The 121,896-nt window shown below is 42.5% G+C and overlaps 2 protein-coding genes across 3 annotated transcripts; both read right to left on the reverse strand.

The window, feature by feature from the left end:
• Positions 1-4,760: 4,760 nt before the first annotated feature.
• il17rel (interleukin 17 receptor E like) lies at positions 4,761-38,455 on the reverse strand. Of its 2 annotated transcripts, none has more exons than XM_033039775.1 (18): positions 38,231-38,455; positions 32,984-33,017; positions 31,392-31,538; positions 28,080-28,189; positions 24,768-24,882; positions 24,042-24,086; positions 23,390-23,529; positions 22,635-22,703; positions 21,635-21,689; positions 19,475-19,638; positions 17,641-17,685; positions 17,001-17,058; positions 13,820-13,968; positions 12,534-12,599; positions 11,121-11,178; positions 9,712-9,822; positions 7,798-7,852; positions 4,761-5,480 (listed from the first exon to the last, which is right to left on the reverse strand). In XM_033039775.1, exons 1-18 carry the CDS (start codon positions 38,342-38,344, stop codon positions 5,444-5,446), a joined length of 1,572 nt encoding a protein of 523 aa, XP_032895666.1. In that variant the 5' UTR covers positions 38,345-38,455; the 3' UTR covers positions 4,761-5,443. The 2 variants fall into 2 exon arrangements, with proteins under 2 accessions (XP_032895666.1, XP_032895667.1); XM_033039776.1 differs by having other exon boundaries at positions 32,940-33,017; positions 38,231-38,263.
• Positions 38,456-65,612: 27,157 nt separating this feature from the next.
• ttll8 (tubulin tyrosine ligase like 8) lies at positions 65,613-120,899 on the reverse strand. The gene is made up of 12 exons (XM_033039343.1): positions 120,743-120,899; positions 114,968-115,038; positions 110,646-110,772; positions 109,220-109,300; positions 106,136-106,215; positions 103,629-103,757; positions 98,034-98,148; positions 96,115-96,231; positions 81,740-81,926; positions 77,622-77,770; positions 73,489-73,729; positions 65,613-66,177 (listed from the first exon to the last, which is right to left on the reverse strand). Exons 1-12 carry the CDS (start codon positions 120,897-120,899, stop codon positions 65,613-65,615), a joined length of 2,019 nt encoding a protein of 672 aa, XP_032895234.1.
• Positions 120,900-121,896: the final 997 nt, after the last annotated feature.

Consider the following 121,896-nt stretch of genomic DNA (forward strand, 5'->3'; position numbering starts at 1 on the left):
ACATTATCTAGATACTGAATAAGAATGAGATCCAAAGGGGGGCTTGACAGGATAGATATTTGAAAGATTGCTCTAGAGTGAGTGTCTCGGGGGACATAACTACAAGAAACTGGAGATTTAAAACTGAGTTACTTTCACAAAGGGTGGGTTAGTTTAGTTTAGTTTAGTTTAGTTTAGTTTAGTTTAGTTTAGTTTAGTTTAATTTAGGCCCTACAGCACTCGCTGACCAATGATCACCTGTGCATTAGTCTATGTTATCTTTGTTTTGCATCCTACAACACTAGGGGCAATAAGCGAGTTTGGTATTCCGATAAACGCAAGGAATCATGGGATTTGTCAAAGGTCATTCGGGGATAAAAAGTGAATTCAGCGCTGTATAAACTGTGTATAAATTGTTAACTATTCTACCAATTAATTAATCTAGAATTCTGTCAACTCAATAGCTTCCTTTCTTGTCCTGCTGTTCACACACGACTTACACAGTCCCAGTTCTAGTTCAGTTCATTAATCTGCAATTATGAGATATTCAAAAAGTTAAAGAATTTATTAATTTTAAATTAATGCTCAATGTGTTTGCTATTGGAATAAGAAAATATTACTCGTGTTTGAAACATTTACTTATCTTTATTCATAATTTATGTGTAAAAATACATTTAATCTGAGGCAGGCAGTGACTGTATCAGTGTGATGTGGGCTGATTCTTTACCTACAGGCGGTGTGAATGTGCCGTTAAAACAAAGATTCATCACCGAGGAAAACTGAGTACAGGGTTGGCCCTGTGAAGGAGCCACCAATCCGATATAAGACATTTAACTGGGAAATGCCTGCTCTTTAGTATTGGATAGATTGAGTGGAGGGTCTGTGCTGTTCCACGTTTGAGGTGGTTGCGGTGTGTTTCCCCCAGCCATCTCGCCCAGTGCACGTTGACCAGCACAGTTCGCTAGCCCTTGTTAGCAGAGGCTCTTTGTGCAGGTGTTACCCGAAGCCCAAAGGGTTTGTGGAGGTTCTTCGTTAGGATCGGGCACGCAGCAAGCTAGCGTGAGGGTTGGCAGATCAGATCAGCCCAGGTTGCCGAGTGGCCGAAGGGCAGATTTTAATGGGTCGTTATTAAACTGTTCTGTCTCTGCAGCATTGCCAGCTCTCTCTCTCCCAGATTCCCCCACCCTAACTGTCGACAATATCTGACTGAGAAAATGCTCCCACTCATATTACAAGTTGGCTCCGCGTTTGCCCAATCACTGGGGCGGGCGGCACCTCCTTCAAAGAGAGCGAGAACAGGTCCCGTCAGCTAGGGACCTGCGACCCACTCCTGAGTGAAGCCTCTAGTTTGGCTGCAGTTGAAATGGCTGCAAATTCTCATAATTCTTGCGTTTTCAAGCCTGGTGCTGTATTGTATCAATAATATAGATACAATTGTGGATTTGTGCAGCCTGCAGTACGCTGTGGCCTACTGCTAACATATTTGACGGATAAATTTAGTTATAAATCTCATTGAAATGAATACACAGCTGGCGAGAATGTTTTTCCCGAGTGACCTATGACCTGGGCATGCGTAGTTGAAATACTGAACTCGATTTTTTACAGAAGCCAATTAACCTGAAAACCTGCACGTCTTTGTAATGGGGAGGAAGCTGGAGCACCCGGAGAAAACCCACTCGGTCACAGGGAGAAGGTACAAACTCTGTACAGACAGCATCCAAGGTCAGGATCAAACCCGGGTCTTTGGCGCTGTGAGGCATCAACTCTACTGCTGCGCCACTGTGTCACCGTGAATCTTTGGAAATCTCTGTTCCATTTGGAGGGGAAGCTGGATAATTAGATATATTTAAAGTGAATGTGGATAAATATTTAATGGATGGAGGAACAGTGGCATATGGAGAAATGACATCGACCAGCCAAATGGAGGCACCTGTGTAAAACTCGGCAATATCATCAACTTCACCATCAACTTCCACCCTGCCTTAACATTCACTTGGACTATCTTTGACACCTCTCTCCTCATATCTACTCTAAACCCACTGACCCCTCCTCCCACTCCATCTCTTGCAAGGACTCCAGCCCTTTCTTGCAGTTTCTCCTCTGCCACATCTGTACTCCAGATGAGGATTTTGACTCATCTTGAAGGGTCTTGACCTAAAACATCATATGTTGAATTCCACCAGCACTTTGATTTTTACTCATAGATTAGCCAAAATTATAGAGAGAGATGGATAGAGTGAGATAGATGGATAGAGAGAGAGATGGATAGAGAGATCTACCCCTCCTGTGTTCTTGTGTTTCACAACATCTATATTTCATGAATCATTGACAGGTTAGCAGGTTGTTGCAATTTGTAGATGACATCCTTTACACTCGTCTAATGGGCAAGGCTTGGGCACTGGTTTTATTTCACAAGCAGTGAATGTGGAGGTGGTGGAGGATTTACATCACTATGCAATAAGAGTCCCGTATGAAGGTCCAGTCTTAATAGAACTTGTAACCTCCTAGCTTGGCCACTAATTGATTCGTAAAGGTATTCCATTAATGAAATGGAGATGTTAGAAATCAGAGGGTTCGATAATTCTATAAACGGCCAAATATTATTGGTCCTTAAAGTGGAAAATGGAATGTATTGCATGATTAATTCACACTATAATTTCTAAAACTCATGTGCAGTTTGATTGTACTCATGTATGGAATGATTTGCTAGGTACTGAGTATTCCTTGGTACACGTGTCTATGTTGAACAAATACCATGTCCTGAATTTAGCAAATGTGGGCTGACTAAATAGTCTTTTATTGAAACTTGGCATTCTTTCATCTCTGGGGTGTAAATAAATATTCTAAAGGAAGAAAAAAAATACATTCATCAGCTGGGCACCAACATAAATATTGACGCAGTAATACAAAAAATAATTTTTATTTGCTCATTAGTTAAAAAAAAAATTATAATAAAGTTCTATTTCACACACTTACCAAAATTATATCTATTTAATATTTACATGGCTAAAATACATTTATCTTGGACTTTTCTATCATTTTCCAAATTTGTTTTCAGCTTATAAATATATTTATAGAAGATAGAGGAGATACAGAACATCAAGATATTTAATGAAAACACAACTGCACAAGCACTTTCATTTTGCTTCATGTTAATAAATCAATGGTGTTGCCAACAAAATGTAACCAATCGCAATGATTATAATTTATTATCACACACTTGCTCGTAACTCAGAACCATTCCTTTATTGAAATGAATGAAATAGCTCATAAATTTGTGCTAGTTCTATATCAAAAAATCTTCTAAGGAGAAGCTTTAAAATGTTTAAGTTATATGAAATTGCAAATTCACTATCCTTTGTATCACAACATGCTGTAACAGATATTAATCACTTTCCTATTTCCCTCTAAGATTGGATGTAGAGAGGATGTTTCCACTAGTGGGAGAGTCTAGGACAAGAGGTCAAAGCCTCAGAATTAAAGGACGTTCTTTTAGGAAGGAGATGAGGAAAAATGCCTTTAATCGGAGGGTGGTGAATCTGTGGAATGTTTTGCCACAGAACTCTGTGAAGGCCAAGTCAGTGGATATTTTTAAGACAGAGATAGATTCTTGATTAGTACAGATGTTATGGGAAGAAGGCAGGAGAATGGGGTTAGGAAGGAGGGATAGATCAGCCATGATTGAATGGTGTAGACAATGGGCCGAATGGCCTAATTTTACTCCTATTCCTTATGACATGCATTCCAATATAACATAACGTAATACTCAGAAGTACATGATGATATACATTTTTAAAATGTAAATGAAAAGCTTGATATTAGCAAATACAAAGTGGTTTTAAAAAATGTCATTTTGCTGACCTACATTAATTCAGTTTACAATATATTTATGTGTAGGAAGGAATGCAGTGCTGGTTTAAAATCGAAGATTGACGCTAAAAGTTGGAGTAACTCAGCTGGTCAGGCAGCATCTCTGGAGAAAAGGAATAGGTGACATTTTGGGCCGAGAAGAATCTGAAGAAGGATCTCAACCCGAAACATCACCTATTCCTTTTCTCTGGAGATGCTGTCTGACTCCATATTTTTGTGTCCATCTTCCATTTACAATATATTTATTTGGGTACTGAATACTGATTATTGAATCATAATTTCCAAATGGATTGTCACCATCAGTCTATACAACATTCATATGATCTCAAATATAGACACAGAGAAACATAATACACTCTGGTTTAAACTCAGAACTAGGCTTTTGGCACATTGTCCTTCATCAGGCAGAGTACTGAGCATAGAAGTTGGGAGGTCATGTTGCAGTTGAATAAGATATGGGTGAGGCCGCATTTAGAGCTTGGTGTTTAGTTCTGGACACCATGCTATAGAAAAGATGTTGTCAAGCTGGAAGATGAGGATGTTGTCAGGACTAGAAGGTCTGAGCTATAGGGCGAGGTTGAGTAGGCTGAGACTATATTCCTTGGAGGGCAGGAGGGAGGGGTGATCATATAGAGGTGTATAAAATCACGAGAGGAATAAATCAGGTAGATGCACAGAATCTCTTGCCAAGCGTAGGTGAATCGAGGACCAGAGGGCATAGATTTAAGGTGAAGAGTAAAAGATTTAATAGTAATCTGAGGGGCAACTATTTCACACAAAGGGTGGTGGGTGTATGGAACAAGCTGCCAGAGGACATAGTTGAGGCTGGGACTATCACAAAATTTAAGAAACAGTTAGACAAGTATAAGGATAGGACAAGTTTGGAGGGATATGGACCAAACGCAGGCAGGTGGGACTAATGTAGCTGGGACATGTTGGCCAGTGTGGGCAAGTTGGGCCAAAGGGCCTGTTTCCACACTGTATCACTCTATGACTCTAAGCCCTTCTGTGTATTACATGTTTAGGACAAGATTGAAAATGGGATTGACTTTCTGCAAAGAAAGAATCTCTCTTCTTCTGCACCAGACAGAGATGTGTTACCATTTAAACGACTCAGGTATCTAGTCAGCCTTTGTTTCAAGGATAGGCACAAATAAAAATTGGGGGTTTGTTTCTCCATAACGTGCCTTTAAGTTAAAAGCAAACAACAAAAGATGCAAACACTCATGTTATATAAATTTGCTAACAATAATCCACATACATTTGACAGTTTGTACAAATTAAGTAGTTCTATGTAGTTTGTCCACACATGTTAAGACTGAAATGATAAAGAGTTGATTATTATCAGGAACATAACAGCTACAATATCAAACAAAGCTATTAGTCTTTTCCCCTTTCTTAACTAAACACTCAAGTTTCTCTTTGAAAATTATTGAACAAACTCCAAATGCTACATTTATTGACGTTCATCTTCTATAGGAATGTATACCGGGACATCTACTGTTGGTCCAAAAGCATTCATTTTCACACAAGCTGCCTGGAGTAAACTTCACACCAACGTTCTTTCATCAGTTCAAAGCAGATGATAAAATGTTCAAAAGTCAGAAGTTCCTTTCACTTCTATGTCGATGCTGAAAAGTAATAAGAAAGCTTCAGTTATGTAAATAGTGTATCTATTTGCAATCTGGAGTTCTGTTTAAGTGAGTTTCTTTCCCATCCACCCCCACCACGCCATTGAAATTCAACCAAAATTCATTTTTAGATGTAAATTAAGCTTCAGCTTTATTTCTGCACTCATTTAAAAAAACATAGTCCTGGAGCTGCACCCAGTTCAAACACAAAGCATGTCTCCAGAGCAAATTAGTCATCATGAGGAATTTCTACTCATTTGCAAATCTACGAGGAGTGTCCAAATATTCAGTGGGAACTTTTGGGTGCAAGTTCAACCACAAATACATTTTAAAAGGTTTTGATTTTTTTTTTTTTGCATATTTATTTCTGTATCCCAATCAAACTGGAAAATATTGTGTATACTTCTAGAAGTATTTCTGAGTAGTCTAAAACATAAATATTAGCAGATAGTGAGATGAAATCAAATATTTTCTGTAACTGATTTATTTTTAAACAAATTGCACTCTTTAATTATATCCATTTTATTTTCTATATGGCATTTTAAAACAATGTTCAGTTGTGTGGGTTCATGAGACTGAATGTTTGAGAATAAGATTTAGTGGAAATATGGGAGGACATTTTTCGTCAAATGTTTAGTTTAATTTAGTTTAGAGATACAGCATGGAAACAGGCCCTTTGGCCCACCGAGTCTGCACCGACAAGCGATCCCCGTACACTAACACTATCCTACACACTAGGGACAATTTACAACTTTACCAAAGTCAATTAACCTACAAACCTGTACGCCTTTGGAATGTGGGTGGAAACCAGAGCTCCTGGAGAAAACCCAAGCGATCACATGGAGAACGTACAAACTCCATAGAAGACAGCAACTCTACAGCTCTATGTATTTCAGGTCAAATTTGCACCAGTGTTGCTGATTATGAACATTGCAGAATCTCTACCTGTTAGCCCAGACCAACTAGTTAAAAGAAGTTCAGCAAAATACTATCACTGCCCTAGGAATTGTAGACAATTTTCAAATACTGTTTCAGCATTAGAAATGTAATCATATGTTTTCTTTAAAATAATTGAAAATGATCAAGACTTCTGTTATGTCTTGATGACATTAAATCCTGGACGGCCCTAAACTTTTTTAATTTTTATGAAAAGAAAACAGAAGTGATAGTGTTTGGTCCCAATGGCTCCCGTGAACCTCCCCCTGTTGACTTGGGTCCCTTGGCACTGTATGTGAAGCCAACAGTTTTGAACTTGGGTTTTAAGATGGACAGTGATTTTAAATTAGATCGTCAAATAGGCGTGGTAGTTAAGTCCAGCTTCTTTCATTTAAGGCAGCTGGCAAAGGTGAAGCCCATTCTTGAACGACAGCATTTTGAAACAGTAATCCATGCCTTCATCACGTCTCGGCTGGATTACTGTAACGCACTTTATTTTGGAGTTAGCCAATCTTCCCTTGCACGTCTCCAGTTGGTTCAGAATGCTGCTGCTCGCCTTTTAACTGGAACACGTAAGAGGGAGCACATAACGCCAATTCTGGCCTCCCTCCACTGGCTGCCTGTGTACTTTAGAGTTCATTTTAAGATTATTTTATTTGTTTTTAAATCTTTAAATAGTCTCGCCCCGCCTTACCTCTCTGAGCTACTTCATCCCTACGCTCCTGCTCGGTGCCTCAGGTCAGCTGATCAGCTGCTCCTGGAGGTACCGAGGTCTAAGCGGAAGCTCAGAGGGGATAGATCCTTCTCTGTTGCTGCTCTGACATTATGGAACACTCTACCTTTGCACATTAGACAGGCCCCTTCACTGTCCATTTTCAAAACTAATCTTAAAACCCTTTTCTATTCCTTGGCTTTCGACCCTGCATGAGACTTTGCTCCTGTTTTAGTGTTTCTATTGTTTTTTATTGTTTTTACTGTCTTTTAATGTTTTTATTGTTTTGTTTTATGTTTATGATTAGTCATGTACAGCACTTTGTTGCAACAGTGGTTATTTTTAAAGTGCTCTATAAATAAAGTTCAGTTCCGTTCAGTTCAGAGAGCAAGAGATTTCTTTGAACCGGCTGGAGTGCACATACAGAAGGAAAAGGAAAATTGAGGTAATCTGGAAAAATATATACAAGTACTAAATATTATTGGTTTAATGGTGATGTAATCAAATATCATTACCTTTGCTAATTTGTTTAAGGCAAATTAACAGCAGGCTTGAAAATATCGGCAACATACATCTAACTCACAAAGATCTCAAGGTATCAATGAGTGATAAAACAAGTTATGTTTTATTTTAGTGCTTCTGCTGTTCATTATTAAACATTTTTTTTACCTTCTGGATAATTGGCTTGAATACAGGAACGCTTTCTGGTTAGGCCGTTGAAGAGCTGCATAAATATTAAGCAACATGAGCAAAATTAGGGACTTTTGTAATGAAAATACTTACATTTATTTTCAGATATGTGACCATACAATAAATCTTGACAGTTGATGTTTCACCTCATAGCCGTTCAGAACAGCTGAATTTATTATTTTTGTTTCCATATTGACCTTGGAGTAGCATGGCTTTTGAAAAGCTCGGCATAACCCCTGCCTAAAACTACTGTATTTGTAATGTCTCACCACACAAAGATTGTTGGAGGCCAAATTATGCACACGTTAGGTTAGTAACAGCTGAACTGCGACAATGCAAAATGGATTTATATCTAAAATATTGATGAAAATCATTAGGCAAATATTAGTTTTCCTGGAACAAATTATGAAATATGCCTTTAAAAAAACATATAAACTACTGTAATTTTCTTCCATTGAATATGTATAGCATTTCCATGCATCTGTACCCACCCTTCCCCAACCCAGAGAGAGCCATCACTACTCAATTGTTTTATTTCATGCCAAGAGGGCATTATGAGATTGATCAAGGACCAGGCACATCAATATTTGCTTCCATTAGCACAATTTGAGCACTGATATATCAAAATCTACAAAAATTGCGAGTGAGATCTAAACAAGAAGACTCGTTCTTTCTTCACCTTCTCGGCTTTATGAATGTAACGAAGAATATTCCATATTGCCATTATTTACGCTATACCAATAACTAAAATACCCCCCACCATTTGCAAACAATTAAATAAATCAACAAGTTAGTTAGAGAACAACTGTCTCTTATGATAGGCTAATACCAAATGAGGGGCAAGAGAATAGATTTGATGTCTCAGTTGGTGAATGAGCAGAAAATGTTCAATTGTTTCCAGCAAGGTCCTGTCCATTGATGACCTAAGGTTACTATCAGTGAGGTTTACAGACTGCGCTGGTAGCCTGATGCAACGTGTCACCTGTGGACCACCCTCCATTAGGTGGCTTGAAGGCAAAGCTCACCACAATGTGAGGATGGAATGAGGATATAATTCTTGTAAAAATCATAAAGGTAATTCTCACTCCTATTTGTAGCACTCAGAGGACTTTGCTGTCACCTTTCATAGACTTGTCCACCTCTACTACATTGTTCACCAAATTGGAGAGATGAAGGTGAACATTACAGTCAACTGTCATTGAACATTGTTGGTGGTCTGTCACCAACCGTGTTTCTGGATGATTCAGAAGACTATGTGGGCTGCTCTATAGTTGCCCCAAAAGTGGCATGGTATTTGGTCACCGATTCACTTTGGCATTTTAACTCTGCCTCTACGCCAACTCCACCATGTTACCATGAACCGCATCATTTGCAGGTTGGAACTAAGCTAATAAAAGGTGAAATCTGCTGTAATAAACTGTGAAGAAATAGAAATCTGCTCAGGAATTAAAATTAACATGCAACCCAAACACAATCTAACTATTGCCAATTCAACCCAATCTGTCCCCTCGATGGCTGATCCAACTAATAGCGAGGACTTGTAAGGTTGGGAGCAGGTAGCTAACTACTAGAAAGCTCTGATCAAAGGCCACAAATTCCTGGTGAGACTGAAGTATCTGAGTATTGTGAAGCAAGGATATTAAGGGACTTAGGGTTTGAAAAATTGGGGAAAGGTGTAGAGGTTCTACCTTTGAATTCCAATATAAACATTAAAATGACAAATAAACACAAAACCTATGTAATGCATTGCCGAACAAACTGGACACCTCAGAGGGAATAAGACTGAGATAAATGATACCTGTCAAATATCACTGCAAAACTGATCCATGAAAACAGGGATTATAAAATGATGTATTATAATTGTAGATATTTATACTTCCGGTAATTTCTCACCTCTGAATAATAAGTAGCCAGTAAAGATCACCAGAGTCACCGTAATCAATAAAATCGCAGTGATCGCCATTGGCCAGAGAAACTGTGGGGGCGCACATGATACATTTTGTTCTGTAATAGAAAGCAAATACATTTCAGGTAATGTTGTGTGTAAGAATGTGTAAAGAATACAGGGACATAGTTATCACCCACCCCACAGCCTGCAATAGACCACTATGGGCTCCACCTTTCCTTGATCATTGTTGCTTTTTGCATATCTTTCATTCATTTGTTCTATATGCCATCTACATCTCTTGTCTCTGCCTCTGTCTGAAGAAGGGTCCCGACCCGACTCGTCACCTATTCCTTCTCTCCAGAGATGCTGCCTGACCCGCTGAGCTACTCCAGTATTTTGTGTCTCCATGTTCCTTTCCAACTTCTCTAACATGGAAGTACAAGTAGGGGCGGGATGCTTGGATCACTATTGTCACTTTCCTGCTATGGCCCGTTTTCTTTTACTCCCCAGGGCCAACGGTAATAGAAGCTGGTATTGGACCCAGGAAGATGACGGCAAAAATTCTTCTCCCCTTCCATTCTAGTTTCAAGAATTATTTTTATGTTTGGGTGCCTCCCAAGGCCAGCTCAGGCCATGCCTTCCATCAAGAGCCATGTGGACTGCACCCTCTGTCTACCTCAACCAAGCTCCCTGCCTCAAACTACACAGGTCTCACTCTCTGGCACACTTAGCACAAGTTTCATTATCCAGTATGACCTCAGTCATCACCAGGACCTACTTTGATCCTCATCTCCTCCAAGACCTACAAGGCGTAGTGTCTGCCTTCCTCGTGGATCTTTTGGCTATTTAAAAAGCTATCGTGGCTTCTCCTGGTGCTGTGACACTACTTACATGGTGTCATTGGTCTGCGGGTGGGTTACCCGCTCATTAGACCCAAGAAAATTAGTCACGGTTTTGACTATTTAAGTGCTCCAATCTGTGTCTATCCCATCGCTGAAATGTAAACTTTGCCCGTACAATACAATGATACAATTATACAATTTATTTGTTGTCATTTGAACCTCATTAAGGTTCAAACGAAATTTGGTTTCTGCAGTCATACAAACAAGTTACACAACACAATTTACACAAACATCCATCACAGCGAATCTCCTCCTCGCTGTGATGGAAGGCAAAGTCTTATCTCTCCCCTGCACTCCCCATTCTCCTCCTGATGTCAGAGTCAAAGTTGTACTGTAACTGTAGGTAGCTGGGTGGCATCGAAGAGGATTGACAATGTCATTTTGCCACACCATTCCAATATTAAACTGAGTTTATTAGTATGAAATAACTTAGTAACAATATATAATTCAAATAGCTTTCTTCACTACATCAGCACATTATCTCTTACAAAAAAGAAAAGCCAGCGACTTACCGCAAAACACGCCACAGATCTGTACACGGGCAGAATATTCCACATCTGTCCGCCATCCCTGTCATGACAAATTAATTTGAATGGTATTATTGATGATTAAAACGATGAATACCTTTAAACAAAATTATGATTGCCCTTTCGATGTGAAGATTCAGAGTTGAGTTCTGGATCTGTACATAGTGGACAACTGGCAGTGAGCATCTTCTGAGGGACTCTGGTTTGAGTTTGGTTGTAGCACAGAGGTTACCATGTGGCTTAACCTGTGCACACCAACTCTCTACCAGACAAGCATGTCACATCCACACCCTGGAGTCTGACTGTAATCATCCGATCCCTTCAAGAGGAATACAGTGGAAATCTGCTCCACCATAGATGCAGGCAGTGCAATCCAGATTTCAAACAAAAACTATGTAACATTCTCAACCAGCAGAATAATCATCAGAATAATCTCCCACTATCTGCACCCCATGTTGTTTCATATAATTCTATCATATATCTCCTCTCCCCCCTCTTGTCCATAGAAAACAATCCCAGCCCCTCCAATCTATCCTTGTAACTGTAGTTCCTCATCTCAGAGACACTTCTTGTAAATCTCTGTACCCCCCCCCCCCCCATGCTTCTCAAAACAAACAAGTAGCTACAAGTAGTACTGAGCACAAAACTCCAGGTGAGGCTGAGCCAACATTTTATCAAAGATCAAGAGATCTTCCCAGCTGGTATATTCTAATCCTCTATTCATCAAGCCCAGAATTGTCTGTGCCTCATTAACCACATTCTCAAACTGGCCTGCCACCTCAAATGATTTGGACACCCAGACCCAAAGTCCCTCTATTACCAAGTAGAAACAAATGACAGTTTTTCCTGCTCTGAACTCTAGTGGGGCAGCACAATGGCCCAGCGGTAGAGTTTCTGCCTTACAGCACCAGAGACCCAGGTTCGATCTTAACTACGGGTGCCGCGTATACAGAGTTTGTACGTTCTCCTCGTGACCCCATGGGTTTTCCCCAGGTGCTCAGGTTTCCTCCCACACTCCAAAGACGTACATGTTTGTGGGTTAATTGGCTTCAGTAAAAATTGTAAATTGACCCTAGGATAGTGCTAGTGTACGGGGATTGCTGGCCAGCGCAGACTTGGCGGGCCGAAGGGCCTGTTTCCAAGCTGTATCTCTAAACTAAACTCCCCACCACCCCTTCCCTGGATGTACATGTAAGGACCAGGTCACATAGTATACAGACGAAGACAGAGGAAATGAATTTGCCTCACACCCATCTTCTATTATGCATGACTAAGGGATCAAAATGTCACAATTATTCCTGGCACATCCCTGCACTAAGAATTTCCAGCTCTGGACCAATCTATCTGTCTTCAGATTCATTTGTTTTGTTCCAGTTTGCTTTGATATAGTCCTCATACCTGAACACAAATGTTGTTGTCACAATCTTCCTGAGGAAAGTTGAATACTGCAGAATAGGCACCAACCTACAATGAAATAAGCCGTGTTGTTTTTATGGAGTTGACACAGAAACTAAAATGTCAAATACATGAGCTTTGCTCAAGCTACTTCAAACCCTGGTTTACCAACCAATATCCGATAATATCACAAGAGGACAAAATGTCATGGCCTGGAGGTTTCAGTGGTCCCAGTGCTGCCAACTTCCATTATGCCCGATCTGCAGGGCCATGGTATTAGCTGACGGGACATTGTACTCCCCTGGGTTGAAAAATGAGCTGACCAGCAATGAGCTGGTGCCACACATCTGTCTAGCCTAGTGTTTGGCATGGGACTGGTGTGCAGCTAGATGGTTAGGTGAAGAAAGGTAGGGTGCAGCAGTAAAGGCTGGTGTAAATTGGGCCCTTCATCAGGGGTTAGAGACTGAGCCTCTAGACATGGTGGTGGGGGGAGGTGGTGTGTGGTATGTTTGTGATGGGTATATGTGACAAAACTAACACAACGGCAGTTTAAGGTGCAAGCAGCATTTCTACCCCCCCCCCCCCCTAGAAAGTGTTTACAATTTAAAATAATTATAGTTGCACAACCTGTTACACAACAATTCTATTGTTATAATTAATGCTTTACATTTAAGGTACTTTCCAACAAACTTATTCTTATCGAGTCCACATCAGAAGATTAGAAATGATTCAGCCAGAGCTGAACACACTTCTCCCCGGTATCTGCATTCAATGGCGTCTTGTGCTTCTAGTGGTGGAAAGATTCCTCAATCTTTGAAACATTTACCTTCTTTCATTTTAATGATCTCCAATGATTTAGTTTTAACAATTTTTAGGGATACAGAGATTTATCACCTTCTACAAGAAGAAATTCCTGTACATACATTTTAAATGACCATGCCCTTATCTTGTGACTATATTCCATTGTCCAAGATTCTCTGACTAGTGTATCATAAGAATCATAAGTACTTTGCACAGAAACATCTCAGCATCGACAATGTGACACCCCCTTAGGATCTTGCATGTTCCAATAAAATTACCTTCCATTTTCTAAATTTTACAAAAACGTGCCATTTTAAAATGTTTAGATGTCCAAACGCAAGCAAATGGGACTGGCATAGATGGGGTTCCTTGGTCGGCATGGAAGAGTTGGGTAAAAGGCCTGTTTTCGTGCCATATGTTTCTATGACTCTAATATGTCTATTTACCATACAATTACCAATAGATGCAATAAGGCAAAACAAACTCACTGTTCCTGCAGTAACATATTGCTCCTCTATTGGTTCACACTTGTTGGCTGAGGTCCTGTTGCAGAGAGCCACCTTGAATTCTGCTTTGTCTTCAGTAAGAAGCGTAAGCTGCAGTTTGTTTAGTTGCCCAGTGACACTCATATTCCAAGCTGTAAATAAGCAAAGGTCATCATAAGTAACAATTTTTGACTAGTAATGCAAATTATATACATGGTTTGGGCCATATTTTAATCTCATCTGCGACCAAGAATCTTGTATTCTGAACCAATTCCCCACTCCTTAATCAAAAAACCTTCTAGTTGGATGTTGAGTTTATGAGATAGCATAAAATAATCCAATTCCAAAATATTGTTTTCTTTGAAGACAAAAATAAATAACTCGGAGAGAAGTAATGTGGGCAAAACTCTCACTGTGAAACAATATTTTGGAATTGGACGCATGGCCAAGTTATATCTGGAGACACAGGAGACTGCAAATGCTGGAACCTTGAGTAAAAAAAAAACTTCTGGAGGAACTCAATGGGTCAGGCAACATCTGTGGAGCAAAGTGACAAATGACATTTTGATTTGAGACTCTTCTTCAGACTGACCAGATGCATTCCTCCAGCAGTTTGTTTCTTTAGCAAAGTTATACCTAATTTGCACACACTTCAATTGGAGCAGCTTTTCTCATAAAAGGTATGCATGCAATGGAATGAATGACAGACTGCTGTCTGGTAATTATGCCAAAAGATCTTTGAAAATTGTTGCCAAAGGATAGTTACAAGCACCAGTTTGCTGATATGGTGTTCCACCCACCGAGAGTCAAGAATCAAGAGTGTTTATTGTTATGTGTCCCAGATAGAACAATGAAATTCTTACTTGCAAATAAGAGGAAACTGAAAGAGATCCAATGCTGTCCATTAACTGGTGGGTATATGGAATGAGCTGCCAGAGGAGGTAGTTGAGGCAGATATTATAACTGCATTTAAAAGGCACTTGGACAGGTAAATGCATCGGAAAGGTTTGGAGGAATGGAACTGAAACATCAACCCACCCATGCTTTACTTTAGTTTAGCTTAGTTCAGAGATACACCATGGAAAAAGGCCGAACAGCCCACAAAATCCATGCTGACCAGCCATCACCCGTACACTAGTTCTATTCTGCACACTGGGACAATTTACAGAAGCCAATTAACCTACAAACCTGCACGTCTTTAGAATGGGCGTGGAAGCCGGAGCACCCGGAGAAAACCCACGCAGTGACAGGGAGAATGTACTGTACAAACTCATACAGACAGCACCCGTAGTCAGGATTGATCCCAGATCTCTGGCACTGTAAGGCAGCAACTCTACCACTGCGCCACTATGCTGTCCTACTTTTCAGTGTGCCACCTTGCTGCACTACTGTGCCACCCTGTTCTCCAGAGATGCTGCGTGACCCGCTGAGTTACTCAATCACTTTGTGTCACTATTGTAACCAGCATATAACCAGCATCTGCAGTTCCTTGTGTGTAGAAGGTTTAGAGGAATATGGGACAGATCGGCCTAGATGGGGCATCTTGGTTGGCATGGACAAATTGGCTAAAATTAGCCTGTTTCCATGCCGATTGACTCTATGACTAAGAGTTCTCTTGATTAGGCTGCCATAACATAAACAAGCTGGTTCCTTTCAGGCTTTTGGTCTATTTCCATTTGAAAGATAGATAAATGACAGACCTGCCCTTTGAACAATCCAATCATTTTGTTAGACAAGATATGTTCACACACCCACACTAATCCATCATCGCTACGTTTTAAATGTGTATCCTGGGTGTATTTTCCTTTGTTAATTGCTATCCTTTTGAATAACATGGTCTGCAATATGAGATTCATCATTTTTCGGGAGATTCCCTTTCTCAGATCACAACCACAAACTAATTAATGGCAGTTTTCCAAGTTGCTGATAAATCTCCAGAATTACCCACCCCACTGCAAATCTTTACTATGTAGAGTCTTAATATATTTGCAGAAAATATCTATTGGTTCACAGCTGGCAGTTTAACTCAGGAGCCAGCAAACTGAAACGGTTTATTGTCAGAAGGGCATCCACAGCCCTAAATCTGAACCCTAAGTCCCAGCAAACTATTCAGCCTCGGAGGGTATCCCAGCTAAAGTGAATGCTGCCCTCTCATCAGCTAGCGTGCTGTCCTGACCACCCATCGGAGACCTTTGTACTATCTTCAAACAGACGTTACCTTATGCTAAATGTTGTACCTTTACCCTTTATCTGTGCTGTGAACAGCTTGATTGTAATGATGTATAGTCTATTCTTTGACTGGATAGCACACAAACAAAACCTTTTCACTGTATACGTGACTATAATAAACTTAATTACACTTGGCATCTGTCCATGTGCAGGGACATTCCACTGGTATGGTATTTTATTTATCATTTTATTGTTACCAAACAAAGGTGGCTATTTCGGTCTCATTCTCTCACCCATTTCCCTTCAAGCTATTGTCTCTCACGTGCTCTTCAGTTCCCGGTTGATTCTCCTGCCTCACACCATCACGGAGCAATTTTACAGGAGGCATTCGTCAACTAACATGCTTCGAGGTGTGGGAGGAAACTGCAGCACATGGGAAGGTAAACTCCACACAAGATGGATCTCAATAAGCACAGCATGTATTCTCGATCTTTCAATCCAAGTTCTTGCTGTCCTTGCACTCATTTGTCAACCTGCACATTCTCTGTAGCTGTGACACTATATTCTGCACTCTTGCATCTATCCTTTGTATTTCCTGTTGTACCCATGTATGATATAGTCTACTGCACAGTACACAATACAATTGTTGTCACTATATCTTGGTACACGAGACAATAATAAACCAAAACCCGTGGTCAGGATTCAAGTCAGGTGACTGTAAGACAGCAGCACTAATTGCTGCACAACTTTGCCTCTAGATAATAATCATGGAATATAATCCCCGAGGCTGCTCGTAGACACACAACATTTACGACACAGAAGGAGACCATTCACCCCATCACATCCATGCTGACCAAACATGAACTTTAGATTAACCCCACTTCCCAAAGCAATTTTAACCAAAGTAATGAAAGTTTTAGCCTCCTCCATGCATTCAGGACTTTCAGGATCAATGTGGCTCAGGCCCAACTTTATGTAGCACCATAAGTAAAGTTTTCTTAAAATAAAAAGTTACCTGGTAAATATCCATAAGCAAAAGGACATCTGACCCAAGAACCTTTGTCTGTGGTAAACTGGAAAATATTTCAAATATTAAACAAATGGGTTAGTTACAAGCAGACATCAAATAAAAAGAGGGCAAAAGTCTATAAAACGCCCATATCTTCACATTTGTACTGATGAGGCAGAGGAAGCTTAAACCAGTATTCATTGGCAGAGAAGATTCCCTTCCCTCCCTCCAAAGGTAATTACATGTACAAAGCTTTCCTCCTTTCCATCTTTCTCAGTTAACTCTGTGGACATCGAGAATGCTAAATGCACTCAGGCGGAAAATTCAGCATGTTTAATCAAGGGATATGGGGAAAAAGCAGGAACGGGGTACTGATTTTGGATGATCAGCCATGATCATATTGAATGATTTGGCACAAAGGGCCGAATAGTTTACTCCTACACCTATTTTCCATGTTCTTTGTAATAAATTTTTTTTTTAAACACAACTTTAATCCTGCCCCTACACTTGTTTGACATCTTAAAAAGCCAGTGGCAGTAAGTGCAATAATATTCACCTTAGCCATCCCTGGTTGTGCATGATAAAAAGAAAAAAACAGCTTGTGTTTTGAATGTAAATTAAGAAGAAAGTATGGAAAATGCTTTACCTTCATGCAGAGTTTTGGATGCGGATCAATGCGTGAATACTTGACCTATCAAACAAAGAAATGAAAATATCCAATACTATTTACAAAAATTAACTTCTGATTGTTTCAATAGAAAATTATACATTGAACATTCAGCTCTATATGAGGAAAGTCATTTAGCTCATCATAGTTCATCCCTCCAGAGTGAACCAAAATTCCTCTAATTGTAATATTTAATGGCTTTCCAGCGAATTCTCTGAATTTCATTAGCATCATTTTCGCCATCTTTAATTCTATGTATTAGTCTTTTTCTAACAGTAGTTTTTCTAGTGGCAGTTTATATCTAGTCGTAGTTTTTAAGATCTGATTGTTGATCATGTCCAAGGATCTATTATTGGGTATACAGCACACATGGTGTTATTAGCCATTCTGCAGGTAAGCACAGTGAGAATTCAAATCCTTCCCCTCCATCATCCCACCTTCTTCCCTCTGCCCTCTCTTCTAGCTTGGGTGGAATAACTCGCAAAGCCGCTGCCTCACAGTGTCAGCAATCCTGGTTCAAACATGACCTCAGGTACTGCCTAAGTAGAGTGTACCCGTTCTCTCTGTGACTATGCGAGTGTCCTCCAGGTACTTCTGTTTCCTCCTGCATCCCAATATTGTCCCAGTGGCAAGGTCCATTGGCCATTGTAAATGGCCCTGAGTGTGCAGGTGAATGGTAGAATATTGGGAGATATGACAGCAACATGCGACCAGTGTAAATTTGGTGCTCAATGGTTAGTGTGGACCCGGTGGGCTGAAGTGCCTGTTTCTGTGCTGAATGGCTCTTTTGTGACTATGACAAAGGTGGAATGTAACTCAGCAGGAGACTGTTGCAAAGGGCCACAAAGATGACAGCAATTACCTCGGGATACTCTAAAGTGGAGATAATATTTTCATGCAAAATGCTACATTCTCTCTTTGGATAATTTCCAACTTTTAAGTTTGATTAGTTAAGCACTAAATATTTGAAGGGCTGATTTCTCCTTTGAAAACAGGGATTTTAGTTTTCATTCTAGTCAAGGTACTTCAAAACCAGAAATCTAGAGCCATAACTAAAAGGCAGCATTAGTGTTGTTGCCTCACTGTTCCAGATTTGTTCCTGAGCATCTTACATTTATCTATATCCTTTTGAAAGTTGAATAATTTTTCTGTTCATTCCTTTGAAATTATTCTCGAGTATCTGACTTTCCATTACTGCTGCTTTACAAGCAAGTATAATTTCTACCCCTTTACTTAGACTCATAGAGTTATATAGGATGGAAACAGGCCCTTTGCCCCAGCTTGCCCATGCCGACCAAAATACCGCTTTAAACTTGCCTGTGTTTGACCCATATTTCTCTTAACCTTTCCTGTCCATGTACCTGTCCAAATGTCTTGTAAATGTTGTTACAGTTAAGGGCCTGTCCCATGATGCGAGTTTACCCATGAGCTCTCCAGAGTTTAAAAAATAATCAAACTCGTAGAATGTACGTAGCGGGTACGTCGGAGCTCGTGGATGTCTCGTAGCGGCTCATAATGCTAACGGCAGGTAACTCGGGAAATGCGGAAACTCGTGAAGTTTTTTCAACAGTATGAAAATTTCCAAGAGTAAAAAAATACTCGTGATGAGGTACCACGAGTTTGATTTTTTTTTAAACTCTAGAGAGATCTTGGGTGAACTCGCATCGTGGGACAGGCCCTTTACCTGCCACAACTATCTCCTCTAGAGCTCATTCCATATATCCACCGTCCTCCAAATTAAAACAAAAATTATGATGGGAGATTTGTCATCTTATCATCGCAATGTATTTAAATTCTAATTTAATTTATTTACCTGGAACGGTGCTTTGTAGAGTGAGTCCTGTAGATCGATGCAATGCTCATTGTTTTCATCCATCGAGCAGAGAGTTACATCAACATCAACAGGGCAGGATAGTTTCCATGCCAACTCCTGCGATATGTGATTGTATGTTACGTCATTCCAGAGTTCCTCCGTATCTGAGATCAGAAATAGGGTTGAAGAATGGTTGGTACTACTATCTAAACATCAAAGATCCTATAGCGAGCAAGATTGTCCACGCAACGAAAAAGACATAGCACGGTCATGGGCAGATTCATGGGTAAATTTTGGCCCCTTTTCCGTAACCGGCTTCCATCTCCGCCATCTTTGTCCGCCATAGCAGAGCAAAGATACTAGTGTGGAGACAGAAGCCGATTACGGAAACATCCATGTAAAAATCAAACATCTTTGGTAAAAATCTTCTCCTCATTTTCTTTCTGCCTCACAATAAAAAGCAAAAAGATGCCTATGTTCCTTCCACGGCGTGTGGGAAGTCTGGCCCGGATCAGCATGGCTGGGACGCCAGGGTAAAGTTGCGGGGAGGTTTGCAATGTATTTTTATGTAATGTTGTCCCTGGTCTGGGCCTTGAGTCCGAAATAAAGTTTATCATTATATATAAAAATCTGGAGAAATATATATGTGTGTGTTATATGATTACATACATCTATATCACATTCATATATGTGTGTATGTGTGTTCTTTCCTACACAAACTAACCAGTTGTATGGTCGCTGAATAAAACCATCCTTAAGTTATACATCGTTTTTAAATCTAGCTCAAAACAAATTTTATTTTAAATACTTCATTTAGATAACCCCACCATTACGGACAGATCTCATTCCACTCTCTGGCTATTGGGAAGATCAGACCCATTTTATAGTTGAAAAACAATTCCATGGACACAAAAAAACATGAAGGAACATTCCAAGATTCCAAGAGCAGAGCAACTGGAATCTTCATATTGCTATTATTTTCCAAATACCGCAGTTGTGAACAGTGTGATTAGATGAATTACAGAGTGCAAGAGTAATACAAAAATCAACTCAAACTCAAACACAGCACATGAGCCATTTAAAAAGAAAAGCTTTTTAAAAAAACATTAAAAAAAGACAATGAACAGAATCTTATTTGTTAACATATTAATCTTTAACAAAATTTAACAGAATTATGATTGAACAGAATTATGAATCTAACCCTATATCACACACGCAAACTGTTCTGGACGAAGAAATGGCCCACGTTCTGCTCCGTTGCGTACTACACGTCAGCCCATTGCATTTAGCAGGAGTTTACTATTTTGCTCGCTATAGGATCTTTGCTAAAAATGGTCAAAGCTTTGTACATGTGCATTACCACCTCTCCATCCTCACATCATTTTTGCAGGAAGGCGCTGTAATGCAGATAGTTTTACAATCCCTTCACAGGGGAAAATAATCCTTGACGTAAACTATAAAATAAAGCAGATCCTTTGCCTCGCAATGATTTTACTCATTCTGGATTATCATCTTTGTAGTTTCTTTGGGCTTGGCATAACATGTGCCAAAATTCATTGGCACACAAGTCAACTGAAGCATTGACTCGGTATCATAGAAGATTAAAGGGTAGAGTTTCCATATTAAGCACTGTTCGGAAATTGGATTGTGAACTATCGTGAAAGATTGCAGAAGGCAGACAAAACCCATCTCTATTTTAAACTTGCTAACCGCAGCATACAGCCAACTTTGACTAGATTGTATTGAAACATGGACACAAACCATTAGCAGAAATCCTCTTCAACCCAGGACTTTCACTTGAAGTAAAAAGGCGGAGAATTTTCAAAGTGCCTTAAGATTTGAACAACTATTGAACAATGCAAAGTGTGCTGCATCTTAGGTTAGTATGTTCCTGATTTCTGCATCTTTGCATTGTAATGTAGATGTCCGAAATATGCCAACCCAAGACTGAGCATAATTCACATATCTGACATGGGTAGAATCAAAAATGAGTTCCTTAAAAAATGAGTTCCTGCCCAATCGGCCCCTTTTAGATATCCCATTTCATTGATGGTGTCAGTCATAATTTCCACCCTATATCCAATTTCATCCTGCTACGTTTAACATAAACATCTCAGAAACACAAGAGAATCATCAATTTTAATGACTTGTGTGACTTACAGTTTTTAAATGGACAAACTTGGATCCTCGTAGCATCAGGAAGTGCTGACCAGCCCTAGAAATGTTATAAAGGTATGTTCAGAGTTCTCAAAATGAACAGAGTAAAATATAATTTGTTAGACAATCAGTCTAAAGAATGGTCCCAACCATGAAATGTCACCTATCCATACCCTCCACAGATGCTACCTGACCAGCTAAGTTACTCCAGCACTGTGTTTTGCTCAAGATTTCAGCATCTGCAGTTCCTTATGTCTAGAAAATAATTTACATTGGTGCTGCATTGAAAAAGAAGCTTTGGAGAACAGTATTGCTTGGAACATGTTTGAAAATGTCAGCAGTCAATTCTGAATTCCAGGCAGTTGCACACACACATCTGCCGTTCACTCCAATCCATCCTCACGTGACAGCAGTTTCAGACACCCTGTGCAAACCAAGAACCCCAAGTCAGACAAATTCCACCAGCGATTTCCCGATTGCATTCCAACTTTAGAGAACATATGGAGTCCAGGGTGGACCTTCCAATCCTACAGCAGTTACGCTGGAGAATATTTGCCTGCAAACACCCACCGGTGACACATTGTATTTGAATGAAGAGGAACAACTACAATAGAGAAGGTAGGTTGTTTTTTTAAGATTTAGTTTGCCTTAAAGAAGTGGGTTAAAATGATTTAATTATTTTCATTACTTTTTTTAAAATTTGTTTTAAAATGATTTTTGATAGTTTTTACATGCTGTTATTCTGAAGCATTAATGGTTTTTGGAAGGTTGACAACCAGCAAGTCTAGTGGTGCGTGGTTTTGGAAGCTGACAAAGATATTTCAGCTAACATATGGCCAGGGCTTGGTTAGATTCACCCATTTCAACAAATTCAAATCCTGATTTTCTTTGATAAACTTCCATTGTCAGCACATCCTTAAAAAGCGAATATAGTATTTCCCATTATTTACAAATTAAAATTCTTCAGATGAACTTTGTGAATACACCACAGCAGAAGTCCTACCTCAATGCACAGGCAGGGCAAGATGTACGAGTATGATAAAGTGACAGTTTTGGGGTCTTCTACCTCAATCTGCAAAATAAAATATATTTTTAGCAATTTCACAATAACCGTAATATTTTAAAATATTCCAATTTAAAAATACCCAATAACGTGGCCTCCACAGCCGTCTGCAGCAATTAATTCCACAGATTCACCATCCTCTGGTGAAATAAATTCATCCTCATCTCTAAAAGGTATACCCTTTTATTTTGAGGCTGTGCTCTCCGGCCCTAGACTCTCTCATTACTGAAAATGTTCAGTAGTTTCCAGTGGAAATTTCCACCCTTAATTATCCATCAGGGACTCACTGGGTATATGGTTATTCCGAGTTATTGTTAATTTAATTGTAAATTGTTTGTGACTCAGACTGAGTTATCCACCAATAATGACCATACTGAATGGTGTAACAGTTTGAGGAGCCCTCCTTTTCACTGTAGGTATTAGCTGACTGTGTTCAATGATATTGAAAGGGCTCAATTATCCAACTTCTGTGACAACATTTCAACATAAACGCCAAGTTGGATCATGCGACATTACTCCAACTTACAAGAGGTCATGTGTTGCATTAAGTTGCTAGTATTCCCAAGCTCAGAACAAAAGCAGGTTTTGTCACAGCCCCACTGTACTTAAACCACAAGCAGTCTGCCCAGATATTTTGTGGCCAATGAATTCAGAAGAGATGAAATTTATATTGAAGTATAACAGTGAACAATTACCAATGCACTTGTTCTCAAATCTTCACACACAAACCATTTGAGGCATAAACGGACATGGTAGGCATGATCTTCAAGGAAGTCTGAGACTTGGACTGATAATGTCTTCTGTTTTTTTTCAATAACATAGTCCAATTTACCAACTGAAATAAAGTAAAAGAGTCAATGGTAATTAAATTAGTAAATGTTGAATTATGTCAAAAAACTGACTGATAACATTGGATGATCCAACAAAATGTGATCAGAAAACTTATATATATAACTCCAATGTGATAAATATCATTCATACATATTCAAAACAAATTCTGAAAGATGAAAATATTTTCTATATCATATATAAAAAATCATCAAGGCAGTGAAAATGGTTAATCTTTACTAATTCCTCACACATTTAAATGTCAAATTTACACATGCTAATATTATCGAGGCGTTAAGCCACAACCAACTACTTCTCTACATAAGGAAGTGGACAAAATAAAATCAATCTCCTCAACAACATTGAATGCTGAAGGACAGAGACCAACATATATATTCTCTTTTAACCCTTGAAGAAAATGGTTTAACACAATGGGACATATAGAATTAAATATAAAGAGATGAATATACAAGCTGAATGACATGGACCATATAATGTAGTTTTAGAATATTACTATACCTCTGCAAGTTGGGATATTTCGTCCAATATCTTTATCTGTACAATCTAACATTAGAAAAAATCAAAATCAGATGGACTCTTATAAAGACAACATTTATTTCAAGAATTATTGTACATGTATAACAGTTTAAGAAGGGTCCCGACCCACAACATCAATTATCCAGATCATTCACAGATGCTGACAACTCACTGAGTCACTCCAGCACTTTGTGTTTCACTCAAGATTCCAGCACCTTATGACACTTTAATTTAATGTTTTTTTTTTGTTTCCTCATTAAATCAAAAATCCAATTTTAAAATATTTTATATGTACCAATTAAAAGGTTTTTGCCGTGACAAGGATGAAGAATGATTTTAAATTCTGGAACAGTTAATTTCATCTGTAATCAGGATAGAGCCTGGGACTCTGAAGCTATGAGGCAGCAGCTCTACTGCTGCACCACTGTACTGCCTCAAACTGCAATGTTTCTCTATGTTGTCAATAACCCTGAAATATATGTTTTTCATAATCTTCACTGTTGATGTTTTTAGTTTTAAAAACATTTTTAATATTCACCCGTACGAAATTTCACCCAAAACTTCTCAAAGTTCAAACACAAATATTCGTCATTGTGTTCACGACTTCATATCATTGACACAGTAAAAAATAATCACATCAGAAAAATTCAGTGTAGAACCAAAGAAAAGTTTGATATTGGATAGTGCACAAAGCTGCATGTATTTTACCTTCTACTCGATGCTCTTGTTGTAGATCAACACCACAATAGTAAGGGATTGTTCGAATGGTGACAGAACTACGGTCAGCAATTGAAGTACTGAAGCAACCATACTCAACAAACACCTGCAATGAAAGAAATACAAATATTATAGGTTACTTCCTCAGGTGAACATAATCATGAAAACAGAATTTCCTATTCTGAATTTTGTTTTAACTGCATGTAAAGGTTCCAAGGAAGCCTAGAAATTCAGACTGGAAATGTTTGACTTTTATGATCTTGCATATTTGCTGAATCCGAACCAGCTATTCTCAGATGCAGATTTGAAAACAACAATATCAATCAATCATCATGACTGGAAGATGGGAGACAGGAGATGGGAGACACACCACTATTCAATACCCCTGGCCAATACCCTAGGCTCTGGTTGATCAAAACTACTTTCATTCACATTGGAAACATACCCCTTAAGGCCCTGCTGAATAAAGTTATGGCATTTTTCAATTAGTCACCCACAAGCAGCTGTTTGAGGGGTAGTTCCAAATTCCCTCTAACCCTTGTGGAAATTCTGATGTTAATATTAAATAGTCAACCTGTAACATTTTAAAGTGTGCCCCACTGTTCTGGATTCCCTTTAAGAAGAAATATGGTCTCCCAACATCTAGCCTATTAAATCCTTTAATTCTTCAATTAAATTACCCCTTTAATCTTCTATTCTTAAGGAAAGAACGAATGAATGAATTAATTAATGTTTATTGGTCAAGTATATACACATACAAGGAATTTGCCTTGGTGCTCCGCTCGCAAGTAACACCACGACATACAGTAAACAATCAAGAATAAAACATAAAACATTAAAAGCAAAGATTAATCTCTGCAATGTGGCATAATTCAACCTCTTTATTCTCTATTGTCCTTTTTCACATTGCCATGGACATCAGCACAATAGCAAACCATGAAGGCCAACAAATATGTCCACCCATCAGATTTATTTACTGCACAATATATAACAAAATAAATTGTTCATTTGATTTTTCACAGGACATGCTTGAATGCTCATTCTTTGAAATAGGCATGTTAACCATTAGCAATCCATAGCTTCCCTCAAAATATATAATTATGGTGAATACACCTTTGATAGCTGGAAGGACATGAATATAAGGCTAGAAATATATTCTGAGGCATTATCCTTCCTGTCCAAATAGTACAAACAAATGTGGCACAATGAGCTGCAGTGGTGACATCACCAACAGTAAATTCTATTTTAATAGCATTCTACTTTATAAACTCTCACACCTACAGCCACCAAGACAAGTTAGTACGAATATTTTTTTAAACCATACTAAATTATATGGAAGGGACAGAATAAAAAGCATGGTAGCTTTGCTAAAAATGTATCGATCCTTAGTTAATCTTCAGGTAGTTTAATTCTGAGCACCACAACAAACATGGCACATTCCAAGCATTCACCACCCTCTGTGCAAAAGAAAAAAACTTGCCCCTTTAAACTTTGCCCCTCTCACCAGAAAGCTATGCCCTCTAGTATTTGATTTTTCATCCTGGGAAAATGGTTCTAACTATCCACTCAATATAGATAGGGTATAGATAAGGTATACCCTATCTATGTATAATTTCATATACAGGTCTCCTCGCAATCTCCAGCACTCCAGAAAAAAACAATCAAAGTCCATCTAACCTCTCCCTGTAGCTAATATTAAGGTAAGCACCTTGGGATTTCCTTCTTCAAAAGAATACAAGGCAGGAATTTGACCCAACAATATTAAGCAGAATAATTAGAAACTTCCTCGTTATTAACGCATTTTTGGCAAGGCTAATGAAAGCGCAATGAAAAGACAATATGTCAAGACGGATAAATTTCAAGAGTCAGGAGCGTTTATTCATCTAATGCACCTGATATGAACCGGTACAATTATATTCCTACTCGGTGCAACTCAAGTTACACAGTAATTTGTAAAAACAGCTTGCATGATAAATGTCAAGCTCCCATTTATACTGCATCTAACAATGTCCAATGCATGTGCTGACAATTGCATTGATGCATTCATCTATATAACTGCTCCATAGAAGGTAAAGTGCAGATTAACCATGCCTCTATTCAAAGCCAAATGTCAAAGTCTTATTTTTGGACATTCATTTTCCAAGCATGAAGTAATCAGATCTTAGTAGCAAAATCAAACCAGGAAGTCTAGATTAATCTAAATAATACCATAAGGAATAATGAATCTGAATCTTTAGTTGGGATCCCAGAAAATATAGCAACTCTGATTCCATCTTATCATTTCTTGAGTAAAGCTACTATATTTTTATTTAGTCATATCATTGATCATGCAACTCAGATGAAGTTTGCTTCATTTATGTTGTTGCTGACAAATCTAAATAAATTTGGGAAATTCTAATCCATGCCAAATTTGGATCCATTCAGTATCACTTAAGAAGGTTCTCATTTGTCATGTCTCGGGGCTAATTTCAGCCTTCAAAGCAACATTTTTTATTTATTTTTCAAAATATGCAGTGGTGGTAAGGTCTGTGCTTACTGTTCACTTTGAATTGCGCTGAAAGGGAGAGTCGGAGGGCCCTTGTCATTGCATTCTTGCCAAGTTCAATGCAATCTTTTAATATAATTGAGTGCCTTCTAAGGACAAGGCAGGAGGATATCAAAGGTTCACTCCACTAAGTAACTAAAAGGTCAAATTGGAGCCACATGTGGGCCAAACTGATAGCATGGAAGGTTTCCATTCCTCAAAGATGTTTGATTACTAGCTGAGATTTTACAGCCGTATCTTTACCCCCTCTTCGCGGCCTACCATCTGGATTGATGCGGCCTTTCCTGCCGGAGACCGGCCAGAGCTTCAGCGGCTGTGCAGCACTGAATTCCATCGCTCCAGAGGGCCTGCCGAACTTTAACACCATGGAGCTGTGTTTCTGGGATCTTTCGCTGAGGTCGCCAGTGTTGGAGCTCCGCCCAGCTCGGCCTGCAGACTTTGGGAGCCACGGTCTCAGGTAGGAAGCGGCCGATTCGGAAACTCCGAGCTGCTGAGAGTGTTCTCCTGGTCCGATGTCGGAGTTTCACCATCCCGGCGAGGGGGCCTTTTTCCTATGTCCTGTGATTCACCCTACCTAATGTCACAGTGACTTTTTTTAGTTATCTGTTTGCTCTCCCAGCCAATAAATATTTAAATCCTAAACATACAATTACAAGTAACTAATGGACCTTGGTGTTTCATAGCAGAAATGTACTATTCAATTTTATCATGTCTTGTCTAATCAATCTTATTTATTGAACACAGATTTTCAAACTTACAGGTTGTGCAATGAACTCCTTATAATTCTGTTTATTGAATTTCACAGTTATACATTGGGTTGGAAAGTAGTTTGTCGAAGAAGAGCATATCTCCACACCACGGATGTGTTCTGGAACACAAGAACAAAAGGTACATAAGACACCTTGGAAATGACAGACCATATATGGGAATACAAGGAGGAGCAGTGGTATTAGCCTCCATATTAGTTTTTGGCTTTGTATCATAGACAAATCCATATATTATAAGATTGAGGAGCGCAGATACATTCATTGGGGGAATTTACCTACCCACCTATACCCACTCCTCAAACAACTGCTAGATTCTATAGGGAAATCAAACGGAATGAAATGTTTAGACTGACCTCTTTATCCTCCAGCAGCTCAGTACAGCTTACAAATACTTGCCTGAAGTTTAACAAAATGAAATATTTCTTCTTTACCCAATTCCCTTCCAACTTGTAGAAACAAAGACCTGCAGATGCTGGTTTATATCAAAGATAAATACAAAGTGCCGGGTCAGACAGCATCTCTGGAGAAAAAGAATGTGTGTCGTTTTGGGTCAGAACCCTTCTTCAGATTGAAGAACTGGGACCGGTGCCTCTTATTGCCTTGTTTGCTTACAGGTAAGATTATAACACGGCTTATGAATCTGTGTTCCAGCAGAAAGTAATAGACTTGTCAAAAGCTTCGTCACCACAAATCACAATCAGGAGAATAGTTTAGGAAGTGGAGATATCTGAAGTAAAGGACAGCCATGACCTTCCTGAATAGTGATGTAGTCTTGAGGACCACATGTGCTGCACCTGCCCTTCCTTCCCATCACTTTTTTCATGTACAACCAGTCAGAAACAATTGTTTGAGGTGCAAATACTTCCATGAATGCCTTCAATGCTGCTCCACAACTGACCAGAAGGAAGTAAATGGAAGCTGAGTATATTGGGCAGCGTTCATTACTCTTTGTCCTTCTGCACCCACGCTGTAAAACAACACTGTATGGATTTGACACTAAACTACTCCACCCACCAGGAAAACCTGATAATGCTGACGAAGTATAATTCAAACATGCAACAAATTTATTTGAAACTACTGATTTCAGTCACTCATGGCAATGGATTATCATTATTTCTGGATGCATCATTAAACATTCTAATTCAATTACCTCCAAAACTTTGAAGATTTAGTCACCAGATGAAATTAGATAGTACAATTTGGAGGGGGCATTTCTTCATCACTAGGCAGTAAAAACAAACTTTCTGATAGTTCACATATTAAATTACCTTGGAAACACAAAAATATTTACTGACAACACTGGCGGGACTGACATATGATGAAAGAATGGGTCGACTGGGCTTGTATTCACTGGAATTTAGAAGGATGAGAGGGGATCTTAGAGAAACATATAAAATTCTTAAAGGATTGGACAGGCTAGATGCAGGAAAAATGTTCCCGATGTTGGGGGAGTCCAGAACCAGGGGTCACAGTTTAAGAATAAGAGGTAGGCCATTTAGGACTGAGACGAGGGAAAACTTCTTTACCCAGAGTTGTGAATCTGTGGAATTCTCTGCCACAGAAGGCAGTGGAGGCCAATTCACTGGATGTTTTCAAGAGAGAGTTGGATTTAGCTCTTAGGGCTAAAGGAATTAGCAGCAACGGGGTACTGATTTTAGATGAACAGCCATGATCATATTGAATGGCGGTGCTGGCTCGAAGGACCGAATGGGCTACTCCTGAACCTGTCTGGGGTGAGGAGAGCAGATGGCTCATAAAAAACTGTTCTTTGAGCATCTGTTCTTTGAGCATCTGTTCTTTGAGCATCTGTTCTTTGAGTCTTTTCACTTGGAAAATAGAGTCTGTATAAAAAGAACAGGCCAGAACAGAAACTACAGCAACCTTATCTCCAAAAGAAAACAGTGTTCCAGCTTTGCAAAATGCAGTGAATTGTGTACATAAAATCAATCACTGTTGCAAAAGCCAGGTGAAATTGATAGGAGAATGACCTAATCTGCAATGTTGGCTGCCTAAAATACTGACAATGTTTAGCTTAGATTAGAGATACAACATGTACAGGCCTGGGGCCCACAGAGTCGATCACCCGTACACTAGTTCTAAGTTCTACACACTAGGGGAATTTACAGAAGTCTATTTATAATCAAAGTCAAAGTATCCTTTATTGTCATTCAGACCTTTCGGTCTGAGCGAAATTTCGTTGCCTTGCAGTCATACATATAATAAAATAACAAAACACAATAAACACAAATTTAACATCCACCACAGTGAGTTCACCAGGCACCTCCTCACTGTGATGGAAGGCAAAAGTCTTAGGTCTTTGTCTCTTCCCTCCTTGTTCTCCCTCTGCACTGAGGCGATCCAGGCCTCCGATGTTGTGACCCCACCGGGTGATGGCAAGTAAATCCCGCGGCTCAACCGTGCTCCACGAACGGGCCGGTTCAAACTCCGCGGCCCGGGGTGGTCGAAGCTGCCGCCCTCCAGTCCAGCGGACGCAGCTGTTGTTGCGGGAGCTCTGGAAAAACAGGTCGCCAACCTGTCGGGTCGCCGCCACAGCCCCGAGTCGGGCCGCCGCCGCCGCCGCCGCCGGAACACCACCTCAACCCCGAGTCGGGCAGCCGCTGGAACGCCGCCACAGCCCCGAAGTCGGCCAGCCTCGCGCTGGTAAGTCGCGGCTGGCTCTGCCTCCGGAGCCCCGAGGCCGGTCCCAGTTGGAGGCCGCCAGCTCCGCCATTAGGCCTCAGCGCAGACGGAGATAGAGACGGGGGATACGACAAGAAAAGTTGCATCCCCCCAAAGGAAGAGACTAAAACAAGTTTCTCCCCCCCCACACATACACAACCAAATAACTCAAATTAACTAGCTAAAACAGGACAAGAAAAAAAAAAGAAAGAACAGACGGACTGCAGGTGAGCCGCAGCTGCCAAGGCAGCACCGCCACTTCCGGAACAAAGCTACAAACCTGCACGTCTTTGGAATGGGGGAGGAAACTGGAGCAGAGGGAGAAAACCCAGGGAGAATGTTCAAACTCCATACAAACAGCACCCATAGTCAGGACCGATCCCTGATCTCTGGTGCTGGTCATGAGGCAGCAACTGTCATGTAATGCTGCAATGTTTCCTGCCCAATTACACAGATCTAAAGTTGTAGACATGGCTCCCAGTGGCTGCTGATACTGCTTTTGGAAAGTTTATACAAATTTCCTGAGGGGATAATGGACAAACCCAAGAAACTTTCTTCAATAATGTTAAAAATCATAGCACGTAATTTTGCAGTTTGATTAAAAAATATATAGAAAACACATACCATTGAGTATCAATGTCCCTTTAACCTTCAGAAATAGGGAACAATGTCTTTCCTTCATGCATTTCAACACTGTCAATATTTTGAGGTCCTCAAAAATGTTTGAGGGCATTGATGATGGTTGTTGGTGACAGCCACTCTCATGGTAACCTACAAAATGATAAAACGCATACAATTAGAGTCATAGAATCATACAGCACAGAAACAGGACTTTTGGCCCAATGCATCCATGCTGAGCTAGAAGCCCTGCCAAACTAGACCCTTGCCTGGTCATATCCCTCTAAATATTTCCTATCCAGGTCAAAGTATTGGTAGACATGAGTAAAGGATTGCCCATTTCAGGCAGAGCAGAGGAGGAATTTATTTTCTCAGAGAATAACAAACCTTGGGCAACTGTTGCCCCCTACTAATAAAGAGGAAAAGAGGAGAGGGAGTAATTATGTTTTTTCAAGAAGAGATTGGCAATGAGAGTCAGAGGGAATGAAGAGAGAGTAGGACTGTGGTCCTACTCAAGATGGATGAGCATATTGGATCAATGAGAATGGTGGAGCAGGTTAGAGGGACAACTCTTGCCCCATTCTGTTTGTATGTTCTAATCAAATATTGGAAGATAAACTATAATTTAATGTATAGTCCCAAGGTAGGGTGCTTATTTTGCAATGTTCAATGTATTCATCATTGACTGGAAAAACTTGGTCTCCAGTAATAGCCACCCTCGCCCTTTGTGTGAAGGACAACATCTACTGCAGTTTCTCCGTGCAACCAAGGTCAGTCATAAATTGCAACATTTCCTGCTCCTCAAAAACAAACTGGGCTAATTGGATTATTGAATGTAGATAAATTTCAAAGCTGGCATGATGAGATTTGAATTCATATTAATGGGCTACTCATCAAATTGTACAATTACAGTTCCCATTTCATGACCACCCTGCTGCCCTGCATCATCCTGAACACTGTTGGAGCATTACAGCCCCGGTGCCAAATGTGGAAGCGTTTAAATCAATGTGGCAATTGGCTTCTCCATGAATAATTCAACAGAAAGGATTAATTTTGGCAAGACAGGAATAAAGTAGAAAAAAGTCAGCATGATTAATATGTGAGTATTTACTTCTTGTGCATATGATGGGACTGTGATATGACCAATATTGCAGAGCAGGAATGAACAGAAACAAATAAAATAAATAATTGTGCTAGGATTGTAAACAATAGGGTTCTAGTTTGTCCCATCTAAATTCAGTCACCAGCAAAATCTCATTGTTGATTTGGTGAAGGAATTGTCTTCGACACCAAACAGCAGTACTACCCGTGCAGCAGCCATGCTGGCGATAGGAAACTTATCTCCCAGTTCCCTCACCCCTGAATCTCAGCCTGAGGAAGGGTCTTGACCCGAAACATCGCCCTTTGCTTTTCTCCAGAGATGCTGTCTGACCCGCTGAGTTACTCCAGCTTTTTGTGTCTATCTTCGGCTTAAACCAGCATCTGCAGTTCCTTCCTACACAAACTTAAAACACTTTTGGGTTCAGACATCATGAACAGAACTAGTTTATTTACCTTTCTTCTAGATTAAATAGCTTCAAATTTTATGAGATACTCACGAGTAGTCACATTTTTGCTTCTCCATTGGAGACCCTAAAAGAACAAAAACAATGAATTAGACTTTCTGCGCCATTTGAATGTATGCGTGTACAGTATGTCGATGTGTTTGTTTTATGTCCATACAAAAGGTGAATGTATTTGCCTGCAGCAGTTCAAGTGTCTGTAACACATTTGTGTGTACATTTCTGTAAAAGAGCCAAAGTGAAATAAAAGATAAATGAGTTTTCAGTGTAGATCTCTGATCAAAGAGATCAAACCAAAGAGCGTGCAGCAGCAAGAAAATATTGGTAAGGATTCCTCCCATGTTTGCCATTAATTATCTTGCACCCCAGTAGCATCTTAACATACCGATCTCACCTTTAATTCATTTCACAATAAGCAAGGTGTTAAAGTGAACCACTAATAAAGGCCCATAACTAGTTGCTCTTTTTCACATGATCCATATCATGCATGTTACAACCAGGGTGTAATTTGCAACTGAAGTTGGTACAAAGTAAATAATTCCGTAAATTGTCACAGGACGTGGTTCTTCCTTCATGTCTGCAGCAGTCCTCGAGATTAAAACAAACACTAAGAATCTGAACTAAGTCTGAAGAAGGGTCCCGACCCAAAACTTCACCCATCCTTTTTCTCCAGAGGATGCTGACTGACCTGCTGAGTTACTCCAGCACTTTGTGTCTAACTAAGAATTTCATATTGTATGTGGCAGACTGAATAAATTTAATAAAGTTTAATCTAATCTAATCTAATCTAATCTAAGAAAACTCCCCTGGTACCAAGACAATGCGCGCACATCAAACTATACTTCTATTTCTCCTCTTCATCTACAATGAGTGTTTTTACCATCAGATTATTCCATTTATATTGCAGACCATCAGAAATTGAACACAATTCTTTTCTTGCGTGAAGCCAAAAAGTGAATACGAGTATTTTACATTTTATTTTTCTTTACTGTAAGACATTATCAAATTTAGATAGATTTTGATCATTTCTAAATTGCCCATTTCGGTTTAGTTTAGTTTTTAGTTTAGTGATACAGTGCGGAAACAGGCCCTTGTGTTCAGGGAAACCGTGTCCGCACCGACCAGGAATCACCCGTACACTAACACTATCCTACACACGGGGGACAATTTACAATTTTTACCAAAGCCAATTAGCCTACAAACGTGTACATTTTTGGAGTGTGGCACTTTCTCCGAGTGCACCCGGAGAAAACCCACACGCTCACGGGGAGAAGGTACAAACTCCACACAGACAGCACTCATAGTCAGGATCAAATATGGGTCTCTGGAGCTGTAAGGCAGGAACTCTACCACTAAGCCACCGTGCTGCTCCTCAACACATTGGCTTGAACCTTCACAGCATCAAACAATCACTTTGTGATCCTTATGAAATAAACCAGAAGCTTAAAATATAGTTCTTCCAATTAATGCTGAATTAAATACTGCAGCTCAGGCTTTATACCAGCATAATGTTTTGACCAAGTCATCTAGAATTTCCAATGGGAAAATGTGATGGGAGTACTAAGTATCAAACCTCCAAGATCACGTGAATTACATATTATGTACTCTTGATGTCTACAAAAAAGAACAAGAAATAGCAAAACAATATCCCTCTGGATTTTGTGATTGAATGAACCATTAACTGCAGTTAAAATTGGCAGTAAACATTTTTAATGGACTTTTTAGCCGTTCTTTATATCCATTCCTAGTCTTATGTGTGGCCTTCTCTTCAGCCCATGGGAGTATTATGTACAGAAATGTCTCTTCAAGCAATTGGAATCCATACTAAGGCATACAAACTTGGAAATATATTTCATTCAATGTAAAATCATGTATATAAAGGAAAGCTACTGGAGAGGTTGGATTTGGTCAGAGAAAGAAAGAGAAGGGGTTAAAAGAACAGATTTTTAAAATAGTACATTTTTGGATTTGAGTCTATAACTATGAAATGAAATTTTAATTATTAGGTTGCTTATTAGCAAATGAGTCCAAATTACATATGAATGGATAGACTCAGATTTTACCTGTACACATATTGGGTATTTATGAATCAGCAGCTTCAAGATCTTCTTATGCTTGAATGCCGAGTCACCCAGCAAGATATTCATGAACTACCAGTGCAGCTCCAATAACAGTTTCCTGATTTCTACTTTTAATTATACATGTATGAAAAGCAGAAATTGCCATCTAATTTACTTAATCAGTGCTAATAACCTCACCTCTATTACCAAGCAAAGTACAGGTGAAATGTTACATAGTTTTATTTCCTCTGGTTGTTAATTAAATGGTTAAATACACTTCAGGGCCAACAGCCTTGGCTGAATAGACTCGGCATAACATTGTGCACTAATACAATGAACTGAAACACAATTTCCTGCCTACCCATATTGAAGACATTTCTAGAGCAATGAAGACACAGTTACCTTGCTAGTGGCTGAATCTCTGCCAGAAAAGAATACTGTGCCAGAAAGATTATGTGCATATTGTTAGGTTACTGGTTAGATGTTATCATAGCTGAGATGCATAACTACACAAAACTGACAATATGCTATTTAACGGGAGACCACAAATACCACAGGAATAAGCGAAAGTTGCATTAAAAATCCATTACAACAAAACACCTATCAAAGTTAAAAGATTATGGTTCAATTTTTAACTGAGCTGCTTTATTGTCTAGTGGAATGCCTAGTAAGCAGTTTACATGGTTAAAGGATCTGACTGAGGTTGCATGCATGCTGTTACTAAGTCTGCGTGCACCTCAAAGCATTAAGTATTGTGCTCTAACAATGCCAGAATCTTCATCTCCCAACATCCAAACAGATCATAGACGGGGCGTCCAACTTTAGCAACAGCGTACAATGTGAAGCATGGATCAGATTGCCTCCATCCTTGTCATCTGCTTGGTGTATATTGAACGGTCAAAGAATATTACATGAAGTCTCCTTGACCACAGTTCTGAAGGGCAGGTAGTTTTGCTGAGGCACTCCTTCAGTTTGTTGCTCAGGTTCTTCACTCAGATTACTGGTCACGTTTTTCAATGCATTCCTTGCCTCTAGCAAGCAGACTGGAAATCTGTTCAGATCAAGTTCAGATAAAGTAAAGTGCTGTAGGACAAAGGAATCAGGGCAGTTCCCTCAGTCTACTGCACAAACCGTCTGAAGAAGGGTTTCGGCCCGAAACGTCGCCTATTTCCTTCGCTCCATGGATGCTGCTGCACCCGCTGAGTTCCCCCAGCAATTTTGTGTACCTTCCCTTACATGGTAAAATATATTGTTTATGGCAGCAGACCACCTGAACATTAATGAAATGAAACCCTTCAAATTGATGAATGCTCTTGCCGTACCTGGGACTACCTTAAATGCAGATAGACACAAATGCTAGAGTAACTCAGTGGGTCAGGCAACATCTCTGGAGAAAATGGCTAGGTCGTCTGGTCAATAGGTCAAGGTCAATTTCTTTTCTCCAGAAATGCTGCCTAACCAGCTGAGTTACGGCAGCATGTTGTGCTTATCTTTGGTATAAACCAGCATCTGCAGTTCCTTCCTACACCCTACCTTACGTGCAGTGTGCTACATATTGCAGATATGGGACCGAATTATAGTTGCACAAATCATGGAGAACTGATTGACATCATCCTCACTGAAGTTTATGTATGTCCTGGCCCTTGCATGTAAGTCATCTGTTACCTGCCCTGTACATTTATGGGTAGCAAACTGCACAATTGAAGCAAAGTTGATGAAATTTGCAGCAATACTCGCAAAACATTGTGGAGTTTGCCATGGAATATTATCTCTAATTTTACATTGCCATCTTCATTCAGAATGAAAAATAGACAGCGAAACAAAAAAACATCAGAGATAAGGAGTGGGGTGGGTGGGGGGGGGGGGGGTGAGAAAAGTGAACAAAACCTATGGAACCAGATGAGAAAGAGAGGACAAGAGAAAGTCAGGTTAGAAAGCAATTATAGTCTCCAACTTTCCATGTATTAACAAGCAATATACTACGTTGATGAATATATTTTGCCTTGCCTCAATGGCAGCACCACTCTGTGCTTGTATCTCTATTTACTGTCACTGGATCAATGACATCATGTTTGTGGATCCAAGTCTTTCACCATGTATATGGAGCACTGTGAGGGATAGAAACATAGAAAATAGATGCAGGAGGAGGCCATTCGGCCCCTCGAGCCAGCATTCAATATGGTCATGACTGATCATCCAAAATCAGTACCTCGTTCCCCATATCCCTTGATTCTGTTAGCCCTAAGAGCTACTGTATATCTGACCCTTGTGAATACATCCAGTGAATTAGCCTCCACTGCCTTTTGTGGCAGAGAATTCCACAGATTTACAACTCTCTGGGTGAAAACGCTTTTCCTCATCTCAGTCCTAAATAGCCTACCCCTTGTTCTTATACTGTGACCTCTGGTTCTGGACTCCCCCAATATCGGGAACATTTTTCCTGCATCTACTTTGGTCCAATCCCTTAAGAATGGTATATGTTTCTATAAGATCTCCACCCATCCTAAATTCCAATGAATACAAGCCCAGTTGATCCATTTTTTCATCATATGTCAGTCCCACAATCCCGGGATTTATAGCAATATTTAGGGATACTCTCTGTCTGCAACGCCCGAAACAAACCCAGAAAATGTCCTCTAGTTACAGGTATGTTTAAAACTGTTCAACTCCTCGTTATTGCTTACAATGGCAAAGCATTTGAACCCGTGTTTGTGATTCTCGCACCAGTTGAAACATCATGACATCTACCCTGTAATGCCCTCATGGACTTCAATGCTTCAATAAGATCACTTCTTATTCTTCTGAATCCCAATGGACATACCCATAGGTTTGTTTTTCCGCTCTCCCAGCCAAAACATTAGTCCACATTCACCATGAAGAAGAACCATTCCTGTCCTGTTTTTACAACTTCGATCAAAAGAACTAGGAATTAATCAAAACCATGTCTTGAGGGCCGATGTTTCCCACATGTGTTTGAGTTCAATCAAAATTCGAGAATAGTTTAAAAAAAAACGTAATTGAGAAACATCCGTAACCTGGTTAGCTGCAACCACACACGCTTTTATAAAGGAAAATAACGTTTTATAGAGATGGGACATGGCATAGTAAATTGACAAACATTAATAGAGAAAACGGTTAAACAGTTTAATGAAATGTTACAACGTCTAAGCATGACTTTAAAATTAAGTATTTACATTCCTGTTGCAAAATATCAATGTTATACCTGAGAACACCTGAGTCCACATGTAGTGATGTATTCCACACCTTGAGAACAAGATATGAGCAACCCTAAGGTAGTTAAGAGACAATTGAGACTATGACTTCTGCAACAGTGCATTTTATCGGTCACTTAGTTAATCTTTAAACGATACGTCCAGAAAGCAGAAAGCCGATGAGCCTCGCTGTGTTGTCAGAAGCGAGTCAGCGCGAAATCCAAGGATTCAGATGATGCTGTTTCTCAGCATTGACTCAGCCTCACACACACGCAAGGATAAAAGCCGGCACCAAATTCCAACCCCGCCCCCGAACAGTCCTGGTTCCTATCAGCGAGCGCAGCGTAAAGAAGCCAGCCCAGTAAATTTAAACACATGATTTCGTGGAAAATAAAAGTTGCGACAGTGTATTCTACTACTGTCATTATGACCGCGTTTCATGCAGGCATTGCTGAAATTAAAATCCTATCTTTAAATTCTACAGCGGAGCTTTTCAGCTGTTGGGCGGTGAACTCACAAGGAAAAATAATCAGATACAAAGGAACTGCAGATGCTGGTTTACAAGCCAAAGAAGTCTGAAGCAGGGTCCCGACCTGATAGGTTAACTATCCATGTCCTCCAGAGGGTCTCAAGAAGAGTCACGACCAGAAACGTCCCGTCCATGTTCTCCGGAGATGCTGCCTGACCCGTCGAGTTACTCCAGCATTTCGTGTCTTTTTAGAGCATAAGAAGTGTCCAGAATTCACGCACAGTTCTCGCACAATTTATCTCTTCATTGTAATGGAATATCTCCAAAAGTCCGTAGCTTCATTATCTTTGTACTTGTTATAGTTGAACAACACACAACTAAATATAGTCTTGCATTTAACTTGATCCAGAGAAAATTCACCGTGGGCGATGTTATGTGCCAAAATGGTTAATAAAGGTAGCTAGAGTATTTTACTGACTGGAAATGTGCTTGTAACCAGTGTTGAGCTGGGAGTAAGCCTACTATACTCAACCAGTCATGCAGGCGTTTATTCCCCATCCCCTGCAGACACTTCAGGAGTCTTTATGGGAGGGGAAACTATTCTCCGGATGTGATTGTCGAGCTTATTTGGATAGCACATATGTTAGTAGGTCACTCGGCCCCTCCAGCATGCCCTACATTCATTGTGATAATGACTGATCCACCCCCAGGGTCACCCCTTTGGTGCCGGTTTCACACAGCACCAAGTTCCCTGATCTTTAAAAATAACATGTATATTTCTTCTACTAACACCCTCTGGTGATCCAGTCCCCCTAACCCTGCAGCACTGAGAATTCCAGAAATTCACCAACCTCTGTGAGAAGAGGTTCCTATGCATCTCAGTCTCAAACTACTGTCAAAATAATCGTCTGACTATATTACCTCATTTGTGATTCTCCCACCGGTGTAAACAGCATGACATTTACCCTGGAGAAAAGGAATAGGTGATCATAATGTCTGATGAAGGGTCTCAACCTGAAACATCACCTATTCCTTTTCGTCAGAGATGTTGCCTGACCCGCTGAGTTACTCCAGCATTTAGTGTCTATCTTTGGTGTAAACTAGCATCAGCAATTCCTTCTTACACATGTGATCTACCATGTTATACTCACTGGATCATCTATGCGTCAATAAGATCACCTCTCATTCTCCTAAATTCCAAAGAACATAGATCATAGAACATAGATCTAATTTCTTTAGCCACTCATGGTAGGAATTAGCCAAAAGAACATCTTATGGACAATTTCCAATGCTATTATATTCTTTCTTAAATAAGCAGATCACAGCTGTGCAAAAGATTCCAGGTGTGGCCTCACCAGTATCCCTGTTCAATTGTGACAATACTTCCCTATTTCTAAACTCCAGCCCATTTACAGTAAAGGCCAATGTGACGTTCACCTCCCTAACACTTGCCAGCAAAGGACACCTGGATTTCTCTGTAATTCCTCTTACTGAAATTCATGACCTCACACTTTCCCTCATGAAACGCCATTTGTCGAGGTTTTGCAGTGCATGCAACATGTCTGTTATTTTGTTGCAGGATCCAAATATCCTCATTGCTACATGCTCTCCCATTTATTTTTGTGTCATCGGCATACTTGGATATCTTACCCTCTGTCCTTTCCTCCGGAGTATTGTAGAAAGTATAAATAATTGAGAGCTGCAACAGATGTTTGGAGCACTCCCCTAGTCACATCCTTCCAGCCTGATGAAGACCAATCTCACTGTCTTCTATGGAATAACTATTCTCAACTCCATACTAGCACATTTCCTCAGTTCCCTCTCCTGTTTTGCACCATCTTGTATATGGTTCCTTGCTAAATGCCTTCTGAAAACTCAAATGTGTATCTACAGGTTCCTCTCTACCGACTTGGTTTGGTACATTCTTGAAGAATGCAGGCGGGTGGGCTGGTGTGGGTGGGGCATCTTGGTCAGCGTGGACAAGTTGGGCCGAAGGGCCTGTTTCTACACTGTATGACTCTATGACTTACCAGCAGATTTGTCAAACACGATTTATATTTCATAAAACCATGTTGTTTTGGTTCAATAGCATTGTTTCTCTAAAATGAAGTTATTTCTTTCTTGATTATAGACTCCAGTCTCTTGTCAACAATAAATGTTGAACTAACATGCCGAGATTTGCCTAGTTACATTGCGCCTTTCATTTATCCAGTCCCCTGTGGATATTCCCCCAAATCTGCTGGATAGAGATTTTCTGATTTAGTCCCTGACAATGGAAATACAATTCTACATCAGAATAGAATGTATCTTGTTGGCCAATGTGCAGGATAGATATTTCCTTTGGGTTGTTGGCCTTCCTTGAGTTGTGGTAGTAATCATAGTAGTTTTGGAAGTGCTGCCTCAGCCTCAGTAAGTAAGTAAGCCTTTGTTAGGTGATACATGCTGTAGCCATAGTGCACCAGTGGCAGCGGAAATGAATGTAAAGGTGGAAGAGGTGAAGATAACCAAGTGGTAGTTGTTCTGGTTTGTGTTGAGCAAGTTAATTATTGTGAAAGGCACACTTATCAAAAGAAGTGGAGAATTTGCATTGTAGATGGTGAAATAGAGTGTTGAAGAACAAAAAAACCTGATGGCACAAGTCCAAAGATCCCTGAATGTGAGAGCACAAGAAGATAAGTAGGTGAAAACGGCATTTGGGATGCTTACGTCCACTGGCAGTGGCAGAGTATATAAGAGCTTGGACATCATATCACAGCTTTGTAAAACATTGGTTAGACCACACGTGGAGTATTATGTGCAGTTCTGTTCGGCAAACTACAGCAAGGATGTAAACTGTGCTGGAGAGGGTGCAAGGAAGAAGTGGTCTGTTATGACTGTCAATGCTCGGTCAATGGTCTGTCAATGATATCTTCCACCTCTTTACTGGCAATTGAGAGTAAACTAATTGGCTGAGATTGAATTGACCAAGACATACTGGGTAATTTGCCACAAAGTTAGACAGATCCCGATATTGTAACTGCATCGGAATAACTTAATGGTGATAAGGCCGCTTCTGGTGTACATCTTTAATAAAACAATGAGGATGTTTTCTGATTGTAAAGCCTTTGCTGTATCCAGTTCTTTCAGCCATTTCTTAATATTGTATGGAGTGAATGGAAATGGTTGAAGTCTGACTTCTGTGATAGTAGGATCTCAGGACGAAACCCAAATGGATCACCCATTTGGCATTGGACCACATACACCACTGATTATCAGCCATTAAACCCATATTTTGTGCTGTGCATGGGCATTAATTGAAGGAATCTAAGGTGCAATTAATAAATACCCACTGTTCAGCATTACACTGAAAGATTGTTTAAAACCTGTCACCATCTATGTTCTTGTACCCCAGGCTGAGATTGTTGGCTACACATAATATGTGTCCAAAATCAATCCAAAGATGCTCAATATCCTCTCTATCTCTCTTAAGCAGAAAGTAATAATATTTTCCTTCGCCTAGGTCCAGAGTGCATGATTTTCAATTGTTAATGAATTACATTGTGGTTCAAGCTCAACAAGGAATGATTCATAATTAATACGTTCCAAAGCACCCACTGAATTATAATTCTCGTTGTCCATGTATCATTGAATACAAAAAGGTCACCAACTCTGTCAGTTTTTGCTGTTTAATGCTTTGATAATCATGTTGGGTCACCCTTAATGTTTTGTTTGGCTGAGTACTTGTGGCTGTTAAATATTTATATACATAACCTTTATTTTAGGCCTTGAGTGAATGTGAAACATAGACTCTGGGATTTTTTATTAGATTAGATTAAATTAGATTAGATTCCTTTATTGTCATTCAGACCTTTCGGTCTGAACGAAATTTCGTGCCTGCGGTCGTACATATAATAATAAATAACAAAACACACAATAAACACAAATTAACATCCACCACAGTGAGTTCACCAGGCATCTCCTCACTGTGATGGAGGCAAAAGTCTTAAAGTCTCTGTCTCTTCCCTCCTTGTTCTCCCTCTGCACTGAGGCGATCCAGGCTTCTGTTGTTGTGACCCCGCTGGATGATGGTAAGTAAGTCCCGCAGCTCAACTGTGCTCCGCGAACGGGCCGGTTCAAGCTCCGTGGCCCGGGGTGGTCGAAGCTGCGGACACAGCTGTAGTTGCGGGAGCTCCGGAAAAACAGGTCACCAACTTGTGACTTGCGAGCTCCTGACGATGTCGTCCACTGGGCCCGCGGCCGAACCCCGAATTCAGGTCGCCGCCGCCGGAACGCCGCCGCAGCCCCGAAGCCGGGCCACCGCCACCGGAACGCCGGAACGCTGCCACAGCCTGAAGTCGGCCAAGTCGGTAAGTCCTGGCTGGCTCTGCCTCCAGAGCCTCGAGGTCGGTCGCAGTTGGAGGCCGCCAGCTTCGCCATTAGGCCTCAGCTCAAACAGAGGCAGAGAAGGGGGATACAACAAGAAAAAGTCGCATTCCCCGTAGGAAGAGACAAAAAACATGTTTCATCCCCCCTCCCCCCCCCCCCCCCACACACACATACACAATCTAATTAACTAAAATTTACCTAAAACAGGACAAAAGAAAACAACAAAAAAAGTAAAATCAGACGGACTGCAGGCGAGCCGCAGCTGTCAACAGCGCCGCCACTTCCGGATCATTAGCATTCTGACCATACACTGAATTATATAAATCATGAAATCCTCTTTGTTAGCACAAACCATGCTTCCTTAATGTTTGCAATTGAAAATGATTGCCATTTATATTTTCATCCTGCATGGGTATATCTGTTCATTGCATGGTTAATTAGGCTATAATTTGACAAATGCTCTTCGATCTAAAATATTAACTCGTTTTTCCTTTCCACTGTCCTGCTTCATTATTTCCAGCATAGCCTGATTTTATTTTGTATTTCTACCACCTGCAGTTATTTCGCTTTTTATAGGATGCAAACTTTTTGTGCGATTTGGTCTTTTTGCTGAATCAATTCACATCATGTAGGTTGTGCATGGAGGAAATTGACCAGACTACAAAAGTTACTCTATTTGATGAGAACTGAAACTTTAAAATGTTAACACCGTGTGGATTGATGCCAAGTCGTAAATGCCATGAGGAAATGACATCAGGGAATACCCCAGATTATATTAAAAAAGGCATGGTGCCAAACAATACATCACCATTATTTTTTACAGCAGTCAATGAGTTCTGCCTTCAGGTTTACTGAGGAATAAGACCTTTACTTACGGAGCCGATCCGCATTAGAAGTGGGAAATGAAACAGTGAACACTTTAAAAAAAGATTTATAAGAGATACAGTATGTAAGGAGAGAGCATATAGTTAATGTTACAACTCTTAAGAGCACTGGTGTGCAGGGGGATCTTGGGATCCAAGTCCATAGCTCTCTGAAAGTCGAGTGTTAAAGAAGGCAAACAAAATGCTGGCCTTCATTAATCGGGGTATGGAGCATAAGAGTCAAGAAGTCATGTTGCAGCTTTATAAGACTGGGTCAGTCGTAGCCAGAGGATTACATGGAGTTCTGGTCACCCTATTATAGGAAGGCTGTAGAAGCTTTGGAGAAGGTGCAGATAGATTAGATATGCCATTTATTGTCACTATACATGTATAATGAGATTAAAAGCATCTCGTACTCAGTGCATACATATAATTTAGTACAAAAAACAAGAAACAGAAAACAAAACAAAGGGGGGGGGATAGGTGCACAATTCTGCGGCGCTATATACATATCTATAAAGGCAAAATGGTGAAGGATGAATAGGTAGTATTCTTAGGCAGATTTTTAAAGTCATATTAAAATATTAAAAACTATTTAAAAAATATTTTAAAATTACAATTACAATACACATTACAGTTCCAAATTTCAGTACGTGGATAGAATAGATGGAAGTCCGGGTGTTGGGCTGTGAAGTCAGTGCATGTGTGAGTTAAGAGTAGTTATGACTTTCGGAAAACAACTGTTCCTGAGTCTATTTGTCCTAGTTTTGATGCACCTATAGCGCCTTCCAGAGGGCAGCAGGTCGAACAGTCCAAACGCAGGATGGGAGCTGTCCTTGATGATATTCTTTGCCCTGCTAAGGCAGCGGGAGGTGTAAATATCCATCAGGGAGGGGAGAGGGCAACCAATGATCTTCTGTGCTGTCCTAGTTACCCTCTGAAGCCTCTCCCTGTCTGCCATGGTGCAGCTGCCATACCATGCTGTAATGCAGTATGTCAGCAGGCTCTCGATGGACGAGCGGTAGAAGGTCAGCAGCAGGTTAGAGTCCAGGTTGTGCTTCCTGAGAACCCTCAGGAAGTGCAGCCGCTGCTGAGCCTTCTTGATGACCGCTGTCGTGTTGTCTGTCCAGGAGATGTCAGCAGAGATAAGGACGCCGAGAAACCGGAAGGTGTTGACCCTCTCCACACACTCGCCGTTGATATGTAGGGGGACTAAGTCGGTGCTGTGCCTCCTGAAGTCGACAATGAACTCTTTTGTTTTCCTGGTGTTCAGAGCCAGATTGTTTTCTGAGCACCAGGTTGTCAACTTCAGGACTTCCTCTCTGTAGGCTGCCTCGTCTCCCTTTGAAATAAGTCCGACTACAGTAGTGTCGTCAGCAAATTTGACGATGCGGTTGTTGTTGTGGGCCGGACTACAGTCGTAGGTGTAGAGACAGTATAGGAGGGGGCTTAGCACACAGCCCTGTGGGGAGCCGGTACTCAACCTGCGAGTGGAGGAGAGGTGGGGGCCGAGTCTCACAGTCTGGGGCCGGTTGGTGAGGAAATCTTTTATCCAGGCACATGTGAGAGTGGGGAGGCCGAGAGTGACCAATTTATCAATGAGAATGTCCGGAATGATTGTGTTGAAGGCTGAGCTATAATCCACAAAGAGCATCCGGACGTAGCTCTGCCCCTGCTCCAGATGGCTCAGCACAGAGTGGAGAGCTACAGTGATGGCGTCTTCCGCGGATCTAATTTGGCGATAAGCGAATTGGTGGGGGTCGAAGTCTGGTGGTAGATAGTCCTTGATGTGCTGGAGGACCAATCTCTCGAAGCACTTCGTGATTACCGGAGTGAGGGCCACGGGACGGTAATCATTTAGGCTAGTGATGGGAGACTTCTTGGCTGCCAACAACTTTACAATCCTTTACTGACTGGCTGGCCTGAGGGCATGGCTCTGCTCCATCAAAATCTCCCATCATAGAACCTAGATTAAATCATCGCTTAACCTTTTCCTTCCTAACCTGCCCTCATAGTTCAGCCCCAGTCCCCACCTATGAAATTGCTCCAGGAAGCTTCCTTTGAGCTGAAGCATTTGCATTTTCCATTTACATTGTTCAGTACCATTAACAACATTTTTTCCAACAGAGGCCTGACTAGTTGCATTTTAAATTCCTAGCATGTTCTCTTTGTTATTATATTCCATTCCTCTATTTATAAACCTAATTAATTCAACAATGCTCTTCAATCCACCTCATCAACGCGCACGGCATTGTGATACAGCTGGTAGAGCTGCTGCCACACAATGCCAGAGTGTCAGATCTCCATCCTGACCGCGGGTGTTGGCCAAATGGAGTTTTCACATTCTCCCTGTGACCACATCGGTTTCCTTTGGGTGCCCCGGTTTCCTTACACATCCCAAAAACGTGTGGGTTTGCCTTTGCAAATTCCCCCCAGTGTGTAGGGAGTGATGCAATCAAGTCAAGAGAGTTTTATTATCATGTATCCCAGATAGGACAATGAAATCCCCATACCTTTTGATTCCCTTAGTCAAAAATGTATCCTTCCCACCCACAATTGCACTCCTAAGAAAGAGAATTCCAAAGACTCACAACTGTTTTCAAGAAGTAACATGGTGGTGTAGAAGACTTCTGGAATGCTGGCTTTCATTAGTAAGCAATTAGGATGTTATTTTGCAGTTGTATAAGCCATTGGTGAGGCTGCACTTGAAGTATAGTCCTCAGTTTAGGTCACCCCAGCTACTGTATAGAATAGATGCCATTAATGAAAAGAATGTCCGGTCTCGAGGGACTGAGTTATAGGGAGAGGTTGGGCAGACTAGGGCAGGCTTCTTTGGAGTATTGGAGATAAAGGAGTGATCTTATAGAGGTATATAACATCATCTTCTTCTTGCATATGGCGTGCTAGCCTATAGTTGTGGACACCAAAACACTACATCTATTTGTTTGTGCACATCGGGTTAATTGCATTAGTCGAAACAGGGTGGACCACGTGAAGGTTGCAATCTCCCACCCCTATAAAATCAAGAGAGTTATAGATACGATGAATGCACAGAGTCCTTTTCCCAGGATAGTGAAATCAAAAACAAGGCACCATAGTTTTAAGGTGAGAGGGAGAAGGTTTAATATTAATCTGAACAGCATTTTGTTTGGTTATCACACATAGGTTGATGATTATATAGAATAAGCTGCCAGAAGAAGTATTTGACACAGGTATAATAATATCATTTAAAAGATATAGGGCAGCACATAGAGTGGATAGGTTATGGATCAAATTTACTTCACCACCATCATCAACCTTTAATGTCAGAGAGGGACATTTTAAAGGACACATTTTTGTTTGCACGGAGTGGTGGGTGCCTGAAATGCAATGTGTGGAGAGATAGTGGAAGCAATATGATTGGAATGTTTAATGGGCATTTAGACAGGCACATAAACATGCAGGGAATGGACAGATATGAATCATATCTGGGAAGTTAGGATTGGATTAATTTGGCATCATGGTCGACACAAACAATATGGGCTGATGGGCCTATCCAGTTGATAGGCCGCGAGGAGGGTGAAAATGCGACACGGAGAAAAGTCGCATCTCCGCTGAGGTAGGTGACTGGAAACGGTTTCTCCCATTCCCCCGCCAGCACCCCCGGCACAAGACACACCGAGAGACACTAAAACACACATTAGGGCACACTAAAAATAACAAAAAGTGGAAAGAAACACACAAGACCTCATTTTGAGCAAAACAAATTGTGGACCAGCATAACTCACATAAAATATATGAAAAGGATGAATATTTAGCAAAAGGAGGAAGGTAAAGCCTGTCCCACTTACACGACTTTTCAGCGACTGTCTTCAACCTTCAAGCTCAAGGGCACTCGCCTGAAAAACCTCGAGCTGGATCGACCATCAACACACACACACACACACACAAACACACCGCAAAGGCTGGGGCCAGGGAAAGCGGGGGAGCACTGTCCGAAATTCACACCCGCGATGAACAGGAAGGTACAAGACGGCTGGCACAGTGTAAGGTAAGTCCTTTAGAGAGCGAGGAGGGGGAGAGAGAAGGGGAGAGAGAGGGAGAGAAGGGGCGAGAAGGGGCGAGAAGGGGCGGGAGAAGGAGTGGAGACACTTTTAAGAAGCCAGACAACTTTTAATAAAGTTTAGTGGCCATTGAACATTACCGGTCGGTTTTCCTTCGTTCTGAAAACTCCAATGAGCCAATTAAAATGCCCGGTCAGCAAAGGAGATTGGCAAGGCTACCTCGACTGCCTAGCAACACCACTCCACTGACTACGAGTTCAAAAGAACCATGCCGACCAATTTTTACTCGCATGCTGAAAATGTTTCCTCAACCAAACTGAGGCCGCTAGTATCCGGGAACTTTCCTCGAGCATGCAGGAGAGTTCCAGTGACCTCCTAGGACCATGTGTCGACCATGCTGCGAGTTTGTCAAGCGCAAACTCTTCTAAACTCGCAAATTAGGTCGCTGCAGTGGGACAGGCCCTTAACATTTTGTAACAAAGGAACAGCAAGTTAGGCAGTCATGTAAATCACGTATATCCCCAAGGATAGGGCATGCAAAATCCAGATTTGGCCAATTCTTAAGGGCGTGTCCCTCTGCGGCGACCTAATTGGCGAGTTTAGAAGAGTTTAGGAGAGTTTGAAAAAGTGTCATGTTGAAGACCTCCTTCAACTATGTAGAAGACCTCCTTCGACCTCTTTCGACTATGTTGAAGACTAGCTACGACTAGCTTCGACTAGCTTTGGGAAAATTGGACACCAAATAGTGGAGAGTGAAGACGACCTCCTTCGATCTCCTTCGACCTCCCTTCGACTATGTTGAAGACTATCTACGACTACCTTCGACTACCTTCGATTATCTTCGACTACCCTTGATTACCTACGAATAACATACCGACCTATTACGACCTACTTCGACTAAAGCTACAAGTAAAAAAAATATTGATTTTTTTCCATGGCGACATTTATTTTACTCGTGGGCATTTTTCAGCATGTTGAAAAATATGTCGCGACCTAGCTGAGGCCTCGAGTACGCGGGGACGACTCTCGAGCATGAAGGAGAGTTACAAAGACCTCCTAGAACCTCGTGTTGACCATGCCAAGGGCATACTCTTCTAAACTCGCCAATTAGGTTGCCGCAGTGGGACAGCCCCTTTAGTCACTTTCAAATGATCCCTACTCAAGCTCCTAAGTCCACAAGTTACTTGAAGTCTGTCCATGGTGTTGGTTTACTATTGTCGTTTCTCAGGCTGTAGATGTACTGGCAAGGCCAGTATTTATTGTCCATTCCTAATTGCCCCCGATCTGACCGGCTTGTTAGAATGTTTAACAAGAATCAACCACACTGGACAACATCAGCTACATGTGTACCATAACAAGTGAAGATACCATGCCTCCACTGAAAGGCAACATGCAGCTAATATGTATTTATGATGCTGGTTGCTTATTGTTATTATTGTCAATGATTAGAGTTCATTCTTAAATGCCAGGTTTGTGAATTTAATTTAATTTTCACATCTATGACAGGGTGTGAACTCAGATCTCAGGAACGTTGATCTTAATCTTTAACATTCTACTCCAATGACTTAACCTCTGCTTCACCACCAATCCCCTGACGTAATTGAAGTCCTCATGATTCAGTCAGAAAAAGGATAATATACGAGCTCCTCACTCTGGGAGTTACATGAGATACGTGATTTACATGACCCCACTGACGAGCACCAGGCCACCATCTCCAGCACCATCACCGACTTCATCAACTCCAATGCCCTACCCGACCGAGCCTCCAACCTCATCGTTCCCCAGCCCCGCACGGCCCGATTTTACCTTCTCCCCAAAATCCACAAACCTGACTGTCCCGGAAGACCCATTGTCTCTGCCTGTTCGTGCCCCAACGAACTCATTTCCAAATACCTTGACTCCATCCTATCCCCCTTGGTTAAATCCCTCCCTACCTATGTTCAAGACACCTCAGACACTCTCCGTCGTCTCCGCGCATTCCACTCTCTAGGCCCTCACCCCCTCATCTTCACCATGGACGTCCAGTCACTCTACACCTCCATCCCCCACCAGGATGGTCTCAAAGCCCTCCGGTTCTTCCTCGACCAGAGAAGCAACCTATAACCAGCCACTGACACTCTCCTCCGCCTAGCGGAGCTGGTCCTTACCCTCAATAACTTCATGTTCGACTCCTCCTATTTCCTCCAAATACAAGGCGTAGCTATGGGCACACGCATGGGCCCCAGCTATGCCTGCCTATTTGTTGGTTACGTCGAGCAATCCTTGTTCAATACATACCAGGGCCCCATCCCCGACCTCTACCTCCGCTACATCGACGACTGCTTTGGTGCCACCTCCTGCACCCGCACATAACTGACTGACTTCATCCACTTCACCACTAACTTCCATCCGGCACTCAAATACACCTGGACTATTTCCGACACTTCCCTACCATTCCTTGACCTCACTATCTCCATCGCAGGTGATAGACTTCTGACCGACATCCACTATAAACCCACTTACTCCCATGGCTATCTGGACTACACTTCTTCCCACCCTGCATCCTGTAAGGACTCCATCCCCTACTCCCAATTCCTCCGTCTACGCCGTATCTGCTCCACGGATGAGGCGTTCCACACCAGGACATCTGAAATGTCCTCATTATTCAGGGAACGGGGGTTCCCCTCCTCCACCATAGATGAGGCTCGCACCAGGGTCTCTTCCATACCCCGCAACACTGCTCTCTCTCCCCATCCCCCCACTCGCAACAAGGGCAGAGTCCCCCTAGTCCTCACCTTTCACCCCACCAGCCGTCACATACAAAAAGTAATCCTCCGTCAGTTTCGCCATCTCCAACGTGACCCCACCACTCGCCACATCTTCCCATCTCCCCCCCTGTCTGCCTTCCGCAAAGACCGCTCCCTCCATAACTCCCTTGTCAATTCTTCCCTTCCCTCTCGTACCACCCCCTCCCCGGGCACTTTCCCTTGCAACCGCAAGAGATGCAACACTTGTCCCTTTACCTCCCCCCCTCGACTTCGTTCAAGGACCCAAGCAGTCGTTCCTGGTGCGACAGAGGTTTACCTGCATCTCCTCCAACCTCATTTATTGCATCCGCTGCTCTGGATGTCAGCAGATCTATATCGGTGAGACCAAGTGGAGGTTGGGCGATCGTTTCGCCGAACACCTCCGCTCAGTCCGCAATAACCAAGCTGACCTCCCGGTGGCTCAGCATTTCAACTCCCCCTCCCACTCCGTCTCCGACCTCTCTGTCCTGGGTCTCCTCCATGGCCACAGCGAGCAGCACCGGAAATTGGAGGAACAGCACCTCATATTCCGCTTGGGGAGTCTGCATCCTGGGGGCATGAACATCGAATTCCCCCAATTTTGTTAGTCCTTGCTATCTCCTCCCCTTCCTCAGTCCCCCTGCTGTCTCCTCCCATCCCCCAGCCTTCGGGCTCCTCCTCCTTTTTCCTTTCTTGTCCCCGCCCCCGATCAGTCTGAAGAAGGGTTTCGGCCCGAAATGTTGCCTATTTCCTTCGCTCCATAGATGCTGAGTTTCTCCAGCTTTTTTGTGTACGTGATTTACATGATTGCCTAACTTGCTGTTCCTTTGTTACAAAATGTTATCTTCCTCTTTTTGCTAATTATTCATCCTTTACATATATTTTATGTGAATTATGCTGGTCCACAATTTGTTTTGCACAAAATGCGGTCTGTGGAGTATCTAAAAACAATGAAATCAGGTGCAGACATTTGATATAATGAAATAGAAGCAATTTAGGATAAGCAGGAAGAAATGATAAACCATAGTTTCGTAAAGAGATACAGTGTGGAAATATGTCATTTGGCCCACCATCCATGCGTATCATCAAACACCCATTTTACCCTAATCCTACCCCAACCAATTTTTGTGTCGCCACATTCCTTCCATTGTTGGTTCCTTTGAACCTTCTGTTGTGTTTCTCTAAACTGGTACCTATTTACAAGCATCCAAACAAAGTGAATTTAGAAAAAGTACTTCAAGATACAGAAACATGAATAGAACTAAAACTTCATGTATAAGAAGAAACTGCTGATGCTGGAAAATTGAAGGTAGACAAAGGTGCTGGAGATACTCAGCAGGTGAGGCAGCATCTATGGAGCGAAGGAAATAGGCAAAGTTTCGGGCCGAAACGTTGTCTATTTCCTTCGCTCCATAGATGCTGCCTCACCCGCTGAGTTTCTCCAGCACTTTTATCTACCTAAAAATTAATGTATACCACCAGATTGTGATTCACTTGAAATGATCACACAATCACATGTTATTGTTGTATCACAACTTTGAAATCATTGGAAGACAAATCCATCAATCGCAACAAATCCACCTAAAGAAACAAATGGCTAGTAAAGTTTAGGTTTAGGTTCATTATTGTCATGTGTACCATAGTACAATGAAAAGCTTTGTATTGCATTCTATACAAACTAATCAGATAAAACTATACATACTTCTACAATAGGTAGAGCAAAGGGAAAGATACAGGACACAAAATCTGCTGCCTTACTGCGCCAGAGACCCAGGTTCTGTCTATACGGAGCTTGTACGTTCTCGCTGTGACCGCGTGGGTTTTCCCCGATTTGCTCCGGTTCTCTCCCACATCCTAAAGATGTGCAGGTTTATAGGTTAATTGGCTTCTGTAAATTGCCTCTAGTGTGTAGGGAGTGGGTGCAAAAGTGGGGTAACTAGTGTGAACGGATGATTGATGGTCAGCATGGACTCGGTGGGCCAAAAGACTTGTTACCATGCTGTATCCGTGCTGTATCTGTATTACTGCATGTACGCCAGTTCTGGCTGGTGCAGAGCGAGTGGGGCTGAATGCAGTGTATACCTGAACCCCCCTCCCCTTAGCTCAGTATGATCCGGGCCCACCATTGGACACATGGGTGAGTCCTGAGGCAAAGGAAGTAGTCAGATTATCCTTTCCATGCATTTCCAATTTTGCAGACAAGGAAGTTGAAGGCACGCTGTAGGGTGTCTTCATGGCTTTCATTTCCTGCCAGTCACTGCCCCAACGTTTTGTGACACAAAAACCACAGTCCTGAATTCAAGCCGGCAAGCCTGCAGGAAATTGCAGGAAATATGCAGGATGTACAAACAATAACTAATTTCACAATTAAAATTAATTAGCAAACTGGATTAATGTTGTCCTTCTTAAACAATGTTTGTTACCAGTTTCAATACTGAATTAGATCATAATATAGTTCAATAATAATGTTTATAGAATCAGTTTTCAGAATTGTGTAATTTGCAGAATAACATGACCTATTTAATTCTCTGACCTAGTTTTGTTATCATAATCATAATCATATAATCACAGATGGGGACAGAGCACAGAAGTGAGATCGACCGACTAACCAAATGGTGCCAGCACAACAACCTGGCTCTCAAAATCAGTAAGACCTAGGAATTGATTGTGGACTTTGGTAGGGGAAGGATGAGGACCCACAATCCTGTTCACATCAATGGGACGATGGTGGAGAGGGTCAAAAACCTCAAATTCCTGGGCGTGCCTGTTTCCTGGATCTAATTGCACACCGATGCAATTATAAAGATGACACATCAGCGACTCTACTTCCGGAGAAGATTACAGAGATTCGGCACGTCGAAGAGGATTCTCATAAACCTCTACAGGTGCACGGTAGAGAGCATTCTGACTGGTTGCATCGTGGCCTGGTTCAGCAACTTGAACGTCCAGGAGCAAAAAAGACTACAAAAAGTTGTGACCACTGCCCAGTCCATTACCGGCCTTGACCTCCCCACTGTTGAAGGAAGGTAGTTGCTGCCTCAAAAAGGCAGTAAAAATCATCAAAGACCCACACCATCCTGGCTACACACTCATTTCACCAGGAAGAAGGTACAGAAGCCTGAAAACTGTAACGTCCAGGTTTAGGAACAGCTTCTTCCCTACAGCCATCAGGCTTTCAAACACAACAGCAAATAAGCTCTGAGCTCTGAACTGCAAAACACTATATTATTATTGCACTATATCTGTTATTTATTGAACTTTTCCTTTTTTTCTCTTCCCACGTTATGCCCTGTGTTTACATATTCACATATTCTGTTGTGCTGCAGCAAATAAGAGTTTCATTGTCCCATCCAGGACATATGACAATAAAACACTCTTGACTTGACTAGACTATTTTATTAGCCAAGGTTCCAAACCACCCCCTCCCTGGTACTTTCCCTTGCAACCGAAGGAAATGCTACACTTGTCACTTTACCTCCCCCCTCCACTCCATCCAAGGACCCAAGCATTCTTTCCAGGTGAGGCAGAGGTTCACCTGCACCTCCTCCAATCTCATCTATTGCATCCGCTGTTCTAGGTGTCAACTGCTCGACATTGGTGAGACAAAGCGCAGACTTGGCGATCGCTTCGCCCAACACCTCCGCTCAGTTTGCATTAACCAACCTGATCTCCCGGTGGCTCAGCACTTCAGCTCCCCCTCCCATTCCGAATCCGACCTTTCGGTCCTGGGCCTCCTCCATGGCCAGAGTGAGTCCCACTGCAAATTGGAGGAGCAGCACCTCATATTTCGCTTGGGTAGTTTTGTATGTTTTGCAACATACAAGTATGTTTTGCAACATACGAGGAATTTGATTTGCCATACAGTCATACCAATAAAAAGCAACAGAACATACAAAATAAATTTTAATATGAACATCCAACACAGTGACTCCTCTACATTCCTCACTGTGATGGAAGGCAGAAAGAAATTCAATCTCTCCCTTCTTTGTCCTCCAGCGGTCGGGGGCCTCTAACTTTCCGTTGACGGGACGATCTTACTCCCGTAGCCAGCGGCGGGCCTCCTCGTCGAGACGATGAAGCTCCTGCATCGGGGGGCGGGGGGGGGGGGGGGATCTCAGCTCCCCCCACGCTGGGCGATCTACCCCGGGTCGGGGCTAGTCGAACGTCGTGCGGCTTTTGGAGCTTCCCGACGTCGGTCTCAAACCAAGACTGCGAGCTCCTTGATGTTAAAGTCGCAGGCCGCGGTTGGAGCGTCGATCCCAGGCAAGGAATCTGCTCCGATGGTAGGTCTACGCTCGGCGGTGGGGCTCAAAGTCAGTACCGAGCAAGGCCTTCAGCTCCACGATGTTAGGCCACAGAGCGACCAGAGATACGATCCAGAAAACTATCACATCTCCGGCAAGGTAAGGGTTTGAAAAAAAGTTTCCCCCGACCCCCAAAGGACATTAGTTTAGATATTATGGGCTGAAGGGCCTGTTCCTGTGCTGAAGTGTTCTAGGTTCCATGTTAAATACGTTCAAACAGAAGGATTAACTCTAATCACAGGAGGTGAAAAGTGAACTTCATCATTAATTGTAGGCAAAATTGCAGACGCACATTGTATGATTCACAGTTCCAGTTTATATAAATTTTTTTCAACTTTAAAATAAATAATTTGAAGGATAACCATGTCACTGACATTCACAGACAATGTCATCATTTTTGTGGCCCATCCCTAGTTGCTCTTTAGGCACCAATAACAAAAGGTTCCCCTGAAAATGTTTCCTCCCATCTGGTGATGACACTCCACAGAGTTCCAGGATTTTGGCAACCTAAGTTATTTATGATGTAATTTCTCTTGTGAAATGTACTTTGTCTGTGTTTCATTCAGCTATTCCAGTATCTATTTCAATTACTGGCATGTTTTTTTTGTGTGACCTTTTAATGGAATCTCATGTGGTCTAATGGATTTACCTCGTAGCATTCTGTCTTTTGTTGTGGCTTTTTTCCTGTATAGTTTTTGAAATATTTCCTTGTTGACAAGTCAACATTAATGGACCTCATGCGTGCAGACTTGCTGATGCTGTGCAGAATTCTGCTCTTTGTGATGTGAAAACCTGCCCCGCACACGAATGCCCCCATCTCCAGCAGACCATCAATGCATCATGATGGCAAAATCTGATGCTCAGTGAACCAATAAGCAAAATCACAGACTTTGCCGAGTACACCGATCCACCTCAGATTTGCTTCAGTATAGATTAGTTTCATACAACCTCAAAAGTAGTGTTTTGTCAATACATGAAACAAAATTAAACTAAACTATGAAAGGACCGCTGAGTTATTTTTTCAATATGATATTGTGTGATCCTGATTAGAATCACAGGATTATTACAATACAGGTAGAGCCCATTCAGCCAATAGGTTCTGTGCCAGTTTAGTTTAGAGATAGTGCGGAAACAGCCCCCTTGGCCCATCCGGGTCCACACCGACCAGTGATCCTCCTTACACTAACACTATCCTACACACACTAGCGACCAGCAATCCCCCGCACACTAACACTATCCTACACATACTAGCGATCATCGATCCCCCGCACACTAACACTATCCTACACACACTAGGGACAATTTACACTTATACCAAGGTAATTAACTACAAAGGTACACAAAAATGCTGGAGAAACTCAGCGGGTGCTGCAGCATCTATGGAGCGAAGGAAATAGGCAAAGTTTAGGGCCAAAACCCTTCTTCAGACTGATGGGGGGTTGGGGTGGGGGGGGAGGGGAGAAGAAAGGAAAAAGGAGGAGGAGGAGGAGGAGCCCGAGGGCTGAGGGGGAGATAGGAAGGGGAGGAGACAGCAAAATTGGGAGAATTCAATGTTCATGCCCCCAAGATGCAGACTCCCCAAGCGGAATATGAGGTGCTGTTCCTCCAATTTCCGGTGTTGCTCGCTCTGGCTATGGAGGAGACCCAGGACAGAGAGGTTGGATACGGAATGGGAGGGGGAGTTGAAGTCCTGAGCCACCGGTAGGTCAGGTTGGTTAATGCGAACCGAGCGGAGGTGTTCGGCGAAACGATCGCCAAGCCAACGACCAACGACCACCGATCCCGGTGGCTCAGCACTTCAACTCCCCCTCCCATTCCGTATCCAACCTCTCTGTCCTGGGTCTCCTCCATGGCCAGAGCGAAAAACACCCAGACTAATTAACTACAAACCTGTACATCTTCGGAGTGTGCTCCGTACAGACAGCACCCGTAGTCGGGATGAAATCCGGGTCTCCGGCGCTGCAAGCACTATAAGACAACAACTCTACCGCTGTGCCACTGTGCCGCCCTAACTGTTCCTAATAGATCCTACCATATCAGTTACATTCCCCTGCTCTGCCTCCGTGGACTTGAAAATGTCTCGTGCCTCACCAATTCCTTTTAGAAGGTACTGTTCAATTCTCCTTTGTGATACAAAAGTTTTCAATCCCGTTGTACACTTTGCTCCAACTTTGAAAGAGTAGTTTAATTACTTTTTCATTCAAGATTCGTGACTCCTTGCGCAATAACCACCAAAGAACAGTTCACTGCTATTTAGATACACCGTGCATCGCTAGATTCTGACAAGAAATAGTGACTGAAGTTGTTGATCCTTTCATTCTCTTTAGCCAGCATAATAAAACATTTTTGGAGCATTATAATGCATAATAAGCAAATCATAACGTACTAAATAACAAATATCAATGGAAATTTGATATTTGCTTTGAAGCATCTATAATTCGATTTACAATATGCAAACTATTTGCATCCTCTTTAATACAACAAATGTGTAAAAATAGAGAAAATATTATTCATATTCTATCATTCAAAAATGTGCACCTGCAAATATTGGTATTAACCCACGTGTAACAAGATAAGGTGAAAACCCTTGTCCGCTTGCTGTCCAGTCAAGTCACACCATGTGTAGGTACATTTAAGTCATATACAAGTACAAGTAGTGCAAAGAGAAGAATAAACAGTGCAGAATATAGTATTCCAACATTGCAATGTTACAGCTATAGAGAAAGTGCAGATAAGTAAAAACTGCATCGGCTGCAATAAAGTAGGTTGGAAGATCAAGATTAAACTGTTAATTTATGAGAGATCTGTGCTGTAATATGATATCAGTGAGAAAGAAGCTATTCCTGAATCTAGTGGTACATGCTTTTGAACTTTTTGCACGGAGGGAGAGGGAGAGATGAGCGAAAACCGGTGTTTGAATGATGCTTAATTATATTGCCTGCTTTTCCAAGGCGGCATGAAATGCAGATGGAGTCGGGGGGAAGGAGGCTGGGTGATAAACTATGCTGCATCTGCAATTCCTTGTGGTCTTGGGCAGTGAGTACAGGACTCATGAGATTCTTCCAAATAATACTGTGATTTTTGTCATGCGAGCATGATTATACCTGTTTAAAAGTAGCATAGTACTTGTATATTTTATAAAAAACAAAATCACGGCGAGGAATTTAAATATCTTTTTTTTTGTGTCAAAATAAGAACCAACGCACATAATACGCAGTCAGTGACTAAAACATGTAAATTGTATTAAAAAAAAGAAATAGCTGGACATACTATTAACCACAGGATGTGGAATATAAGATGAATGAGAATTGAAAACAAACAATACCATCTGTTAAAGAATAATGTGGTTTTTAGTTAAAAATATCTTGGATAAATGAAAAACGGACATATATTTAAAACATTCCTAATCGTCTTTGCGTAAAACCTTTTCTTGAAGAGAATAAGTTCTTTTGTTGAAATACATTCTTTCCTGGGAAACAATACAGATACATAGTGAGTATAGTCATAAAATCGATCAAGAACGATAATAAAAAAAATATTCAAAAGCACAGCTTTACACTTGACATTTGATTGTATCACATTTGATAGCAGACAAGAATATGGATCAAGACTGTAACTAGACAAGAACATAAAAAAACATGCAAATATATGAAATATGAAACTATACATTTCTGTTTGTTCACATATTTAAATATGATCAATTCAAGCACCTAATCAGAGAAATAAAAACATCTTTAAACCTGTACTGCTCAGTTAATTCAATCCCAAATAATGGTTTAATGGTTTAATGGAACGTGAGAGACATCAGGTGGCATTCGATGCAGATCAGCTGCAGTTATTCCTCCAGCCACATCCTCAAGGTCATAGTTATAAACCTTAGCACCTAGCACAAAACCTGCAACCAGTTCCCAGATCTGGGCAGAACACAACCATTCCAAGACTCTGATGCCCATGACCCTGACTTTGATTTCTCTGTATCTTTCTGATCATTACGGTGAATGAATACTTCATCAATTAATCATTGTCAGGGGATGTTTCAAGCAGAGAGATCGGCAGGTAAATTCACTTCCAGTAGGATCCTTTTCATGTTCTTTCCCATCAAATCATAATTGTAGCACAATAGGACCAGCAGACCATGCGGGTCTCAACAAAAGTACATAGGTTGCAAGTTGTGTAATGTTGTGATCAAAACAAGCTTCACCACAATCAGATACAGCGCATATCGGTGCTGAAATCGGTGCATATTATCATTCATGCATTCAGCAGCTATTCAGTCAATTCTCTGAATTATCCCTTTGATGAAAAATGTAAAAATAGACTTTGTCTCTGTACAAACAAACAGACAACAGGAACAGGAACATGGCCTTCGGCTCACAATATAAAACTAGTCTCCTTTGCCTGCAAGTGATCCATATAACTCCATTCCAGTCCTTTTCTAAAAGCCTTTTAAATGCACCTATTGTACCTGCCTCCAGCTCCACCCCTGGCACCACATTCCAGATACCCGCAACTCTCCGTGTTAAAAAAAACTTTGCATGCACGTCCCCTTTAAAGTTTCACCCTATGACCTTAAAGCTATGGCCACTAGTATTTGGTCCTATCTACCCTGTCTATGCCTTTCATAATTTTATATACTTCCATCAAGTCTCCTCTCAGTCTCCAACGCTCCAGAGAAAACAATTAAGGACCTATCCCACTTGGCGATTTATTTGGCGACTGCCAGCATCATTGACTGACGTATCAGGTCAGCAGTCGCCGAAAAAATTGCCAAGTGGGATAGGCCCTTTAGAAAACAAGATTAACAAGTTTGCGGATGATACAAACGTGAGTGGTTTTGCAGATTGTGAAGATGGTTGTGAAATATTGCAGCAGGATCTGGATCGATTGGCCAGGTGGGCAGAGGAATGGCTGATGGAATTTAATGCAGAAAAGTGTGAGGTGTTGCATTTTTGGACATCGAACAAGGGCAGTACATACATAGTAAATGGTATGCCTCTGGGTAGTGTTGTAGAGCAGAGGGATCTAGGCGTACAGGTGCGTGGTTCCTTGAAGGTCGAGTCGCAGGTGCATAAGGTGGTCAAAAAGGCCTTCATTTGGCCTTCATCAGTATTTAAGTATAGAAGTTGGGAGGTCATGTTGCAGTTGTATAAGACGTTGGTGACACCGCATTCAGAATATTGTGTTCAGTTCTGGGCACCATGCTATAGTAAATATACTGTTAAGCTTGAAAGGGTTCAGAAAAGATTTACGAGGATGTGGCCAGGACTGGAGGGTGTGAGCTATAGGGAGAGGTTGTAGGCTGGGTCTCTATTCCATGGAGCACAGGAGGGAGAGGGGTGATCTTATAGAGGTGTACAAAATCATGAGAGGAATAGATCTGGTAGGTAAACAGAGTCTCTTGCCCAGAGTAGGGGAATCGAGGACTAGAGGACATAGGTTCAAGGTGAAGGGGAAAAGATTTAATAGGAATCCAAGGGGTAACTTCTTCACACAAAGCGTGGTGGGTGTATGGAACAAGCTGTCAGAGGAGGTAATTGAGGCTGGAACTGTCCCACCATTTAAGAAACAGTTAGACAGGTACATGGATAGGACAGGTTTGGAGGGATATGGACCAAGCGCAGGCAAGTGGAACTAGTGTAGCTGGGACATTGTTGACCGGTGCGGGCAAGTTGGGCCTACGGGCCTGTTTCCACACGGTATCACTCTAAGACTAATTGACGTTTGCACAACCTCTGCTTAGTATAGCTAATGTCCTTCCTGCTAGTACAAAAGTATAAAATGGCATTTGGCAATTTGCTTGCATCACTCCTGATTTTAAGGGAGAAAGTAGCTGCTGGTCCATAATTATTTTTCCAGGAATGGATATTCAGTAAAGTATGCAGCACACTGCATCTGTTTTTAAAAGCACCTACAAATACTTGCTGGCTGTGAGTCTTGTACTCACTTTCAAATTATTTGTAGTTCACTAATTTTAGAAAGAGGCTGCTGCCCAAGAATATTCACTGGGTTCTCGAAACCGAGCTGATCTAAACCAAATCTATCGGGGTCGCATGGTGGCGCAGAGGTAGAGTTGCAGCTTTACAGCGCCAGAGACCCGGGTTCGATCCTGACTACCGGTGCTTTGTGTACAAAGTTTGTACCTCCTCCCCATGACCGTGTGGGGTTTAGTTTAGTTTAGTTTAGTTTAGTTCCGTTTATAGATACAGTGCGGAAACAGGCCCATCGGCCCACCGGACAATTGGACAATTTACAATTATACCAAGCCAATTAGCCTGCAAACCTGCATGTCTTTGGAGGAAGTGTGGGAGGAAACCAAAGATCTCAGAGAAAACCCACACAGGTCATGGGGAGAATGTACAAACTCCGTACAGTCAAGCACCCATAATCAGGAGTTTAGTTTTCTCCGGGTGCTAAGTTCATGTCACAAAGGAGAGGGGTGGCAACGATTGGTTGGGAGAATGAGAAGACAAGTCCAGATATTGTGGATCACCTTAGGTCATTTTGCATGATACAATTGACTACCCAATTGTAGATGAAGGTCAGCCAAGTGAATGACATGCCGATGCTGGGGAGGGCTGGTGAAGATGGTAAGAGTCAGCCAGGTGGTCAAGATAGTGGCAGTCAGGAGTAGGGAGGGGATGAGGGAGTTGGGGTATACCAATCCAGCAGAGGAGGCAGGGGGTGGTAATGATCAGTCAAGAATCGGCAGGGAAAGTGATGGAGAAAGTTAGCCTAGTAATTGGACAAAGATTAGAGGGGGGGGGGTGGGGGTGGTTAGGGTTGTGCTTGCAAAAGGGAAGGATGTTAGTGTTATGACAACGAGGAAGGAAGGGGGAGGATCAAACGGTCTGGGGAGGTTTGACGGTGGCGGCGCTGGGAACGGCTGCGGCTTGCCTGCAGTCCGTTTGTTTTTACTTTTTTGTGTTGTTTTTTTTCGTTTTGTCTAGTTGTGTTTTTGGTTTTTAGGTTGTGTTTATGTGGGGGGTGTGTGGGGGGTTGAAACGGGGTTTGCTGTCTCTCCCTTGGGGGGAATACGACTTTTTCGTCGTATCCCCCCTCTCTGCCTCCGTCTGCGCTGAGGCCTAATGGCGGAGCTGGCGACCTCGGGACTCCGGAGGCAGCCAGTCAGGACTTGCCCTGGGCTCGCTCCCGTGAGGGCGGCCCAGCTCGGGGCTGGAACTGCGCTCCCATGAGGACGGCCTGGCGAGGGGCCGAGACTCTCCCGTAAGGGGCTGTGGCACTCCCGTCGGAGAGGCCCAGCCCGAGGGAGGAACGGCACTCCCGTCGGAGTGGCCCAGCCCGAGGGTGGAACGGCACTCCCGTCGGAGTGGCCCAGCCCGAGGGTGGAACGGCACTCCCGTCGGAGTGGCCCAGCCCGAGGGAGGAACGGCACTCCCGTCGGAGTGAGGGCGATCCGGCTCGGGGCTGGAACGGTGCTCCGGTGGCTGGGACGGCGTTCTGGCGGCGGTGACCTGAGTCCTGGGTTGAGCCGCGGGCCAGTGGCTGCGTCCGCTGGACTGGAGGGTGGCAGCTTCGACCACCCCCAGGCCGCGGTGTTTGAGCCGGCCCGTTGCGGGGTTCGGTGAGCCTCGGGACTGATTTACCATCGCCCGGTGGGGTATCGCCTCAGCGCAGAGGGAGAAGAGGAGGGAAGAGACTGCAGCCCTAAGATTTTTGCCTCCACCACAGTGAGGTGCTTGGAGGACTCACTGTGGTGGTGTTAATTTGTGTTTATTGTTGTTATTATTGTATGATTGTATGTATGACTGCAGGCACGAAATTTCGTTCAGACCGTAAGGTCTGAATGACAATAAAGGTATTCAATTCAATTCAATCTGGGATGTGAGGGATGGTGGGGAGGAGGAAGAGGAATGTCTAACTACTGGGGATTCCGGTCAACTTTGGTGTCACAATGGGAGACTTGAAGAGTTGTCCAGTTAGATTTTAGTGGAGTACAGAATGAAAGGTTGAATCTAATGATCAGTTGAATGACAGGGGAAGGTAGTCTAAGGAATCCATAGAGATGGTGAAGGCTATCTTGTTGATTAGGGGATTAGAGAGTTAATGATCATAGGGGTGAAAGTTGAAAGGTTGATCTTATGATTTGGAATTGGAGAATTGATGGCTGGGGCCAGAGTCAGACTGGGTTGGGTGACATAGTCAAGGGATTATGCCACAAAATATAAAAATTGACTGAAGTATGTTTCTAGTGCTGGACTCAGTGGTCTGGGACCTGCCTCTAAATAATGACAAGGCAGACCCACTGGCACCATGAAGACCTGCAGCTACTTGAATGGCATCGCTCCTCATGGTTCAAAATCACCCAACATTGTGGGCAGAATGGTGGCACAGCGGTAGAGTTGCTGCCCTGCAGCGCCAGAGACCCAGGTTCGATCTGACTACAGGTGCTGTCAGTATGGAATTTGTATGTTCTCACTATGACTGCGTGGGTGTTCTCTGGGTGCTCTGGTTTCCTCCCGCACTCCTGAACATACAGGTTTTAGGTTAAGGTTTTAGGTTAGGTTTAGGAGCAGGGAGGTTCTACTGCAGTTGTACACCTGGAGTGAGACCACACCTGGAGTATTGTGTACAATTTTGGTCTCCAAATCTGAGGAAAGACATTCTTGCCTTAGTGGGAGTTCAGAGAAGGTTCACCAGACTGATTCCTGGGATGTCAGGACTTTCATATGAAGAAAGACTGGATAGACTCGGCTTGTACTCGCTAGAATTTAGAAGATTGAGGAGGGATCTTATAGAAACTTACAAATTTCTTAGGGGGTTGGATAGGCTAGATGCAGGAAGATTGTTCCCGATGTTGGGGAAGTCCAGGACAAGGGGTCACAGTTTAAGGATAATGGGGAAATCCTTTAGGACCGAGATGAGAAAAACATTTTTCACGCAGAGTGGTGAGTCTCTGTAACTCACTGTCACAGAAGGTAGTTGAGGCCAGTTCATTGGCTATATTTAAGAGGGAGTTAGATGTGGCCCTTGTGGCTAAAGGGATCAGGGGGTATGGAGAGAAGGCAGGTACGGGATACTGAGTTGGATGATCAGCCATGATCATATTGAATGGCGGTGCAGGCTCGAAGGGCCGAATGGCCTACTCCTGCACCTATTTTCTATGTTTCTATGTTAATTAGCTTGGTATAATTGTAAAATGTCCCTAGTGTGTGCAGCGTATTGTTAGTGTGCAGGGATCGCTTGTCGAAGTGGAATTGATGGGTCGAAGGGCCCGGTTCCGTGCTGTATCTCTAAACTAAACTAAACATTGGTTGTTCCTGCACATATCTGCCCGTCCAATGTGCAGAAGATGCAGAAGATAAATTCACAGACTACATGCTCCTTACATCAAATCCCCAAATGTCCTGTGGTATTATATTTGCATTGGACAGCACAGGGAAGTGTTGTAGAATTTTGCATCTTTTAAAGTCTTCATCTTCTTCACAAACAATCGCTGGGAGTGAGGATGGCTTGCTTCCACTCCAGTTTGGTGATTTTTGAGGTGGCTAATGGCAGACTTGCAAGCTGTTACTGGTAGGTCAGGAGATGTTCAATAGGGCAGGTAGATGGTAGTTAGGAAGTGGTAAGTTCCTTGTGCAGCTAAAAGTGGCCTTCCTGGTGCCCCCTTTCAATAGACTAGTCTATTGAATATCCTTCCTGAATATTTCTTTCCATTTTAGCAGTCTGGACCAAAGATTCTCATGATTCCCACAAGACTGTTAAGATAGTACACTTCTTCAAGGAGACTTCGAGACTACCTTGAAATGTTTCCTTAGTCCACTTGGTAATTTCTTCGACTCGCTATCTCAAGCAGCTGGTGTCAGCAGTGAAAACTACTAAGTGTCATCTGCATGTAATCACAACTCTAATTAACATTGGGGTTGTGGCTTGGGAAAGAACATTGACACTGACTTGCTGATCCTGCCAGAGAATTTGGAAATGTTTTAACAAAGTTGCACAATCACAACAATAACTCAAATTTTCTGTCAATTTCCTTCAGCCAGGTTCTATTCAGCACCTTTCCATTGTAGAAGTGTTTAGCTCAACTTTCCTTCTGATATTAGCTCTGTTCAAGTTGGATTCAGGTGACCATTCAGAAGCTTGTACCTGCTTCCAGTTTTAATGCCCCATTGCCATAATATTAACCCTACCTGCTACTTCCGTCGCTATTACAGGAAATCTTTGTCTAGCATTCTTTTCTTCTTTCATTAATTTTTTTAATTGGGTTGACTACCTGCTCTTTCTATCACTAATTTGAGTTTGAACTATCATGCTGTTTTTCGCCACTGTTGTAGCTTTCCAGCATATGCCATTTTTCATTTTACAGATTAGTATGAAAGAATAATCAAAGGGCAAGTTTTCCAATGTACTCATTTACTGCAAATACTGTATATAAATGAGAATTTAAAAGAATCTAACACGAGTAGATGTCAAACATGGGTTCTTAGATGATTAATCCCATCATTTCATCATCATATCACTATTCACGCACAATCATATGAATCATTATTGGATTCTGTATTGCAAAAGTATAAGGTAATGATACTCATTAACATGTACCCTGTATCTACAAATCTATATTAACTATACTGTGTTCTCCATTTCAATGCATATGATTGAGCTCATACATCTGCCGTCATCAGGAAACATTGCTCTCACTCTCAATAATACTTGTTTGGAAGAAACAGCATGATGGAGCTTGGATACACTCACCTGCTTCGATAGACATTCAAACTGACCAGTGTTGCACTTGCTGTTATATCTTCTGTCGATGACCACTTTAATGGTATCTTCCTGTACATTTGCACAGAGCAGAGAAGTAACAGAAGTGGAACATGCCATACTTGGACTTAAGTTGATCTCAATTAACCATGGTTTAAAGTCTTCTCCTAGCAAGAAATCAGCGCCATATAGTCCAAAATTGCTCTTGCGTTCTTCTACATTAGACTGAACTGTTATCAAACTACAAATTATGGCTTTTTTCATAGAAGGGTAGATAAGTTCCTTCCAAATGTTGTCATCACCTTTAATTTTCAAATAGTCTTGGAATTCGTCACTTGACCACATGCTCTCTTTCGGTATTAATGGGTTCCGCTCAATGGCTGGTTTTAATTTCTGCTGAATGGCATTGTTGCAAAGATGGATAGAACTATAGAAAAAATAAACACCAACATAGTAATGTTGAAATGCTTACCATAAACATTTTCATTTAACCTTAAAACATTGGTTCCCAATATACGTTAAAAGTAATGGCAAAGCATTAATTGCATGCAAGCAGCAGGAGAATCCATGACATGTTCCCTCTTGACATCGGGGCCAACAGGACATTCTGTCAGTTGTGGTCATTCTCCAGCACAGAGTTATCTCCAAAGACTTGTCAACCTGCAGAATATATTTGCTAAATCAGCAGCTTACACACATGAGAACTCACAATGACAGATTGCTTCTTTGATGACAGCACAATGGAGAAGCCAGCAAACCAGCTGCCTCACAATGCCAGAGACTCAACCAAGTTCATTACTGATCTCGTGTGCAGTCTGTATGGAGTTTGCATGCTCTCCCTGTGGCCATCTCTGGATACACGGGTTTCTTCCTACATCCCAAATATGTGCAGATTGGTAGGTTAATTAGCCTCTTTAAATTGCCTCCACACACGGCACAGTGGCGCAGCGATAGAGTTGCTGCCTTACATCGTTTGCAGCGCCAGAGACCCGGGTTCGTTCCTGCTATGGGTGCTGTCTGTACGGAGTTTGTACGTTCTCCCCGTGACCCGCGTGGGTTTTCTCCGAGATCTTTGGTTTCCTCCCACATTCCAAAGGCTTACAGGTTTGTAGGTTAAATGGCTTGGAGTAAGTGTAAATTGTCCCTAGTGTGTGTTAATATGCAAAGATCATTGGTCAGTGCAGACTAGGAGGGCCGAAGGACCTGTTTCCGCGCTGTATCTCTAAACTAAGCTAAACTAAAACAGTGTGAGTGGCAGAATCTGGAGGTAGTTGATGAGAATGTGAGAGCATAAAAACTAGGATTAATGTAGGGTTACTCTAAATGTGTTAATGATAGTAGATGCAGATTAGTTGGGCCAAATGGCCTATTTCCATGCTGTATCTTTCTATGACTAATTAATATTGGTTTTAACCATCCATATATCACACAGTAAACTGAATAGTAGCTTTATGCTGTCCTGGCTAATCCAAGCAGTATATATTCCAGTATAGAACTGTTCCAGAGCCGCTGTCTGAAAAAAGCTCTGAGAATAGCTAAGGACAAACTGCACCCCCTCCACACACACCTGGAGATACCGGAGCATCGAAACCCAGACTACAAGACTGCTAAACAGCTTCCTGCCACAGGCTGTGAGGCTGCTAAACAGTCACTCTGTACTCACAGTCACCTGATTCTGCGGCTTTGCACTGACATTTTAATAACTCTGGCACTGCCCACTCAAATCAGCTGCCCTGGATATTTTAATTTTAATGACTGGTTTTACTGTATTTTAATGTTGCTGTTTTACCTGCTTTTAACTATTTATACTGTTTCATCAGGGACTGGATTGTTTTTACTGTTATTATGTGTGAAATGTTTTTAAGTTTCATGTGCGATGCTCCGGTATTCCCTGGGAAACGTCTTCTCATTTTGCACTGTACAACTGTTGCTTTGCAAGATGACAATAAAGGTTGATTGATTGATATGCATACTCTTAGTTCAACCTTGATGTTATCATTGTCCCATTGCAGCCATGCCCACTTTGAATCTTCTACTCTTCTAATCTTCTACAATATCAAGTTCAAGTTCAAGTTCAAGTGAGTTTATTGTCATGTGTCCCTGTATAGGACAATTAAATTCTTGCTTTGCTTAAGCACACCGAAAATAGAAGGCATTTACTACAAAACAGATAAATGTGTCCATATACCATGATATAAATATATACACACACGAATAAATAAACTGGTAAAGTGCAAATAACAGAAAGTGGTTATTAATAATCAGAGTTTTGTCCGAGCCAGGTTTAATAGCCTGATGGCTGTGGGGAAGTAGCTATTCCTGAACCTGGTTGTTGCAGTCTTCAGGCTCCTGTACCTTCTACCTGAAGGTAGCAGGGAGATGAGTGTGTGGCCAGGATGGTGTGGGTCTTTGATGATACTGCCAGCCTTTTTGAGGCAGCGACTGCGATAAATCCCCTCGATGGAAGGAAGGTCAGAGCCGATGATGGACTGGGCAGTGTTTACTACTTTTTGTAGTCTTTTCCTCTCCAGGGCGCTCAAATTGCCGAACCAAGCTACGATGCAACCGGTCAGTATGCTCTCGACTGTGCACCTGTAGAAGTTAGAGAGAGTCTTCCTTGACAATCCGACTCTCCGTAATCTTCTCAGGAAGTAGAGGCGCTGATGAGCTTTTTTGATAATTGCGTTAGTGTTCTCGGACCAGGAAAGATCTTCAGAGATGTGCACGCCCAGGAATTTGAAGTTCTTGACCCTTTCAACCATGATATAAATGGGGCTGTGGGTCCCACTCCTACTCCTTCCAAAGTCCACAATCAGTTCCTTGGTTTTGCTGGTGTTGAGGGCCAGGTTATTGCGCTGGCACCATATGGACAGTTGCTCGATCTCTCTTCTATATTCTGACTCATCCCCATCAGTGATACGCCCCACAATAGTGGTGTCGTCAGTGAACTTGATGATGGAGTTCGCACTGTGGTTCGCTACGCAGTCATGGGTATAGAGTGAGTACAGCAGGGGGCTGAGCACGCAGCCTTGAGGTGCTCCTGTGCTGATTGTTATCGAGGCTGACACATTTCCACCAATACGAACAGACTGTGGATGAGGAAGTCGAGGATCCAGTTGCAGAGGGATGCGCAGATACCCAGTTCTGCGAGTTTGGTAACCAGTTTGGAGGGGATGATTGTGTTAAATGCTGAGCTGTAATCAATGAATAACAGCCTGACATATGAGTTTTTGTTGTCCAAGTGGTCCAGTGCGGAGTGGAGGGCCAGCGAGATCGCATCCACTGTTGATCTGTTGTGGTGGTATGCGAACTGCAGTGGGTCCAGGTTTTTGTCGAGGTAGGAGTTGATTTGCTCCATGATCAACCTCTCAAAGCACTTCATCACCACCGGCGGTAGTGCCACTGGTCGATAGTCATTGAGACATGTCACCTTACTCTTCTTGGGCACCGGTATAATTGATGCCCTTTTAAAGCAGGTGGGGACCTCAGACCTCAGAAGTGAGAGGTTGAAAATGTCCCTAAAACTCCCGCCAGTTGGTCCGCACAGGTTTTTAGAACACGACCGGGTATACCATCAGGACCAGGTGCTTTTCGGGGGTTCACCCCTCTGAAGGATTTCCTGACATCGGCCTCTGTGACTGAGACTGAAATGCCATCGCAGCGAATGGGGGATCGGGAAGGCACATCAGTATTCTCCCTGTCAAAGCGTGCGTAAAACGCATTGAGCTAGTCAGGGAGTGATGTTACACCGACATTCGAGCTGCCTCCTCGTTTCGCCGTGTAGGAGGTGATTGCATTCAGGCCCTGCCACAGCTGCCGAACATCTGTCTCATCCTCCAGTTTGGAGCAGAAGTCCCTTTTGGCCTTTTTGATGGCCTTACCAAGGTCGTATCTGGTCTTCATGTAGGCCACTGTATCATTGGAGGTGAATGCCCTGTGTCTGGACTTCAGGAGAGTGCGGATCTCAAAGTTCACCCAAGGTTTCTGATTGGGAAACACTCGGAAGGTTTTTGTAGGGATGCAGTCCCTAAATCACTGTTTATTGCAGCTGTAATTACTTCCCAAATCTTTGTCAGAGTCTCTATCTCAGATACAGCTGCAATCATGTTTGGGGTTTTTTTGTCCTGTTCCCTCTCTACTGCTCCTGCAGTGCTTTGCGCATCCATTCTGAATCCTACCTTCATCTTATGTCACTGAAACTTTAAAATAACATGTGCAAGCAGACAGCCTCATTCTCAGCCCAAATCATAAGTTCACAAGTGCATATGTCATAGGAGCCGAATTGGGCCCTTCAGCCCATCGAGTCTACTCCGCCATTCAATCACGGTTGATCTATTTTTCCCCTCTCAAACTTATTCTCCTGCCTTCTCCCCACAACCTTTGACACCCATACCCAATCAAGAACCTGTTCATCTTCACTTTAAAAATACCCAAAGATTTGGCCTCCACAGGCCGTCTACAGATTCACCGCCCGTTGGCTGAAGAAATTCCTCCTCATCGCCTTTCTAAAGGTATGTCCTGGGAATCCCTGGCAATGCCTCCATGTCTGGGGCCCACATCAACTCTAATTAATCTTACACATGGACCAATGTCTCCATATTGCTTTGTGTTACTACAGGCTACAGAGTATGACAGACCAAATATTCTCACCTCTTTTCACAGCATCTCCTTGCCTTCTACATCAATTAATTGTTTCCGGATGCCCTCTCTCTAACCAACAACATGCGTGTCTCAACATCACCAGGTATTCCCAAGCCCACATCATCAAACTGTAAATATCATACAACCTCGGAAAATTACCCTCGTCCAATATCTGAAGACAAAAGAGACTACAGATGCTGGATAATGCAGCAAAGCGCAAACTGTTGCTGGAACTCAGAGGGTGAGGCAGCATCTGTGGAGGCAGTCATCAGATAAATATTTCAGGTCAAGACTTTACATCCCTTTGTCTCCACAGATATTGCAGAACCCTCACAGTTATTCCAGCAGTTTGCTTGTTGCTTCATCCACTATCTTCCTTGACTGACTATCCTAGCTTCGTCTTCCATCTGGTTACTGTCTTCCCACAAGTATCTAAGCGAGCACCGGAATTGCCAAGGCATGGAAGGCAATGGGCCAAGTGCTGCTAAGTGGGTGCTTATACATTTGCAAGGATTTAGTGAACCAAAGAGCCCCTTGTTCTGTGCTGGGAGATTCAGTAAAGTCCCACCCTCCCATGTCTGCATCTTCACATGGTTTTCATGCCATCCAATGTCAAAACCAAAGGAAGACCTGACTGAGGTACACAAAATTATAATGTCATAAGGTCATAAGTGATAGTAGAATTCGGCCATTTGGCCCAACAATTCTACTCCGTCATTTGATCATGGCTGATCTATCTCTCCCTCATAACCCCATTCTATTGCTTTCTCCCCATAACCTCTGACACCCATACTAATCAAGAATCTATCTATCTCTGCCTTAAAAATATCCACTCTCTTGGCCTCCATATCCTTCTGTGGCAAAGAATTCCACAGATTCACCACCCTCTGATTAAAGAAATTCCTCCTCATCTCCTTCCTAAAAGAATGGCCTTTAATTCTGAGGCTACGACCTCTAGTCCTAGACGCTTCCCATTAGTGGAAACATCCTCTCCACATCCAGTCTATCCAAGCCTTTCACCATTCTGTATGTTTCAATGTGGTCCCCCTTCATTATGGATCCATAGGCCTCACAATGGCATCACCATCCACTTTCAAACCCAAATAACCTATGTGAAGCAAGTTGTCCTGATTGCTAGCCGGGAGAAGAGTATGCCCTTGCGAATGTCCTGGCACTCAGGTAATTGGCCTCTAATGACAACAACGTCTTCTTCTGTACCAGGAGCATGACTCCAGCTGTCATGGAGCTCAAAACTCCACCATCACACCTCCTGAACCCCTCCAGTTTCAGTTTTACTGGGGATCATCAGTCCACACTTTATCGTAACGTCAAGAGCAATAATTTCACCTCTAGAATTCTGCGCTCATGTCCACGTTTAGATCAACACTAATAATCGCTGGGCCTAAATGACTCTGACAGAACATAATCCAAGCTTCAAACATGTATCAGTGAGTGTCACTTTATTGATGGGTTGGACAAATACTTCTAATATGCACTAATAATTGGGAGGAGATTAATGGGGCACTAAGTGGCTGTGACTTCTCCAGTTTAAACTGAGCAGGATATGCCTGAGCCTGTGAGACTGGTCCTGGAGATATCTAGAAGTATGGCCATCGGATATACTTCTATAAGCATGATTACTCCGCTTGGCCAGATGTGTGGTGGATCTCCTAAGTTTGCTTCATTGTCCCAAATGTTACTTCGCGCAACAGGTAGAGCTGCTGCCCCACAGCACCAGAGACCTCCGGGTTTGATCCTGAACTCGAGTGCTGCCTGTGTGGAGTTTGCACGTTCTCTCTGTAACCATCTGGGTTTCCTCTGGGTGATCCGGTTTCCTCCCACATCCCAAAGACAAACGGGTTTGTAGGTTAACTGTAAATTTCCCCTAGTGTGTAGGGAGTGGATGCAAAAATGGGATAACATTAAACTAGTGTGAGTGGGTAATCAATGGTCGGCATGGGCTGAAGGGCCTGTTTTCATGCTGCATCGCAAAACTGAATAAAACAAATGATTTGCATTGATGGAGTTACTCTAGTTCAATGCCAAAAGCACACACTGAATTGTCCATTTGGTTTTATTCAGTGTTTTCTCTCATGCATTCCAAATTGTTCAATGGCATGGGAATCAGCAGCTGCAGACGAGAACGCCCCACCACCCAGATGATCACCTTCGTGCAGGCCGGAGTGCAGCTGCCAAGAACCACAGCAGCCAGGAATCCGTCAGGAATCCTGGCGACTGCACAGGACTGGCAGCCTTCCGTAGACCTCATGAAACAGTTGAAGTTCCCACAGCACATTGCCACGGCCACCCTGAGGCCAGATATCGTCCTGGTCTCAGAGGTGACCAAAAACATCATCTTGTTGGAACTGACAGTGCCGTGGAAGGACCGTCTGGAGGAGGCCCACGAGAGGAAGAAGACCAAGTATGAAGAGCTGGTCATAGACTGCCGTAAGCAGGGCTGGAAGGCAAGGTGTATGCCCATCAAGGTTGGCTGCAGAGGTTTTGCAGGGCAATCGCTCTACAAAGCCTTGAGTGCACTGGGCATCAACGGAGTGGCAAGGAGAAGGGCCATCAAGAACACCACAGAGGCAGTGGAGAAGGCCTCGAGATGGCTCTGGATCAGGAGAGAAGGCCCATGGGGAGGAGCGAATGCCACCTGAACACGTCATGGTCTGATCAACCACGGCTGGGTCGCCTGGGTGAGGGTGTCTGATGTTGAAAGACCCGAAACACCCAATGACCCCAGGTTACATCACTGATAATGTGTTCAGGAGCATCTATAGATGTATTTGTATCAAAAAAAACTGTAACACCTTAAAGGGAAGATGAGAATCTGTCATGTTAGTATGGGTCTGGAGTCCCATTTGGCTGCAACTATAAATTCCATCCCCAGAAAATCTTTATTAAATCAATAAACAAATCTGATAGTTTTGTAGCTGTCGTTACTATTTAATCTGCTGCCATGATGGGATTTGGAACTTGCATTCCCTATTTGTCCAGCCTTTTGAGTTATTCATCCAGTAACATGATTACTAAATCAGCATAACCATAAATAACTTTACATACATCGCAAGCAATGTGTTTTGCTTTATGTTACCTGTCAAGATTCTCCAGTGTGAAGGGCTGTGTGGAAAATCTTAAGTAGCAGTCTTTGTAGAACCATACTGTTAGTGGATTCCAGCTCGTAACAAGGAACCAGAGTCTGATGTCGAATTTGGTGTCGTAAATCAAACGGGGCTTCTCAATGTACTTCTGTACCACCCACTTGGGGGTTACAAAGGAGGGGTCAATCTCCTTGAGTTCCAGGAGATCATCCAGGCTGTCGACGCACTTTATACCTATAACATGAAAGTGAACAAAATATTAGATGCCATTTTCAAGGTTAGCAAAACTCTCGAGCTTGTGAAGGTTTTTGTGATCACTGGACATGGATGCGAGAGGTTTAGAGGGATATGGGTCAAACAAGGGAGGTGGGACCAGTGTAGGTGGGCATCTTGGTCAGCATTTTGGTTAAGTCGGCAAGTGGGGCCGAAGGGCATGGTTCCATGCTGCATGACCCTATGATTACATTTAATTTTCCTTATGACTCAAGAGATTTCTGGGAATGATATACACTAGAGAGTCATGGTTTGAAATTTCCAAATACTTCCAAATTTACAATAGGGCGAGTTGTGAAGCAATTGTTAAAAGATCTGTTTTTAATACATTCTGTCATCTGACATGGTTTTAATGATTCTTGCCCTGTCTGAATTGGATATCAGTGTGTATGAGATGACACTATTTGATCAGTGACAGTGTCCCACCAGCATGTCAACCACCCTGTACAAGCCAATACAGTCATTATCATTGCTCTGTACTGCAATTCTATCCTGAATAGTTTAGTTTAGTTTAGTTTAGTTTAGTTTAGTTTAGTTTTGTGATACAGGCACACTGGGTCCGCACCGACCAGCGATCCCCGCACATTGACACTACCCTACACACACACTCACACAATGGACAATTTACACATACACCAAGCCAATTAACCTACGTACCTGTACATCTTTGGAGTGTGGGAGGAAACAATAGATCTCGGAGAAAACCCACATGGTCACGGGGAGAACATAAAACTCCGTAGACACAGCACCCGTAGTCGGGATCGAACCCGGGCCTCTGGCGCTGCAAGCGCTGTAAGGCAGTAACTCTACTGATGCACCTCCGTGGCTGCCCTAAGTTCGTTATATTCTTATCATTTATAATAACAGGAAGCATTGGTCAAATTCTAACACTAAAAGATTAGTGGGTTGGGGTCATGGAGAAAATAAATATGCAAAATGCCCAGAATAGAAAGCAATTCTACCCCTGACTGCCAACTCACAGAGTTTGTGGAGGTGGAATGACAGCTGGATGGTCAATCTGCTTGTGAATAACAAAGATAGATACAAGGTGCTGGTGCAACTCAACTGCTCAGGCAACACCTCTGGAGAAATAGGGTGGGTGATGTTTCGGATCGGGACCCTTCTTTAGTCCCCAGAGATGCTGCCCGACCCGCTGAGGTACTCCAGCATTGGTGTAAACCTGCATCTGCAGTTGCAGTCTGAAGAAGCAACTCAACCCGATACATCAACCCTTCCTCCTATCCAGACATGCTGCCTGTCCTGCTGAGTTACTCCAGCAATTGTATCTATCTTTGTTATTGCAGATTGCTTGTGAATAATTCTACCTTAAATACAGACAAGATTTTCTGGTCCCAGCTACTGAAAGAATGTGGAAAGGGGGAATGTGGAAACTGGTGTGTCACATTGATCAGTGCTGGGTCCACTGTTATTCATAATTTTATATTAATGATTTGGTGGCATGATTAGGAAGTTGCAGGTGACATTAAAATTGGTGGTATAGTGGACGATGAAGAAGGTTATTTGAGATTATCACCTGATCTTGATCAACTGGCTGAGGAATGGCAGATTGAGTTTCATACAGATAAATGCAAGGGCAGAAGTTACACAGTCCTGAGGAGTGTTCTAGAACAGAGAGACCTCAGTGTGCAAGTATATAGTTCCATGGAAGTGGTGACACAAAGTAGACAGGGTGGTGAAGAAAATGCTTGGCATACTCGCCCTCATCAGTAAAGAAATTGAGTACAAGTTAGACACAAAATGCTGGAGCAACTCAGCGGGACAGGCACCTCTGGAGAGAAGGAATGGGTGACGTTTCATGTTGAGACCCTTCTTCGGACTGATGTCAGGGGAGTGGGTGGGACAGAGATAGGATGTAGTCGGAGACAGTAAGTCTGGTGGGAGAACTGGGAAGGGGGAGCGGGATAGAGAGGGAAAGCAAGGACTATTTGAAGTTAGAGAAGTTAACGTTCATACCGCTGGGGTATAAACTACCCAAGCGAAATATGAGGTGCTGTTCCTCCAATTTGCACTGGGCACCACTCTCACAATGAAGCAGACACAGGACAGAAAGGTCAGATTGGGAATGGGAGGGGGAGTTGAAGTGTTGAGCAAGAGGGAGATCAGATAAGTTAAGACCAACTGAGTGGAGGTGTTCAGCGAAACGATCGCTGAGCCTGCGCTTGCTCTCGCCGATGTAGAGAAGTTGACACCTGGAACAGCGAATACAGTAGATATGGTTTGATTGCATTCAGGACTCTTTGCACCACTGCAAACCCAGCAGGAATTTTAATGGAAAGTCCATGATGCAATAAAAGGCATAACATTTTGTGGAAGTGTTGGCAGCTGCCTTTCAACAGGTCACTGACTACCCTTCCCAGATTCCTGCATACACACTCACTGAAATGCTGCATTTCCTGGTTACGTGAGGCATCAGCACCGAATGACAACAGTTTCATTGGGATGGATCCTGGCAGAAATACTAAACAGAATTTAGTGACATGGTGTCGCAGCGGTAGAGTTGCTGCCTTACTGCACCAGAAACCCCAGTTCGATCCTGGCTACGGGTACTGTCTGTATGGAGTTTGGTTTCCTCCCACACTCCAAAGAGTTACATGTTTGTACGTTAATAGGCTTCGGAAAAATTGTATACCATCCCTAGTGTGTGTTAGCGTGCAGGAATCATTGGTCTGCACAGACTCCACCATGTATTTCTATACTAGACTAAACTAAACTGAGAATTAGGCTTCAACTGCAGAAACTTGACCCATTTTGAAAAGATGTCAGTGCCCTAGTTCAAAGAGAAAGTGCAGAAAACCACAACACATAAATTTTCATGGTAGACAGATATTGGAGGTTTGACAAGATTCCATCAGATTGACCCATTTACGCACATTAAGACAAGACTTTGCTTTAAAGGAAAACAAATTGATACACATTGTTCTGCAAGTCAGAGAAATTATTTTGGCAGTTTAGAATTTCAGAAGGATGAGTAACTTGTGTGCCAATGATCGGGACTCTTCCAAAATGCACAGATAAGAAAATGGTCAGCAGATGAATGTGATTTCACACTTGTAGTTTTAAACTACACTGCGTGTATTAATATTTTTCTCCACTGTCAGGCAAAGAAAGGTTTGTGTCCATTTCAGACGTTCATTAGAAAATCAATGGGACCATACTGCCCTATCCTGACTAGCCACCAATGCTGCCCCACTGCCTGCAGAGGCTGAACAGGTAGATCCCACCTCCTCACCTTCTGCTGCCTTCCTGAGGCCTCATCCTGGAATATCCCCGACAGCCCTGACACTTGGCAGGCTGCCCAAGGCTATTACAACTGTTCTTAACTATTTCTAATGGCTTTATTCAATGCTTCTGGCTATGCAAAGCAAAACAATTCAAGCTGCGCTTGTCTTATTCTGCAGCATCAGTAACTCCACTCGAATGTAAAGCAGCCCTCCCTGGTGTAAACACAAGGGCTGAATGGAACGTGCTTTGGATGCAAAGGCACAGAGCTTTTCCTGAGGATGCCATTACTCCACCCATGGACTCAACGACGAGGCCAGCAATGTTCCAGTCAATCAGATACATCACCATTAGAACTCTTCAGCACATGCACAAACCCAAATTGAATTAAGCCATAAGTAGCTGAAAGCCTGTGGATTTCTTCTGAATTGCTCGCTGTTAGTCATGATGATTCAGCCCATATCCTCCAAACTCTGGGCCAACAGGGCCCAAGCTTTGCATGCGGTTCTTCCTGAAATTGCACCACCACCCTTGCTGACAAGATATCCTCCAATTTACCCCCAGGCACAGGCTGAAGAATGAATGAGACCAAACAAGTCTTGCTTCATATTACCTCTACCCCGCGACTTTGCTGCCGGCTTAATGATCCAGATATTTCTGATGCCCTCTACTTCCAACTGAGGATAAACAGACTTAAGGCTGTTGAGAAGATTCTGGCAACGGACTAAGTAATGGTGAGAACCGGGCATTGTTGCTTGATGGCTGAAGAAACAGAAACACACAAGGAGTAAACATTTAGAACAACTAAAAAAAATTGACACCTCATTCACTCTATACAGTATTTGTTCATAATCCAGCAGAGATACTAAACAGAATTAGGCTCCCACTTCAGATACTTGACCTATTTTGAAAAGATGTCAGTGCCCTAGTTCAAGGAGAAAGTACGGTAAACCACAACATATAGAACTCGTTTTTGTTCTCACAGTGGACAGATATTGGAGGTGTGATCAGATTCAATCAGATGGTCCTGTTTTTACAAGGCCTTGTTTTGAAAGGAAATAAATTGGCATACATTGTTCTGCAAGTCAGAGAAATAATTTTGGTAGTTTAGAATTTCAGGAGGAAGAATAGCTTGTGTGTCAATGATCAAAACGTTTCCAAAATGCACATACCTGTATCTGAAAATGGTCAGCAGGTGAATGTGATTCACACTTGCAATGTTAAACTGCGCTGTGTGTATTAATATTCTTCACCACTATCAGGCAAAGAAAGCTTTGTGCCCATTTCAGACATTCATTAGAAGATTAGAAAATCAATAGGGTCATAATCCAGGTGCTCTGAACTCGGCACCCCAACCTTGAGCCATTGTTTCTATCGAATTAAACTACTAGATGGGGGTAGAGTCTCCAAAAGCTCATCCCCATACTTTGGAATAAAAAGGAACTGTATCAAAGAGAGACATAAATACTCAACAGGTCAGGGAGCATCTCTGGAGAAAATGGATAGGTGACATTTCGGATTGGGACCCTTCTTCAGACTGATTATAGTAGGGACTGTGGGAGGTAAAAGCTGGAAGCTAAAAAAAAACAGGGCAAATCAGGTCCTGCAATTGGTGACCTCAGGCAATGGTTCCCTGATAGACCATTTCCAGTCTCCGCATCCAACACATAATCCTGCACCATTTCTGCCAGCTCCACATGATCCCACCACTGGTCACATCTGCTTTCTCCCACTTCCTACTTTCCACAGGGTCCACTTTCTTTAGGACTTCCTGGTCCATTCATCCCTTCCCACCCACCCCAGAGATGAATGGGTGAATCTTCTCAAGCTGTGAAGGAACACCATTCTGAAACAAGTTCTTGACTCCTCACAAATGGCAATGAATGGTTTCCTGCACAGAATTGGAGACACCATCTGATGGCAAGAGATGAACAAAGAGATCGGGGACCCTGTGCAGAATTGCAAGATGCACAGATTTCTAAAATGTAACCCATCGTGGAATGGAAACACTTTCGTCAAGGCTCAGACAGTCTCTGGTTAAAAATTGGGTCAGATCTGTTTTACAGAACTGGGAAAATATATCTGGTGAACATTGTTTATTCGTAAAATTTCTGTGAGACAAATTTCTTGGAAAACACCCATTCATTAATGAGCATTCACAAGCAGAAAAGGCAATTTACCAGATGAGGCATCGCTAAGGTGCACGTTACAATTCACACCAAACAAATTTGATCGTCAGATAGCATGACCCCACTTTACATAGTGTGGTGGAAAAAAAGAGATCAATGTGAAGTGCAGATTTTAAAGGAGATGTGTGGAACAAATCTTTTTAAACAGAGGGTGGTGGGTGCCTAGAACATATAGGTTGTGGAGACAGATATGAGAGTAATGTTTAAGAGGCTTTAAGGTGGTCACATGGATATGCAGGGAATGGAGAGATATTGATCATGAGATTAGTTTATCTTGGCAACATGTTCGGCACAAATATTATTTGCTAAGGGGCCTCTTCCAGTGCTGTACTCTTTATGTTCTATTCTCAAGGAACTGCTGATACCAGTCTGACCCACTTGGAATATTCAAACTTTGCACAATATCCCACATCAACAGGACTGGCTGAACTAGATAACTACACCCGTTAATGAGTCTGTTGGAACCAGAGGTGCAAAAAGTGTGCAGGGAGACAACAGAAGGGTGCCAAAGAAGACAAGCACATGGCTGCAGAGGTGCCAAAGTCTAGATGCCATTGAGGTTTAGAGACACATTGAGAATGAAACCTACATCCGATGGACACCAGAGATGGTAGATGGAGGTGGAATCGTAACACAGGACCTCAACGCAGGTCATAGGAGACCGTGACTGAAAAGGGTCTCCCACATCAGGGGAGTGGGCAGTTTCACATCAGTGAGAGAAGCAGACAAAGAATGATCAGAGGATGCAGAGTAACAACACCAGAGTTCAGCAACAGGCCCTGGAGAAACACAACCAGTTCCTGCAAGAAGGACTGTGTATTTGTAAGATTTCGTGCCAAAGATGAGATCAAAGAGATTGGACAGTTGTTTTGGATGGATGTTTCCTTCATGTCCGTTTTTTTTCATGAATGGAGGAATGTAACGCATGTTATGGAAGTAGTGATCAATCACTGCTATTGTATTGCTATAGCGTGGTAAGGATTGCATCATGTGGCCGTGCACTCTGTGTTTTTGCAAAGCGGTTTAGTGTTGGAAGTTCCAATGTGGCTTAGACAGTGTGTGTGTGTGCCTCCCTCTCGCTCCCCACACAAAGAGAGAAAGTCAAAATAGGAAGGACAATGGAAACATCTTGTATCAAATAAAGTACCCTCATTGCTAATTTGAATTACCAACTATTTCCACTATTTAAAAGATTTAACCGTGACCTGCGTGGGTTTTCTCCGAGAACTTCGGTTTCCTCCCACACTCCAAAGATGTACAAGTATGTAGGTTAATTGGCTTGATAAATGTAAAAATTGTCCTGAGTGTGTGTAGGAATGTGTTAATATGCGGGGATCACTGGTCGGCGTGGACCCGGCGGGCCGAAGGACCTGTTTCCGCGCTGTATCTCCAAAATAAACTAAACTGAGACATAGTGTCAACACTTCTTAGCTCTGCTCTAGTCCTAGTGCTGGCCAGTGCGGTTTCTGAAGGGTTTGCAAGCTTAATACTACAGACTTTGGAGAGGCTGCAGAGGAGGCTTACTACTTTGGAGAGGGTGCAGAGGAAGTTTACCAGAATGCCGCTTGGATTAGATGGTTTCAGCTACAGGGAGAGGTTGAATAGACTTGGATTTTCTCTTGAACATCAGAGGTTGAAGGGGAACACGATAGAAGTATATAAAATTATGAAGTGCATAGATAGGGTAGACAGTCAGAATCTTTTTCCCAGGGTGGAAACACCAGAGGGCATAGCTATAAGGCAAGAGGAGGAATGTTTAATGGAGATGTATGGTGCAAGTTATTTTTACACAGAGTAGTGGGGGCCTGCAACGCACTGCCAGGGGTGGTGGTGGAGGCAGATACGATTGTGGCGGTTCAGGCTTTTCCGTAGGGACGGAAGTGCAAGGAATAATAATAATGGATGGGATTTATATAGCGCCTTTCTAATACTCAAGGCGCTTTACATCGCATTATTCATTCACTCCTCAGTCACACTCGGTGGTGGTAAGCTACCTCTGTAGCCACAGCTGCCCTGGGGCAGACTGACGGAAGCGTGGCTGCCATTCTGCGCCTACGGCCCCTCCGACCACCACCAATCACTCACACACATTCACACACATTCACACACAGGCAAAGGTGGGTGAAGTGTCTTGCCCAAGGACACAATGACAGTATGCACTCCAAGCGGGATTCGAACCGGCTACCTACCGGTCGCCAGCCGAACACTTAGCCCATTGCGCCATCTGTCGTCCCGTAGAGGGTGATGGATCATGTATAGGCACGTGATCAGTTTAATTTGGCATTATGTTCGGCATAAACATTGTGGGCTGAAGGGCCCGTTCCTGAGCTATAATGTTCTATGTTCTATATGCATGCAAGAGGAAAGGGTTTTTTTCAGCGCTGACTGTGGGACAGGAGAAGCAGGAATACTCCAACTCCCCACCAAATTTAAACTAACCTGTTTCTCCATCCTAGGGTCACTCAACTCTCAACACCCCACCACCATCTTGGGATGTGGACCCCATTCTCCAAGCTTTAAAGCAACTCATTCCCATACTTACTGAATAAGGCAGTGGTGTTGTTCAATTAGATCTTCCCACAGTTCTTCACTTGGGGTCACTGGGTTCTCTTCTTTATCATCATTTCCATTGAGTTTCTGGTTTTGCACAAAATCTTCACACACATCGATGGCCATTTCTATCAGCTCAGTGGACAGACGGCAAACCCTCTTGCAATGTCTTCCCGAGCCTGGAAAAAAGAAAGGAGGAAAATATTGTATTACCTTGAATGTGATACAACTCTTTATTTTCAATATGGTGTAGGAAATGCCATCTGTGAAGCCTGCTATGCAGACAGGACTGAAGGAAGATTGTGGGATGTAAGAGATAAAAAATCCAAGGAAGTAGTTGTAGGTGCCCTTGCTAGTAAATCATCTAAAAGGAAGAGATATGGAATACAGTGGTTACATCTATCTATCTATCTATCTATCTATCTATCTATCTATCTATCTATCTATCTATCTATCTATCTATCTATCTATCTATCTATCTATCTATCTATCTATCTATCTATCTACCTACCTATCTATCTATCCATAACTCTTGTTATCGTTCGGTTTGGCGGTCATTCTATTTGCGCAAAAATGGTTTGCGTTGCGCTACGATTTTTTGCATGATCACGCACCGTTCTCCTGTGCTGCGATAGCACAGTTTCATTCCGATTGTTTGAATGTCGTAAAAGTTAGCGAGGTTTAAAAATCTTAAAAACCCTGCATGCGCAGATCGATCTCTTCTGCCTTCCAGCGCCGCGCGGAATAGTCTCTTCCCCTGTCACTCCCTGGGACGGTCCGCCCCTTCCTGCGCCATCGTGTCTTTAGTAGAGCTGAGGATGGCCGGCGGAAGTTTCCAGCGGACTTTCAGAGGGACCCGAAGCAGCCCCGCCCCAAGCAGCAGCCCAGCCCAAACAGCAGCCCAGCCCCAAACAACAGCCCAGCCCCAAACAGCAGCCCAGCCCCAAACAGCAGCCCAGCCCCAAACAGCAGCCCAGCCCCAAACAACAGCCCAGCCCCAAACAACAGCCCAGCCCCAAACAGCAGCCCAGCCCCAAGCAGCAACTCAGCCCAACAGCAGCCCAGCCCCAAACAGCAGCCCAGCCCCAAACAGCAGCCCAGCCCCAAACAGCAGCCCAGCCCCAAACAGCAGCCCAGCCCCAAGAAGCAGCCCAGCGTCGGAGACCCGACCCAGCCCAGCCCAGCGTGGGAGACCCAGCCCAGCCTAGAGTCGGAGACCCAGTCCAGCCCAGCCCAGCCCGGCCCAGCCCAGCCCGGAGTCGAAGATGACACCGATGTCGCCAAACGGAAAGCACAGACTCTGATCTCGGCAGAGGAGAATGACCAGCGACCAGCGCCCGCTGTGAGTCCCCATCGCCAATTCCAGCCACTACCCCTCTGGTCCCCCTTGCTAACTCCTACCCCCTCTCCCATGATGCCCCCCTCACTTCCCCCGTCTTTTCTCCGAGCTCACTCCCCACCCCCCCCACCCACACACCCCTCTCCCCCACAAACCCCCACAACCTATCCCCCCTGCCCCCACACACCCCTCCCCCCTGCTCACGTACCCCTCACACACACCCTGCCCACACACACACCCCCACACACCCCCCTCCCACACACACACCCTCCCCCACATCCACCCCCCCCCACATCCCTCCTCCCCCCCTCCCACACCCATCCCGCCCACATACACACCTCTCCCCACCCCCCACCACACAGCCACCCCCCGCACACCCCCATCCACCCACGCACCCCATCTTCCCCAAACACTACACCACCCTCTCCCTCCCCGTCCACACACATCCCTCCTCCCCTCCCACCCCACACACCCCCCTGCCACACACCCCACTTCCCACCCCCCTCCCCTCCTCCCCTCCTACACATGACGAGGAAGGGGAGGGAGTGCTGGGGGATGAGGGGAAATGAGCCGCGCCTGCGCAGATAGGGACAATGGGTGAGTGGTGGAATATTGCGTTGGGGAATGGGTTGCGTTGGGAGACCAGGCCTCCCGTGTGACTGAGACCCAATGGGTCCCACTTAGTCTAGTCCCTGTACTGGTATTCAGAACCTTGGAATATTGACCAAGTGTCATGAGGTTGAATCTCATCTTTCCGATGGAGGAAATTGAATTAAAACATATAAATCTAGAAAAAATGCCAGTTCCATTAATGATTAAATAAAAACTGTTAAAAATGTAAAAATAAAAAACTGCAGCCACTGGTTTATACCAAAGATCGACACAAGTGCTGGATGTCAGCAGGTCAGGCAGCATCTCTGGAGGAAAAGGATAGTGATTTGGATCGTGATTCTGCTTTAGACCCTATCCTCTATCTCTGATTCTAAAAAACTGTCTGATTCGCCAACATCCTTCAGAGAAAGTGAATCAGAAATCCACAGCTGGTCTGTCTGCATACTCCTACAGATCCACCAACATAGTTGGCTCTTAACTGTCCTGTGAAGCTTCCTAGTAAGTTTTTCAGTACAGACGGCCGTTAGTAATTGTGTAAATCTAGATGTCATCCGGGTCATCCTCATTCTGTGAATAATATACAGAGCAGAGGGAATGAAAGGTCAAGAGGGTGACTGTGAACAAGGGTGTGGGATTTTGTATGGAGTGGGCGTTTCAGGGAGCGCAAGAGATTAATAGATAAATTGGTCCAATGTCACTAACACTAAGTAGCTTTCCTGGTGACTACATCAATAGTTTAATATAAAACTTTCAAACAAATTGGTCCTTATCAATACCTGTGCACATTGGCAATAATATTGTCAGAAAACCTGCAAAGGTGGCACGCTGTTAATTCTGATCGTAGAACTTGAGTGAGATTTTACCAAAACTAAGCGACCCACTTTTTTTTTAGGTGAATGGAACAGAAAACCACGGACGAGATGTCAAAAAAGTAAAAGTCAGAGTGTTGTTCTGCAGTCAAGTTCTCAATTAGGTCAGCAGATATGGAAACTATTCTCCTGTCAGCCATGCACCATATTTCCAAATGGGCACAGGTAGCAGCTATTTGCAATGGAAATGCAAAACAACCTCCAAATTTTGATTTCAAGCTTAGTGCCCACAATCATCTCCCACTAACCTCCTTTTACCTGCAACTGGTCCCCAAGTGGTGACCTATCTGTTAGTTGCTTCTGATATTTATAACACTTACAAAAACGATTACAAATAATTTTTAAAAGTAAAAAATCCAAAATATAGGAAACCAAACTATGAAAATATCTACATTATAAAAGATTACAATATATTTAAATTAACTGAATTAACTCCAAAAACAGCAAATGAGTTCACACATTTCAATTTCCCTTATTGCCATTGTTCTCCCCACAAACTTTCACATGGGTACTGGCTTATTCCACTGGGAGATCACTGGATGTTCATACACCACAGTTGTTGTCCATAAAGAACCCTAATTCTTCTGTCAACGTGGAGTGCTACGGATATTCAGGATACCATTTGGACGGATGCACAGTGAAAAGTTTAAAAGGATGTGAGCCAAACACAAAAACGGCCTGTTTTTGGGCTGTATAACTATTCTGTGTTTGGAGACATTAAACATAGTTCAATGCAGGAACATGCCTTTTGGACCACATTTCTTTGTGCAGAACATGAGATGCCAAGCTAAATTAATCTCCTCTGCCTGTATGTGATTCATATCCCACCATTCCCTGTATATCCATGCACCTATTTACATCCTCTTAAATGCTGCTATTATATCTGCTTCCCCCACCACCACCACCACCACCACCACCACCACCACCACCGCTGAAGCCCCGGGCGCGTCTCCGGGAAAGGCCGCCCGATCCTCGTTGTTAGGCCACGGGGGAGGCGACCTGGAAAAAGTCGCCTCTCCATGGAGGAGGCGACCAAAACGGTTTCCCCCTCACCCCCACACAAGACACACAAAGAAACACAAAAAACATACTTTAAAACATACTAAAAAAACAAAAAAAGTTGGGGGGAAACGGACACGCTGCTGACAGGGCGCCGGCTTGCAGCGCCCCCACCGACCACAGTACCAGGATAAGAATTCTTTCTCCAGTCTGTGGTACAAGACACATTGTATCCGTCAGACATGAAGGGACACTGAAGAGACTGCCCCGTGCAGGACATCAGTCCTCAGCTGGATCATTGTGGCCTTCACCTTTCCTTGATCATCATTGCTAGCTTTGATTTGTACTTTTGCATACCTTTCATTCATTTGTTCTATGTACCTTTCCATATCTCTCATTTTCCTCTCCCCTGACTCTCTATCTGAAGATGGGTCTTGACCTGAAATGTCGCCTTTTCCTTTTCTCCAGAGATGCTGCCTCACCTACTGAGTTACTCCAGCTTTTTGTGTCTATCTTCAGTATAAACCAGCGTCTGCAGTTCCTTCCTACACACAATCTCTGAATGCAGCATGAGAAGTGCCTCAATTATTTAGATGAGCAAAAGCGAGTTCATCTTTTCCAAAAACACATCAGATCAATCCGACCTCTACCTTTATTTTCTTTCACATTCCGGCATAAAGACATGCTCAACCACCTTTCGTCTTTATTTCAGCAACTAAATACCGGCTCTAACTGTAGCAGAATATGCCAAGACACATTGCTGAAACATTACCAGACAACATTTGACAGAAAGCTAGATAACAAGACATTACATCGGGTAACCAAGATCCAGTTCAAAAATATGGGTGATTTTTAACGCAGCAACGAGAAGTAGGGCGAGTGGTGGAAAGGTTCCGGGAACTCTGGAGTTTATGGCCAGCTGAAGACAAGGCTGTTCATATAGAAATTATTAAAATCAGGGATGATCAAGAAACTAACAGCAGAGTTGAAACAAAGTGTAAAAAATGTCAGTGGTGTTCAGCTGGTTAGGCAGCATTTTTGGAGAGAAATTCAATTTTCTATGTTTCTATGTTTCAGAGACAATGCTCCTCTCAGCACTGTTTCTTGCTCCATAGATACTAGCTGACCCGCCTTCTTGATCTTGATTATTTTCGAGTTTAGTTTTGTTTTGGATTTCCAGCTTCTGCTGTGTTTTGCTCCAGCTAATTTTGGAGGTGTGCAAATATCTTGGAAAATTGATGGTTTACAGACGATAAGGGAACAAGACTTTGGAGGGACCCAAAAACCGGGATAAAATTTAAAAAAATCACTAACTAAGTTAATAAGGCACCAATATAGATCATTAAGTTCAGGAGTGATGAGTGAATGAGAATTTGTGCAGGTTGGACAAGGAAATTTGATTTTGGGATGATCTCTAAATGATATAGAACATAAAATAGAAACAGGCCCTTGGGCTCACAATGTCTGTGCCAAACCCAAAACAAAGATAAACCAATCTAACCGGCATGCACATAGTCCATATCTCTCCATTCCCTGCATATCCATGTGCCTATTTAAAACCCTCTTAAACATCTCTATCGCATCTGCCTCCACCACCACCCCTGGCAGCACATTCCAGGCACCCACCATTCTGTGTGTAAAAAAGGTGCCGCACACATCTTCATAAGATTTTTCACCTTCTAATCCAAGCAGTGTTCTGGTAAACAAAGGATAGATTGGAAGCCAGTCAGAGTGATTTTGTAATAGGCAGGTCCAGATGTCATTAAGAAATGGACAAGAACTTCAGAAGCAAAGAAGCTGAGGGGAGTGTTGAATCAAATGACATACTTATTCCCATTAATTCTCTCCTCTTGGTTAGATTGGCACCTGTTAGAAGCGGTCCCTTCTTAGTAGGTGTATTTTGATAAGAACTCAAGCCTGTGGAAGAGGATAGTGAACCAAATAGGCTTGAATTATCTAATAGAGTTATTGTAGAATTTTTCCTTACTGTCCCAGGATTTTTCCAAGATTTATTTGTGTCTCCCAGAATATTACATTACACGATGACAGAGGAACGGAAGGTGATGCCAGCAGGGTCGGGGTGGGAGGTGGAGGTGTGGGTTGGGAATGGTGGGTGATCGTCAGGGGCAGATGTGAAGTGTCTGTTCCTGATTTATGAGTATATATGCAGGAGACTTGATGGTCATAGTGGCTTCTCCTCCTCTTCGTCTTCATATCACCACTCCTGCATTTGTAAGAGTTGAATCACCAAAGTTACCTCAAAGACTGAAAGATATCCAATTGTTTAAGGCCATGTTACATGTAAGACATGGATAGGATAAGTTTGGAGGGATATGGACCAAACGACAGGTGGTTCTAGTGTAGATGAGACATGCTGGCTGGTGTGGGCAAGTTGGGCCAAAGGACCCGTTTCCACACTGCATCACTCTATGAATCTATGTGTCAGGACACAAATGCAGGCTCAGACACAGGGCAGATCAGTCTTCGGCGTTTAATCGGTCCAAGTCAGTACACAGGTAGGCAAAACAGAGGCAACAGTACCATATAGGAGCAGGCAAGAACCAGTGGTCGAAAATACAGGCAAAGGTCGAGATCACAAGGTCACAAGATTTCGAGAGCTGGAACGAGGTGATACCAAGTAGCATACACAACGAACTGGCAATGGGAACTAAAACACAAAAGGCTTAAATACAGACTAGCAGGGGATAACGAGACACAGGTGAAACACATCAGGGCGTGGCCAACAATCACATGAGGGTAAACGACCTGACAGGAAATGGGACCTGAAACAAGAGGAGATGTGAGACACCAAAATAAAACAAGAATGCAAACTCTAATACTAAAAACCAATAAGAAACAGAAACTAGATCAAACGCGAGACCTGACAGTACCCCCCCCCCTCCACGGCCGGCTCCTGACGGCCCAGGATCTTCAGGATGTTGGTGCCGATAGTCCCTGATAAGTTCCGGGTCGCATATGTTGCGAGCTGGCACCCAAGACCGCTCCTCAGGTCCATACCCCTCCCAATCCACAAGATACTGACAACCACGACCACGCCGGCGCATCCCCAGCAACCGGCTGACCGTAAACACTGGACCCCCATCAAGGAACCGGGGGGGTGGAGGGGGTGTGGAGGCAGGGACCAGAGGACTCTCCTTAAATGGCTTCAGACGGGAGACATGGAAAGTAGGGTGGACCCTCATGGCACGGGGGAGTTTGAGACAAACCGCCACAGGATTGATGACCTTCGATATGGGGAAAGGACCAACAAAACGAGGAGCCAGCTTCCGGGATTCCACCCTCAGCGGTAAGTCTCGAGTGGAGAGCCACACCCTTTGACCAGGCGAGTATACTGGAGCCGGCGTTCTTCCACGGTCAGCCATCCTCTTGTAACGCGCAGAACTGCGCAACAGCATCTGACGAGCCCCATTCCAAACCTTGCGACAGCGACGGACGAGAGCCTGAGCGGAGGGCACACTGGACTCCTTCTCCACAGCAGGGAACAATGGCGGTTGATAACCATAGGCACACTGGAATGGAGAGAGACCAGAGGATGAGCAAGGAAGTGTGTTGTGTGCATACTCCACCCAAATAAGGTGTTTGCTCCAAGTTGAAGGGTTCTGTGCCACCAAGCACCGCAGTCCTGTCTCCAATTCCTGGTTAAGGCGTTCAGTCTGTCCATTGGATTCCGGGTGATAACCAGATGTAAGGCTGACCGTGGCGTCCAACAGAGAACAAAACTCCTTCCAAAACCTGGACACGAACTGAGGCCCCCGGTCAGACACAATGTCTCTGGGAAATCCATGAATGCGAAAAACATGAGACAGCATGACCTCTGCCGTCTTCTTGGCGGAGGGAAGCTTGTGCAACGCAATGAAATGGACCATCTTAGAAAATCTGTCAACTACAGTCATGACTGAGGTGTTACCTTCAGAAGAGGGCAAGCCCGTGACAAAGTCCATGGAGATGTCTGACCAGGGGCGTGAGGGGACAGGCAGCGGATTCAGGAGGCCAAAGGCGGCCCGACGGGAGGTCTTGTTCTGAGCACAAATACTGCAGGTGGCGACGTACTCCTTAATCCCCCTCTCCATGGAAGGCCACCAAAACCGCTGTTTGGCCACAAACAGGGTTCGGCGGACACCGGGATGACAGGAGATCCGAGACGTATGAGCCCAGTGAATCACCTGTGAACGAAGAGACTCGGGAACAAACAGACAATTAGAAGGACACCCTAGCGAAGACTGAACACCAGCAGTTGCCTCGGAAACTCTCTTCTCAATCTCCCAAGTAACCGCCCCAACAAAACAGGAAGCAGGCAGAATGGGAGTTGAAACCTTAGGGGATGGGTCAGGATCAAATTGTCTGGAGAGAGCATCAGGTTTGCCATTCTTGGCACCAGGGCGGTAAGACAGTACAAAATCAAATCGATTAAAGAAGAGAGCCCACCTTGCTTGGCGCGAATTGAGGCGTTTGGCTGACTTGATGTATTCCAGGTTTTTGTGGTCTGTCCAAACTAGAAACGGCTGCTTGGTACCCTCCAACCAATGTCTCCATTCCTCCAAGGCTGTTTTAACCGCTAACAGTTCACGGTTACCCACATCGTAATTTCTCTCAGCAGGAGAAAGCTTCTTTGAGAGGAAAGCGCAGGGATGTAATCGACCATCTGTGGGGGATTTCTGTGAGAGTACGGCCCCGATGCCCACACCCGAGGCGTCCACCTCAACCACGAACTGGAGTGACGGGTCAGGGTGAACCAGGATGGGGGCTGAGGAGAAGCTCCTCTTGAGTCTCATAAATGCAGTTTCTGCTTGAGAGGACCAAGAGAAAGGCACGTGGGGTGAGGTAAGAGCATGGAGTGGTGCAGCAGTGACACTAAAGTTCCGGATAAACTTCCTATAAAAATTAGCAAACCCAAGGAACCCCTGAAGTCGCTTACGACTGGAGGGTGTAGGCCAGGTGGCCACAGCACTGACCTTGCTCGGGTCCATCTGTATACCAGCAGGTGATACAACATAACCAAGGAATTGAACAGTGTTAACATGAAATTCACATTTCTCAGCTTTCACAAACAGATCATTCAGGAGCAAACGTTCTAGCACCTGGTGTACATGCTGCACATGGGAAGTCTCGTCTGGAGAAAAAATCAAAATGTCATCAAGGTACACAAACACAAATCGGTTCAGCATGTCCCGTAATACATCATTAACCATGCCTTGAAAAACTGCTGGAGCATTAGTAAGACCAAACGGCATGACCAGATATTCATAATGACCACTGGGTGTGTTAAACGCAGTTTTCCATTCATCCCCGTCCCTTATCCTCACCAGATGATACGCATTTCTAAGATCTAACTTAGTGAATACTGCAGCGTCTTTTAACAGTTCAAATGCAGAGGAGATAAGAGGAAGAGGGTATCTGTTCTTAACAGTAATGTCATTGAGTCCTCTGTAGTCAATGCAGGGCCGAAGTGTTCCATCCTTCTTATCCACAAAGAAGAACCCAGCTCCTGCAGGTGAAGAGGAAGGTCTGATGATCCCAGCAGCAAGGGCGTCGTCAATGTACTTTTCCATGGCGAGCCGCTCAGGTGAAGACAAGGAGTAGAGATGGCCCTTAGGAGGCGCTGTACCTGGCAGAAGGTCGATGCAGCAGTCGTACGGTCTATGCGGCGGAAGAGATGTGGCCTTGGCCTTGTTGAACACCTCCTTTAGGTCTAGATAATATGAGGGAACCTTGGTGAGATCTGGAAAATCCTCCTCCCTTGAACGGGGAGGCTGCCGGAGGGTGGTCCTGGAAGATCCCAGCAAACTGCTCCTTGACGGATCCTTCATAGACTCAGGAGAAGAATCATGCAGATAGATGAGTTTACAGTTATTCCCCCAAGAAATTACTTCCCCAGTACCCCAGTTCATGTGAGGATTATGGTAAGACAGCCAAGGGAGCCCCAAAACCAGAGGATGAAGAGGACAGTCGAGGAGATGAAAACTGATGGTCTCAAGGTGATTACCTGCCACGATGAGTTGAACAGGTTGAGTTCGGTGAATTACCCTGTACAGTAGGCGCCCATCCAGTGCACTAGCCTCCATAGGATCTTGAAGCTGTTCACGTTCCAGCTTCAATTCATCAGCCAAGCGAATGTCCATGAAGTTCTCATCTGCCCCAGAATCAACCAAAGCCTGCAGGGAGTGCCACTGGGAATGCACCAACAATTGTACCGTCGACAATGGACGAGAGGAACGGCTCATAGGAGTGGTACAACTCACCAATGTCCTCTCTTTCATCGGTGAGCTTTGTCTTTTACTGAACAGCTGTTCAACAAATGTCCCAGTTTACCACAATAAAAACACCTCATTTCCCTTAGGCGGCGCTGCCGTTCCTCCGGACTGAGTTTGGCTCGTCCCACCTGCATGGGCTCCTCCGAAGATGCAGGTGGCGCTGTAGGCTGACTGGACTGGCCGAGAGGGAAGAAGTCCCGACTGGAAGGTGAAGGGCGACGCTGCCGCCACTGCTGGGAGGAGGACCGAACTGCAGCCGATCTCCTCTCTCGATCTCTTTCTCTGAGCCTAGCGTCAATTTGGATAGCCAGGGAAATCATAGACTCGACGTCGGAAGGCAGGGTTAGAGGAGCCAATTGATCTTTGATAGCTTCAGACAATCCATTGCGAAAAGCATCCAACAAAGCAGCCTCATTCCATCCACCCTTAGCAGCAACAGTTCGAAAGTCAATAGCAAAATCCATAACAGAGCGATTACCTTGTTTCATGGAGACCAGGTTCTGTGAAGCCTCTCGGCCAGGATTGGAGTGATCAAACGTGCGGGACAGAGCTTCCATGAACAAGACCGATGTCTGGCAAACAGGAGAATTCCGAGACCACTCCGCCGTGGCCCAAGCCTCCGCCCTACCCGACAGGTGCGTGATGATAAAGGCTACCCTTGAGCGTTCTGATGAAAAGGAAGCCGCTTGAAGTTCGAAATGCAGTCCACACTGAATCAAAAAAGGTCTACATTTCTCCGATTCCCCCGAAAAGTGTTCCGGTCTTGCCAGGTGGACGAATGGAGATGCTGCAGCAGCCGCGGCCATCGGAGCTCCTGGAGACACAGACAAGGAAACAGACTCGGTCGGCACAGGAGCCGCAGCAGGAAACAAAGAATTCAGCCGAGTAACCAGGTCTTCAAACCGAGAACTTAAAGTGTTCACCTGTGAACCGATGTCTGCCTGGAACCCCTGCTGACGCTCGCCGAGATCCCGGAACCCGGCGACGATCGAGGAGAGTTGACCCTCGTAATGCGAGATGCGCTCCTCTTGCTTCTGGAGCGCTGCACGAAAAGGATCAGAGCCCGCTGAGTCCATTGTTGGCCAGTTCGTAACGTCAGAGCTGAACGAGGAGGAGGACACAAATGCAGGCTCAGACACAGGGCAGATCAGTCTTCGGCATTTAATCGGTCCAAGTCAGTACACAGGTAGGCAAAACAGAGGCAACAGTACCATATAGGAGCAGGCAAGAACCAGTGGTCGAAAATACAGGCAAAGGTCGAGATCACAAGGTCACAAGATTTCGAGAGCTGGAACGAGGTGATACCAAGTAGCATACACCACGAACTGGCAATGGGAACTAAAACACAAAAGGCTTAAATACAGACTAGCAGGGGATAACGAGACACAGGTGAAACACATCAGGGCGTGGCCAACAGACTAGCAGGGGATAACGAGACACAGGTGAAACACATCAGGGCGTGGCCAACAGACTAGCAGGGGATAACGAGACACAGGTGAAACACATCAGGGCGTGGCCAACAATCACATGAGGGTAAACGACCTGACAGGAAATGGGACCTGAAACAAGAGGAGATGTGAGACACCAAAATAAAACAAGAATGCAAACTCTAATACTAAAAACCAATAAGAAACAGAAACTAGATCAAACGCGAGACCTGACACTATGTTGTTATCTTATCAACAATCATATCATATACTTATTAAAAGTCTGATCTTGTACGTGTGTATATGTGATTGGCTTTAGATCTTCGCAAAAACACTATGCGGTAACAATCACATTTTTACATATTCTGATTGACAATTTTCCCCTCTAGGCAGAGAATACCTTCACTGAACATTTTATGCTTTATTTCTGAACTTATTCTCTACTTATTACTGATTTTAAAAGTTTTTAAATCAAAATACTTTTAATTTAAAATGACCAGCTTCAACTGATGATGTCACAATGGCCCGGCTAGTAGTGATCAGCTTCACTGAAGATTTCATCCTATATTTCATGTTATTCGTGATTAAAGCTGTAAAAATGCCAACTTTCACAAGATTTTTACTGTTAAAATTATTCCTGCTTCCAACACACTTCAATCCAATGTTGCGACACAGGAACACTCTGAACTTTTCAGGGGGAGGGCAAATTGCTATTGCAACACGCAGGGCAAGTGCAATTGGGGGCTATGGGTAGGGAACGGGTGTGTTGAGGGAGCAGACCCAATAGGTCTGCACTTGGTCTAGTATATACTAAAACTGATCTTGTTTGTGTATTTATGTGTGTGTATATATGTGTGTGTATATGTGGTTGTATTTACATCTTCGCAAAAACACTCCACGGTAACGATTACATTTTTACATATTCTGATTGTCAATTTTCCCCTCAACTGATGATGTCATAATTGCTCGGCTAGCAGTGATCACTGAAAATGTCTTCCCATATTTCACGTTATTCGCAATTTAAGCTTTAAACATGCCAACTTTCACAAGAGTTTTACTATTAAAATCATTCCTGCCAGCTTCCAACACACTTCGATACAATGTTGCGACACAGGAGCACTCTGAACTTTTCACCTCATAGGAGGGGGAGGGAAAATTGCTATTGCTATTGCAACATGCAGGGGAAGTGCAATTGGAATTTTTTTTAAAGCCCACTGCTGAGGGAGGCAGGGGAATGCTTGAATCTTACGTTCAGGAACTGCTTGAGTTAGAGGACCACGCCTCCCGTGGGGGCTACGTGTAGGGAATGGGTGCGTTGGGGGAGCAGACCTGCACTTGGTCTAGTTGTATATAAAGTCATCCTTTACTTTGCCTAATGTATGAAATGTAAAGCGTAAGAGGTAGTCAGGTTCCGATGGATCCGTCTATGCATACAATTATTTGTAAGGTTAAAAGGTGGTTCTTTAGTACAACTTCTAAATTCAAAAACTGTATAGTTTGAAAAGTTTTTCAACAAAAATCAAAGGCATTGTAGTTGAATAATATGAAATGTAACAATAATGCAAGAACTGCAGATACCCCAGTAAAACAACCAAAATGGTGGTTGCATGTTATATTTTAATTATTCCAGCGTTCTTTCATGAAGTCTGCATGGCAAGACCTGGAGATGGCCTAGCAAAGTTCATCATCCTCTGACATTTTTTTGTGTTAATCTTAATTTCAGTCTCCAAATGTAGTCCTGCTCAGACATTTCAATGCTCAACAAGAATTCACATCATTGTTTCAGGTTGTGTAGTTAATTATTTTTATTTGACATCCAACTCTAACCCACCTTCACACAGAGGGTGGTAGTAACATGGAACGAGCTGCCAGAGGAGGTAGTTGAGGCAGGTCCTATAACAACATTTAATAAACATTTGGACAGGTACATAAAAAGGGAAGGTTTAGAGGGATGTGGTCCGAATGTGGGCAGGTGAGACAAGTGTAAAATTGGCACCTTGGTTGGCATGGGTAAGTTTGGACAGAAGGCATAAATGACTTTATGACACTAACCTGGAAAACCTTACAACCTTACAATCTTTTTTGTAACAGGTAAATTAACCACATACAGAAAACTCCTTTAATCTGGTGTGTTTAGAACTTTAACAATGCAGACACCAACATTTTCCAGACTATTGGATAATATTCCAATTAATACCTTTATATTCTTCTGGTTCTCTTTTTGTTTAAAGATTCTACACAATAGAATAATACAATTCAAGTGAACCAGGTAAGCTTAAGAGGAGCATGGAACCAGGGTCCTGGTGAGTTTGAAAGAAGTGAGGAAACTGGGGCCCCATTTAGGGAAAGGAAGCACAACCCAGAGTCCCGGTGAGTTTGGAAGGAACCAGCATCCAGTGAGCCAGATGCTGATATATGAAGGTTTCCAAATAGTTGAATAGCAGATTGGAGCGTGGGTGGATGAGTAGTGATCTTATAAAGGTGGACGAGATCATCAGAGGAATATATAGGGTAAGCACAGTGTCTCTTGTAGTAGGGGAATCAAGAACCAGAGAACATAGGTTTAAAGTGAGGAAAGATTTAATAGGAACTTGAGGAGTAACTTAATTTACACAAAAGATGGTAGGTGTATGGAATGAGCTTCCAGAGGAGGTAGTTGAGGCAGGTACTAACACAAAGTTTAAGAAACATTTAGGCAGGTACATGTATAGGATAGGTTTAGAGGGATATGGGCCAAACACGGGCAGGTGGTATTAGTGTAGATGGAGCATGTTGGTCAGTGTGGGCAATGGGCCTGTTTCCACACTGTCTGACTATGACTCTATTCCTGGAAATTTATAGAACTTTACCTGTCCGGCTGGCTTCTGACAGTCTCATCCTTCCCTTACTTGGATTTGATTTATCACTTGCAGGATTGCAAATCACCCATTTCAGTACACTGATTGCACAAGTAAGCCTGAAGTCATCTGAAAGCACCAAAATTGAACTTAAGTTACTCATGTTCGGTTATGCAAATGACCAGTTGACATTTCTCAAGAATAAGCATTGGTTTTAGTTAAATGAACCTGCGAGTATTATAACAAATGAGTGAACAGATTTATGGCAGACATATTTTATATTAGTCATGCAACTCTTTACCATGTCTGACATTGCGACAGTACTAGATCAATTAATAACTGCCAGATTTGGTTCGATATTCACGAAGAGGATTTTGTATCAATTTCTGTTGAGTCACACAGGTTTGCAGGGCTGAGATAGTTGGGTTTAAACCCCTGTCTCACAGTGCGAGTCCACCCACGAGTGATCCCGAGTAAAAAACAAATCAAACTCGTGGTAATCATGTAGAATTAACGTAGCGGGAACGTCGGAACTCCTGGACGTAACTTAACGACCCGTAACGCTAACGGCAGGTACTCCGGAAACTTGTTAACTCGTGAAAATTTTTTCATCATGTTGAAAGATTTCCACGAGTCAAATTTACTCTTGAACGAAAAATTTGAAACTTTTAAACTCGTTGTAATACCGTAGCAGCCCGTGAGTTTACTGTAGTGACTTGTGAGTAACTCGTGGGTTTGGCCTGAGTGCCAGAAGTGAAATGTTGAAGGTTAGTCAGATCTTAATGGAAAATCTTCAGTGAAGGAGAAAAAAGCACTCATTGGGGATCTGAGAAACAGTGGCAAAAAGAATGAACCATGCAGTGTGTGGAAAGCCGCTTTGCCAGAGTTAATTAGTTCACTTCAGAACTTTAACTTTTCACATTGAAACGGTGCCATGAATCCTTGTTAGATTAATGCACTTTTTATGAAGAAACAGATATATGGGACAGGTGTCCCGTCTCAGGATTTATATCTGACAAATTTTATGCATTTATACAGGGGATTTTCTCAGGCATCACTTTCCACCCAGTCTGTCCACGTTAAGGAGGCTTTGCAGATGTTGGTTTAAACCGAAGATAAGCACAAAATGCTAGAGTGACTCAGTGGGACAGGCAGCATCTCCCGATAGAAGGAATGAGTGACGTTTCTGGTCGAGACCATTCTTCTGACCGGAAGACCCAGGTCTGAAGAAAGGGTCTCGACACGAAATGTCACCTATTCCTTCTCTCCAGAGATGCTGCCTGTCCCACTGAGTCACTCTAGCATTTTGTGCTTATCTTCGGTTTAAACCAACATCTGCAGTTCCTTCCTTGACTGTACTGTTCTATGTTCTATAACAACAATCAACAAAGCCTAAAGTGCTGGAATAACTCCACTGGTCAAGCAGCATCTCTGGAGAACATGGATATGTAACTTTTCGGGTTGAGACCCTTCTCCCCACCCAAAACGTCACCGATCCATGTTCTCTGGAGATGCTGCATGACCTGCTGAGTTACTCCAGAACTTTATGATCAGCCATGATCACAATGAATGGCGGTGCAGGCTCGAAGGGCCGAATGGCCTACTCCTGCACCTATTGTTTATTGTCTATTGTCTATTTTTGTAAACCAGCATCTGCAGTTCCTTGCTTGTACGACCCTATGACCCACACTGGCAGACTCTTTGGTTCTGTGTGATAGGTGTGGTCCTTTGAAGTAATGAGACAATTTGACACGAACCTCTCACAGCATATTTTACCAGAGTGAAGTTTAAAGCTGACACATGGATCTTCAAGCACCATTTTACATTTCTTTCTTTCATATTTTTGAGTATTTTTTTGCTAATTTCTCATCTTGCAATGACTAGCGTTTTTGATGACAGTGTATGTTTAAGCCAGGCAATCTGATACTTACTGCAGAGGGCACGTTCTTCATTCTCATCAGAAAGAAGGTAGCAGCGGGGAAAGAAAGTGTCAGGGTTCTCATCCAGAAGTGAAGGCAATTTCCTCAGATTTGTGCAGAGTCCAGCCTTCAGTGAAAGAATGTGCAAAGAAACTTTTATTTCATATACAATTACGAAAAAGATTATCTTCAGATGTAAAGTTAGCCTCGTGATATTATCTGGAGACATTTAGCAAATTTTAGTGGAACCCACATTTACTTATTCCAATTCACACAGTCACAGAATTCTAAAGTGTTTTGCAAAAAACAAATGACTTCTAAAACTGTGGTCACTGTTTTCATGATTTGCAGTAAGCAAAGTCCGATATGTAGACACAGAATAAATGACCAATAGATCTGTACGGATGGTTTTAGGTGAGGGATTACTGTTGGCCAAAATTTTAATAATCTTTCCTCTATTATCCAATTTCTAGGACAAATGTAAATATGGAATATATTTAGTTAAGGCTTGCAGAATAACAGAATATTTCAATTCCTTTGGAGGCCATTTGACATACTGGCTCCATTCCCCCTTGTCCCTATTCTTTACCCCAAATTATTCCATATCAGTGCCTTTCCAATTCCCTTTTGAAGGCACTAACAGATGGTTTCAAAAACTCCTTCAGCTAATGAATTCCAAATAATTTTGCTCCAAGTAAAATAATTATTTCCTCACTCCAAAATGTAAAATCAGTGTGCCTTTGAGTGACCTGGAGGATATTACATATCAGAAAATTATAAGGCGGCACAGTGGTGCAGCGGTTGAACTGCTGCCTTACAGCGCCGAAACCCGGGTTCGATCCTGACTAGGGGGCTGTCTCCACAGAGTTTGTACATTCTCCCTGTGACCAGTTTCTCCAGTTTCCTCCCATACTCCAAAGAGGTACAGGTTTGTAGGTTAATTGGTTTTGGTAAATCTGTAAATTGTCCCTAGTGTGTAGGACAGTGTTAGTGTACAGGGTGATCATTGGTTGGCGTGGACTCAGTGGGCCGAAGGGCCTGTTTCCATGCTGTATCTCTAAAGTCTAAAGTCAAAAAGTATAAATCAAGACAGTATAGTATCACATTTAAACTGAATTATATTTGGTTATAGATTACGACGGCAGCCTCAAGACATTTCAGTATTAATAAGGAACAATGTGGACACACCATTTGACAAGTGCCTCGCAAGACATGAAAATGCATGGTTCTAATGCAGACAAATGGGTTAGTGTAGAGTGGTATTAGTTTATAATTGTCATGTATACCAAGATACCATGAAACATTTTGCACGCCATCCAGTCAAATCATGCATAAACATAAGTACAATCAAGTTCAATCGGTAGAGCAAAGAAAGAAATAGCAGGTTGTAGAGTGAGCATGATGTAATGTACTGAAGAGATATTTCTGTGCTGTATGACTTTATAAATCTAACTTCATCATCCTGAAAATTGAAAGATTTTCATTATGATTCAGTCATTAAAGTTATGACAATGTCAATCCCCAAAAAATTTACACGCAAACCATTACTGAATATAAAATAAATTACAGACTAATGACGTGAAAACAAGGAATAGATCATGAACAAAAGTTAAACTATTTATATGTTTTATAATTTCTTATGTGTCATAAATTATTTCTTCCATTGGCTCGCCAAGTTTCTTTGAAGCTACAAATTACTGTTGACAATGATACACAATTAATGGTTAGCAGAGCCGCTGCCTCACAGCGCCAGAGAATCCACGTTCGATCCTGACCTCAGGAGCTGTATGTTTGGAGATTGCTCATTCTCTCAGTGACCTCATGGGTGCTCCAGTTTCCTCCCACATCACAAAGTGCGAGTTTGTAGGTTAATTTGCCCCTATAAAATGCCCCTAGTGTGCAGAGAATGGATGGAAAAAAAAGGGATAACATGGAACTAGTGAGTATAGATGTGTAGGAAAGAACTGCAGATGCTGGTTTAAATCGAAGATAGACACAAAATGCTGGTGGGACAGGCAGCATCTCTGGGTGACGTTTCGGGTCAAGACCCTTCTTCGGACGCAATGAGTACAGATGATTGATGGTCAAATGTGGTGACAATTCTGGTAAAGGAAATTCATGTAAAGGAATTAATGTAAACAAGTTGTCTTAATTCCTTCACTACATGTCTACTATTTGATGCTTTATCTGCAGAAATATAGTAAGCCCACATTCAGCTTTTATAACATCTTTTTTTGGAATTCCTGGATTTTCTTATTATTGGGATTCCTGCTACAAGTGGAACATGCTGGACAACCAAGGGATAACCAAGATATCCCCGCTGTATCTTTCCTCTTTCCCTATATTAGTTCATTGCATATTCAAGTTGGCTGCAAATATAAATAACAAAGGATAGAAACTGCTCGACCTTAACAGACCAAGAGACTTATATTTTACTAGTTGTTATTTTGTTCACATGATCCACTAATAACTGTGTTGCTTAATCATTCCGATCTATTCCTATCAATTAGTGTGCAATAGAAGCACTAAAAATCCCAGCAGTGGAGACATTTGGAAACCATTAGTCTCAAATCATCAATTTCTCCCTGGCATGCCACACTAATTATATGTTGAGAATTACAATAATTATATACTATGTCCCAAATCGCATGATAAGGACTGACATTAAATGTTATTGCAACAAGCAATAATTCCATCTGCAATGGGAGGCAAACCATCTAATATGTGCAGCAGCAGAGGACAGAAGACAGGAATGATACCTCCCATTCCACAGTGCTGCAATATCCTCCAGCTGGATTGCTTCAAATGAACAATTAAATATTCTCTCCCTGCTCAGCAAACACATTCACCTAAAGATTTCTCCAATAACGGGCAGTTTATTTTCTTGGAGTTTGACCTTAGGTTGAAATAAATGAAAGCATCGTGGAGATGTAAACTCTGCCTCTTTTCACACAATTGAACCTCCAACTGGGAGATGGGAGGAATGTTTCTGGTCGCATTTTTATTTTGAAAAAGAAGTGACATTCTGCAAAATCTACCTTTGCAATACTAAATAAGAGGATGCATTCAGGAAATAAACTCAAGAATTAGAATCGACAGTATCAAAGTTTCACAAAGTCCTGGTGCCATCCCTTCATTCAATTATATTTTGAAAGTGGCTTTGCCTTGTATCTAGCTCCCTACCTTCTTGCTTTAGCCTTGAGTGGCCAAGGTATCCTGGCCTTGTAGTTACCAGTTTGATCACATTTCAATGGTTATTGGTAATGCTTCATGACACGACATGTTAAATTACGTGTACCCACATGCCGACTATCTGGGAATAATTTTGTGATGAGCCACAGCCTTATCCTTGACATTGCCTTGCTACATTAACATATCATGTTGCCAGCTTTCCTGTCTGAGTTCCATCAAGATAAGCAGTTGATTTCATCAACAATACCAAGAACTACTCAACATCACCGCATCCTGTTTTCTGTACTGCTAACTCAATTCTTAAAAGGACAATGACAGAATATGTGCATTCTCTGTCAAATAAAGCTTGCCCAGATTCTGTGGCCTTGCCTTTTGTCCCAATTATCCCCCAGAATTAATACTATAAAACTTCATGTCCCATGGACCTACTCAAAACTTGAGACTTAAAGTTGCAAACACCAGTCAAATGTTGCAGCACAAGGACAAGAATATGCATACAGTATGAACACAATAAATGCAAATCATCTGGCTTCATTACAAATCACATCCAGATCCTCCTATCAGGAAATAGGTGTGTTTTGTTCTGATGCAGTGAAAAGGCTGACCAGAAGAAAGTGCTATTTCATCCCCTGTCATGAACAGTGTTGTTTATTGTGAGGAGGAAATAGAACAGGCTTGAGGTTGAAATTTACTGTCATGATTACTTTAATTGTTTGCTTATTGTCCCGTAAAATAAATGAGCCTTGCATTTATCAGACACGGATGTATTCAAAGATTAGTCAGTCTGCCCTTTGTAACATTGGAGAAGTGGATGCAAATCATGACATCTATCAATTTAGTTTTAGTTTAGTCTTTAGAGATACAGCGCAGAAACAGGCCCTTCGGCACACCAAGTCCGCGCTGACCAGTGATTCTCACACATTAACACTACCCGACACACCCTAGGGCCAATTTTTAATTTATACCAAGCCTATTAGCCTACAAACTTGTACGTCTTTGGAGTATGGGAGGAAACCAAAGATCTCCGAGAAAACCCATGCAGGTCACAGGGAGAACTTACAAATGCTGTACAGACAAGCACCTGTAATCAGGATCGAACCCAGATCTCTGGTGCTGTGAGGTAGTAGTTCTACCGCTGCACCACCATGCATACACTACATCCTTACTGCACCAGAGATCCCACCTGTGAGATGGGATAGTTTAACTTCTCTTCCAGTAACTTGAACAGAGGAATCCAAGCTAATGTGCCAGTGCAGTCTCCAGGGGGTGCTCCATTGTCCAGATATGTTGGTCCTGGCTTCTCTCTCAGATGCCTCAAGACCTCCCTTGAACCAGTATCACTCTTAGATCAAAGCATGGTCAGCTGTGCCAAAAGAGTGGGCAGTCTCTTCTCAGATGAGTAAGTCTTCACCCTGGCTGGTGAAGGTCAGTGACCAGTTTGCTCAGAGATGGATTTGCTCTGACAGAAACAAAGTTATGTCCACTTCATAGGCAAATCAATATTCTGCATAGATTATTTTGTGAAGTGAAGGTTCCAATAGGAAATGTTGCATTTCATAATATTAAATTGTTTCCAGATAAGGGGATCTATCTGGATGTGATTTGTTGGATATTAAATTTGTGAAAATGTTTTGTCAACGTCTGCCTAGAAGCAGTGTGTTCATTTTACGTGGCTTAGACTGGGGAATAATACCTTTTCAGACATACGGTAGTTTTGAACCAGTAGTTCATGGACTGCCGCACCTCATGAGCTCAATGACTGGCTGAATTAGCAACTCTTTTCACTAATACCAATGAAAACGCAAGAGTCATACCGATAACTCTATGTTCAGTGACCACACATAGTAGACAGCAAAAGTACGTCCGAAATCAGCTAGAATGTCTGCTGGCAGGGGTAATGGTCTCGGACAGGATCTGATCAAGTTCAGATCCCAAATCTTAATAGGACAATGACAGAATATTTGCATTCCCTGACAAATAAAGCTCACCCAGATTCTGTGCCTTTGCCTTTTGTTCCAATTATTCCCCAGAACTAATACTGTAGACTTCATGTCCCAAGAATCTACTCAAAACTTGAAATTAAAAGTTTCAGACACCAGTCATAGTTATAGCATAAGGATGAGAGTGTGCATATGAACTGGGGATGTTTCAGGGTTTGGACTTCCATGTGCACCACTTAAGGTCCATATGCAGAAACAGTTCAGATCAGGTAGCCCACTGCATCTGGATCTGCCAAGTCTGGCCAGATTCTTCCAAGCACGATCCACCCCTTGAATTCTAGATCGTTAATGACTGATCTGTTCGGTAACTATCTGAACCGTCTAATTCTACTTTCAAGTGTTCATGGTAAATAGGTTCACAGCGTTATAAATGCCACTATTGTTTATCGGCAATAAACTACAGAATGGTTCTTACTTTGGTTGTAAAAGACGCATGCCTGCCATAATGATTCATCATCTGATGTTTGCGCAAAGAGCGACCGTCGATTATATTTCTTCTTACTGTCCAGATGAAGTAAGGGATTTCTTTCGCAATCAGTTTTGACTGAAAATAAAATATCCATCATAAAATAATAATTTACTATTCAACATAGTTATTTTAGGAACTCAAGGAAGTACAGATCTTGGAAAGGCTCATTCTTGCATGGAATCCGCCAAATGGATTCTAAACTATATCATATAATTCCATGAGGGCAATGTAGCATTTATTATTAATATGAAATGTCAATATAATGCATACCATTAATATTTATCCAATAGATAGATTGGCAAAATCTACAGGCAAAAAAAGCCCCATGCTCAGTGCTGGGTTCTGCAACGTACAGGTAAAAGCTTCTTGCATCAGCCCTTCTGTGTTATAAAAATAAATAAAACAGGATTGGAAGGAAGCAGGATAATTTGTCAAAAAGCCACGTAGGTCCTGTCTGAGTTAAGTCCAATGTACATCTCCATGTCCTGGAGTTCTGTCAAAGGAAGTTCTGGTCACATACAAAAGCAAGTATGAAGATCCTCAGTGTTTCTCAATCTATCCATGGATTAGACCTTCAAAATAATCTGCTGACTGAAGCAAACAGGGCTGCTTTATTAGATGAATGAATCTATGAATTGATTGGCCTACAGAGAGGAATTAGATACATTTCTGATCATTACCTTGATCCTGCTTGAACCTATTATTCCACATTTTGGACTGATGACAAGATGACAAACAAACTGGAACCAATTATTGTCACAACTAACAATTCCCAACAGTGCTACAAGACCCAAACATGAGAAAAGGCAGGTTAAGGGCTGTCTGATGTCAAAAGATTGAATTGAATGTGTGCATATTCCTTGGAGTTTAGAAGGATAACGTGCTGGGGGTGTGATCCAACATAATGCAGAGCTCTGCCTGGCACAAATGTATGGAAAGTGACCAATATCATTTAGGTCATAATCTCAGCTAACCAGATAATCATCTACAATAGGCATTGGGTCCTTTGAATATGCTATCCAGAGTATAGCATTTGAGGAAGACTCCTGTGCAAATCTCAGAGGCTTGAGGAGAATTAGATAGCAGGCCCATTCCACTGACGATGTATCAAGTGGGATTTTTTCAAGTGGGAATTCTAGAAGAAAGTTACGTTCAAGTATTTAACATTTGGTGTGTGATCTGGAAGAGCAGGAACATTTCCTCTGGATGTACAGCATTCCTGGCAGGCACTGCTGACCCACAACTGGCTATACCTCTTCCCATTATACCTTCCCCTTCCCAAACCTCTCACAAGTCTGGCCACTACCCTTTTGATTTCTGATGGCAGAGCAAAAAAACCCATGGCTGAACTTGGAAATCTCCAATTCTGTATAAATGCTGCATTTATCTGTGTTAATGAGGAACCGCATAAAAAACAGTGACCTTCATAACAAGAGATTCAGTTTCAGGTTAGTTTATTGCCACGTACACCAGAATGCAATGAAATTCATGTTTTGCATAAAACAATAGATAATAATGATGGATATATGTGGCGATGATATTGATAGACATATTTCCTTCATGAAGTGACTATTTCACTGTGACATCGCATGTGACAATAAAGTATTCAATTCAATTTAATTCAATTCAATATACCAATAGATACAACATCAAATTGAAAAAGAGCAGAATGTTGCAAAGATTTTAGTGCAATCTGAGGTAGTGCAAAAAAATGTAATACTACATTGCAATAACAAAATAACTGAATGCAAAAAAACATGTCACCAGCAATGATGAATACGTCATCAGGGTGCGCAGTCTCAAGAGAGTTGACGAGTATAATTTATCCAATGCCACCTTGGCATTAACTTGTGGTGATACGTAGACCACCGACAAGATGGTAGACGTGAATTCCCTTGGTAGATAAAAAAGGATGGCATTTTATGAAAAGGTCCGGGAGCAGAATTGAGCTAAGACTGTCACATCAGTGCACCATGAAGCATTGTTAAAACAACAGACACAACATCTTTCTGCTACCTGAGTTTACGGACTGTCTATACAACACGATGTTGGCCTTTGGAAACTGAATGACGATATGTCTACTACCAGAATGTCTCCTCCACTAACCTGAAAAGAGAAAGTTACAAGTAGTGCGAAGAAACTTTCCCCATCGTGAAGAGAAAGAAGTCTGGAATGAGAGACAAGGGGCTTTTCTTGTGAATTTAATGAGGCATCTCTTTCATTAAATCACCATTTCTAATTGTAAGGCTTTCCATCCTTTGTGTATTGGAAACCCTACTGTTGTATTTGTCATTATTATATGTATATAATTTACTCTGTGAGCTTAATGTGAACAAGGAATTTAATTGTACCCAGGTGCATATGACAATAAAATAATCTGAATATGAGTCTAATAGTAAAAGCATTTCATTTGGCATTTCCTTGCAAAAAGTAGGACAACATATTTACCATACCACTAAACAATGAATGTTGTCTGGATCACTCAAACTGTAGTGAAAATGTTCTCTTTCCTGAAGCTGTACAATTCCATTATCTAATATTAAAAAAAAAGTAAATTACATCAGCAAAGTGTAAAATAGTGATGCGAAAACAGCCCAGTTAAGAATACAAAATCATTTCCAATTTTCCTTTTGGGAATAACTTTGTCAGAATGGATAACTCAGTTCAAATCTTTATTCTTCTCTTAGACGGTCCTTTGGGTTTGAGGATGACTTGTTTCCACTCAAATCCCGGGAGATCTGACTTGGCCGATGAGACCCACACAGGAATTGTTAGATTACTTTAAGGTCTGACTCTTTAAACTGGAGTATATTTTTAGAATGTGCAGCAGGTACTGATACTACTACTGAAGTACTACTGAAGTACCAATGGAAGAGGGTACTGCTGGATTTGTTGTGACATGCGTTTGCGGTCCCAGGTGGCTCATAAATACTGATCACTAAACTTCTAGCACAAAGAGTTTCTTAGATTAGTGATGAATAGACTATTATTGTTTGTTTGCTTTTGATGAATACGTATGTGTGTGTATGTACTATATATATATATATGTGTGTGTGTTTGTGTGCATAGGGGTATGTGTATATACACACACATTTTGAGCTTTTTTTCCCTCATTTATTATATTGTTTCCAGTGTACTATGTTTACATATTCTGTGGTGCTGCTGTAAGTATGAATTTCATTGTACTATCTGGGACATTTGACAATAAAACACTCTTGACTTGAGTACAACTCATCTTAGCAGAATTTAGTTGGTATTTATTCTCAGCTAACTTGAGTATTTAATTGCAAATTTATATCATTAAGTTAATACCTTAATAAGATCAATGTATCAGGCATTTACATTTAAATTATGTTTCTGACTATTTCTAATGAAGGAATAGTCATAGAATTTATTGAGCAAATTAGGTATATTGCTGTATACTGCCACTCTGTGGCAGGATGTAGATTCACACAGTGAAATTCGTGATCTTAATTGTAAATAATACAATGTTAACCATGTGCTTTAGAAGAGTGAGAAGTAACTGGAAAGAAAATGATCCCAAAACAGCCATCCATAAAATTTAACATTATGCTTCATCGCTATACTGGGCAATTTAAAAGAGGGTTAAAATAGACCTCTCTGCATAAAGATAGAAGGAATTTCAATGTATATCTTTGCTGTAGCCGTCTTATCTGATTCAAACAAGAAATACGGTGCTGCAAATTCATTAGCAGAATTTGAATTAACAGCCAGTGTTGCTAGCTTTAGTACGTGTCAAGAAGGCCCATTTCATGACTGGCTGATCTCACTTCATGATGGCTGTGGATGATTAAAGCTTAGTTTAGATTAGGGATACAGCATGGAAACAGACCCTTTGGCCCACCCAAGCCGTGCTGACCAGCAATCCCCGCACACTAACGCTATCCTACACACACTAGGAACAATTTGCACTTATACCAAACCAATTAACCTACAAACCTGTACAACGTTGGAGTGTGGGAGGGCACCTGGAGAAAACCCACGCAGGTCACAGTGGAACGTACAAACATCATAAAGACAAGCACCCGTAGTCGGATGGAATCCAGGTCTCCGGCGCTGTAAGGCAGCAATTCTACTGCCTACACTTTAAGGGGAGGTGCCTTGCAGTTTTCAACATCTCCTGAAGATATGACTGAGAAAGTGCAAGAGTGGACACCTACATTTTCTGACAGGTTTTGAGGTGTTGGTGAAAGAAAAGGTGAAATGTTCTCTCACCACAATAGTGTTCTCTATGCACAGAACAATGAGAAAGTAGATAGCAATTAAGGGGAATACACTGAATCAAGCCCCTACATCCAGTGCCGCAAAAGGTTTAATAACTCGCTTTGCATGGTCAAGATCACGAATCACATCAAACTAGAGACGGAAATTAGCTACTGATTGGCTACAATCTCGCATATTTACATGCAAATGTTTATTAATATGCACTGTCCCTATAAACAAATAATAAAATTAAATTAAATTTTTAAAAAACCCATGTGTCACCAAGTGCACCATTAACCATGCACTATTTTCACCTCTACAACTATTTCCATCAATCAGGCCATTCCACTATGGACATCAATCAGGCCCTCCTTTATTTACCATTACTCCATTCTTGCACTCACACCTGCCAGCAACTGCAGCAAGTATTGCATCAAAGTCCTAACTGAAGTATCCACCCTGCTCTAGCAGGAGAAGATGTCCAACTTCAGCATCTCCAGAACCAAACAAGTGACTGCATGCACAGGCAGAGGTTATTTAGTCCATCAAGTATTTGAAAGTTCCTGGTAGACCAATCCTGTCTGTGCCATTCCCAGGTGTTTCTGTGTCAAATTATTCTCTCTCATGTGCCTGCTCATTTCCCTCTTAAAGGCACTGATTGATACTGTTTCCACACCCTTGGCGATAGTGAATTCCAGATCCTAACCAGTGGATGATTAAAAAAATCCTTACAATCCAACAAAAGTACAGAAAAATAGAAGGACACCAGCCCCTCAAGCCTGCTCCATCACTATCTGATCATAATACTGCGCCATTTTTCCATGATCCTCAAACTTCCGCTATCCTACATTTTAACATATACTAATTTAACTAGCATGCTGTATCCAATGTCGGAGAAGTCACACAGGAGAAGACACCTGGGATCTGGAGGATGGCTTGGGCCTACAATAGTGTTAAGCATAGAGCAGTATCACTTAACCAAGTTTAACAGCAAATTCAAATGGGACCCATTCGCTTAGAAGCAGGTGAAGGACTTTATTTAAAGCCCAGATCTTCTTGAACTTTTAGTACTCCTAGACTATGTTATTTTTCATGAAGCTGTTATCCCAATTTTGAAGTGTGAAGAAGGGTGCCAACCCAAAATGTCATCTATCCATGTTCTCTAGAGCGCACAAATATTACACTTCCACATTGTGGCCATTTCACAAAAATAAACCATGCTTAAAATACAAATGGTAAAAGCTGTTATTCATGCACTGTGGATATTATCCTATAAGAAAACCAATTAGTTACATTCTTTCCATGACTCCTACCTGTCTGATTGTCCTGAGAATTATTTTCCCTTTTTGTTAACTGCTTTGTAATCCACATCTTGACAACTTGTTGCCTGGACGCTGAAAAGTCAAGTAGCATTGATTTACTAAAAACAACAAATTTATCCAATTTGGACAATATTTAAATATGGAGAAAATTACATCAACTCTTTGGGACAAACTCTTCCATTTAAAGGCCGATCAATACTTGAGAACATTGCATACACTGCCCATTGATACCTAAACTTTGTAATTGGGTTCGAGAACATGGGTGGCACAGTGCGTAGCGGTAGAGTTGCTACCTTACAGCGCTGGAGACCCAGGTTCGATCCTGACTATGGGTGCTGTCTGTACAAAGTTTGTACATTCCCTCCATGATATGCGTATGTTTTCTCCGAGATCTTCGGTTTCCTCCCACACTAGAAAGATGTACGGGTTTGTAGGTTAATTGGCTTGGTAAAATGTAAAATTGTCGCTAGTGCGTGTAGGGTAGTGTTAATGTGCGGGGATCGCAGGTCGGCGCAGGCTCATTGGGCCAAAGGGCCTGTTTCTGCACTATCTCTGAACTAAACCAAACTAAACCAAATGCTATTTCCCATGGATCATTTACTCATTGGGCTGCCTGGGCACCAATTTTCAGTTAACAGGCCTCCAATATTTAGTTAACAGGCACACCTATTATCATCAGCATTGTAACAAAAGGATTAATTAGGTTGAAGATGCTGGAATAACATCAGGTGAGGCAGCATCTCTAGAAAAAAGGAATTGATGACAGTTCGAGTCGTGACCCTTCTTCAGACAGAGTCAGAGGGGAGGGAAACTAGGGATATGAAAAGGGACAAAGAACAAATGAATGTAAGGTATGTAAAGAACAAATCAAAGCCAGCCACATGATCAAGGAAAGTTGGAGCCCACAATGGTCCTTTGTTGGCTGTGGAGAAAGTGATAAACGAGTGGATATAAACAATTACACTTCTTCAATAATGTTCTGTCTTTGTATAGTATTAACATTAGTTTCTCGTCAATTAATATTTTTAAGTGGAAAATATGACTTTAAATTGGGGAAATATAAAATAAATGACAAACATGACGACTCTTGTGTACTGCCTCAGAGTGATCTACTAACAAAATCTTAGGAGTCTAACCATGAAATTTCACTAAACCTTGACACCATTTCCAATAACTCCACCAAAGCTAAAATGATTGAAACAAATAACAAATATTATGGAGAAATTCAGAGCTTCCAGACGGAAGGTAGGCCGAAATGTAGCGTAGATCAGTAATAATAATAATAATGGATGGGATTTATATAGCGCCTTTCTAATACTCAAGGCGCAGTAGATCATTGCTTCACTGTGGTGTTAAGCTTTCTCTATTTTACAATATAAAACCTGCTGGATAGTGTCCTATGAGTGATTCATTATACCATCGCCAACGTCCACTTGCTGTTCCACGTCCTTCAACGGTGGAAATATTCTTTCTGCCCAGCCTCGTTTCCTTAAGCTTGCTCTAATTTCTGGATAGTAGCCAATGATTGTAAAAATTTTCTTCTCCTATGAGAAAGACAAAGGAAAAGTTTTTTGGTCAGACAGTGCTTTATCATATCTCTGGGAAATTACCTAAAATCCTTCATAGACATGTATTCGGAAGTGGCGGCGCTGTGATACAGCTGCGGCTCGCCTGCAGTCTGTCTGTTTTTACTTTTTATGTCGTTTTTTTTTGTCTAGTTTAGAAATTATTTTGGTTATTAGGTGGTGTTATGTGTGTGGGGGGAGGGTGAAACAGAGCTTCCTGTCTCTCCCTTCGGGGGAATGCGACTTTTTGTCGTATCCCCCTTCTCTTCCCCCGTCTGCGCTGAGGCCTAATGGCGGAGCTGGCGGCCTCCAACCTGCGACCGACCTCGAGGGTCCGGAGGTAGAGCCAGCCAGGACTCACCAACGCGAGGCTGGCCGTCTTCGAGCTGTGGCGACGTCCGGGTAGCGGCACGACTCGGCGCTCCGGTGAGGGCGGACGGCGCGGAGCTGAGACACTCCTGTGCGGCCGGCACGGCTACTGGCTGGAAGGCGCTCCCGTGTGAGCAGCCCGGTGCGGGGCTGAGACGCTGCCGTGAGGGCGGACCGGCTACCGGCTGGAAGGTGCTTCCGTGGGGGCAGCCCGGTGCGGGGCTGAGACGCTGCCTTGTGGGCGGCCCGGTGCGGAGCGGAGACGGTGCTACGGCGGCTGAGTCGGCGGCGACCTGGTTACGGGGCTCGGCCGCGGGCCAATGGAGGACAATGTCGGGAGCTCGCAGGTCACAGGCTGGTGCCTGTTTTCCGGAGCACCCGTTGCAACAGCTGCGGGCAGCTTCGACCACCCCCCGGGCCGCCATCGCCCGGTGGGGTAACGCCTCGGCGCAGAGGGAGAAGAGGAGGGAAGAGACAGTAACTCTAAGACTTTTGCCTCCATCACAGTGAGGAGGTGTTTGGTGAACTCACTGTGGTGGATGTTAATTTGTGTTTATTGTGTTTTGTTATTATTACATGTATGGCTGCAGGCAACAGCATTTCGTTCAGACCGAAAGGTCTGAATGACAAATAAAGGATTCAATTCAATTCAATTCAATATCCTATTTTGGAATGAACAATACCCCAGTTATGGTCTTAAGGAGAGCTCAAGTGACAGGGAATACATCACTCCCAGACAAGATACATGCTTACAATGGTTGCTTCAAAGGGGAGATGATAGATGTATTTTCTCAAGTCCCCATAGTCCCTGACCTCACTACAATCTCAGTCACTGAGGTGAATGTCAGAGGAAGAACTTCCCCTGACGAGGAAGAACTTTCATAACATGTCCGCCACAATTATCTGGAGATTTTGGGACATCTTCAACCGCTCACTACTAAGATCTGAAGTTGCCGCCAACATACAAGAGCGCATATGTCAGGCTATTGTTCATCTACCACAGCTAAACGTTCAACACCATCATCCCCTCAAAACTTATCACCAAACTCAGAGAAATGGGTCTCTGCACGTTCCTTTGCAATTGGATCCTGATGTTCCTCATCTTGCTCCCATCTTGAGACTATGATCGGGATAGAAGGTAAACACAGGATGAAAGCAAAATGAGGAAGATGAGGACCATGGCCATGGCCCATCTTGCAATGCTCTCATCTTGCAACTACCATTGGGACGAAGGTACAGAAGCCTGATTATTATGACCTCCAGGTTCAAGAACAGCCACTTCCCAGCAACCATTAGACTCGTGAACACGGGACAACACTGACCATCTCAACAACTATAATCTACTATAGACTTTGCTTTGGTTGCGCAACAACTTCAGAATTGCAATATTATGGTCTGGTTAGCTGGAATTGCTGATAATTAATTTTTTGTATTGTTGAATATTGTATATTTATTTGTATGTTGGTGCATTAATGGGCCTGTAAAGCTGTAATCGGTTGTTAGAGGTTACCTGTTCATACGAATGTTCATACTGTTCGGTTGTTAGCTATTCAAGCGGAATATGAGGTGCTATCCCTCCAGTTTGCATTTGGCCTCATTCTGGCAATGGGGGAGGCCCAGAACAGAAAAGTCAGTATGGAAATGGGAAGGGGAGTACAGAAATGGGAAGGGAACCGAGAGTAAGCCATTGTGGACCGAATGCAAGTGTTCGGCGAAGCGATTGCTGAGTGTACGCTTGGTCTCGCCAATATACAGGAGGCCACATTAGGAACACTGGATGCAGTAGATATAGTGAGAGAAGGAGCATGTGAACCTCTGTCTCAACTGCAAGGACATGTGTGACTTACATGAGGCAGAGTTAATGAAGCGCACATCTACTGTGGATTTATCCATTCTTCACACCAAGTATAGCAAAGAGTCTTCACATGAACTAGCCTTTGGGTCTTAAATGTGCACACATTCTCGCTGTCCGAGCACGACGTGAGGAGGGCTCTGACACGGGTAAACACGAAGAAAGCTGCAGGCCCCAATGGCATCTCGGGGCGAGTACTCAAGTCCTGTGCTACGCAGCTAGCTCCGGTGCTCACTACAATATTCAACCTCTCCCTGGACAAGTCCGTGGTCCCTGCCTGCTTCAAAAAATCCATCATTGTACCGGTACCAAAAAATGCCTCCCCAGCCTGTCTGAATGACTACCGTCCGGTGGCCCTTACCTCAGTAGTCATGAAATGCTTTGAGAGGCTGGTGAAGAAACACATCTGTGCCTTCCTCCCTCGCAACATGGACCCGTTGCAGTTCACATACCGTCCGAACAGATCCACGGACGATGCGATCTCCCAGGTTTTGCACACCGCTCTCTCTCATCTTGACAGCCAGAATGGGGGCTACGTGAGGATGCTGTTCATAGACTTCAGTTCAGCCTTCAACACGATAGTCCCCACCAGACTGGCCGGGAAGCTACTGAATTGGGGCTCAACACCTCCCTGTGTGCCTGGGTCCTGGACTTTCTCACTGCCAGGCCCCAGGTAGTCAAGATGGGAGAGAATACATCGGAGTCCCTCACCCTGAGCACAGGATCGCCCCAGGGTTGCGTCCTCAGCCCCCTATTGTACTCCCTGTACACACATGACTGTGTGGCTAGGCTCAGCTCCAACTCAATAATTAAGTTTGCTGATGACACTGTGGTGGTGGGCCTGATCTCAGACAACGATGAGAAGGCCTACCGGGAGGAGGTGGCTGATCTAGCACTCTGGTGCCAGGACACCAGCCTCCTCTTGAACATCAAAAAAACTAAGGAGCTGATCGTGGACTTTAGGAGGGCACATCATCCGAGGACGTACACACCATTGAGGATAAATGGGGATACTGTGGATAGGGTGAGCTGTTTTAAATATCTGGGAATCCACATCTCTGAGGATATGACATGGACATCACACGCCGCAGCACTCGTGAGTAAGGCAAGGCAGCGCCTTTACCACCTCAGGCAATTGAGGAAATTCAGAGTGTCTCCGAGGATCCTCCAGCGCTTCTACTCAGCGGCTGTGGAAAGTATCTTGTCCGGAAATATTACCATCTGGTTTGGGAATTGCTCTGCCCAGGACAAGAAGGCTCTGCAGAGAGTAGTGCTTTCGGCCGAATGCCCTATGGGAACTTCACTCGCCCCCCTGCAGGAACTATACATCAGGAGGTGCAACTCCAGAGCCAATAAAATCATGGGAGACCCCTTCCACCCATGCAACGGACTGTTCCAGCTGCTACGGTCAGGCAAACGCCTCCGTTGCCATGCTGTGAGAACGGAGAGGTTGAAAAGGAGTTTCTTCCCAGAGGCCATTCGGACTGTAAACTCCTATCTCACCAGGGACTAACTTTACTGAACGTTTTTCCTTGCAATATTTAATATGTAAAAGAATATGTGTGTGTTTATGATTGTGTTTATAGTTTGTTTGGTTGTTTGTTTGTTTGTCTTTTGGCACAAAGTCCGCGAGCATTGCCACTTTTCATTTCACTGCACATCTCGTATGTGTATGTGATGAATAAACTTGACTTGACTTAAATATGAAAGGAGACCCTACTTATAAAGCTTATCAGATGTCTTGTAGCATTTATCTTTAAACTTCTTATTACAGTATATCATCGTACAACAAGACTCACAATATTTTTACAATGAACACAGGAACAATTCACATTTCTTCACTTTTCTAAGTCTATACAATGGATAGGATTAAACTTTCACATCTGAGTTTCTTTAATTTAATCACTGAATTATACAGTTTTCAGAAATTAACTCTAGGCAATGTATTCATACCTTGATTGCTTTATTTGCCAGAAATTTAATCATTCTCAACCTCTCATCAGTCATATATTTTAATAGTTTAGCTGTTAAAAGACAGGAAGCAAGATTTAGTTTACTGAACATAGTTTTGTTGAGCAAAACACTAGCCTTAATGTATGCAAACAATTTATCAGTGGTGTGAGAATAGGTTGAAGGTCATTCATAATTGCAACTGCAGTTTGACATTAGGATAGGTTTGGATATTATTCTTGAAGTTCAGATGCATCTATCCCAGAGGATTAGAAATGGAGGGAAAGATAACAATCCTGAGCAAATTATGAAACATGGGTTAGTAGGAGAACAGATAAAATGGAAAGAGAAAACCTTCCAAATATAAAGGTAAATTTTAATAAAACAATAGACAATAGACAATAGACAATATGTGCAGAAGTAGGCCATTCGACCCTTCGAGCCAGCATCGCCATTCAATGTGATCATAGCTGATCATCCACAATCATTTGGACAAACGAATCAAATACACACTCAAATGAATAAAACTGTCTGAACAATGAACAATACGTCTGAAAAGGGGTCTCAACCCGAAACGTCACCCATTCCTTCTATCCAGAGATGCTGCTTGTTCTGCAGAGTTACTCCAGTATTTTGAGTCTATCTTCGGTGTAAACCTGCATCTGCAGTTCCTTCCTATACAATAAGACTATTTACTTTGATTGTCTGCAAATTCAGCAGTATTCCATTGTGTCTAAAGACAGACCATGAACTATTTCTTTATTATCCAAATACTGATTTGTTAATACTAATTATTAATAAGTATCTCCAATCATAAAAGAAATAGGTTAACATAATAAAGCAGAGTGTGCACGCTTTGGGGTCAAACATAACAAAGGAATAAAGGGAGGTCAAGGTTGACCTTCCCTGGGTTTTGCTTCAAAATAGAACATACTGTAGCACAAAAGGTGGAATATCAAAGGCACGTAGAACGGGAACTACAATTATCATGCGTGATTTAATTCTCCATATTGATTGGATTCATCAGATTGGCATGGGTACTGTGGAAGAGGAATTTGTGGAGTGTGTCATGTGTTGTTTTTTAGAGCATTATATTGCAGATTATGTATATGTGTTGGAAAGAACTGCAAATGCTGATTTAAATCGAAGATAGACTCAAAATGCTGGAGTTACTCAGTGGGACATGCAGCATCCCTGGAGGGAAGAAATGGGTGATGTTATGGGTCGAGACCCTTCTTCAGACTGAAGTAGGGTCTCAACCCGAAATGTCACCCATTCCTTCTCTCCGGAGATGCTGCCTGTTCCGCTGAGTTACTCCAGCATTTTGTGTCTATATTACAGATTCTTTCAGGAAACATTTTAGATTTTGCCAAGTGTCATGAGGCAGGATTAATAAAATATGTAGTTAAGAATCCCCTTGATAGCAGTGATCGCAACATGTTAACATTCCAGGTAGAGCTTGAGGGTGAACACCTGGTGTCCATTAGCCAAAGTAGGATAACATTGATATAGTGGAAAATGGCAACATAAACAGAAAATGCTGGAAGAACTCAGACTGCCAAACAACATCTGTGGAAAGAGAAACCCGTTAATGCTTCGGGTCAGGGACACTTCCTCACAACTTGCCTTCCATTCTTTAGACTGAAGGGCCCCAACCCTAAATGTCAGATATCTGTGACTTCCCCAGATGCATCTGCGGTTTAGTTTTGGGATACAGCACGGAAACAGGCCCTTCCGCCCACCGTGTCCGCACCGACCAGTGATCCCCGCACACCAACACTACCCTACACACACTAGCGACAATTTTACATTTATACCAAGCCTATTAACCTACAAACCTGTATGTCTTTGGAGTGTGGGAGGAAACCGAAGATCTCAGAGCCTTCTTTTGCTCTGGTTTTTTATTTAATTCACATGTTTAATCAATAACGTTTTATTATTAATGTTTAATGTTTTAGGTGTCATTCCTAACTGTCACTGTATGTCATGTTGTCACTTGTGGGCGGAGCACCAAGATAAATTCCTTGTATGTGAATACTTGGCCAATAAACATTAATTAATTCAAAACCCACCCAGGTCACGGGGACAACATGCAAACTCCGTGCAGGCAACACCTGTAGTCAGGATTGAATCCAGGTCTCTGGCACTGTAAGCTAGTAGCTCTACTGCTAGGTCACCAGGCCAACCATAATTGTTCCTTGTGATTCCTTCTATGAGGGGTTGCCCTTTCACAAGCAGATAAAGAAGTTAAAACTACAATGCAATTTGGTAGAATGAGGTGTTGACTCTTTTGACTCTTAACATCCTAAGGGGGCATATATATTGAGATATTTCCACCAGTGGAAGAATCTTAAACAAGGGGACATAATCATAAGATTAGGGGCAGTCATTTGAAAGTGAGTATGTTAGAAGTATTCTCACAAAGGCAATTCTCTTCCCCAGAGGGTTGTGGAGGCTACATCACTAGGGCTATTTAAAAAGGAAGTAGATACATTTTTGATACATCAGATTGAGGAACTGGCACGGAGGAGGTGATGAAGCCAAAGGCAGGTAAGCTATGATTATATTGACTGGCAGGAGAGGTTTGAAGGGCCGAGTGGCCTACTCCTGCTCCTATTTTATAATGTCCTTGTGGTCTTGTGTTCTAAAATCCAAAAAAAATCTGAAATAGTCCAAAATGCAACAGACACGAATGAATGAAACTCTTGTTATAATCCTGCATCATAATTGACCATGTTCCATAAGTTTATCCTTGTTTATCTACCTTCTTTACTCACGATCCATGAACAGACAGGATATGATTGTTCAGCACCTGCAGAGAGACAGCCAATTGAACTTAATGGACAATACTGACAGAAAGCAACTTATTCCCTGAAACTTTGTAAATTGTAAACCAGGCTCTAAGTCAACAAATTACATAGATATAATAAACTACAGATGCTGATTTACAAAAAAAGACATAAAGTGCTAAGGTAACTCAGCAGGTCAGGCAGCGTCTCTGGCTAACATGGATAGGTGATGTTTCGGGTCAGAAACCTTTCCTCAGACCATGAGGCCCAACCCGAAAAGTCACCTATATGTTCTCCGGAGTGGCAGCCAGACCTGCGGAGTTACTCCAGAACTTAGTGTCTATTTCTTTCAACAAATTACATGATTGAATTCAGTTTCTTTTTGAAATTTGGTTAATTTCCCTTTTGATTCTAAACATTTTCTTTCTCTTTCTAAATATATTGATATATTAATGTCACCTTCTGACCCCTGAATGTTAAATTTCCATTGCCATTATTCAGACCAGAGCAGCTTTATTGGTCTCTTGACCATGATCTTCACTTGACCAACACTATCAAAACTTAGTTACCCATGCTGCAAATGGACTATTTTGTGTCATCTTCGCCGATAGAGCAACAATGACCATAATCCAACTAATTGTCCATTGCATGTCCTAAATACCAAGGTACCACATAATATAACAAACTTTCGGCCGTAGTTATTTGTAGCATAGAAGCAGTTTTTTTTAAAATAAAGAAAATCTATAGTTATAGATCACCAACATAGCATCAAGTTGTTTACAAATTTTCATCACATTTTTGAACTTTTTTAAAGATTTCCTGTATCTTCATGGCCAAAGACAAAAAGCCTACCTCCCCACTCTCTCACAACAAATATGGGACCACTCCCATCCAGATCTCATCACAGGCTTGGTCTAAATAAAAGGCCAAGGAGCTAAACTCCAGATGAGAGTGCTTGCCTTTGGCATCAAAAGAGCATTTGACTGACCTCAAGATCAATGTGCTTTGGAAAAAGCTGAAGTCAATAGGTAGCAAGGGGAAACATAGAAACATAGAAACATAGAAATTAGGTGCAGGAGTAGGCCATTCGGCCCTTCGAGTCTGCACCGCCATTCAATATGATCATGGCTGATCATCCAACTCAGTATCCCGTACCTGCCTTCTCTCCATACCCTCTGATCCCCTTAGCCACAAGGGCCACATCTAACTCCCTCTTAAATATAGCCAATGAACTGGCCTCGACTACCCTCTGTGGCAGGGAGTTCCAGAGATTCACCACTCTCTGTGTGAAAAAAGTTCTTCTCATCTCGGTTTTAAAGGATTTCCCCCTTATCCTTAAGCTGTGACCCCTTGTCCTGGACTTCCCCAACATCGGGAGCAATCTTCCTGCATCTAGCCTGTCCAACCCCTTAAGAATTTTGTAAGTTTCTATAAGATCCCCTCTCAATCTCCTAAATTCTAGAGAGTATAAACCAAGTCTATCCAGTCTTTCTTCATAAGACAGTCCTGACATCCCAGGAATCAGTCTGGTGAACCTTCTCTGCACTCCCTCTATGGCAATAATGTCCTTCCTCAGATTTGGAGACCAAAACTGTACGCAATACTCCAGGTGTGGTCTCACCAAGACCCTGTACAACTGCAGTAGAACCTCCCTGCTCCTATACTCAAATCCTTTTGCTATGAAAGCTAACATACCATTCGCTTTCTTCACTGCCTGCTGCACCTGCATGCCCACTTTCAATGACTGGTGTACCATGACACCCAGGTCTCGCTGCATCTCCCCTTTTCCTAGTCGGCCACCATTTAGATAATAGTCTGCTTTCCTGTTTTTGCCACCAAAATGGAGAACCTCACATTTATCCACATTATACTGCATCTGCCAAACATTTGCCCACTCACCCAGCCTATCCAAGTCACCTTGCAGTCTCCTAGCATCCTCCTCACAGCTAAAACATGGGAGAACACTCCAATGGCTGGAGTCATGCGTAACACAAAGAAACATTGCTGTGGTTGTTGTCATTTGATTGTCCTTGTCCCAGAACAGCACTGCATGAATTCCTCAGGCCAACCACTCAAGAAGGCAGCTCACAACTGTCTTCTCAAGAGCAATTAAATATGGACGCTAAATACCTACTAGTGGTACCCAGACCCGGAATAATGTGTGATTTTGTTTCAATGGTCCGAGACATTAATATATTATGGATGGTCTTCTTGGGATGTGGGCTCTTGGAAATCTGTGAAATGGTCTTCAACCCAAAATGGGGTTTCATTCATTGGAGTAAATTCAATCCATCCAATCCCAGAATATCACGGAAATCCAAAGCAACACCCAGTTTGAAAAGAATAACTTTGAAAAGTTTGTTTTAAACCATTTCCCAACAATTACATATATTTATCAGATATAATGAAAGCAGCAAAACTATCCTCTGTTTTTATATTGTAGTTAAGCATATATCTTCATATCAGAAGAACAAGCACAACCATTTTCCCCACCAATATTTTCCCTCAAAGAAACTACTGAGAGTAAACAAGCCCAAATGCTAAGTTAAATAAACTGACCATCTCTGGGAATTATTAAGATAGTTTTATAGAATCTATTGCTGAAATTACTTTAATATTTTGCAATCATTCTTAATCCAATGAGACAAAAATATTAAAATTAAACTCTGTACCTTGCTGCATTGATACATGGCTCTTCTTGATGCTTTTATATCTTAAGCAATCAGTGACCTAACAGAGAATGTTGTGCACTGTAGTTAGATGACATAATATTTCACAGCAGGCAGAGTCATTAATTTTCAGATATGTTATCATCGGCGTGGAGGTGTCATAGTTTGGCTAAAAGACTAGTCAATCAGAACTAAAACTAAATGTCGAGAGAACAAATCCTATCTATGCAGTTTAGAAAATCTGTCATTGTTACATAGTATGACTCCAGTCCCACACCACATGCTCACAACCATTCCCTGATCTCAACCAGGTCTCATACATGTTCCATACCACACACTCTCCATCATTCCCTGGTGCCCTGTAAGCCAAGTGGTTGTAATGAACTGATCCAAGTTAAGATGATGGTTGAAAACAAGCACATTCTCAGGATAACCAGGATCAGTAATAATTGCTGGCCTTGCCAGAAATGCTCTCATCTCGAGGTCGAATTGAAATGAAATAGTAATCGAAGTTGGCAGCAGCGAATATCTGAATGTCAATGTCAGGATATTTCCAATTTGTGGTTCCCCATACGCTATATCTTGGAATCATCATTGAACATGTTTCTCTTTATGTTACTGCTGTCAGTTGACATAGCAGAATCTTTGGGGCATTTTTCTTCTTATTTGCTGACGGATCATATTACTGCAAGTAGTGCTGGATCAATTGCAATGAATGCCAACCACTATGCACTTTAAAGTGCGGTTAATCAATAAAAAGTTATCAAGACCAATAGATATCTCCATCCCCCTACAAAATGTAACATTCATACCACAGGGTAGAACTAGAACCAGTTTAGCCTGACTTCCATGCAAGGAATAAGATCAATTTCTGGTTTCACTTCCCCTCGTGCCCTTAGATATATTAATCAGCGGTTCAGTGGTTTTCGAGAAAGAATTGGTTTGCGAGTGCATCCAGCGACTGATAGGAACCTCTAACAATAGATATCTTTTTTTCTAATATTTGGGATATTTCCATTACAATATGCTTTCATTTTAAGTAACTAAATGGCATGAGGCATAAATTTATGTTGTGTTGTCCTGTAAACTAGAACAGCATTTTTAAACCAGCACTGTGTTTATCAGTATCTGAATGGAATAAAATGCATGCTAAAAATTAATGAATGATGTACTTATTTTCTTGCTCAGTAATTCATACATAACTACAAAAAGTAAAAGTACAGGGCATAAGGTGGCAATCTATCGGGCAGGTTTGCACAAATGGAATGTTCCAACATACCCTAGAATCTGCAATGGATTTGTTGCTTTTGCTGCACTTCAGAGACATCGAAAACGTCCAAAGAATTATTAGCCTTTCTCTCTCTGTTTTTCTTCTTGGGTTACTATATCTAATGTTAACGAAAAAGATATCTTCATACTTTATCATTCAATATCACAAATGTTAAATAGAGCCCATTGACTAACAGAACACATA

The sequence above is a fragment of the Amblyraja radiata genome, chromosome 21 (assembly GCF_010909765.2).
Source record: "Amblyraja radiata isolate CabotCenter1 chromosome 21, sAmbRad1.1.pri, whole genome shotgun sequence".
In the NCBI taxonomy this organism is placed as follows: domain Eukaryota; kingdom Metazoa; phylum Chordata; class Chondrichthyes; order Rajiformes; family Rajidae; genus Amblyraja; species Amblyraja radiata.

Coding starts and splice junctions, on each gene's coding strand:
- ttll8 (XM_033039343.1), bottom strand. CDS start 120,899: ATGAGAGCATTTCTGGCAAGGCCAGCAATTATTACTGATCCTGGTTAT. Junction 98,149..103,628: donor ATGCGTCTTTTACAACCAAA/GTAAGAACCATT, acceptor CTTTCACTGAAG/GCTGGACTCTGCACAAATCT. Junction 66,178..73,488: donor ACACTGGAGAATCTTGACAG/GTAACATAAAGC, acceptor TTTTTTCTATAG/TTCTATCCATCTTTGCAACA.
- il17rel (XM_033039775.1), bottom strand. CDS start 38,344: ATGCACTGTTGCAGAAGTCATAGTCTCAATTGTCTCTTAACTACCTTA. Junction 33,018..38,230: donor GTGGACTCAGGTGTTCTCAG/GTATAACATTGA, acceptor TTGTTCTTTTAG/GGTCTCCAATGGAGAAGCAA. Junction 24,087..24,767: donor ACAAGAGCATCGAGTAGAAG/GTAAAATACATG, acceptor TTCTAATGTTAG/ATTGTACAGATAAAGATATT.